The following is a 144179-nucleotide window of genomic DNA, read 5'->3' on the forward strand; positions in this document are numbered from 1 at the left end:
TCCCATTTGTTCGTTGGGGTCTAAAGGCCCAAGCCGAGGAAGGTTATGGCCCAAGCTCGGCAATACAAGTACGAAATAGCCTTGGGACACAACCGAGGACGATTCAATCCTCGGCATGTCCTAGATCTCACAAGAAGAAAGGGCAAAAATGGTATAGAAACAACTTGGGAAAAAATCTAAAATATCTGTGCCAATAGAAAAGGGTATGCTGGGAAGAATAACGACCAGGGAAAGCTGCCCTTACTGTCATTCAATACTCTGCACCTGACAGAGCCACACTCTCCAGCTTTTACAACCACCCCCAACCATTCTGGGTATGGGCTGATGGGACAAGTATCAGTCTTGAAATGTCGATCCTACACGTGGACGAAGGATAAAAAAATACAGGCTAGTATAAAAGGAAAAGTAAGCAATTTATAGAAGGGGCTGGGAAAAATGGCCAAAAACCAGAGCCTCCCAACCCGCCTCCAGGAGAAAGACTCCTAAGGCGAAAACGACTTAACTATGTATGATCACCACGAGAAACCCGCCGTCTGGTGACTGAGGCCTAACCTTTCAAACCCACGCTCTACAAATGATATTGTTTGGGCCTTTTTACGAGCGAGCCCAACACTGTTACGGTTCGTTACGAATCGTGTCCTTACAATGACTATAATTGATGAATTTCAACAACTTAATTTATTTGTATTTGAATTACTTTTTTATGTGATTGGTGATATGTTAGTTAAATCTATAGTAAAATTTGTGGTATTTTTAGCATCACTTTTTTAAAAAAGTACCAATTATTTAAAAAATGTTATATTTTTATAAAATTTTGGACCTTTTACTAAGGGAGATAGGGCATTTTTTTAGTAGAGAAATTTTTTATTTATTGTGGGGCTTTAGGCCTAGGCCTAAGTTGCCTAGGCCTTGAGCCGGCACTGAGATTAAGCCATTTACTTCAAGCTTTGTGTAACGTAGGCTTTTACACCTTCTTTGATGATTACCTTCAAAGGGGAGAAGATGTTTCAGCACAACTTCTCAAAACAATTGAATTGTCAATGATTTCAATTATCGTATTCTCTAAAAACTACGCATTTTTTACTTGGTGTTTGGATGAATTTGTCAATATTTTCAAATGTAAGAAAAATGGCCAATTAGTGTTGCCAGTTTTTTACAAAGTGAATCCGTCAGAAGTACTTAAACAAGAGAAAGAGTTTGGAGTCAACATGACTAAACATGAAGAAACATTCAAGGATAACATTGTTAAGGTTCAAAATTGGAGAGAAACTCTAAATGAAGTTGGTAATTTGTTTGGATAGCATTACAAGAATGGGTATGTATTTTATGATGTCTCACTCTTTAATGAATTTATATCTTTAACGGTTTGTCATAACCTCTAGCTAGATACTATTTCATATATTATGAAAGTATTTTATGCTGGTAATATCTTCTACTACTGAGGTAGTTATAGTTCAAAATTAAGGTTAATGTTTGAAATATAAAATTTTACAGTTAAAAAGTTTCTCCTATTGTTTTATAGAAATTTTTCAAAAGATTTTTGTCATTCTGGTCATGCAAAGCCTAAATCAGATTTCCTAGAGAGGAAAAAAAAAAGTATATACTTCTCAAATCCTTGAATAATACATCAATAAGTCAATCTATTTAACTAAAATTTTTTTATAATTAATAATTAGCCCAGAAGCCGTGCTATTTAGGTGCACTTATTATTTTTATTGGCAAGGTTTGGCTAATTCAATGGATTTTGATTCCAATTAATGTTTACGGATTTTTTTTTTTTTTTTTTTTTGAGAAGAATGTTTTTGGATAACTTAAATGGCAATATATGGTTATACATGTAGGAAAAAATATATATAAAAAACTCTAGAAGAATTGTTAATTTCAATGAAATTTTTTTCATATATTTTCATTGAATTGTAAATTTCATGGATTTTATATCAATATAGATATTTGCACCTATAAAAAAAAATATATAATTTCTAGTGTAATAGAACATGTATTTAATTAGCTTATATTACTTATAATGATAGACAAATATTCAATGTTCTCCAAATATACGAGTGATTTGTATCCATCACTATATATATATTAGAAACAAACAAACACACAAGGGAGAGGGTGAGGTTCTAACACAAATGTATAACACAAACTTCACTAAAAAACCATTATATATCTATCGATATGTACATCTATACATTTATTTTTATAAGATCTATACATTTTATTAAATAATAATAATAATTAATATATAACATTTAATATTACTATACTCCTATTACACCACATCAACTATCCTCTCAATTATTTACATTTTTAAATTTATTCTCTTAAGGGAAAGGTTTTGCTGCATACTAATATGCACCAATTACTGTGGAATGGGTTATATGGAAGCAAGAAGAAAATAACATATGACCAAGGGCCCTTTATACAGCAATTGTTGCATACCAGTATGTAGAAAGACCTTTGCCCCCCCCCCCTCCCTACACACACATGTAATTGTGATTGTCTTTAATTGTACGGTACATATACACGGGTTATATATGTATATATATATATTAATATCCAAAGTTCAGAGAAAATCCAATTAGAAAATCCAAAGTTTAACAACTTCAGCACCCAGCAGTGACCCTTTGGCCATTCCGGTCAAAAAGGGGGAGAACTTTAGAGGGACATCTCTTGAGGGGGAGTGTCAGTTTAAGGGGGAGCTATTTATGTTTTGGTTTTACTTTATGTTTATTATAGTTTATGGGTTTGATGTGTCTAATCACTTAGTTTATTGTTTTGTTTTTAAACTCATGGATCTATTTGAAAACACTTTTGTTACTTTGGTTTGTTAATACTTAAAGTTGTTATTCAATAATTCTTATGGTAGTTTGTGCCCATGTTGCTTTTGTAAGTTTTTAGGGTTTGTTTCCATGTTTTTGTAGGCTTTTATGGTCTGTACCATGCTTTGCAGCCTTTATGTTCTATTGCCAATACTTCTAGCTAAATGTTATGCATTTTCTTTAAGTATTCCCACTCTTGTGCCCTTGTAGGATTTTGTTCCTAGATGCATATACTTTAAGTATTGTGCATTAGTTAAGTGTTGGGCATGCAAGTGATTTGCATTGAGCTTATTAACTTGTATGTCCGAATGTTCATTCCAAGTGTGAATGAACATTGTGGTCACTATTTTATAGTGATTGCCTGTTTGGTCAAGTCATGGTTTCTTTCTCATTCCATTTTGCTTGATCGCATTGTGCTTGCCTCATATGCCTTACAAGTTTTCTACATATAATTATCAAATTATGTTGTTGTGTTTCAGGAGTTACTTGTTCATATGATTCAAGAGCTTATCAGATTCTAGAGTTAGGTATGAGTGAGTTTTGTTCAACTGTTCCCAACTCACATATTAAGTTTAGAGTTTGTTTTAGGGTTTTGTCACGGAATAGCCAAAGGGGGAAATTGTAAGGTTGAATTTTATCAACCATCTTGTTAGCTTTATTCCGTGCCAAATTTACTTGTATTTTATCAATTAGTAATTTTGTATTTAGGTGGGAATCATGTAAAGGTAATGTGTGAAAAAGTGTGAAGAAATGTTCAAGATTGTGCAAAGAAGCAGGGATTCGCGACTGGATCTCGCGGGTGACTTGCGGCTTGCAAGTTGCCAAAAAGGTGCACACGTGTCAAGCATGCCAGAAACTGAAGAGTCGCGCCAGCTGTTGCACTACAGGACAAAAGTCCTAGGCTAGCCAGGCCGTTAGCTCACAGCTTGAACTCGCGACTTAATCCAATCGCGAGGTCAAGTCGCCAGAACACCTTGTTTGAGAAAAACTAACTTTTCACATTCCTTCTCACCCTTCTATATATATACCCTTATACCCACAATATTGAGAGAGCTTCTAGGGAGAATTTTGAGAGAGAAACCCTAGAGAAAAACAAGATTGATTCATCCACAATCTTCACATAGAGACTTTTTCAAATTCCTCTACTCTTTTCCTCTCTATTGTCATATTCTTGGGAGGTACATTACCAAAACTTTTTCTTACCATAACCATATCTGTGAGAAGGTCATTTGGTGTTTGGAAAACAGTTAAGAAAGGACCAATTTCATATTGGTAGATGCTATGGTCAAGTAGCGGAATCCGGCAATCTAAAGAAGAAATAGGTTCGGCGTAACCTCATTGGACTAGGAGCTTGGAGGGCTTAGGTACAATGGGTAGATTAGGCTTGGAGGGTCTTCTGCTGTTCATGTATCCCAACTATATTCTTTAGTGGATTGTTTACCGCTTGGAGGGTGGCGGAGAGGTTTTACGCTGAGAGTTTCGGTTTCCTCTTCGATAACACATCGAGTATTGTCCTTGTGTTTGCATCTCTCTTCCCTTAATCTTTTCCATTTAATTTCTGCTGTGGAAGTGAATTTATTTGGTTTAGATTGTTTGTCAATTTTGTATTAAGTTTACATTCATTTTCCGCACACTAATTGTTTGATATTAAGCTTAAATTGGTAATTTGTAAATTGAGGGTCTAAACGTTCAAGGTGTTTTATACACTTATTGAACTTTCAGATTACTTTGTAAATGATATTTTCCTTGAGGCTTTTTTAAATAATGGCCTCCAATATCTTTCTTGAGAATAATATTTATCATGGGTTTTAAATAAATATGGTAACAATCACTATAATGGAATAATGTGATGTTTTCATGAGTTTCTCTATAGATAGTCATAATGGACATGTAGGATGAATAATTACCATGAGTTTTGGTAATAAATATTATGAATGTTGTGATATAAGATGGACAGTGAACATGAGTTTATAATATGAAATAAATAAATGTCATGGGTCTAATAATCATATCTTTCCATGGGCTTTCATAAGATGATCACCATGGGTTTTGAGAGTAGATAATTCATAAATTCCATAAGCTTGTAATATTATGGTAATAGGTTTAAGGATCTAAAATAGTGTTCATTATTGGACTTTTAAGTGAAAAAATTATGATATAGTATTTTGTCAAGTATTGATAACCTTGGGCTTTCGATAAATAGTGCCAAGTAGTTAGCTTGGACTTTTAATAGTGCCGATGAGAATTGGACTTTGATGTTGCCAATAAGAATTGGGCTTTGATATTGCCAATGAAAATTGGGTTTTGGATAAATAAATTGTCATGGGTTCAAACCATGGGCTTTGATCATGGATTTGAATTCCATTGATAAAATAGTTTTGCCATAGATTTGAATCATGGGCTCTTCAAATATTGCCAAGCATAAGTATTCTTGGGCTTTAAATAGAATAAGATGTGTGTATTGGGTTCATAAGACCGGTTTTAGGCTTAGCTAAATAATGATAATAAAATTGGATAGAATAGGAGTTTTTTGGGTTTTTTGTGATAGTTTATATCATGACTCACTTTAGATAATGAGATATAAAATATTTGTGATTAATATAATAATAGAGCCAAAAAAATATTGGGAAAACCTAATAACTTATAGTGATATAAATAGGTGGTACTCAAATAAAGTTAGATGTAAAAAAAAGTGCCTTAACATCCTTATCAATAGAACTTCCTAGAATGTCACCCTGGATGATAGGACACACACTTTGATCTTCGCTTCGTTTAGCCGAGGGGACATTCTTCCTCGGCCCACCTTCCCCAAGCCCCTCACTTGTAGCTTACTCATGGGGCTCTGAGTCTTACATTTTCAATACTGTTTATATGTCCTCGGCCAAAATCCAAGGTCCAATATATAATTTTGGCCCCTTATCCCTACAATTACCTTTTCAAAATTCAAAGTATAACTTTTTTTTTAACGTGAAAGGTAGAAAAACTTCATTAAAATCTATAATAAATTGTACAAACAAGATGAAGCTACTTGGAACATGACTCCACCAACTATCTCCCACCAACTATTTCCCAACAAAAACTGAGTATGGACCCCTCACGTTAAATGTAAATTTTTTATTTTTTTCAATGTCAAAGGTAGAAAAACTTTATTGAAATCTATAAGAAATTGTACAAACATGAAGAAGAATTGAAGCAACTTGGAACATGACTCCAACAATTGTCTCCCCGTTAACAATTCCTATGAATTAAAATAAAAGTAAAGTGGGTGAAACGGTGGAAGTGTTAGAACTTTTTAAAAAGGTATTCAAGTTGAACAACACTTTATATTATATGATTTCATTTGTAAAATTTGAAAAATAAATAATAAAAAACAATTTTTTTCAATGTGAAAGGTAGAAAAACTTTATTGAAATCTATAAGAAATTGTACAATTATGATGAAGAATTGAGGCCACTTAGAACATGACACCAACAGTTGTCCCCGTTAACAATTCCTATGAAATAAAATAAAAGTAAAGTGTGTGAAACGGTGAAAGCGTTAGAAGTTTCTAAAAAGATGCTCAAGTTGAACAACACTTTATATTATATGATTTCATTTGTAAAATTTGAAAAATAAATAATAATAAAAATTCAATGGGAAAGGTAGAAAAACTTCATTGAAATCTATAAGAAATTGTACAAACATGAAGAAGAATTGAGGCCACTTGGAACATGACTCCAACAATTGTCTCCCCGTTAACAATTCCTATGAAATAAAATAAAAGTAAAGTGTGTGAAACAGTGAAAGTGTTGGAACTTTTAAAAAGGTATTCGAGTTCAACAACACTATATATTATATGATTTCATTCGCAAAAGTTAAAAAATAAGTAACTTTCAACCCTAACCGTAAAATAAAATAAGTGAAAAAAAGTTAATATTAAAAAAATAGTATATTAGATACGAGATAATCCAAATTCCTCTTCTCTGTCGGCCCATTTGTCCTGCCCAACAATCACGTGAATATATATATTTTTGGATCCGTTTAATACTTTTTCAATACTTTTTTAATATTAAATTGAAAATTGAAAAATTTGCCAATGATTTTTTAACTTTCAAGAAAATATTTTCAAAAATAATTAATTATTATATGCGGCACACATTAACAAAATCCATATATATTTGTTTTCAAGATATTGCTTTTCATCTTCTTTTAAGTTTTGATTTTTTTTTATTTTTAATTTTAGTCAATAAAAAAATGTCAGATTTGTATCACTTTTTTGTTTTGTTCCCGCCTGAAAATTAGGATCTATTTGGTAAGTTAGTTTGAGTAATATTATTTGAGTGTTTTTGATATATATATGGGTGAAAAAGTGTGTAAAATTATTTAAAATGTAAAAATATTAATTAGAAATATCTAATCATACATGCCCTTAGTCTTTTAAAATCCAGATAAGTCTAAATAAAATAAATAAACTCATACGGTCCTACCTAACCTAACGCACCAAAAAAAAAAAAAAAAAAAAACCCTTACATAGCCAGCACAACTTGCATTGCTTTTTCCATTAACCAATCGGGTGGATCGTGGGGTATGACTTATGAGACAACCCCACTAATCTGTCATAAGTCGGAAAAAAATAAAAAAAAAATAAAAAAAAAAAAGAGATAGCAAAAAGCCAAAAGGGAAACAATTTTTCTATGAACAATTTCTCATTTTTGAGTTCTTTTATTGATTGGCGTAATTACCAAATATAAATAAATAAAAAGGAGAGTGTCAAATTTCCACACGGTGTTGACGATGGTCGAAGACTCGAAGGGTTCATTTGGACTGAGACCTCGCTCATAGTCATAGATAGACCCAAAATTTACGTCAATTTTACGCAAGACCCATCATTTCAATGAAATTGTAATATCCCGATTTATACTCAGTTATTTATCAATCTAAACTTTTAGAATATACGATTATTATTCTAAACTATAATTAGTGTTTTAGTTTGTACTCTACTATCAGTATTTTATGTAATCTTTGCATACATGACACCACACAAAAATATTGATATGTCCCTCTTCATTAAACAAAGATTAGGTGGCACCACAGGGGTTAAATTTTGTTAAACGGTTTTATTTTAAAGGATTGAAGAATGAAAATTTGGTATTTTCATGTAGTATATACAAAGGTCATGTGAGCCATACATGACATATGTTTCTATCCAAGTTAATAACTCAATTGACATTAGAATGCAAAGTGAAACACAAATTATAATTTAGGGTGGTAATCTTGTAATTCTGAAAGTTTAGGTGGTAAGTATTGTTGGAAAATAATTTAGTGAATAAACAAGTTTTGATACAAAAAATAATATCCCAAATAATTAGCAAGAACATAAAATAAAAAGGAGTTTAGAACAATCTCACAATGCTATAGAATCACACAAAGTAAAACTTGGTGCGATTGGTTCTCTTGGCCAAACAACCCCCCAAGATTAGACTATAGCGTCGACCTTTGTGATGTACGCACTTCCACTCACAAAAGGTTTAAGAACAACCCTCTATTGCCTTTCCTTAGAACAAATGTTCTTGTAGAAAAAATTTGTGGGAGAGAAAGATAATAGACTTGTATATTTCTAAAATATAGAGTAGTAAAAAAGACCCCTTTAGACAGTGTGTTATGATGAGTATTATATAGGCTACTTATGAAGATAATAGTCTATTATTATTGGTTACTAATAACCCTTAAAAGCCCAACGGCTATATTATCAATTATTGCCTAATGGCTATTTTTCTCATAATTGCCCAACGACTATTTTACTCATAAATTTCCAACGGCTAGAAAATAAATAAGAATAAAAGTGTTTGGAACACACACCCACACCAACAATCCCCCACATGTTACAAACACAAAATAGGAAAGGCACGCAACTAAAGAAAGCATGCATCAATATGGTATCAGAAGGTTTTAACCATACATAGGATAAATAAGTAGGAACTAAAAGACAATGGTGGAGTTAAAACTCTTTTAACCAAGCTATTAGTAAACCAAACTTGCCACCCACATAACTTTCTTTATCAAGGTTGTTCTTAAGCGGGTTGGCGTTTTATTCAGGCCATGCACCACTGGGTTTCATGAGAGCTCTAGAGACCTATCCAAAAAGTCTCATAGGAAGCGGCACAACTTTCACTCACACATAGATAGCATCCATCAGGAGTGCGTGCAGACACCCCATCCCAACAAGTAGGGAGTATGGATCCATTAAGAGCCTAAAGCTCAACCTCCAACAATTTGCAACTTAATCAGTGGCATCCATCAAGAGTGCGTGCAGATACACTCCATCTCAATAGGTAGGGATATGGATCCATTAAGAGCCTAAAGCTCAACCTCACCAAATTCTGCAACTTAGCACTGTCTCACACCATAGGGATGGACTCATCACTAATCTCCTTACCGAGATAGCGGAAAACACGTAACAAATGACAGTGCCCATGGACCACTGATGACCTCTACCCATTTAACCTCTTACGTGGAATCGCCCATCATAGAGGTTGGGCATTAGCCACAGTGTCACACCTTGGGTATCAGTCCAATCCCCTTAGATGTCTCACTCACCAACGTCATTGCTGGTGGTTTGGTCAAAGGATTGGCCAAGTTCCTTTCAGACCTCACAAAGTCCAATGACATAACATCATTATCAATAAGCTACCTCAGTCTCAATTGGATATGTCGACTTTTCCTATTTCACAAAGTCCAATGACATAACATCATTATCAATAAGCTGCCTTAGCCTTAATTGGATATGTCGACTTTTCCCATTATAAACTTTGCTCTTAACACGTGTTATGGTAACCTGACAATCACAAGGAAAGCAAACAGAGACAACAGAATTAGTAAATGGAGGCATATCAATTAATAAACTCCTAAGCCATATAGCTTTGCACCCAGCCTTCTCTAAGGCCATTAACTTTGTTTCCATATTAGATCTCACTATGCAAGTCTTCTTGGATGACTTCCAAGAGACAGCCCTTCCAGCTAGTGTGAGCACAAATCCACTAGTGAGCTTTACATAATCTGTATCAGAGATCCAGTTAGCATCACAATATCCTCATAAAACAATAGGATAACCACAATATGACAAACAAAAATAAAAAGTCTCCTTTCAATATATCAATAATATAGATATTGTATCCCAATGCTCAACACTAGGACTATGAGTGTATCTATTCAATCTACCAACATCATATGAAATATCAGGGCGACTACAGTTTGTTAAAAATATTAAACAACCAATAATTTGTGTTTACTTATCTTGTGAAACATTATTACCACATTTTTTACCAAGTGCACCTTTAAATCATACATAATAGGCATAGGTCACATATCAAAGTGTTTAATTTTTTTTTTCTCACATAATGAGATTGTGACAGTACATTGCAATCATTATCTTTAAGGATCTTGATGCCTGAAATAGCATTTGCCCCAACCAAAATTTTCATATCAAATTTAGAGGCAAGAAAACATTTAGTATCATGCACAACATTATGGCTAGTTCCAAATATAAGTAAGTCATTAACAAATAATGACACCTTCATTATTATTTAGCTTATTATATATGCATTTATCCTCATCATCATAAATCACAAATCCACATGTAAGCATCATATATCAAAATTTTCATGTCATTGTATAGGAGCTTGTTTTAATCCATACAAGGATTTAACCAATTTACAAACTTTATGTTATTGTCCAAGGACAACACAACCCTTGGGTTGCTCTATATAATTTTTTTTTTCTCCTTTTTAATTCACCTATTAGAAAAACAGTTTTAACATCCATATGATGTATAATAAGTTTGTAAATAGATACAATAACAAACAACATTCTTATAGATGCAATTCTAATAATCAAAGAATAAGTATAAAATAATCAACATGCCTTATACTTATACTTATCTATGATCCCATTCAGTTATAAGTTTCTTTTAAAAACCTTCTTGCAACCATACAAATTTTGTTTTAAACACCCACTTGCAACCAACAGCTTAACCTTAGGTGGAAGCTCAACCCATTCCAAGTGTAATTAGACATAATCTAATAATTTGTTAAAAGCTTCCAACAATAATGGTGCATCAACAAATTTAATTGCATCATAATAACTTACATGTTCATCTTCAACAATATAGGTAAGAAAATTATTACCGTAACTCTTTTTCTCCCTAGTTCGCTTATTTCTTCTCAATTCTTGCACATCACAACAAGATCATTAGAAGTATCAATAGGTTCATGAAACATATTTTCTTTATTTTTCAAAGGAAACTCATACTTAAAGAAAGTATTTTTTAAGATTTAATAATAGTATTAAATTCTAAATACATCACTATTGATGAAAATAATTCTATATCATGAACTATAACAAACATAACCAATAAATACACAGTCACATATTTAAGAATCAAGTTTCCTCCTTTTAGGTTCATGTAGCATGACCTTAGGCAAGTACTCCCACACTTTGAGGTATTCTCATTTTAGATTTGGGTAACATCTTAGCCAACTACCCCCACAATTCAAGGTATACCAAGTTAGGCTTATGTCATTCTCAACTTCATTTTTTATATTTTATAAAATTTCCAATACCTCGTCTTTGGTTCCTAATACACAAAGTTAAATAAATATAGAATGGTCATCAACAAAGATTACATAAAATCTTTTACCACCTCTAATCATTGTGTATTTTAAATCATCCAAAATGCTATAGACCAAACTAAAGAGTTTGGTTCCTCTTATTATAGATTTGCAAGGTTTTTTTTTTAATTTATTTTAATTTATTTCAAATTCACAAAAACCTATCCACCATCTCAAAACAACACATATAACCAATAAAAATATGTATATATAATTTTTCAATATCACTCTTGTACTAGGGGGATAAAAGGAATATTTATTCCCACTAAATCTTATCCACTAGCCCAAAATACTAATTGGATAATTTTATTATTTATATATAAAGAAATTTTTAATTATTTTTCATAATTTCTCATTTCATATATCTGTGTCAACAGATATAAAAATAATAGCTTTTGTACATAGAGCCGATAGCCTCTAGCTACTAGAAACCACTCTTAGTAATGTCCAAAATTTTACAAGAATAAGATACTTAATATTTTTGTAAAGTTTGACATCATGATACCAAAATTGTATAATACAAATTTTTAATCATTCATAATTTCTTTTTCACACAACCATAAATGATTATTTGAATACTTTGGCAAGGAAGATAATATTCAATTAAATTATAGTATCTTTGTATCTTCATCATACAAAAGGAGTATTCAAGATCATATGGCACCATTTTTCTCACTTGACAATAGGAATGCCTCCACCATAAGTGTACACCATTTTTTTCTCTATCAGAATTTTTCCAAAAAATAAAATTTTATCTCATTTCTCATAAAAATTATTTCTAACATTTTTTTTTTAATTCCAAAAAAACATTTCTCAAAACACATACGTTTTCCTTCAATCTCATGTTCCTCAGATTTCAATAAACATAAAACAATTTTAGAAAATATAATACACATATAATATCACATAATTACAAATGCAATAAGTTGATATCCACATATCAATACAACATTACATAATATTATTCACATATGATTTAGATTAGAGAATCAAAATCACATTTGGATGGACGTCATTTAATTTTTCCTTCTAAAATATTAGTCCACCAAATTGTTTAGATAAACCAAATAGTAAAATAAACTCCACAAAAGATATAAGTAATTATATCTAAGAATATAACTACTAGCATTTTTTTCTTTATAAACATAATATCATATCACAATATAAAATTTCATGATCAATAACTTGTTTATCCATTTTGAAACATGAAAATCAACCTTTAAGATTGTTGGAAAATAATTTAGTGAATAAACAAGTTTTGATACAAAAAATAATATCCCAAATAATTAGCAAGAACATAAAATAAAAAGGAGTTTAGAACAATCTCACAATGCTATAGAATCACGCTGTAAAAGCGTTATCCTTAAAGGTTGATTCGTGCTACCCAAAGTAAAACTTGATGCGATTGGTTCTCTTGACCAAACAACCCCCCAGGATTAGACTATAGCGTCGACCTTTGTGATGTACACACTTCCACTCACAAGAGGTTTAAGAACAACCCTCTATTGCCTTTCCTTAGAACAAATATTCTTGTAAAAAAAATTTGTGGGAGAGAAAGATAGTAGACTTGTGTATTTCTAAAATATAGAATAGTAAAAAAGACCCCTTTAGAAAGTGTGTTATGATGAGTATTATATAGGCTACTTATGAAGATAATAGTCTATAGTTATTGGTTACTAATAACCCTTAAAAGCCCAACGGCTATATTATCAATTATTGCCTAACGGCTATTTTTCTCATAATTGCCCAACGGCTATTTTACTCTTAAATTTCCAATGGCTAGAAAATAAATAAGAATAAAAGTGTTTGGAACACGCACCCACACCAACAAGTATAAATAGAGCTGTAGTTTAGTGTGACAAAATATAATTTCCATTGATTCAAAAGTAAAAGGGTAAAGAAGACTAGACTCAATTATAGCTAGAAGTAGCTAGATTTGCAGCATTGCGCTCTGCATGCAAGAGTGGCTTTCCATTGTAATTCATTACTAACTCTACCATCACATTAATTTTCACACATTATTTTATAACCAAAAAGATGGCAAGTTATGAATAGTAGGTGATAAAGTGATATCATTTTCACATATTATTAAATGCTTCCCTATTTTTTTTTTGGGGGGGGGGGGGGGGTTGGGGTCTATTATTTCTTTTATACCTCATTTTACTCAATAAATTAAAATTTATTCAATGTATAGTTAACTAAAAAATATATAAGTTAATATAAATGATAAAGTCTATTAATTATGATTCATATGATTTAAAAGATAATTCGTAGATTACCAAAAAAGTAGAGCATACATACATACATACATACATACATATATTTATATAGACTTATATTTTTTTTTTTTTTTGAGGAAATATATAGACTTATGTTAAGACTTACTTTATCTAACTTTTTTTTCTTTAGTTAAATATGATAAAATAGCTTTTTAGAAATCAAATTAAAAATATTTTTTTGTATATATAATTAATAGGTTATACTTATAAATTTTATAAAATAAAAACGGCACAGTTGAAAAAAAAAAATCTGACTTTGGCACTAAAGGTCCATTTATTTTTGCTAAATGAGATAATATTATTGATGTCAAAATGTGTTGCAAGATCGTAGTATTTGAGTATTTTATTACGAAACTATGTGGAAGATTCTATTTGAGTATTTTATTGGAGATTGTGAAACTTCGTGGAAGATTGTATTATTTGGACTATTTTATTTATCCGGGGAGGACCAAGCCAGCATGGCATGTGACTTATTCTTGGATGATTGTATTTGTCCAGTGAGTACCAAGGCGGCAAGGCTTGTGACTTTTTCTAGCAACAAATTACAAGGGAGTGATCAGTACATTCATTCAAACACGCATTTTTAATTTTAAATAATATTATATATATTTTTATATTTTTTTTTTATTTACACATATTTTTAAACAATAAAATACATATTTTTAAACACATATACCAAACACTCCTCAAATTTCCAGTTTTACTTCATCTCTCTTTCCTATTCAATTCCAGTTCAATTTAATCTACCTTTTTTACAACCAAACACAAATTTAAAGTCTTCAAATCACAGCGTGCATAATAAGAGCATTTACATCAAATAATTCAAAATAGGAAAAAAATATATCATTTTTACATATACTAGTCACTAACCCGTGCGATACACGGAAAAGCACAAAGAATATCTATAAAATCTATATAACATTATAGTTATATTTGTTAGGTTCAAACATCCTCTTCTTGAATTATCAAATTATTAAAATAATTAACCCTCTTCTTCACTTTTTACTCAAACTTTTTTTCATAGCTCATATTTAAATAATCGCAGCAAAAAATTTTCTATTAATAGTAAAATTTCTGTAAAAATAAATTACAATTTCATGTAAAGTGTACATACCTATACTCTATACCTCTAAGGAAGGAAACAACACAAACCATTTACATATGTAGATTAGATTTAAAACAAACTATGTATATTCCAAGTCTGATAAGCCAACTCAACAGTAGAAAAATGTTCTTTATAAAATTAGATAGTAACATATTTTACAAAAGGGGGCAATTTTTTGTAACTCTATCTTGTTGCTCATATTCTGCAGTATACAACAAAACGATTTTTTTATCTAGGTACAATGGGCAATAGCATTGGCTGTTCTTAAGCACAATTCAATATAGACAAATGAGATAGAAAAGAAAAAAAGTAACATACCCATTTCTCTCTTCTTCATGCCTTTTAGCATACCCACCATTTTAATATTTAAAAAACAAAAAATAATAATTAAGGACTAATAGTAATAACTAATCAAATAACACCCTAGAGAAAGATAGTGAGACACAAAATAGGTCTCCAATGGACTCTCTATACTCGGAATTTTTTTTTGGCTCATGAACATTAACTCATCAAGTCTGATGGGCTACTGTTCATTCTTCAAATGTTTTTTTTTCTATTATAATAATCAGGTATTGAATAAAAAAATGTTGGAAAATGTGTAGTTGTTAAAAAAAGAATAAATAATAAATGAAAAAATAATATTTAAATGAAATAGAGAATCTGTTAAAAAGTGTGTTTGAAAAAGTGGGTAACTAAAAGAAAAAAATCAATATTCATTATTTAAACAGTATAAAAATTTGTCTAATCTGTTAGAGATGCTACGAGAGATTATGAGTTGTAAACTACTGTTAGACATAATTATGAGACAATATTTTGGATCCTTTAAAGGCTTTAACAAAGAATCACTGAATCGGTACTGGATATCTTAAAAAAATTCATGAAAAGAAAAAAACTATAAAAAAGAAAAAGAAAAAGATATTCTGCTTTTTTTGAAGCCGCGCGCGCCTGAGATCAAAACTATGATCATCATCAAAGTGGCTACTTTTGAGCTCAAAAGGAAAAAGAAAGAATATGGAGAAAGAGAAAAGCCAAAAGAACTAGGAAAAGTAAGGCCATGTTTGGAGCATTGAGTGAATAAAAAGGGGTTTAAGCCCAAACATCATTATTGCGAGGTATATCTGATATGACATTCAGCAAAATTATAAAAAGAAAGAAAAGAAAGATGTATATCTGATTTCTTAATGATCCCATCCTTTGTTCAAAAATATCTATTTTGCCATTACATATGATTGGACATGATCATGTGGCCACTGTGGAGCTTGTCAATTTCTTGGGGTTGATTATTAGTTTTATAACGCAATAATGTCCCTACTACTAGAATCAAATTGTGGAATCATTCTCTATGAACGAACACTAACACCTCAGTTGGTGCTTCTTATTTTCTTTTCCAATACTCTTCACCGGAGAATCTAGCCTTTTGCCCCTATTTGACAAAAAATTTGGCAATATGTCCCTATTTGCAAACTATATAGGTGTGTGCCTCTGTTTCGAAACTCGATTACCTTAAAATCGAGTTTCAATGAAAAACTCGATTGGTTTAAAATCAAGTTATGCCTGATCAAGATTTAAAAAAAATAAAAAAATAAAAAAACAAAAATTGCATAGAACTCGATTTTATGGAGATCGAGTTCCAAAACAACACTATAGGGCTAAAAAACGCCACTATAAGGCTCCCTCAAACTGCCATGGGACAATCACACTTAGAAAAAAAAATTACAGGAAAACGTCGCTATATAGGGCTTTAAAACGTCACAATAGGGTTAAAAAACGCCACTATAGAGCTCCCTCAACCTGTCATGGGACAATCATACTTAGAAAAAAAATTTGTAAGAAAACGCCGCTATAAGGCTTTAAAACGTCACTATAGGGCTTAAAAACGCCACTATAGGACTCCCTGAATCTGGTATGGGGTAATCACACTTATTAAAAAAAGTTTGCAAAAAAATGCTGCTATAGGGCTTAAAAACGCCACTATTGGGCTCCCTTAACCTTGTGCATGGAACTCGATTTCTGGGAACTCAAGTTCAATGCAAATTTTTTTTTTTTTTTTTTTTAAAGTTTGATTGGGCACAGCTTGATTTTCTGCAAATCGAGTATTTAATGAAACTCGATTTTAAGGTAATCAAGTATCGAAACAGGGGCATGGCCCTATATAGTTTGAAAATAGGGGCATATTGCCAAATTTTTTGCCAAATAGGGGCAAAAGGCTAGATTCTCCTACTCTTCACTACTCCTCAAATACCCTTTCATTCATGTCTTAAAAAAAAATAATAATAATAATTACCCTTCCATTCTCTTTATTAATTATTGTACTGGCTTAGGACCGAATATATTAAAATGCGGATATGTATCACACATTTATTACGTGTTCACATCTCAATAGATTTAATATACAAAAGCATAGAATCCAATTGCTCAATAATTATTTCATGCATTATATTGTTATAGTAATAGGAAAAATGTTAATAGGCACTAAGTGCTGTAAAAGCAATTAGCCAATTAGTTTTTTTGATAAGTAATTAGCCAATTAGTTAAGTTTGTTTACTTTGTATAAAAAAAACTAGTAAGATTGTCTACTTATCTGATTACTGACGTAATCACTTATGACTTACCTATGTCATGCAAGAATAGTTTTTGCACAGATCAGAAAGAAAGCCTCCCTATTGCTAGCGCACTCAATGATTCACAACTTTTGCCTTTTTTAAAAAAAAATATTTTTTAACATATTATTCTATTCTAATAGAATAATAATAATTTTTTGTTAAATTTTATTCTTCAGCCATAATATTTGATTCTTGATATAAATTTAATTTTTGTTTGGTTAGTATTTATTCATAAAATTATTTTTTGATTCATCAAATCAACCTTAGTTTCGTTAGTAATAAATAAACTTATTTAATTGAAATTTAAATACAAAGGCCCGACTTAAAAATATCATTTTAGGCTCCCAACTATATTGAGTTAATCATGACTCTAACTTTTTGATATTGTGTCAAAGTAGTCTATATACTTAAATGATGGATAAAAGAATTGAAGTGTGTGAAACAGTGAAACAAAATAAAATAAAAATAAAGTGTGTAAAACAGTGAAAGTGTTAGAACTTTTTAAAAAGGTGTTCAAGTTCAACAACACTTTATATCATATGATTTCATTCGCAAAAGTTAAAAAATAAATATTAAAAAATAAGTAACTTTTAACCCTAAACTGTAAAATAAAATAAGTGAAAAAAAGTTAACATTAAAAAAATAGTATATTAGATACGAGATAATCCAAATTCCTCTTCTCTGTCGGCCCATTTTTCCTGCCCACCAATCACGTGAATATATATATATATATATATATATATATATATACACACATATACATATTTTTGGATCCAGTTAATACTTTTTCAATACTTTTTTAATATTGGATTAGGAATTGAAAAAATTATTAATATTTTTTTAATTTTTGAGAAAATATTTTAAAAATGATTAATTATTGTATGCGGCACACATTAGTAAAATCCATATATATTTGTTTTCAAGACGTTGTTTTTCATCTTCTTTTAAGTTTTGATTTTTTTTTTTTTAATTTTAGTCAATAAAAAAATGTCAGATTTGTATCACTTTTTTGTTTTGTTCCCGTGGGAAAATTAGGGCCTGTTTAATAAGTTAGTTTGAATAATGTTGTTTTAGTGTTTTTAATATATATATGGGTGAAAAAATGTCTAAAATTATTTAAAATATGAAAATATTAGTTAAAAATAACCAATCAAATATGCCCTTAGTCTTTTAAAATCCAGATAAGTCTAAATAAAATAAATAAACTCATACGGTCCTACCTAACCTAACGCATCACAGAAAAAAAAAGAAAAAAAAGAAAAGAAAAGAAAAAAAGATGCCTATCTAGCCAGCACAACTTGCATTGCTTTTTCCATTAACCAGTCGGGTGGACCGTGGGTATGACTTAGGAGACAACCCCACTAATCTGTCATAAGTCGGAAAAAAAATTAAAAATAGAGACAGCAAAAAGCCAAAAGGGAAACAAATTTTCTATGAACAATTTTTCATTTTTGAGTTCTTTTATTGATTGGCGTAATTACCAAATATAAATAAATAAAAAGGAGGGTGTCAAATTTCCACACGGTGTTGACGATGGTCGAAGACTCGAAGGGTTCATTTGGACTGAGACCTCACTCATAGATAGACCCAAAATTTACGTCAATTTTACGCAAGACCCATCATTTCAATGAAATTGTAATATCCCGATTTATACTCAGTTATTTATCAATCTAAACTTTTAGAATATACGATTATTATTCTAAACTATAATTACTAATTAGTGTTTTAGTTTGTACTCTACTATCATTTGGGTTGTTAACTTAAACGGAAATGTATTTTATGTTATCTTTGCATGCATGGCACCACACAAAATATTGATATGTCACTCTTCATTAAACAAAGATTAGATGGCACCACAGGGGTTAAATTTTGTTAAACGGTTTTATTTTAAAGTATTGAAGGATGAAAATTTGGTATTTTCATGTGGTATATTCAAAGGTCATGTGAGCCATACATGATATACGTTTCTATCCAAGTTAACAACTCAATTGACATTAGAATGCAAAATGAAACACAAATTATAGTTTGGGGTGGTAATCTTGTAATTCTAAAAGTTTAGGTGGTAAGTATAAATAAAGCTGTAGTTTAGTGTGATAAAATATAATTTCGATCTATTCGAAAGTAAAAAGGTAAAGAAGACTAGACTCAAATATAGCTAGAAGTAGATTTGCGGCATTGCGCTCTGCATGCAGCAATGGCTTTCCATCGTACTTCATTACTAACTCTACCATCACATTAATTTTCACACATTATTTTATAATCATAAAGATGGCAAATTATAAATAGTAGATGATAAAGTAATATCATTTTCACACATTATTAAATGCTTTACTATTTTTTTGGGGGGGGGGGGTGTCTATTATTTCTTTTATACCTCATTTTACTCAATAAATTAAAATTTATTCAATGTATACTTAACTAAAAAATATATAAGTTTATATAAATGATAAAGTCTATTAATTATGATCCATATGATTTAAAAGATAATTCGTAGATTACCAAAAAAATAGATGATACATACATACATACATATATTTATATAGACTTATATATATATATATATATATATATATATTTTTTTTTGATGAAATATATAGACTTATGTTAAGACTTACTTTATCTAACTTTTTTTTCTTTAGTTAAATATAATAAAATAGCTTTTTAGAAATCAAATTACAAATATTTTTTTTGTATATATATCATTAATAGGTTATACTTATAAATTTTATAAAATAAAAATGGCACAGTTGAAAAAAAAAAAATCTGACTTTGGCTCTAAAGGTCCATTTATTTTTGCTAAATGAGATAATATTATTGATGTCAAAATGTGTTGCAAGATCGTAGTATTTGAGTATTTTATTACGAAATTATGTGGAAGATTCTATTTGAGTATTTTATTGGAGATTGTGAAACTTCGTGGAAGATTGTATTATTTGACTATTTTATTTATCCAAGGAGGACCAAGCCAGCAAGGCATGTGACTTATTCTTGGATGATTGTATTTGTCCAGTGAGGACCAAAAGGGATGTTCGACATACTTATTCAAACACACATTTTTTAGTTTTTAAATAATATTACACGTATTTTTATATATTTTTTCACTCACACATATTTTCACAAATATTTTTAAACAACAAAACACATGTTTTCAAACACATATACCAAACACCCTCCCCCAAATTTCCAATTCTACTTCATCTCTCTTTCCTATTCAATTCCAGTTCAATTTAATCTACTTTTTTACAACCAAACACAAATTTAAAGTCTTCAAATCACAGCGTTCATAATAAGAGCATTTACATCAAATAATTCAAAATAGGAAAAAAAATATCATTTTTACATATATTAGTCATTAACCCATGCGATGCATGGAAAAACACAAAGAATATCTACAAAATCTATATAACATTATAGTTGTATTTGTTAGGTTCAAACACCCTCTTCTTGAATTATCAAATTATTAAAAAAATTAACCCTCTTCTTCACTTTTTACTCAAATTTATTTTCATAGCTCTTATTTAAACAATCCTAGCAAAAAATTTTATATTAATAGTAAAATTTGTGTAAAGACAAATTACAGTTTCATGTAAAGTGTACATACCCATACTCTATACCTCTAATGAAGGAAACATCACAAACCCTTTACATATGTAGGTTAGATTTAAAACAAACTACATATATTCCAAGTCTGATAAGCCAACTCAACGGTAGAAAAATGTTCTTTATAAAATTAGATAGTAACATATTTTACAAAAGGGGCAATTTTTTGTAACTCTATCTTGTTGCTTATATTCTGCAGTATACAACAAAGTGATTTATTTATCTACGTACAATAGGCAATAGCATTGGTTGTTCTTAAGCACAATTCAATATAGACAAATGAGATAGAAAAGAAAAAAAGTGACATACCCATTTCTCTCTTCTTCATGTCTTTTAGCATACCCACCATTTTAATATTTAAAAAAAATAATAATAATTAAAGACTAATAGTAATAACTAACCAGATAAGGCCATAGAGAAAGATAGCAAGACACAAAAATGTTGTAGATTGTTAAATAAAATGCATTATTTCACTACATATTACCAAAATAAAAGTCTTGAGACTGACAAAACATTTGAAAGTGAGAGAAATAGAAATCTGAGGGGCCGCTGCCTCCATCATATTGACCTTCCACCACCATCAAGACGTCGAAACACCTATGAGTAATTTTTTTTTCTTTTCAAATTATGTATGATTTTGGTTTGGGAAATTTAGTTGGATAGTTTTTGTTTTGGGTATATAAGTAGAGAAAATATTTGGTATGCAATATAAAACCATATTCTATCATGGTTTTAAATCATCTATAAGACACATGCATACACACTTGCCCACACCATGTCTTAATGTTGCACTATAGTGGGACGGTGAGAGAGTTGGACGGTGAGAGAGTTGGACATACTTTCATTTCATAGTATGAAATATGTGAACACAACACAAATTAGTTGATTTTTATGGTCCTATTACTCTTTGTCATTTATTTTTGGTTTCATGATTTTAAAAATTAAAAAAAAAAAAATATCTTACCATGAGAAAGCTATAAATATACAGTGAAACTACTAAACTAATTTTTAATATCTCAAAATATATATGTTTCTTTTTTTTGAAACCGGACCAATAGAAATTCATTCATTCAAAGAAACAGAGTCCAAATACACAGCCTCAATAGCAGGAGGTGGAGTTTCCTCCATCCAAAACATGTCCCCATCAATAGACCTAGCATATCTAGCTAAGGAATGAGCAGCTAAGTTGGCTTCCCGTTTAACACAAGAAAATGACTTACATCTGGAACCAGCAGCCAAAACGTGTATGTCTGCATAAACATTTCCCAGCCTAGAACGAAAAGCCCGTATAGAAGATAAGCACCTTATGACCGTAGAGTTGTCACCTTCAATCATCAGCTCCTCAAATTCGGTATCCACAGCAAACTCCAGCACTCTCCGACAAGCAAGTACCTCTGCCTCCTCGCTGTCCACCACACTCGGTCCTTTGGCTGACATAGCAGCCATAACTTCCCCCAGATTGTTACGGATTACAGCGCCAAAACCAGATGAACTTGTATCAGAGAAAACAGCTGCGTCGAAATTCAATTTGTATTATGATCCAGATGGAGGACGCCATTTCTGCACAACAGTATGTGTACCTGACACAGATAAACGAAGTTGGGCAGCCCGGAATTCATCTAAGAAATCTTTGGCTCTCTGATTTAGACGTCCAGGTTCTTGAATAGCTCCACCATGTACGATGGCATTACATTGGTTCCAAATAAACCAGCATTGAACCCAAAAATATTCCAACTCCTCATCCGTTAAGCGGTTCTGCATATACTCAACCAGCTGCACCATATCATCCAAGCCAGGCACTCCTTTTTGCAGTCGGCGCGAACTACCAGCCCAGATATCTTGGGCTAACCCGCACTCCCACAATACATGATACCTGGATTCCTTCGCCTATAGGCACACTCCGCATCTGTCATCATCTAGAATTTTACGACGAGCTAAATTAGACCGGGTAGGCAGGATGTCCATGTAAGCTCTCCAGCCAAAAATTCTAATTTTATTCGGGACCTTGAGCTTCCACAGCTTCGCCCATATCGAACTACCCATCACCTCCCTTGAGCTTTCACCCAAATCAGCATCTTGCTTGGCTAATAATCTTGCAATGTGGTAACCTAATTTGACCGAGTAGTCCCCATCTTTGGTATGCAACCAAAAAACCATATCATGCACATATCTACGACTTAAAGGAATACGGAGAATAGCCTCTGCATCAGAGCTATGAAAATTAGCCTCTACCATCACACGATCCCAAGTGTTCGTCCTCCAATCTATAAGGTCAGAAACTCTCCACTCCCATTCCTCCTCAACCGGTGGATGAAGCACCCGATTTGTGACATGATTCTTTACTCTAATATAGTTTACTTTTTTTTTTTTTTTATAATATATATACAGTATTATCCAAACCATCTTATATAAAATATTACAAATTATCCGTGCATTACACAGGCAACTTATTAGTATATTATAAAAGTTGGATCCCAAAACTTGTGGATGCACACAATGGTGCCACATGTACCTTTATTGAAGCATATATAACCTTTTTTTTTTTTTTTTTTTGAGTCAGAAGCATATATAACCTTCACACTTAACAAAATCCTTCATAAATGTACGGTGTTATGGACTAATAATGTTGCGAGGCAAGTTTCATTTTTTTTTTTTTTTTTTTTGAGAAATAGTAAGTAAAAGTTTCAATTTGTTTTAGTGACACAATTCATCCAATTATGCCACATGCCACATGCCACATGCCATGTTATTCATTGACAGGATAATTGTAAAGACATAAAGATAATGCTGATTATTTATAGGACCATAAAAGTCTGGTACCATAACTAGCCGGTTATCTAATACCATAATGCATCACTTCTTAAAAAATATATTGTTTGGCTCAAAAAAAAAAAAAAAAAAAGTAGGTTCCAACTAGCTCAACTGGTAAAGTCTCTGATGGTTGAATAAGAGATCTGGGGTTCAATCCCTGCCTACACCAAAAACTGATTGGTGTCTTGATCTGATGATAAAAAGTTATTATCAAAAGCGAACGCCATAGGTTGAAACTCTCTCTAAAAAAAAAAAAAAAAATCTATTGTCAAGAAATAAAAAATAAAAGAAAGGGAGTGGGGGAGACCATCACACCAGTTTGTGGTGAGTTCCCAAAAAAAAAAAAAGTTTTTATGTTTAAAAAAAATGCATATATATATTTTTTTCTATTTGATGCAAAGCTGCCATTATTTTCTTTTGCCATTTTTCGTTCAACATTTATTCGGTCTACCTATTGTGTTGCCAGATAAAAATTGTCATTTAGCTTTTTAAGTTTTTTATTTTTTATTTTTTTTATTTTTTACTTGTAGGTTCCAGTTAGCTCAACTGGTAAAGTCTCTGATAGTTGAATAAAAGATTTGGGGTTCAATCTCCGACTATACCAAAAACTGATTGGTATCTTGGTCTGATGATAAAGAGCTATCATTAGGAGTAGACGCCATATGTTAAAATTCTAAAAAAAAAAAGCCTCGCCATATGTTAAAATTCTTTCTTTGTATTTAGAATTTTTGGTTGAAGGATTATTTCATAGCCAAATATTGATTTTTCTAAAGGCTTGAGATTTATGACATTACTTTGAGGTTAGTGTCAAAGTTTTGAATCTCAATGTTGGATGGGTTTACCTTGGATTAAAATTTGTACAATTTGAAGATCAAATAGTTTTATAGGAATCAATTAATTTGTACAATTTTATTGGTCTCTTTACTACAAAATTTATATTTGATTGGTATTATTCTTTGTATGGCATGTAGTATCGTTATAGGTCTTTGTTTGTACGATATTACATTGATCAAAGCTTGAGAAGATTGTGATGAGAAGCATGACTCAAAAAAAAAAAAAAAAATCACTCTTAATTACAATAAAAACAGGTTGCTTATTGTCTCTATGGTTATTGCTCTTAAAAGTTGTGTAAACTATCTCTACAAACACACACACACACAAACACAAACACAAACACAAACACAAACAAACTTATTTTCATTTTGAGTTATATCAAATTTACCATATCATTGATTTTTTTATAATTATTTACATATAGATTATTCTTCTTATTTTGCACATGTGTTATGTACATTTATTTTCCACATTTATTATTCACAGCCTAATTCTTTAGTCTATAAGATTGAAAATTAAATTGAGGAGTATATAGTTTGAAGTACAAGTGTTGCACAAATCTATTTTGTTGGGTTTTGCAATAATTTTTTTTTTTGGGGGGTTTTTTTTTTTTCTCTATTTGTTATCTTTATTGTTTGTTTGTTTTATAGGCTACATTGTTGTTTAGCAATTTTTCTTGGAGTAGTTGTGAATTCCAAAGCAAAAAAAGGTTGTGGATACTTTGTTTAATTGATTGGTGCTTAATATATATATATATATATATATATATATGAGATACTCAATCTTTGGGATTTATTAAATTTTTATGTCCCTTTTCTTTTGGATAATGATTTAAAGGATTGTAGTGGGTCCACATTTTTCCATGTTATTTTCTAAAAAAAAAAATTATTAATTTTTCTGCAATGGTTAGAATTATAGTAATAGCCAAGTCATATATATATTTATGTGAAGTTTTTCATACATTAACACCAAATTAAATGGAAAGAAACAAGCAAAAGATAAAAATTAAAATACTTAAAATTATAGCATCTTATGCAAAATTTTCATGAATAGCATATTTCGAATAGACTGAGAATTTCTTTGTTTTCACATTATTTAATTTAAAATAAATAGGTAAAATACTTAAATCAAAGCATCATGTATGGGGGACGTTTGATGGAGAATAAGAACCCTATTATATGCACACAAAATATCTATAGACCTGTTTCTAAAATAAAAAAAAAAAAAAAAAGAATCTATAGGCCATCTATAGGCCTATAGATGGCCTATTACATAGTTAAAGGAAATAAAAATTACACCACCTATAGGCCACGTAAGGGACATGACCATTTGGATGGATAAAAAGTGAACTTGAAGACTTGTCTTTTTCACTTTCCATCACCGACCACAAATTTCAAAATTTTGCATTGAGATTCACAGCCGGATAAAACAGAGAATTAGAAAAAGTGGGGTAGAAGGAAGTTGCTAGGAAGTTGCTAGAAGTAAAAGAAGGAGAAGAAGTTCACGAGGTAGCATCAGAGATATGAGAAGAAGCAGCAGCTAGACCCACTGTGATTATGACAGGTCTTTATTTTGGACACATGTCATGATTATAGTGGGTTCAGTGAATTAGAGGCACTGTATAGAAGCGTGTCTTACAAATAAAAACAATTTTTCAAATTTTTTTTTTTTAATTTCAAAGAATGAAAAATGTGAATTTACTCATTTAAGTACCTGAATGTAGGAGGAGTTGACAGGCAAAACAGGAAAGAGAATTTGCTCTCTTGTTCTTTGTATAAATACCTCTTTCGGTGTCTATTAGGAGCCACCGTAGCCTTCTTTTCTTCTCTCATATTGCACACCTGGTGAAAATTATCTTTCTTTCATCAATTTCCCAATCAAACGCACTTGTTTTAACCTTTCAAATTTAGAGCTCTCAACTCATCCGTGAATCTCCACTCAAACTGCACCTATTTGCTTATCTTTTATAATTCTCATTTCATCTTTATCCAAAAAAACCCCACAAAAAAAAAAAAAAAAATCCCATTTCATCACATCTTTAATCTTTCTTACCTTCTCCTCCTCTTTCTGCATCTTCTCAATCTTTAGTTAACATACCATATCTATGGCTAACCTCACCAATTTTTCTACTCACAAACAGGAATATGATATATTCTTGAGTTTTAGAGGTGAAGATACCCGTAATAAATTTGTAAGCCATTTATATGAAGCTTTGTGTAACGCAGGCTTTTACACCTTCATTGATAATAACCTTCAAAAAGGAGAAATAGTTTCAAAACAACTTTTCAAAACAATTAAAATGTCCAAGATTTCAATTGTTGTACTTTCTGAAAACTATGCATCTTCTACTTGGTGTTTGGATGAACTTGACTATATTCTCAAACGTAAGAAAAAGGGTCAATTCGTGTTGCCGGTTTTTTACGAAGTGGAACCGTCGGAAGTACGTAAACAAGAGCAAAAGTTTGGAGACAACTTAAGTAAACATGCAGAAAAATTCAAGGATAAGGTGCAAAATTGGAAAGCAGCTCTAAATAAAGTTGGTCGTTTGTCTGGATGCCATTACAAAGGGTACGTATTTTATAATAGGCTCATTCTTTAATGAATTTAAGAAAGTATTTTATTTTGATAATGTCTTCTACTACTGAGGTAGTTTAATCAAGTAAGTTAATTTCGTATTGTATCGGCCGGTACCGTCGGAATTTGTTGTACCGATGCTTAGGCTGGTACAAAAATGCTCTTGTTTCGTTAAGGTTTAAATACCGGCCGTACCGGAGCCGTTTCGGGCATACCGGGATAAATATCGGGTTTCGGCCGGAAAATAGATGCCGGGCGAAACAAAAAAAAACTCAGAAAACCCCCCAAATTTCAAGATCCACCTCCTCACAAAAAAATACTTCTCAAATATTTGAATAATACTTCTCAAATCTTTTTGTTACTATCGATTACATTATCACATCACATTTGCTAAAATTTGTCTATTTTATGTTTTTCATACTCCATATATAATCTTACCCTTGGATGTGTTTTGCACAGTTTGGCACATATCTTTTAGTGTTTTGTTGTTTTGTTTCCCATTTTTAAACTAATTTTTTTGTTTTCATTTTTATTAAGCTCTGGTATAGTAGGTTTGACTAAAACAAACATACCATCATATATGTCTTTATAATATATAGAGTTAGATCAATAAGTATAAAATGAAAAAAAAAAAGAAAAAAAAAAAGAAATCTTTTAGTGTGGCAATGGATTAATTAAAGGAAATTATGCTAGTATGAATTTCTTAAATAATCCAATAGAAATACGAGAAGTACAAAGAGAAGAATATATATCTTGATTGGAATGATTTTTCATTTCCTAGAAGTATATTTATTTTGTTTAATAGTTTTCTGTTTGTTTCTATTTTACATTTTACCAATTGTTTTGTTTTTTCAATCGTTTCAATTGTTTTATATTTTATATTCCAAATGTTTTTTTTTTTTTTTTTTTTTGTGTGTTGATGATGAATTATAGATATCAATTATTCACCTCTTCCAATTGTAATAGCATAAATGATCATCAAAATTCCTGTAATTGTTGTTTGAAATATTATCTTATGCAACATTTTATTCACCACTTGAGTGTGAATCTAAATTTTGGTTTACAAATGATGCAATTAAAAGAAGGGGAAAAAAATAAATAAAAGAGTGAGATACTAGATAAATCAATGCTATGAAGCTAGCTCTGTTTATAAATAAAGTTATAAATAATATGTTTTATTTTGAATTGTGATTTTGTTGGATTCGGATTCTGAAAGTCTTTATGGTTTTTTTTAATAATTTATTTTTGGTGTTTTGATTAGGGAGAGATAGTTTTCTTTCATTTGTAAATTTATTAAATACATTTTATATGTTTTGGATATTAGGAAGAAAAAATTTTGATTTTGAGAAAGGTTGTTTTGAAAAAGAATTCCATTTTATAGAATTCTATGATGATGCACAAAATTTTAGGTTTTATTTAAAGAATTAATATTTTTTTCTATTTTAGCTTCCAAGATATATATATATGTATATATGTATATATTATTTTATCTTTTATATGAGATTTTTATGTGTATTGTGCAGGTTAACAGCTAGTGAATTCAACCATGCAAACAATTTTTGACATATATAATTGACACTCCAAAAAAAAAAAAAAAAAATTGTTTTATTTTTCATATGTTTTCACCTTAAATTTTTTCAGTGAAAGTGGAAATTGTTTTTCCTGTTTTCCATCTCATGACTTTTCATATGTATTCATCACTAATAATAAAAAAAAGTGCACTTTTACCTAAGGGTTTTGCTTTTTTTTTTTTTTCCAAAAAAATTAGTGCAGTATTTATTATGTTTTAACATGCGATATGGCAGTCAACTTTTACATAAAAGTACTAAATGATAGAAACCGATACTACCCAACCTTAGTATCACTGCCTAAGACTTTAATTAAATATTTAGGGGCCTATTATAAATTAATTTGCTTAAATTAAGTGTCCGTTTTCAAACAACTTATTTAGCTAAAATTTAAAATTTTTTGTTGAAAGTACGGTAGATAAAGCTAAAAATTAGCTGAAATAGTATAGTGAGACCCATAAATAGTACCAAAAAGTACAATGTGACTCATGAATAATCGCAAAAATAAGTTGAATAATAACAAAAATAAGCTAAATTGTAAAAAAAAAAAAAAACTGACTTTTTTAGCCAATACCAAACACAACCTAAGATTTAAAAATATGAAAAGAAGAAAAAATGTCTATAATAAAAGCAATTATGAAACTACGCCCTTCTAGCTATGATAGAGTAATTAATTTTCAATTACATACTTTAAAAGGGGTGCTTGATTCATCATGATGTTATATTACACCGTATTATTACATTATTATAATCTTATATTAATATAATCTCAGTACAAAAATACAACATTATATTATTTGGGAATGTGATTAGATTAAGATGATGTGATATATTTTGTAATTTTAGATTATGGTAATGTTAAAAAAAAATAAAAAAAACCAAAAATATTAATGTCACATCACATCATAGTGAACTAAATGCCCCCTAAGTATTTCCGGCCCAGCAAAAATGCATGGATATAGCCCATCTTCTGAAACTTAGCCATGTCTTTTTATTGAACGTAATCATAGGAAAAAAGTATCTCACATTGTAAAATGATGAAACTTGTTCCGGTCTCTCACATCCAAAAAAAAGAACTCTATCGAATACTTCAATATCAGCTTTGTTTGGTAGCCAGGTTTTAAGAAAAATCTTGTTTGACAACTTGATTTTTTTTATTTTTTTATTTTTTTTAACACAAGGTTAAGATGCAAAAAGATCCTTGTCTTTGAGTTAGTTTTAAACTAATCTTTGTGCTATCAATTTTGTATTATTGATCCTTGAGATTTAAAAGTTATTCAAAGAGAGAGAGAGAGAGATAATCCCAAGTCCCCATAGTTCCTCTTTCTATGATGTTAGGTTTTGAAAAGTGCTGAATTCCTTGTGAAACATTCTTCCTCGTATGTGTAAGCTTAGATCAAAACCGTAATAAAGTTTTTAATTGAGCAAGAGCTCTCTAGGGGTCATCGTCAACCTTTAGTCCTTCAAGATCAAATACCACAATCTTACACAATTCAAGATTTTCTAAATGGGAAATGCTAACAAATACTCTTAGGGTATTGGTTAATAATTCATTTAAAGAAGGTTTTTATGGGAAAAGAAAAAAAAAACAATTAATGTTTTGACAGCTTTTTTTATTTCCCATAAAAATGGTGTCAAAATTTTCTTAAAATGGATTGTTAACTAATGCTCTAAGGGTACTCATTAGCATGTTCCTTAACAAATTTGGGTGCCACAAGATGCATTTGGATGAAAATAATTTACGAGAGATGGGCCTTAATTCATTAAATGAGTCAGTATACTAAATGTCTGTCATCTCATCCTAAAATTCATCATTACTGATCCTTCCAATTAATGATATCATGAACAATTTTCAACTTTCAAAATAAGAAGCAGTAAATCCAAACCAGAGCTTGGAAAGTTAAAAATTGATATATCAATTTAAAAAGCAAAAAACAACAAGAGAACACCTTTTAGATATTTTCAATTTTCATTTTCTGATTCCAGTGACACTTTTTTAATTGAAAAATTACGCTGACCTTCCCTCTTGTTTAGATGCACAAACCTCCCTTATTTTTCCTCTGTAATTCACTATAGAAACAAAAGGGGCAAAACTCGTCTGTGAGTTGATTCATAGTTGTGAAGGTTGTGCCATTTGAAATTGATTTGTGGGATTTATTTATTTTTCCATTCGGGTTCCTGTGTGTACATTTGGCATAACTCCAAAAGTTTTCAGTTTTTTTTTTTTCCCCTGGTGTGTTCAAAGTTGGAGCAAAAAATAAATTTTTTGGCATAGGAAGTCTTGTAGCTGTAGGAGTATAGATTAACATTTAATGTTAAATAAGTGTTATCTAAGTGGTAGGATTATAGATTTGCGTAAAATTAGTTATATCACTTATCACTTGGCCAGGGTGGAGTTACATGCTTAAGTGGGGGCTAAAATCCTCCCAAAAATTTTATAATTTTTTTTTTACTATATATGCAAATATTTAACATTTTAATAATTAGCCTACAAAAATGGGACTTAGCCTTGACAAATATTTGAGTAAGTCCAATGATACTCTTAAAAAAATTGTTCAATTGGTCTAGCAGTTATAGAGAATGTTTTTTTTTTTTTTTTCCTCACATTCACTTTTTCTTGAAAAATGTGTTCTTGTGTCTATTAATGTTTAAGAAATGCTACGTTTACAACATTTTTACAACAAATTATATGTGGTTAGTTATTATTGGTTCAAATTTCAAACTAACGCTAAGATTACTTTTTTGTCCCCAACAATAACAACTAGTAACAACTTGTCACTTAGGATTTGTTGTAGAAATGTTGTAGACATATCATTTCCCTTAATGTTTTGGATTATTCATGTCATTGAATACTTCATTAGTTCAACTGAAAATTTTTTACTCACTTTGGTAGACAATTTGGTGACTTATATTAAAAATGGAAATATTAAGGATTCATTATGGAGGATACTAATTTATGTGTGTATATAGACGTTTGTGTTTGTGCATGTGTAAAGAAGTTTGTATAGACTAATAAATTAGTATCACAAGTTGCCCCCAAAAAAATTTATGGCTACACCCCTGCACTTTTGCGCTAAATGAGGCAATCTATGAGAGTTATATAATATAGAAATTCTTTTATTATTTCAAAAAAAGAAAAAAAAAAGAAAGATATTAGTATATACTAGATTAGATGTGTGAGTTGTAGGTTTCAATTAGCTCAATTGGTAAAGTTTCTGATGGTTGAATAAGAGATCTGGGGTTCAATCCCTGCCTACACCCAAAAACCAATTGGTGTTTTGGTCTGATGATAAAGAGTATCATTAGAAGCGGATGTTGGGAGTGGATGCCATAGTTGAAACTCCCTCAAAAAAAAAAAAAAAAAAAGATTAGATGTGTGAGCTGCAATGCATAAATTAGACATCTTAAATTTAGTATATTTTCATATTTATATTTCCAACTAGTTGAACTTATGTCTCTTATGCTTTGTCAATGGCAGCGGTTCGGAAACTAAATTTATCCGGGAAATTATTGAAGAGATTTCAAAATTCAAAATAATGGGAAAACTCTTATATGTTGCCAAATACCCTGTTGGAGTAGATTCTCGTGCCAAGGATGTAGAATCTCTTGTAGATATTAAGTCAGATTATGTACATATGGTAGGAATTCATGGTCTTGGGGGAATAGGTAAGACTACCATCGCAAAAGCTGTTTATAACAAAATTGTTGGTAATTTTGAAAGAAGCTGCTTTTTAGCAAATGTCAGAGAAAATTCAAGGACAGATGATGACACAATTAAGCTACAAGAGAAAATTCTTTCTAAAATCTTACAAAATCAACATTTGAAGGTGAACAATGTATCCGAAGGAATTAATGTGATAAAGGAAAGGCTTCGTAGTAAAAGGGTTCTTTTGGTTCTTGATGACGTGGATAAATCAAAACAAATAGAAAATTTGCTTGCTAAACATGATTGGTTGGTATCAGGAAGTAGAGTCATTATAACAACAAGAGATGAACACTTGTTAATTGCTCTTGGAAAAGTTTGTACAACTTACAAGGTCAAGAAATTAGACAATCATGAAGCTCTTGACCTCTTTAGTCAATATGCTTTCCATAAAGTCAAACCCGATGAAGAATATTCCAAACTTACAAATCAAGCCTTGTATTATGCCAAAGGTCTTCCATTAGCTCTAGAAATAATAGGTTCTAATTTGTGTGGGGAAACAAAACCTGTATGGGAAAGTACACTCCGTAAATATGAAAAATATCCCGATGAAAGAATTAATGAAATACTTGAGGTAAGTTATGATGGATTGGGAGAAAATGAAAAGAATATATTTCTTGATATTTCATGTTTCTTCAAGGGAAGGTCTAAAGATTTTGTTGAAAATATATTAGACAAGTGCAATTTATATCCAAAGTCTGGTATTCAAATACTTGTTCATAAATCCCTCATAACTATTGATCAATATGGCAAATTGTCAATGCATGACTTGATACAACAAATGGGAATGGAAATTGTTCGGCAAGAATCGCCAAATATCCCTAGAAAACGTAGCAGGTTATGCAATTATAAGGATGCTCTTCAATTTCTACTTGGAAATACGGTATAATTTCTTTTCTTCTTCTTCTTTTTCTTTCCCTGGGAAGAAGTAATGATTTTTCCCTTTGACATGGTTTCTTTTTAACATTGCACCAAAAAAAAAAAATCCAATTAGTTTAGGTAAATTCTATTGTGACATTTGGGTTTCTTAATGTTTTATCCAATTAGGGTTCTGAGGAAATTCGCGGTATAATGCTGTATTCACCTACTCTAAAACAAGTGCGATTACACCCTGAAGCTTTCAAAATGATGGAAAATCTCATATTTCTTATGGTTGATAATGTTGAAATTTCTGAAGCACTTACATATCTCCCTAGTGGACTAAGGCTTCTTGAATGGCCAAAATATCCTTTTAACTTTCCATCCAACTATTGCCCTCAACAACTTGTTGCACTCGAGATGCGGGGAAGTTGCATTAGATTGGAGAAGATATTTAAGCAGGTATCAATGTTTAATTGTATTTTTGAATTTTGATTTCTTTAAATATTAATTTAGAATTTCAGGAAAATAATAATTTTCTTTTTTTCCCCCTTACAGGAGGATTTGTATGAAAATATAAAAAGTATTAATTTGAGTGAGTGTGAATTCATTAGAAAACTTCCTGGTTTTCGCGCTCCAAACTTAGAGACATTGAACTTGGGTGGTTGTGTAAATTTAACTGAGGTCCATGACAACATTGGATTACTTGATAAGCTTGAATATTGGGAACTTGGTTTTTGCAAAAAGCTCGAAATTCTTCCCAGCAAGCTCAATTTGAAATCTCTTTGGAATTTAAATCTACATGGCTGCAAAAGGCTTAAAAAGTTCCCCCAGATTCATCCAGAAATGAAATGTTTGATATTATATTTGGGTGATACTCGTATTAGCAAATTGCCCTCATCACTAAAGTATCTCACCCGTGGGCTTATTGGTTTACACCTAAATGATGTTCAAAATCTAGATCTCAGCTTTGCGCAATATGGGTTTAAGAGCTTGACATATCTAGATCTCAGCAGTTTTGATGGAAATATGGTTGATTTATATATTTGGTTGAGGCCCGATTACCTCCCGGTATTGGCAACTCTACTGCTATATTTTCAAACCAGTGAATCACATTGAAGTTGTATGTGAAGTTGAAGATAATATTGATTATAAACTAATACCATCAGATGATAACACTGACTTCATAAAATGGATGGGGGTCCATGTAGAATGCATTTGTTGTTGTCCAGGGTCGCCCATTAGAAAGCGGAGACAGGTCTCTCCTCCAATGGATCTAACATAATTGGGATTTACGGATGGATTTGATTTGGGTTCATCTTCAATGACCCAGATTTTGGATAGCACTTGTGGGTCTTCCTCAGTTCTGGATGACACTGAACAACTACCTTTGCCACTGGTTTCCTCCACTTCTTATTGTTCAGATTTAAATCATGGGGTTTCCAACAGTGGAGGACTGCGATGGAAAATAAGAATTTGACTCCGCCGGAAAAGCCTAGCAGAAAGCAGAGCTCTCCTCCAACCCCTTCCATGTGGCAAGACTGGGCTAAAGATGAAGCTTCTCTTAACACTTGCTATCTTCGTCATCCTTATTCAATCTCTTCTTCTTCATTTTGCAAACAACACATAATTATGATTTAAGTGCCACCTTTCTCTACTGAGGTATGCCTCCTTCAGTTACATATATAGGTGCCTCTCTCTCTCTCTCTTCACTTATTGGGAAATCATGAATTTAATTGTAATTATAAATTATAAAATAAGTATTAATTTCTTTTATTTATTTATTGTAATGCAGTTACCTGAACTTGCTGCTGTTGAGGTAATTGGAGGCCCCAAGATCCCTTTCCACCTTGTAATGTTTTTTGCTTAGCTTAGCATCAATCAAGTGCCAAGTAAGGTTACCTTCAATGTTTGGGAATAGCTCAATACCTCTGTTGTTGATAGTAAGGCCCGATTTCTCCCTTTCTTGGTTTTATGTTTGGGTTATGTACCATATCCTTACATATTCAATTTGGCTTTTGTTTTTCATGTTCCATTTTTTTTTTTTTTTTTTTGTTGCTTTCGTGAATGCATATATTAATATAGAAATGTACTAGAATCTATATGACAGTTTTTATAACATATATTTGCTATGTATGTTGAATATGTATATTATTACTTTTTGACCGAAAAACGAAATGCTTGAGTTCAATTTGAATGAAGATTCAAAATGATATTGAGGTTATATGTAGAAGTCGAGTGAGCTATAAATCAACTTGAAGGAATAGACTTTATAAGATTCTTATTAAATACAATCTTTAGGTTTTGATATATGAATGTGGAGTGAAGGAATAGAGAATCACTGAATTATGTTGCAAAGAAAGCTATCTTGATTTCATTCACCATTATTATTATTATTCTTTTTAACAAGAGTTGGTGACTTTAGCGCGTAATTGCTTAATTTCCTTAAATGTTTGATTTCATTTAAGAAATAATTGCATTTTCCCTTCTAATTAAAGAATAATAGATAATGCATTGAGCCATGTTATGTGTCTTATGCAGGAGCTACCTTGCGAGTAGGAATCATTAAGTGGTATATAGCATGCATTAAGTGGTTATGTATGAAGGGTAAAAAATTTTTACAGGTCATATGCAAACTTGCTTGGTCTATAGTGGTTTCTTATGTTTGGCTTCAAAGAAATGCTCCCGTATTCAATGCCAATGTCAAATCTAAGGTGATTATTCTCCTTATGATTAGAAGAGACATTAAGGCCTAGGTTGAATTTCTGAAGAGGGAAAATTTTGTTACCAAATAGTCTTATATTAATTGGGGTGAATTTCTCTATTTTTGATGATAGCCACAATTGTAGGGTTCTTGTTTGATTATTTGCAAGTTCAGTTTCAGTTGCTATTTAGTTTGATGCTTGCTCTATTTGTTATGCTATTTGTATGGTTTTTTACCTGAATACATTCATTCATTCATTCATAAAAAATTATGCTTATCTATAATTCTCCTTAACCTTTTTTGCTTACTTCTTTTCTAATGCCAAACAAACTACAATGAAAGTGTGCATCCAAACATGAATTGCTTGCAGACAAACTATTAATCTTCTAACTAATTCGTATAAAGAACATTTTTTTATTGATTCCATTGCTCCTCCTATGCTTACTATTCTTCTCCATATTTTTATCTTTTCTAATTTAGTTTTATTGTTGAGAACTTCTAGATTTGGATAGAATGTGTAAGAAAATGTAACTTTTGAGAAATGGCCTGCAACAATTTAGGTCCATATCCTTTGCAAGTTAAAAACCAGATGTGATTAAGATTTTTATGTTCTGTACAATTTTTTGTTTTTTATTTTCCAGTTTGTATCATTTTTTTCTATGTATCCTATTTTTATGATATAAAATTTAATGTTAAATAGATTTAGATATTTCAGGTTCAATTCTTAGAGACCACAATACCTTAGATCTATAAATGCAAGCTGAATCAAGTAATGCTTACTGTGATAAATTCTTGAAAGGTCCTATCAGTCTAAAGGACTATTTTTGTTTTTTCTTTTCGGTTTTAGTTTGTCTTGTTCAAGGGAGTTCAAAACCTCTGAGGCATCACTGTACAAAAGCTGTTTTGCAGATCCCCTGCTTTAGTGATGTTCTGGTGAATATTCAGGAATGGGAGAATCAGCACAAAGTACATACTCTACTTCTCTTTTTTGGATGGGAACATACATACTTTGAAAATCTCTTTAACCAATTTTTCCTTCCATTTTATAGCATCTGATAGCTACAAAACCCATACCTCTTTACCCTTTTTGGTGCTCAAATCAACTTCAACACTTAAGAAGGAGACATGTTGGATTGTAAGGTGAAAAGTAAGCTCCTCTGCTATGGCATAAACTAAAATTTTATTATTCAGTCAATTATGATTTAGAAATTTAATTCTATTTATAGAAATTATTTGTTTTAAATCTTTGTTTGTTTGTATGTTTGACTAAGATTGTGGAGCAACTATTACAAAGGACTATAGGCTATAGCTATGTTAAGTTCATCAAGATGTTACACTTCTACAGCTAAAAAGGTTGGTAACTTATTTGCATTATGTTCTAGAAGGCATCTTTTGAAGTACTAAAAATAAGTTCACCTTTTGAATTCAAATATTAAGACAATAATTTGATTCTTTTAAACCAAAAAGATATTTGGTCTGCTTGAAAAGTGCCAACTAATCATGTTAAGAGATTTTCCGTTGTTCCATTATTTTGGACAAGATAAACGAAATTCTCGTAACTTATGAACCTTGTCTAGTGAGAAAAAGATATTTAAAACATAAGACCTGTGATATGCCTTGTAGGTGTTCTCTACCTTAATTTTCTTGGCCAAAAATTGAGATGGGTGTTTGTTGAGATTTTGATTTTTCTGGTGATATTTCATTATTTTCAACCTGATAAACCCAAGCTAGGTCGTACTAGAAAAGTACTGACTTAATAAAGTTTCAATATTAGCTACTCAAGCAACTAATTGGTGGAAATTTGGGAGAGGTTGCCAAAGGAAGATGATTTCCAGTTGAAATAATTGGGATTACTAAGTTTGTTTATGACTAAATGCATTGGGATCTATTCTTTTAGAAGCTAAATGGATAGTGAGAATTGGGAACTCTCTTCCTATCAACCCTAACTTTTGGCCTAAAGTAAGATCCCATGTGTTTTGGAGAATAGATATTTCAAGGGTGTGTAATTTTGTCGATCAAGTAGCATCACAATGGAATAGCACATTGGTGATGTCATTATTTGCACATGATGTAACCAAATCTATTGTTAAGAAGCCTCCTAGGTTGGGAGTTGCAAATAAATTGATTGGTCCCATGAATTTGTCATTTCTCTTTAGAGTCATTCAAGTCTATTTGCTTCTCCATAGTGAATGCTCCGATGGAAGAAGTAGAACTCAGATATAGTTCTCAGATGTGGGTTGCCTTCTGAGAGTTAAACTACCTTTCAAAGTCCTTACTTTTTGTATTAAAACTATTAAATGATAGTCTTCCTATGAGAAGGGAGTTTGCTAAGACGAGTTTTATCAATGATGCTTCTTTTCCTTTCGGTGCTACAATAGAGGAGTCCTTGGACTACCTACTTATTACCTGTGAATTACATAGTCAATTCAGAATTGGGTTGCTATTTGGTTGGATAGAGTGTACAAGGCACAAGATGTGTTATCATTTCACTTTCATCTTTGCCAACACTCTCTGGCCTATTGGATCCATAGAAACGAAGTGCTCCATGAAGTAATAAGTGTTAATGTTAGTAAAGTCCTGAGTCCCCCATTCCCACTGTTACCTGTTTGCTATTTGTAGAGATGCAGCAATCACATGGAAACAGGGATCCTATGAACTGTTTGTTATAATTTACAAGCACTAATCATGACTGAAGGGAGTAAAAGCAATAGAAATCAATTGAGGAGTGCTGCACTTCTTAGTAGAGATTAAATTGGGAAAACCTTTTTGAATTGTTTTTACCTATAATGTGCTCCACAATGCTACAGGTGTTTGTTTGGCTATTAGTGAAGCACTACTTTTATAAAGGTAAGGCGAAGGGTGAGGTTGTGAGTTTAAGATTATGGGTACGTGTAGTGAAGCACTATTTTTTTTTTTTTAATAAAAAAGGAGTAAAATGGAGGGTGAAGCTATGGGTTATAAGACCAACCAAGTGCACATGTAAATTACTAATAAAGAAAATTATCTGTAGATGTATTAATTGAATTTTCACCATATATATGTGTGTGTGTGGTGAAACTTTCATTTTGGTGTATCAACCGTCTATTAAAGTGTAAAGTTGTGTTCGTAATTAGTACCAAGACACCATATTTTTAGTGTAAGATGTAAATTTTGTCATTGATATCCCTCTTCTTTATCCTCACTATTCTTATTCAGGACTAGCAGCTATTGATCATTATACTAAGTTTTGTAATCTATGTCTGTCTTGTAGCTTTTTGCCACAACAGAAAATTTCTTGGCAGTATGGCATGTGAACAGATGTTGAAGGTGTGAATCTCTTTCTTTCTCTCTTTCATTATATGTCTATACGATAACATGAAACCTCTAGAGAATTTGGTAAATATAAATTATTGTTGGATGCTTCATTGGTCAAATGGGTTGCATCTGCCCTCATGGTTCAAGTTTTTGTCATTACAGTGCAGTTGTTTTTTTACAATATATATATATATATATATGTGTGTGTGTGTGTGTGTGTGTGTTAATGTCGAAGTAAACTTTGCCCACATTTTATTGCGAACTTATATCTTTTAACCACGGTTGAGATAATAGACTCAACACCTAGCAAATGCATGTTTAACTTACTGATCAAAAAATAAAGAATGTATATTTAAAAGATGCAATATTTTCTTTGTATTATGAGCAACCATCAATTCTTTGAAGTTCTAAATGCAACTATGGGAATCTATTTCTTTTTAATAAATGAACATAACTTTAATTAAAGAAGGTAGAAACAATCTACAGAAAGAAATAGAGAAACAACCTGGCCCAAACCAGAAGCCACTTAGGACTACCTAATGCTATCAAACACAGAGGAGAGGGCCATGCCTTAAACTACACAAACATCTAATTGGAGTAGTATTCTTGATGCTTTTATGCAAAAACAACCTATTTGGCATTATTCCTAAAAGCTTGGGATTTAGATGATTTACTGTGAGGTTCTGGAAAAAAGTCTAACCAAGCTACTGTGGCAACTATGATATAATAGTGTTGATAGATGGATGTGGAAAATAGTGATCCAAATATTAGTGTATAAATCTTTTTGGGGATTTTATGTGAAAAAATATCTTACCTTTGATCTATTGAGAAAACCCTTGTTATCTTCATCAAAGAATTTATTTAATTTTTTGGATAAGCCTATCAAAGATTATTTAATTGGAATGCTTTTAAACAAATTCATTTGAAGATGTGTTTAAAACTGTTGTTTACCTGTGATTGACAAAATAATATTTTCTTGAATAATCTTGTTCTAATCAAAATTTTGGGGGCAACTTGGCCAAGGGATGGGGCTGTAGTTTAAAGCTTTGAACACCCCAGTATTCTTTTTGGCTGTATAAAAAGCTCATGAGTGTTTGTTTACTTGTCACTTGTTATGATATAGGAAAAAATCAAAATTTGATACCATGAAAATTGAAAAATGGAAACACAATAACGATCACCTAGGTGTCAACAACCAGGGTTGTTTGAAGTGAACACCAAATGAGATAGAAGACCTAGGAGTAAGCAACTAGCATTGGCGGGAGTCAACACTAGACCATTGAAAAATTTCCAAGAGAAATTTATATTAATCAAGCAAATTGTAAATTGTCTCCAAAGACATAAAATATAGATTACTATGACAAAAACATAATTCTATATGACTTATGAAACCCTAATTCTAATTGATTTGGGAAATCCCAATAAAATGATTTATAAAAATAACCTTGACTCTAGGAAATAAATAAAACCAATTAACTTCTAAGACTTAAAATAAAACAAAATTGACTTCCAAAATTAAATAAAACTGAATTAAAATAAATATTTCTTTATGCTTTATGCACCATGATCTTACCTTGAGATATGGTGCAAATTATTTTTACGAGTACATATACATTTATGATTGCTTTGAAAACCAATGAAAAGTACATATGCGTTTATGATTGCTTTGAAAACCAATGAAAAGTACATTCATTCACTAGGAATTAACATTTGGCTTTGCAATAGAATTTGCAACCAACACAAGGTTTATAATTTGGACTTCTGCTTATTGTTTTTTTTGTATTGAATCTGAACAACTCACAATTTTTTCTTATAGCTTGTTTAGATGATTGACTCTGTAATTGATCCTTGTAAATGACCAATTTTATTATCATTTTTTTCTTATAAGCATGCTAATTTGTCTTTTCAAATGCTAATACTAAGGGTCATTTATCGCTTTTTGATCCTTTGCACATTAACTATTTTGAGGGAATATCACATACCTATCAATAATTTAGTGGGATCAAGGTGACTGTATTTAATTGAGAGCGTCTATGTGTATATTTGATTTTAATGTTTGAATCTTTCAGGTACCAAGAGAGAAAGTGCAATTAAAGGAACCAATTTTAGTAGTTTGAAGAGTTACTTTGCTGATTTGTAGATGGAAGGTGGTGTAGGTCTTTTAGCAGTTCAAAGAATTTCTTTGTTGATTAGTTTCAACATAATTCTAATACAAAACTTTTCACTTCAGATTTCTTTGGTAATCCTATCCATGACCTTCATTTGACATCTTGATGACAGAGTATTGTTTACCATGCCATTTACATGGTGGTCTTGGTTGATCTTTTTTGGGAGGATTATGATGTATTTATTTTTGATGGATCACTTTTCTTTTGGTGTGTCCATGGGTGGAAGATTATAAAGTATTTAAGTTTTCTTTGTAATGTGTTCTGTCTCTCTTTTTGTATTTAATATCTTTTCCCTAGGAGGACCTGGCAAGGATCATACGGCATTTAATTTTGGTGTATCATGTTTTTATTTTTAATTTCTTTTCTTCTGTTTTTGGACTTGGCCCCCCCATTTGTATATGAAATGACGTAAGTTGAAGGCTGTTGGAGAAAGTTTAATGAGATAATACCTGATTATGGCAAAATTGCATTGTTTATTCTTCTGGTTCAAGAATAAAGTTGATATAATCTTTATTCCATAATATCATGTCCTTGAAAATGGTTATCGTTAATGACTTAGTTGGATGTTTATTATTATCATTATGATTGATGGAAAAACATATCTGATGGAAGAGAGTGATTAAACCAATCACATGGGGTACTTTTACAGTTTTATACTGCCATTCATAGGCAAAAAAATTTATTCCCATATTTATATATAGCTATAGATTTCGATGCCTTTCTTCCATGTAGATTTTGAATTTCTATCCAGAACCAAAGGTAAGAGATTCTTGATGTTCAATGTTTAGTATCATTAGCTTTACAGCACCGGTCAAATTTACCATCAAAATATATGGTAGGTAGTAGGCTATTAGCAGTATTGCCCCTTAAGCCTCTATCCCTATCTGTCTTCGACGAAGACTGGGTTTTTCATTATCGGCAATTTCTCCACATAGCTTAGCAGTGCCTTGTTGTTGACGGTAAAAATTTTGAAATGGCATTGACTTTGTGGGATGGTGGCTGGGTTTGATGTTCTTAGCTTAGGGGGTAGAGATGCCAATTGGGGCTTCAAAGTGGACATAGATTTTGGGTCTGCCAGAGGGTGTACCGAAGTGATATGGTGACAACATTCACTCACTTCGCTAGACTACTTCGTGTGCTAATTGAAGTCATTGGTTTTGCATGGGGGCAATGAAGCCTAAACGTTGCTGTCTCACTGTTATTTCCTATGTTGCTGATATGAAGCTATTATATATTTGATAATAACAGAATCAAAAGAGCCCACTAATGTCTACAAGGAGATTCTTCCATTAGATGAGGATTTCTGCTTAAAAATTGACTGTTCAGATAATGTAGATATAAAACGATCATGAAAAATGTCTTTTTCTTCTGTTTTTTTTTTTTAGTACATTTTTTTTTTTGTTACTTCATTCTCCTAGCATGAAGTAACCTTGTTTAATAAAATATTTCTTACTTAAAATAGAAAAAGAAAAATATAGATCTCTAAAAGATCCTTATTATTATATAGAACATATTGACTTTTTTTTTTTCTTTTTTAAGTCAAGGCGGCCAAGTGTAGTTTTAATGTTATATTATTGGGAGAGAGAGAGACCACTGAACAGAGGAGGTGCTGTTGATGGAGGTTGGAGGGATACCAGTCGTTCAAAGTTCTGTTGAAGACAACTGCTTGATGTTGACGGCAGTGAAATTTAAAGTTGGGCTGTGAGCAGTTTGGTAATTTATTTTAAACAACAGTTTTCAATGTTTAAACAATATTATACATATTTCTACACTTTTTCACCCACACATATTTCCAAAAAATACAAACAATGTTAGAACAACATTACCAAACGAGCCTAATGACTTGAAATCCCAAATTCATGAAGGCCTACATTTGGAATAAGCCATTTACCAAAAATTCATCAATTTCGAACCAAGATGAGGTTACCAATCTTCAATTCCAAGTCTCAGTTACATACTAAAAGCTCCAATTGTATTCAAAACAACAAAATCCTCAAAACAAATTTAGTATAAATCCTAATTCTACAAAACTATTAAATTCAACAAAACCAATGAAAATTGAGCTTACAATACTTCAAATTATGAAAGATGAAAGTTCTGGTTCTATTTGTCACTGATGGCTATCCCCAAATGACAGAAGGCACCATCCGTAGTAGAGTTCATGATGACCCGGCCTTTTGGATCTTTCCAAAATTGAAAATTGAAAAGTGGAAGTGGCTAGTTTTTCTTCGGAACCTGACCTCCTCTGCCATTCGATCAGCAATGAGATCAAACCGCCATGTGATGGGAAGTGGAAGCCGCTAGTTTTTCATTTCTTTTACCTCTTAAGCCAAAAGCAAGCAAGCCATTGAGCACTCATTTACTCCATCATATGGGCACAAGAGAGAAAATGTTGACACAAATGTAACAAACTTACATTCACTCTACATTTGTCTACAATCAAATTAGATGTTCACTGTCCCATTAAAACGGTTTTTAGTTCACCTTAACATTGTAAGGTCAATTAAGCTCCTTCATAACTAGAAAGCAAGCACAAAATGAAATACACATCTATTTGATGAACACTAACATGATGGAATAGTGAACTTTAAACAGGTGACTGGACGTCTATATCTAGTAACTAGAAAGTTAGAAGTCTCAACGCTAGATCTAAATAAAGAATATAGAAAGTAGAAACTAGTACAAGAAAAGTGACAGAGTTGCAGCCTACATTGCCATCGTAGAAACAGAGTCAGGCTCCCGACCATGCACCCTGAAGCGATAGATGCATGTATGGGAAGGGCTTCCGTGGTTGGATGTGAAGTCAAGCCTAACTGTGTCAACAATGCCAGAGCCCGCTGAGTCCAACACATTGAAGGTTTGAGCATTGCTCTTTTCAAGGTCATAAGTAAACTCGGTTAAAAGAAACATCAGCTCAGTTTCAACTGCCACGTCCATATTATGCCCTTGCAGCCATCCAGAGACCCTGCAGTCCTTTGGAGCACTGGATCTGTCATATGCAACACTCTGTTCCAAAATAAATTTTCAAGTGAATCAATTATTAGCACAATTTGAAAAAGGGGAGCAATCAAGAGAAAAAGAGAGAACAGAATATGATACCAAATGATGTTGCAGTTTATTAAGAGTAATGAGGATGCAAAAGAAAAACAAATTGGAAATGCAGGCAAGTAATGAAATGGCCTCGCACAAAGGCTTTCCTCATAGAAAGAGTTACTGAAGCAATGCAGAAATCCAGCAAGTACAAACTCAAGAAGAAACGATAATGGGAATAAAACATAACATATGCAATCTTAGTAGTCAATTCTTCTAATCTTTGTAAGGAAAAAAATAGTTATACAAGAATGAGCACAAATTACAGTGAATTTTTTTTTTTTTTTTTTTAAATTCATTATAGAAGATGCACTTTTAAACTTCTCTTGTATCTTAATGCCTCAGGTCTGTAAATCTCAAATATAAATTCAAAAAAATAAAACGGGTCTGTATAGATAAGGCAAGTAACAAAACAGAAAAAAGGCTCAAATGAATCTCAACACAACAGTTTAATATATACAACCTGCAAGATGGAACTATACCTTATACACATGTCCCCTCACCTAGATGGTGCAAAATAGTACCATGAAATGCACAAATTCTGATTTTTTTTAGATACTTCAGCCAATATTTCATTAAAAACAAGAGCACACAGAATAATCCCCAAAACAGAGCAGGAAAGGAACCTAAACAGGGGCACATCCCAGTCCAAAGTTTGATGTGTCTTTTGCAGAACCTAATAGGCCATTCACAAGAAGTGATTGATAATCAAAACTGCTAGTTTTTTTCCCCTATTGGTAAGTTACACATGCACTAATGGTCTTGAATCCACACCCTCATTAATCTAACTAAACCTGAAATAAATCAAATTAGAACAAACCACTATTTTGGTCCCAGACTTATGTGGAGGCAAAACTATTGAACTATTCTTAACAGGCATCCAACAAAAACTCAGAAGTGAGAAAATGGAACAGTCAGCCATAAAGAAAGGAAAGGAATCCCTCTAGTCAGGGAAACTACAATGTATAATACTAGTGGCATGTTACCAAAAAGAGCTTATGCCAAGCCCAAAGGCTGCTCTCCATTTGACATCTTAAAACATCTGAAGGAATCAAATTAACATCCTCCCAATGGACTGGCAATAAAAAAATTTCTAAAACGGCAGTTTTAAATAACAAATCAAAATTTTCAAACACCTATGAAGATTCAGAAACTAGCAATTATATATATACATATATGAAGAAGAAAAAGATATAATCAATCAATGAACAAAACAATATATATATATACATATATGAAGAAGAAAAAGATATAATCAATCAATGAACAAAACTTGGATAGTAGGATAAAATCAAAACTGCTAGTGTTTTTTTTTTTTTTGGAGAGGGGGGCCAAATCCACCAATGAACAAAACTTTTTTTTGATAAGTAAATAATACTTCATTGAATAAAAACAAAGAGAACACAAGGAACTAAAGCACATAGGCAGTGTGCTAAGGACGTAACAAAAAGAAACCACAATGCATGAAAATTAGAACAATCAAGCAAATCAGCCAAAGAAACAAAAGAAAAAACACCTGAAGCATTTGTCCACTCAAATAAGGTCTAGAGGAAAGATAGCTTCAAATCATGAATAGGTCTCTCACTTCCTTCAAAAGTACGAGCATTCCTTTCAAGCAAAATACCCCACATAAGAAAATAAGACAATGAGGGATCATGGCCCATATCACTGCAGATCTATGCTTGTTGAATTTGTGAATCCAGGTGGCCAAAAGTTCCACCACCCCCCATTGAACCCCGAATAATGGAAACACCAAATTCCACAATTCTCTAGCTATAGAGCAGTGCATAATTAATGATCAGTAGTTTCTTCACCTCTCTTACACATGCAATACAAGTCAACTACAACAACTTGACGGCTCCTCAAATTATCAATAGTTAAAATCCTTCCCAAAGCAGCAGTACAAAGGAAGAAACTAACCTTGGTTGGCACTTTTGACTTTCATAGGCTAAATAATAATCACTGCGTCTGATAAGATTCCTGATGTTAGAAAGTTTCTGGTTCATTTATAAGAAACTTTTACTAGAACAGGGATAGTTTGGTAAATTCTTAATTTTCTGGAATGGATTGCAATGGACTGTACTGGAGGCCCTAGAGACCCATGAGTCTTTATGTTTTTGGTCCTTTTTCTACTTGGTTAAATGTTCTTAAATGCTTTTCTTTGTTATTAAGAATCCTAGTTTTTTCTAGGAAAAGGTTATCTATGAGCCCAAGTCTACTTAGGAAAGGGTTTTGCAATAGCCTATGATATATAAGGCTTCTATGCAATCAATAAAATAAATATAAAGAAAGATTAAATTTAATGAAATTCAACAGCTTATTTTAATGCTTGATGGTGCAATTGCCTTCTCATACCCAAGTTTAATTGCCTAGGGAAACCAGGTGTGATTGTTGGGTTTATTGTTCTTTGTGCCTTGTTCTATTTATTGTTCTGGCACCAAACAAACATCAAATTCATTCAAGATCCACTCTTTTAATTTACCTAAGATCTTAAACATCAAACCCTATTTAAGAACCCTTCAAGATCTCCAAAATAGAAATCCTAATTAAGCACCGAATTTCTAAAGATCCTACATCAAAACTGGTACCAAAGTCCATTAAGACTTCTGCCCTACATCAGAGGGCTGCAATTTTCTTCATTTCAGAGATCCCATATGTCTCTCTCTCTACCATCCTCCCTCAAGTGTCTTTTTTCTTCTCTTTTTTCCCCCATTGTCTCTTATGTCTCTCCACTTTCCATTTTCTATATGCCATGCACATGTGAGATGGTGATGCAGACAGTAAAGAGTTCAAGAAAATACAAGTTTATAAATTTATATATCAAATTATTCAAGAGTTGGGATCTAGTTTAGATGGGGGCCCTTCTTGGCACATTTCATAGGCTAAATAGTAATCACTGCGTCTTATAAGATTCCTGATGTTAGAAAGTTTCTGGTTCCTTTATAAGAAACTTTTACTAGAACAGGGATAGTTTGGTAAATTCCTGATTTTCTGGAATGGGTTGCAATGGACTGTACTGGTACTGGAGGGATTTATGTTTGTGCCTTGTTCTATTTACTGTTCTGGCACCAAACAACCATCAAATTCATTCAAGATCCACTCTTTTAATTCCTTAACATTACCAAAGATCTTAAACATCAAACCCTATTTAAGAACCCCTCAAGATCTCCAAAAAAGAAATCCAAATTAAGCACCAAATTTCTAAAGATACATCAAAACTGGTACCAAAGTCCATATGTCTTTGGTAACTTCTGCCCTACATCAGAGGGCTGCAATTTTCTTCATTTCAGAGATCCCATATGTCTCTCTCTCTACCATCCTGCCTCAAGTGTCTTTTTTCCCCCATTGTCTCTTATGTCTCTCCACTTTCCATTTTCTATCCTCTCACATTTGAATGAGGTTTTCTTAGGTCAAAGACTGACTCAATTTAAATTTTAGTATATATCATTTTGACTAATTACTACTTCAGATTTTTCTTTCCCTATATGCCCATATATTCCAAAAGGTTATTGTTGCACCCTAACCGAGTAGGGAAGATGCCAACTTCAACAAACCAACTCAATCATTCAGTTCACCCACTAAATTACTACAGATTAACTCCAAATTATAAACCACCAACTGCCAAACCATATGCACCATTAAATCACATTATCAAAAATGTAAAATACTAACCCCGTCACATTTAACTATGCAATTGGTGACAATTAACTGTACGTGACTTTGCTGTGTTTTCAACGACTGCTAAGCCTCATTAGTCACACCACAAGAAGAACCTCAAAACATGTAACTCTAACCCAAGATTCTTCTTTCTCCAGGCCTTTGCCTTCCCCAACCAAAATTAAACAGAATGATCCAAAATCATCAACTAAAAGATGCTTTCTCATAAATCATTCCCCCGCCCCTCTAAAAAAATAAAATCTAGCAAATATCATGTAAATTTAAAAACTTTCAGGAAATAAAAGCTCACAAGTGCATACTTAACCAGGTGAGCTGGGGCAAAAGTTCACCTGTGCAACATCTCAGTCTAAAAATTATTCGAACCTCAAAATATGTACATCAGCTTCCAACCCTTATATTAAGCTTCCATGCAATTACAACTCTAAAAAAGGCTAAAATTCCATGTCTTCTTCCTTAAAAATTACTCCATCTTATGTAAAAATAATATTATGTAAAAGAAGAAAGAAGATATGGTTCAAATACAGAATGTGGACCGAATCACTCCTAAAAAAATAGTTACAATTTCATATTTAAAAACTAAATTTACAAAATAAAGAAAAGACAATGAGGAAATGTTTCCCAAGCAGACATCCAATCATACAAGGACCTTTCCAATGATGATATTACATGACTAGGACTTTCACTTCCAACAAGCATTCTCCTATTTCTTTCTTGCCAAATTGTCCACACAACACCCAAGGGGACAAACTTTCAAATTATTGAAATTCTATAACAGAATCTCCCTTGCTAACACTCCAGCATCTCAATTATAGTCTTGAGAATCAGGCAAAATATCCCAAACAATACACACACAAAATACTAGATATCAATAGCCATTTGACATTCCAACAAGCATTCTCCTATTTCTTTCTTGCCAAATTTTCCACAACACACAAGGGGACAACCTTTCAAATGATTGAAATTCTATGACGACAGAAACTTCCTTGCTAACACTCCAGCATCTCAATTATAATCTTGAGAATCACACAAAATATCCCAAAAAATACACACAAAATTCTAGATATCAATAGCCATTTGAAAATGGAATAACAAGTGCTCAAATGATTCCACACTCTTCTTGCACATGCAACACCAATTAATAATAATGATATGTCATTTCAGAGATTGTCCAATGTCATTATTTTCCCCAATGCTGTTGTCCTTGCAAAAACCTTACTTGGTAACCTTAAGACCAAAATGCTCCACCAAGGAAATGAAGATACAACAGTGACCCACAAAATATTGTAATAGAAAGAAACTTCAAATCATCCACTTTCTGTTGCTCTCCAAGATATCTTCAAGTCAGGCTTTCAAGTATGTCTTCACTTCCCACCCTGCCTTGGGCATAAGTCATAATAGAATACCCCTAATTCCACCCCAATCCATAGTTAATATTATTGCTAATTACTAATCTGATTCCAAGTAAACCGGAATATATAGCATACCACCCACTAAATTGAGGACACGTTCTTCCCAAAAATCAATTTGAGCTTCAAAGGACACCAGATTTCATAGTTTAAAAATGCTCCCCACTCTTAGGGAAACAGTACACTGTTGCCACTTTTCTCTCTCTCTCTCTTTTTTTTTTTTTGTTTTTTTTGTTTTTTTTGGGGGTTTCGTAACTATGAAATTGTCACTAACTAATGAAGATAATAAATCCTTAGTCTCACAGGCATTTTTAGGCATACATTGTTCAAAATAAAAGGTGCAAAAATGAATGCAAACATGATCTAGCATAATTATAATTTATCCATTTGCTTTTCATGCATAAAAATAATTTTTCACAACCATCCCACCAAATCTTTCAAATGTTAAAACCTTAATACTTTATCCAGGTATAGCAAAGCTTACTAAAAGTATACAACATCCTTATCAAACATTTCAGAACTAAATTCAATATCCACCACTACTATCCATAAAAGATCAAATCTTCAGCTTCCTAAAGACACAGATGACTACAAGTCTAAACTATCCAATCCATAGGTCTATTGTCAATTCAACATCTCATAATACACTCAAATTCAACAAAATAACACAAATGCACATATTCAAAAACAAATTCAACAACATCAATAGCAAAAGCAAAGGGCATAATAAGCATCACCTGAGCAACATGCTCCAAAGTAACAGCCTCGGGAACAATACCCGTCCGCAGCTTAATCTGCACGAAACCACTGCTACCACTCAACGCAAAGCACTGCCCGGGCTCTCCAAAACTCGGTCTCAACATCTTATCCGCATTGTTAGGAACCGTACTTCTACCACCTTTCAAGAACCAATTCCCTCCTTTCCCAGCAGAAAACGGCTCCGAATGCTTCACCACCGACCCTCCTCCCGTCGCCAGTGCATAATCCACACGGCCTAAACCGTCCGCCGCGTGTTTCTCTATCTCTCTCTCGATCATTTCCCTTGCATACGCTCTTATCTCATCCAAACTCCCTTCACCATCGCCTCCATACTCTTTACTCCTCGCTGCTTTCAAGTCCTCATATATCTTCTCGAATTCCTCCTTCGATAACCATTCCACTGACTTCGATTTCAATTCTAATACAGATTTCTCTAAATTCTCGCTCTTCGCTTCCAATTCTTTCAAAATTCCACTTCTGTCTTCAATTTTTTCGGCGAATTCTTTCTTTAACCCTCCGATCTCGTTGTCGATTTTCCGATCAACAACTTCGACTTGAACTTGCATCATCTTCGCCGTCTTTTTGAGAAACGCTTCCATTTCAGCGATCCGTCCCTCGAATTCCATGTGCGTTCTAACAAACGCGTTTCCGTTCCCGCTTTCATCGAGATTCGGCTTCAAAGCGAGTCGGTAAACGAGTTGAGCCAACCCGGCGAGCACAACGATGAGAACCAAGTTCTTAGCCAAAATCCGAGCAATCGTAACCCATCGCGACTGTACCTGCTCGGGTCGGGTCGCGCCAACCTTGGTCCGACCCCGACGAACGGTCACGTTCGTGTTGTTCGGTGCTACGGACGACGATTTCTTCGCCAGGTCCTTCTCGCCGCCGCGAATGGAGTGGTGGCTTAGATCTTTGGAGTGCTTTTCGACGGCGGTGGCTTGCGGCGGAGTGGCTTCGTTTGTGGCGGTGGTGTCGAGCAATTCGATGTTGGTGGTTTTTTCCGACGCCACCACAGGACGGCGTCGAGCCGCCGGGTTCGCCGTTATAGACACGGTCGAAGCCGACATTTGATTTTGAAATTTTGGTACTCAAAATTTCAACTTTCCAATAAAATCCAGAAAGAGAGAGAGAGAGAGAGAGAGAGGGAGAGAAATGATGAGTGAGTATTTATTATTATAGTAAGTGAAAACTATGTATATATTTATGTAGTTGAAATAAACTAATAATAGAGAAAAGTGAAGATTGATTGATTATTGAATTGGGAGAGAGGGAATTCAAAACACAAAAAACAAAAACAAAAACGAACGAAAAAACCGACGCGACCTTTGGAGGGCTTTTGCTGATTTTTTAAAAATAAAAAAACTCAAAACCTAAAAAGGACAGAGAGAGGGGTGAGTCACTGGAATATGGACTTTTTTCTGGACAGTGGATGGGTGCCACATCAAGCGGGTCGGATCTGATTGTACTTTTTTTTTTTTAAAAGTCAATGATCCAATGGTGATGATATTTAGAATTAATCTTACCATATTTTTTTTTTTTTAAAAAGGCTAATGATTTTAATATTTTATTAATTAAGGATAGAGAAACCAAATTACAAGAAAACCAAAAAAAAAAAAAAAAAAAAAAAATTAATACAATAGTTATAAAGGAGAGGAGAATTTGAACTTGATGCCTCTTTTGCCTGAAATGGAGAGTGTTCCATTTAAAAGTCAAGTTACATTTTCAAATAAATATAAGGTCAGTTTAGGATTTTCATTTTTTTGTTCAAAAAAATCCTTACACCCCTATGTTTAAGTAGAGACAAAACTAAAAGACAATCTGGTAAAACTACAACTCTAACTCCTACTAAAACATTACCTAAAAAATAGGGTCACTCTCCTGTTGATTTTCAAATTATTTTAACCACTTATAAATTAGATTTTCAAAATAAAAATTATATATAAAAAATAAAGACACAAGTTTTTTTTTTTTTTTTTGGCTATAAAATAGAACAACTAAGCCCAACGTTTTCACTTTTTTTTTTTTCCCCTTTATCTATACTCTATACTACTATTTAAGAAATTTCCCCCTTTTGAGATCCTTATATTTTTTGTTTAAAAATACCCCTACATCCCTAAGTTTAAGTAGAGACAAAATTAAAGAACAATCCGGTTAAAATACAACTCTAACTCCCACTAAAACATTACCTAAAAAATAGGGTCACTCTCTTGTTGATTTTCAAATTTTTTTTATCCACTTATAAAATAGATTTTCTAAATAAAAATTATATATAAAAAATAAAGAAACAAGCTTTTTTTTTTGCTATAAAATAAGACCACTAAACCCAAAAAAAGACCTCATCGCACACGCGAAGCTTGTGTTATGAGGCTAGTATATATATAAAAAGATAGAAATTCTACTCATAGCTAATCTAGGTATATATGTGTGTGGGTTTCATTTAGCTCAACTAGTAACGTCTATGATGGTGAAATAAGATATCTATGGTTCAATATCCGCCTACATCCAAAACCGATTGATGTCTTGGTTTGATAATAAAGAACTATTATAAGGAACAGATATCGTAGGTTGAAACTCTAAAAAATAAAAAGAATAAAAAAAAAATATATATGTGAGTGAAGCTCCATCCTAGAGACTTGAATGTCGACCTTTGCCCCTCACACCGAACAAACACTTATACTTATAGAGTGAACTTTGTGCCAAGGGTGCGCATTAGGTAGAGTGGCATGATCTCGACCCTAAATTTATTTGAAAATGTTGTAAACACCTCAATTTGTACCCATTAATAAATTTTGGTCTCCGGCCCCAATGATTAGCTTGACATATTTCAACCAAGGGTAACTAAAGAGTTCACAATAGTTTGGAAGTAATCACAACTCAAAAGTGCTCAAACTGCTTTGAAATCAATACTGAAAAATGACATTTACTCACTGTTTTGACTATAACTTTTTATCCACAAAGAATTTTTTAGTGGGGTCTATTTCATTGGAAAGTAGACATCCTGACTTCAATTTGAACACAAATTTTGCCAAATTTGGATTTATATTGAGTAAGTTATGACCATTTGAAATTGGGCTAACTGAGCAGTTTGATTTTTCGGGTTTTAAAATTTCATTTTAAGGGCACAAAACATCATTCTTTGATATGGGCCGGCTCCTAGACCCTTGGGAACATCCAAAGACCATTAAAAAGCCCTGAAAACTCTAATTTTAACTTTTAAATACTCATCTTATGTCTCAAATCAAAACTCTAGCTAGAGGGAGTATTTTTTGGCCTCCATATTCTTTAAAACCCTTTTTTCTCTTTTCAAAACCCTAGGGCAGCACCTTAGAACCTTTTTTACAAAATTAAAACCTCTCTTTAGTTAGTTCTAAGGTAGAAAGTTTGTTTCCAAAATTGTTTTCTAAAACCTTTTCAAAACCTTGTGTTCTTGAATTGTGATTACTAACTATTGTTGTGTTCTTTCATTATTGTTGTCTTCTCCATCTAATATTTGTATTATAGGCATTGAGGGGTCGATTAAAACAATCTCAAATTTGTGATTCTAAAGTAAGGTGAGTCTCTTTTCCATGATTTCCCACCTTGCTACATATGATTCACATGAGTTCTTGATGTAGTTTCTCTAGTTATTTTATTTGCTTGTTGATTTTATTATGTTTGATATTTTTTTTTAATTTGATTTTAGGTTGATTATAATCTTTTTGAGGTTGTTCTTGTTTTATTATTTTGGTTTCATGTAAAATTAACATGCATATTTAGTTTATGTTAGTTTAGTATATTTGTTTTGTTTCATGTTTATTTGTTTATATTGATATTTGTTTTATTTTCTTTATGTTAGTTTAGTGTTTAGGGTTCTAACATGCCTGTTTGATCTCACATGTTATATCTTTGTTTGATTAAATCTCTAAAACTGTAATTTTTCAAATCTGTGTTAGAGGATGCGCATGCATCCATCGAGTATTTGTGTGCATGGTCCAACCATGCGTACGCATACTATGCGTACACACCTCGGACCCAGATTATGGCAAAATTCTTGTTTTTGTTTATTTAGTTATTCTTTCACGTGATATGTGATTCTGTTTGACTTATTTAGGTTAATTAATCGAGTTTAATTATTTTCCATGTTCATTTGAATCCTTTTGCCATATTTAGTTTATTTAATATCTTTTCCTTGTGTGTTTATATTTAATTGTCAACTTGCCATGTTTAATTTATTTTGTTTAATTATGTTTTATTTGTTTCCTTTTATATTGTGATCTTTAATATGTTGTGTGTGTTATTTCCTTAAGTGCATTATGTATGTTTAGGTTAAGGATTAGGGCTCTCTTAATAAAATCTTTAATCAAATATGGCCTAGTAACACATAATGGAAGCTAGCTCACAAGCCGGGCGGTCTTGGGTGCCTAACACCTTCTTAAGCCGAGCGGTCTTGAGTGCCATAATCTGGTATATAGACCCATGTATGTAAATCATTGGCCCAAAAGGCCTAATATGGTTCCTAGACCTAATCTAGGTGGCAACTCCACTTTTCTCTACCACGGTCCACTCGGTCGGGGCGTGCTCTCCTTTGCACCCACAAATGTATCTTAGCCTTTAAATGGACATAATAAAATGGAGGGAATTCAAATCCACCTAGACACTCTAATGGATCTATTTGGATTGAGGGAGAGGGAAATAAAATTGGGGTGGATGGAGTTCTTCCCCTGAGCCCACCATTTTTCTTTTCCTCCCAAATTCATATAGAAAACAACTCAAATCCTTGTTTGGTAGTCTCCAAATCCCTTAAAGTCACATCAATCATGGTGTTGAAGATAAATTTGTCCACAAACAACTCTACTAGTTCATGCCACACCTTAGTATTGCCTTGATGCACCTCCCGTGAGTGAGAGGGGAAATGCATGCAAAGTTTGCTTCTCATCTAGCCCTTTCATTTCATCGATGCTTAGGTATCTCCTCACATGTTACTTCAGATATCTAGTCCCATCAAACTTTTCCGCATCAGAAATCTTAAACTTGAGAAGCGATGCAATAGGAACCTTTAAACTCATTCCCCCCATGTTATAGAGGTAATCACCTATTCCTTGCGCCTTACGGAAGGCAAGTTGCATATTTTCCATCTTTTCCCTCATGGCCATGGTTTCTACGATGAGCTTCTCAAATTGTTTGTTCCTTTCATATTTAACTTTTTTCTTTTCGTCCCATTCTTCCTCTTCCTCCTTATCATCATGGATTTCCACATGTGGAGGCTTCTTAAGCTTAGATTCCTCCAACCTAGTGAGACGCCCTCCCATTCTCTTAAGGGCCTCCCCATGTTCATCCAAAGCCTTAAGGATCTTTTGTGCCATTGGGTCTTCTATAGAGGTAGTCATTATTTCTTGGGGGTCGCTTGATCAAGCGCCTTCCTTTCTCTCAAATCCAAATGGGAGTGGGGACGTGTTTTCTTTTTTTTGATAGTGCAATGATGCCTGAAAGGAAGCCCCATTTTCATTAAGTTCATGTCCCAATTAAAGGTTCCTTTTAACATCGCAAGATTGCAAATGTGTCAACATGTTATGACGATTTGAGATATGAGAAAATCACTTTAACTCACACACAATCATAACTTTTTAATGGGGACTATCACCTTCGAGATACATCCTATAACTCCCACATCTCCTAGAATACACGCTTGCAATCATTTTTAAAGCATTTTGATCTTTTTGCTTTTGATTTTTCTTTGCATATTTTTTTTAAGCATATCATGCATGGGCATATTAGAGAGAGAAAAGAAATACCCAATGATATTTGACATTCCAATTTTGCTATATCTAAGCACACAAATATCATTGACACTACACTTTTGCTATGCCGAAGCATACATGTGTCATATTATGATTGGCGGGCAACAGTGGTGAGATGGTTATTAATACCTCTCTCTTAGGATTTTTAGTCATTCCTGTCAAAAAGAGTGATACAAGTGTTAAGTACAAGAGATAACTTAATCTTACTCATCACTAACAAGAGCCACAAAACTCACTTGCTTAGTTGTGCATAAAGATGCTCATCTAAGCTACAAAAGATACAAAATTTAGAAAACTTTGTTTCAATGGTCATCCAAGGTACACAAGTATCAATGTACACAAATACACACTGTTTTTGTATTTTTCTAATTTTTCCTTTTTATTTTTAATTTGAAAACATAACAAAATAAAAACTAAACAACCAAACAAAAACAGACAACCACATGAAAGCATGAAAGAAATATGCATATGCATGAAGACATGATAGAAAGGTGCAGATGCATGAAAGCATGATTCCAAAAGCAGATAAGAAATCAAGCAAAGGGAGTCCTACTTTAGATAGAAATAATTAAAGCAGAGGACAAACAAAAAAGACAATTAAGTCTTAGGCTCTTTTTCTCACCCACACAGCACGAGTCTTTGGCTGTGAAGATGAAAAGGCACGTGTCCTAGTATGCCTACTAAAGGACATAGAAGAATTAAGATTCTCTTGAAATTGAGTTAAAAGCTCAAGACTTTTAATAGCTCTCCAAACAAAGGAGTAGGTCCTTGAGAGGAAACCTGTGACCATTTGGACAATTGCTTATGAGAATACAACTTAAAGCAATTAGGATGAATGTGTCCAGAAACACTATAGTGGTGACAAACATGAGGTCTAATAAACGATTTAGAATTAGCCAAAATAGTTTTGGATTTCATACCTTTATTACCTTTCTCAGATTGGGGTACAAAGACAGTTCTTGATCCAGAAGCCATGGAAGAGGAGGGGCCGGAGAAAACAGCATATCCTAAGCCAGTCTTATCAAAACTGGGCTTTTGAGCACTCAATACCTCATTAAGCTTTGCACTAGACATCCTCTCTATTTGAGTTCTAGCTTGACTAAGCTCAACCTCAAGATTCTTGACCTTCTCTTCTAATAAGGTATTCTTCACAACAAGAGTCTCAACTAACCTTATAGTCTCATCTAGTTTGACTAACAAATCAGCCTTTTCAGTTTTTACCTCATTAAGCTCTTTTCTACACAGATGAAAAGTCTTTTCAGATTTTATGAATTCAGTGCATAGCTTATCATAGGCTTCCTGAAGGGTCATCTTCTTGGGTATTTCATCATTAGAAGAATCCTCATTGTCACTAGCACTCTCCACAGTCACCTTATCGGTTGTGGCAGCAAGGGTCATGACGTGACTACATTCACCCACATACTCATCAGAAGAGTCATCCTCAATATCACTCCAGGTAGCAACCAACTCTTTATCTTTGGATTCCTTGGTCTTTTTCTTCATGAGATAGTTTGGACACTTTATCCTCATATGACCAAAACCTTTGCATTTATGGCATTGGATGGGGGGTTTCTCATTCTTTCCCTTCCTTGAGGATTTAGGTTTCCTAGGAGGTTTGCCTTTATCATTTTTCCTAAACTGAAGAAGCTTGATAATCTCATCAGTTATGAAGGTTAGATCCTCATCCTCATCATCATCTTCATCTTCACTTTCAAAGTCCTCAATCTCTTCCTCTATACCCTTAAGAGCCAAGTTTTTACTCTTTCTACCTTTTCCCATTAAACCTAATCCCATCTCATAAGTTTGAAGGTTCCCTACAAGCTTAGTCAAAGGAATTTGATCAATGTCCTTTGCTTCTTCAATGGCAGTGATCTTAGCATGGAATCTTTTAGGTAAGGACCTAAGGATTTTCCTAACAATTTTGGATTCTGAAATACATTCTCCAAGGTTGAAGGCAGAATTTACAATATCCTTGAGTTTGGCATAGAACTCATCAAAGGTCTCATTCTCCTCCATCCTTATTTCTTCAAAACTACTAGTGAGTTATTGAAGTTTCACAGTCTTTACTGCCTTGGTACCTTCATAGGTGGTCTCAAGAATGGTCCACGCTTCCTTGGCAACTTCTGCAGATGATATTTTCTTGAATTCCTCATTGGTCACCCCACAAAACAAAGCATTCAAGACCCTACTATTGAAATTTGCTGCTATGATTGTTGCATCATCCCAATCCACCGGCGCTTCCTTTAGCTTAATCCAGCCAACTTCAACAGTAAGCATAATTAGTATGAAAACTTTCATACGAACTTTCCAGTACGCATAATTAGTTCCATCAAATAAAGGAGGAATCAAAAGAGATTGTCCACGATCCATGACAACGGGGGTCAAGGATCACACTCAGGAAATTAATCCAATAAGAGTGTACCCGCTCTGCTACCACTTGTTGGGAAATTTAGACCCCGGTTGATAGAATTAACAAGTTTTAAATCCAAGTTGTTAATTAGATTTATTATCAATAAAATTTGTTAAAACAAACAAACATCAATATCATGTCAAAATCATGCAGCGAAAAAAATAAATAAGACAAGATATGATAACCCAGGAAAACCAATGAAATAAATTAGTTTCATAGTAAAAAACCTGGGGGGAAACCTTCCCAAAAAGTAATCCACTATAGTAAAGAGAAGTTTCAGATCTAGTACAAAACTTTTGTCCTTAGACTCTACAATCTTTGCAGATGAACTCACAGCAGAAACCTTCTACCACTTCAGAACTTCTAAATTCTTCAATATATGAACGCCACCCTTTGATGCACGAATTCCAGTACGTGACTAACCAATTGCGCGGATCCCTGTACGCGACTTAATCACCAACTAGAAGAAGATTGTTGGATGCAAAGTTCTTCACTTCATCAACAATGAAGATCAAGAAGCACTTGGTTACAAAACCCTAAGGCGCAAAGACGCAGTAACTTCTTTCAGAGAGAATAAGGCATTGGTCACCTTTTTCATATGTTTTCATTGTATTCTCTTATGTGATGGCCTCTAAAATAAGCCTTATATAGGTTTAGGGTTGTGAGAAAAGAAACCCTACACAAATACAAAAACTTGGGCCAAAAATCAGATTTGGAAATTTGAATTCCTGTAACCTCGATCGATCAAGAGGTGTCGAGGAGGTGTCGAGTTTTAAATTTCGATAGATATAGTTATCGAGAAGCTATCGAAGAGCTGTCGAGGAGACATAAGCTTTCTCGATTGATCCACCAGCTATCAAGAGGTGTCGAGATTGCGATGACAATCTACTAAAGAGCTTGATAAATAGCCTAGCTGTCGAGAGGTGTCGAGCAACTGTTGAGCTATTTGTTCGTAGGTGTCGAGCTATTTGTCCAGCTTTAATGAACATATTTTCTTCACTTGTTTCTTGGTCCAATCTTCATGGCTTTAATATTAGACTTGAACAACATGTTTCTTAAAGTATTAAACACATTCTAGATCTATCCAAATACAAGTAAAGTGCGTTTTGTCAAAGGATTAGCCAATTACACAAAATATGTCCTTAACAATTACCCAAAAAGCACTTATTATAGGTGCATATAATTGCTAAACAAACTAACCCTAAGGAAGGTTTTAGAGATAGTTGCGGACCAATAACGGTGATGGGTTGCTTTTTGTTGCTTGTTGTGGTAGCCTAGGTAAGCAAATGTTACGTTAATTGGACGTTTGGTTAGCCGTGATGTTACATTATGCCGTAATATTACGTTATTGTAATCTTATATTAATGTAATCTCAATACAATAATACACTATTACATTGTTTAGGAAGGTGATGAGATTAATATGATGTGATATATTTTGTAATTTTAAATTATGATAATGTTAAAAAAAATCAAATAAACCAAAAATCTTAATGTCACGTCATCGTAATTTGTATCACATTAAGGGCACATCATAGTGAACAAAACGCCCCCTAGATTGATTCATTGTTGTGGCTCTAGTTGGCTCCAATTCCATGTTAACGTTGTCAAGTTTGAGGAAGAAAAAAGGAAAAGTAAAAGTAAGAGTAAGAGTGAAAAGCCCTTACGGTGTATATAGTGACCTCAATAAATTCATACTGAAGAACCCTAAATTAACCTTTTAAACTAATCCTAGAATTAGTTTACTTGTTCCATAATTATATAGACCTATTTAGGTCTTTTGGCTATTATATCATTGACGCTAACAACACAACTTTCCATGAAACCTTTTCACCCTTCTCTAAGGACCTACAGCCATAAAACCTTTGAGAGCTTCATAGTCATAGATAGAACTTTCCTCAAACTTACAATTTTTAGACATTCTTCAAACATTCTATCTCCCCTGGCATCTGTTCAACAATTGCCTTTCCATGATGTAGCCCTGTGAAATGCTGTATTTGGCAATTATTATATTATATGCTTTTATAAACCCTGGTGTCATGTTTTGATTTTGAATACATGAAAAGTGGAGGTTTTGTGCAGAACAGATTCATATGGGGATTCAAAATAGTAAGTTAGGAACGGTTTGAAAGAATTAAGGAAAGTAGCATCTCGAGTTTTTAAAACTCGAGATCCATATTAGAACTCGAGTGCTAAAGACTCGCGTTGCGAGTGGAAAAATGCCACATAGATCTCGAGTCTTTAAGACTCGAGTTTTATGCAAAAAAATTTCACCTATAGTGGTGTTTTTAAGCCTTACAGTGATGTTTTAAAGCCCTATAGCGGCGTTTTCCTGCAAATTTTTTTTGTAAGTTCCAGGTTTAAGGAGTTCTATAGTGGCGTTTTTAATCCCTATAGTGACGTTTTAAATCCATATAGCGGCGTTTTTTACAATTTATGGAAATCGAGTCTTTAAAACTCGATTTTCAGGTCAATTTTTTTTCTCAAATCGAGACTTAAAAACTCGAGTTCCAAGATGGAACTCGAGTTTTAGATACTCGAGATGTTATTTTTCAAAATTGTTTTGAAACTTGACAATTAACTAAATTTTTTAATATTTATTGTTATTTAAAAAAAAATTCTGAAAAGTGTTATAACTGATGAATAAGCTGTGATGTCATGTTACTGTTACATGGCTTTTACCCTTTCTCCTTTTTAGCTAATAGTATTACTATTATGCGTGGCCATTTGGAGGTATATCAGCCTGCATTCAATCCAGTTGGCAAAATTCAACAAAATTAATGTTCCAATTCTTGCTCTAGCATGCCATATAGTATGCTATCATAAATACGGCTAGTATCTCATATATATATATATATATATATATATATAAATATAAATATATATGGCAAAATTTAGTTACGAATTTGGTTGTAACCTAAAATTACAACCTTACTCAATATTTTTCTATTAGAGGTGAATTTTGACAAATCCACCATTGGATTACATCTTTTTTTTATATCCTCCATATTTGCAAAATTTCTAGAAAATTAAAGATCAATAGCTATGTCATCAATAAATTGTTTAAATTACATATTTTTGTAAGTTAAAATTATGCATAAAATATAAGCTTATAGATCATATGGTAAATAATATCCGATTAACATAAAATTTGACCTGTATCAAGAGTGTAAAATACATGCAATTTAACAGTTAATTTTTCAAAATATGTAGTAATATTTATTTTTTAACATGCGATGTTATATAAACTTATAACATTTGATATTATATCACTTTATAATTAAAAAAAAGATTATGAGTTTTATACTTACCAAATGTCAAGATGAGCTAAGATTAATAAGTATCTCATCATAAAATCTTGTTTTTGTCCCTAAAGTTTGCATGAAATCATTTTTTGTCTTTAATCTTTAAAATCTTTTTTTCTTTTTTTAATCTCTAAACTAGTGAAATTGTTGCACTTCTTTTTAAAGTATTTTTTTTCCAATAGTTTAGGGGCAAAATTAGGGATTAAAAAGGATTATTTTTATTTTTTTGCTAGTTTTAAAATAGAAAGTGTAACGGTTTTTAAAGTTTAGGGATGGGAACAAATTTTTATTTTTTATTTTTTTTAATTTAGGATGAGAATCAAAATTCATGCAAATTTTGGGTTGGTAATAATATTTTTTAGCCAATTTTTAAATTATACGAATTTTGAACTTTGAAATTATATGCAAAAAAAAAAAAAAAAAAAAACACATACACACATGAGCCTATAGAGTAGACAATAAACAACACAATTAACATGAAATTTGATGCGCATATTAATAACAAAGAGAATATGTGATCTAATGATTGAATTCTCAAAATATTAATCTAATAAATAGTTTTGTAGTAGTGTAATGTTGCAAAGAGTTACACTAAGTGTAACTTGATCCTAAATAACAAGATCGAGTTACACTAAGTGTAACTTGATCCTAAATAACATGATTGAGTTACACTAAGTGTAAAAAAAATATGAATTAGAAAATTTTCAACAATATAATTAAAATTTTAGTTGATGTGGACAATAAAAACCCACAAAAAAAGCGTTGATCCATCTATGCTTGAGTTAATGGGTATTATTTTTCTTAGTAGAGATAGGTTATCTTCTGATTTATTTATTTATTTTTTTATAAGGTATTTTTTGATAATTTGAATGTGTGCATTCTTTATTTTTTTTCCAATTCTTTTTATAAAAAGAAAACTTTTATGGCACTTTGTGAATAACCATTTCTTGAATCTTTGTAAGAATAGTTAATGTGAGAGATAAAGACTATAATTTATGGTGTGATTACAGAAATGCTATTAATATACATGTCGACTTGTTTTTTGGGCAGAGCTAAGGTTATTCTCTCCCCTTCTGAACTCTTTGAGTTGAGCTAATTACAGATGTGTTGTGTAAGTGTTGTGATCATAAGTTGTACTATCATGTCAAGAGTTTTGTTGTTCTGCTAGTTGGCACCTCATGATCTTTCAAAGATATCTCGAGTTCAAATCCTCCCTCCCTTGTTGTAATATTGGATTATAAAAAAAACAAAGTTGTGCTATCCTAAGGAGATGATATGGACCCAGTGTTGGCTATATCCTATAAATATTAAACAATAAAATATATAATCAAAATAAAAATAAAAATATTTTAAATTACAAGGTGAAAATGCATAGTATGAGATCAAGTTTCTATAAAACCCAAAAATTAATGAAATATTACAAAAATGTGGTTGGTACACATGTTGGCTTTTTTTTCCAAAATTTATAATTATGAGAACAAGCTGAGCTTATGCTTCCCTCCTTTGAACTTCTAGAGCTGAGCTATATAGTAAAAATAAAAATACTATAAATTACATGCCGTAAATGCAATCAAGTATTCAACTTTCGTTTCTCCAAAAAAAAAAAAAAAATCAACTTTCTATCAAAATAAATAATTAATGAATTGTTAAAATAAATAATGTAACTTTTATTATTATTTAAAAAAATTGACAAAATTTTTTACATAGATTATATTAATTACTTTAATGTAATTTTTTTTTTTTTTTACTTTTCTTTTCTGTGAACATACTATATTATGTCATACACATACTACAGAAGTATATTGTATGACGTGTAGTATATCCATAACTTTGAGTAACATATTGTACGATGTAATACTACAAAAGTATGTTGTATTTCCATTCTCAGCGAAAAAAAAAATGGCATTTCCATTGAATCACTAATGGGACAACATTTTTAGAGCATAAATTAAAAAAAAAAAAATTTATTATAAAAAAAAGGTGAAAAGCTATCAACATGATATTCTATAATCTTGTCAAACAGTAGATTCTTGAACCCTAGTATAATATCTAAAGTGGGCTAATAATCATTCCAAAACAATTTTTAAATATAATTTTGAGTTTCTCAAAAGCGAAAATTAGGGGCAAAAAGAAGCCAAAGTGAAAAAAATAATAATTAAAAAGAAGAAGAAGAAGAAGAAGAAAATGACATACATTTACCCACTAACGATGTCCAAATAGTGCCACGCGCCTCATCACTCTATGAGTTAAAAATCCAAATAGAGGAGACATATCCGATTTGCAGAGAACGGACAAAAAATCTGGTCAGTTAGGTTTGGTTCCACGCAAATGCTTCCTTGCCTTACCTTGGGCTTGAGTAAGTATATAGTGTGATCAATCTCTTTTTAATTTTCTAAATTCATCCATTTTTTGTTTTTTTTTTTACATCACCAAAGGATTTTGGTATAAAAATTAGATTATTTGAAATAAAAATTAGCTTATAATGATTTTTATAAAAAGCTAGCTAAAAGTTGGTAAGTTCTTGTTTCTATTTAAATGCTAAAACATTGTGGTTTCCATAAAATCTATGACCACAAAACGGTTTTGTATGCAATGTAAATTCTTAAAAAGGTGAAATCTTTTCTTTTTATCCTAAATTTGACCGGTTATATTTTCACTAACCATGATTAAGATTTGGTAAAGAGAATCTTTTTCAAAATTTAGAATATCTTGTTATTAATATTAAAAGAAGGGAATTGAGTGTTATTTATTTATTTATTTTTCCAAATCTTAAGGGAGGGGAGTGTTTTTTTGTTTTAGATTTAGGGTTGAATGTTATCCCCCAAAGAGCTCAAACCTTAAAGGAGGGGACTATCATTTACCCTATCTAAATTGAATGAAGGTGTAGAACTCCAATTATAACTTGTTTAATTCTTGTGAGATATAACTTAGATATGATTAACACTTTCTCAAATCGTGACAAATGGTATTAAAGTCAATTTGATAAAGTTATGTAGTTTGGGGACATTGTAGCTCATTTTCAAACCTAAAAATATTCACATAGAATAGGATTCGTTTGAAAAACTGTCAATTTCATTCATTTCATGGTTGAGATTTTTTTTTTTGGGATCTAACGACTTACAGAAAAATTTTAAATAATGCGACAAATTGTACCTTTTTAGATTTGTAAATCTAATCTAGATCATGAAATAGATAGGATCTTTATTGCTATCAACCAAACAAAAAGTAGTTAAAAAAAAAGAAAGAAAAAAAGAAGAAGAAGAGAACATTTTATCCTTTCTCATAAACCATAGAATCCTCAATTTTGAATAGTTCATTGGCCAACCGACCAATGAAAAATTTTAAGGTTTGAGATTTATGTGTTTTATTAGGGGCTTGCAAAATTCAAATGCCAAAGCGAAGACAAATTTATCGTCAAACGTGCCATTATAAGTAGACCAAACAAGTTGGAGAGCTCATAATTAAGACATGAGGCCACCCACATGATAACATTGCTTTTTTTTTTTATTCATATCGGACACAAACACAATAAACAAAAGTAAAATGCTCCAATTAACTTTGTTTCTCTCACCCCTCAAAAAAAAAAAAAAAAAAAAAACTTTGTTTCTCTCAAGTACTATAAATAAAATTTGGGCATTTTTTTTCGTTTTTCTCTCTCTCTCGTACACTAAAACATACGCGGATACACCCACCTGGGATTGTCCCTCTCTGCAAGCAGAAGACATTGTACAAACACATACCATATTGTACACATGCTGCTGATGATTTCCACTTCAAAAGTGTGAATACAAAATTCTCAGACCCCAAAAGCACAATTTTTTTAACGCAAGAAAAAAACAACGACTCCCTTTTCTGTATCTCAATCCCCTTCTTAGTAACAACACAGAAAAAAAGATTCAGATCAAGTAAGTTACACTCTAATTTTCTTCCTTTTCATTTTCTTAACCCCACACTCTTTGTCTCACTGTTTTACATTTGGGTACACATGGGCAGTTTCTGATCTTTGCTTTGCTTCTTTCTTTAGTTAACAAAAAAAAGAAGAAGGGATTTTTGAGAAAATTTAAAAAAAAAAAAAAATTGGGCTTCATTGAGAACAGTGATTCTCTTGCATGCAGACCCGTTTTATTGTTTTCTTAGTTGTTCTCATTTTTATTACATTTTGGGATTCTGGTGATGTAATGCTATGATCTTGTTTTGTATAATTTGTTTTTTTGGTTTTATTGTGACAAAAAAAGGTAATTTTTTTTTTCTTTCATTCAGTTATTTTGGGATGTTCTGGTAAAATTGGCTTCTTGGTTTGTTTAATTCAAAGCATGTAAAGTTGGGAATTTTAATGGGTGTAGTCTGTGGTTTAGTTTGGGGAGGAGTTTTGAGAAGTGGGTTTTGGGTTTCATAGGATTTTGGTTATGGGAGGCTATAGCCAGATAGTTGTGCCATTCCCTGTTGCATGCAAGAGATTGGTCACATTTTGTTCTCAAAACGAGTGTTGTTGTTGTTGTTTTTTTTTTTTATCAGCGTGAATATTGGTAGAGGGACTCATTGTCTGTGGTTCATGGTTTCTGGGGTGAGTTTGAAGATAGCTTTTAGGGATGATCTTCTTATTTTAAAAGGGTTACTCTCTAATCTCTCAAAAGATTTTAAACAGTAAATTGATGGGCATTTTTCAGACTTTTCTTTTGTCATAGATTCAGGGTTTTAGGGATTATCTGGTAAATTGGGATTATAGCTCTGCTCTATGCGTGCCTGCATGTTCTTTTGCATGAATATATTAAAGATTTATACTCATAAAAAAGAAAAAGAAATTGATTGAGGATTTCTGACCCTCATTCACTTTTTTCTTTTATATTAAAAATATGCATGTTGTGTGTGTATTTTGTATATGTTATCATTATTTGAAAGTATTTTAGATTAGCTGAGCTGCCAAAGTGTTTGTGAATTGCTGGGAGGTCTGAATTTTTAATTGGGATTTCCAGGTTTCTTATAACTTGAATGTAATTGAAGATCGGTTCAGCAGATTTTAGATTAAAATTTTAGAGTTTTATGGCTGTTGCTTTAGAAAATTGATTTCAGGATTGGAATGAATAAATGAATTGAGGTTTGATTAATGGGGGTTGAGACAATGGGGTCTCAAGGTGGTGGTGATAGTAGTGTCAAGCAGTTGCAATTCCAGCCATTGGCACGGCAAAATTCAATGTACAGTCTTACACTTGATGAGGTTCAAAATCAGTTAGGTGACTTGGGGAAGCCACTTAGCAGCATGAACCTTGATGAGCTTCTAAAAAATGTATGGACTGCCGAGGCCAACCAGTCCACAGGTTTGGACATTGAGGACACAGCACAGGCCAATCAAACTGCCCTGCAGCGTCAGGCTAGCCTGTCATTAACAAGTGCACTGAGCAAGAAGACGGTTGATGAGGTTTGGAGAGATATTCAGCAAAGCAAAAATAATCAAGAAAAGAAGTCTCGGGAACGGCAGCCTACATTAGGAGAGATGACTTTGGAGGATTTCTTGGTGAAAGCAGGAGTTGTGGCTCAAACATCTTCGGATAAAAAAGGTGCTGGTCCTGTTGGAATTGATCAGAATGTAGTGCCACAGTTTTCACAGCAAGATCAGTGGATGCAGTATCCACAACCGCAATATCAGCATCCTCAACAAAGTATGATGGGGGTTTATATGCCGGGCCAGCCTATATCACAGCCACTGCATATGGGGGCTGGTGCTGTGATGGATGTTCCATATCCCGACAATCAGATGGCATTAACTTCACCTTTGATGGGTGCATTGTCAGACACACAGATGCCTGGGAGGAAAAGAGGCGCCCCAGAGGACATGATTGAGAAGACTGTTGAGAGAAGGCAGAAGAGGATGATCAAGAACCGTGAATCTGCTGCCCGCTCACGAGCCAGGAAGCAGGTTGGATATCAACATTATTGATTTTTTCAAATCCATTACTATTGTTTATTTTCCTCTTTTATTTTTAATTTTTTTTTTCTTTCAGTTTTTGTTTTCTTGATTTCCCAATGACTGAAAGATCATTATAACAGGCTTACACGAATGAACTAGAGAACAAAGTTTCGCGTCTGGAAGAAGAGAATGAAAGGCTTCGGAAACGGAAGGTTAGGTTCTTCATTTAAGATATTGACGTATTTGTGTGTTTTGCCTTATTTTACATTTTTAATGCCTTATTGTTTTAAAAACGTACTAGTAGTATGATTTCTTTTCTATTTGTGATTTAAGAAAATTAGAAGTCTTAGTTAGAATGGATATAGGGCATTGGTTATGGGTATGTTCCGATGCAGTTTTCTCAATATGACAATTTCAAAAAAGTAATAGACACGACATTGGAGACATATGCTGATAGACTAGAATAAAACTTATATATAGTCAATTTTCATATGCTATAGTTATTCAGTAGTAGCTTATTCATTCAAGCTATTTTTTAATTTATAAGTTAATAAATTTTTTTTCAAAAACTCTTCATGTGTTTCTCTTTATGATAATTACACTATTCTATTAGCAAAAGGTCATATACTCATGAAGAGCACACAAGGAGTGTTAGATATGTTACAAAAAGTTGAAAGTTCCTATTTTCAAACTTTGCTAAATTGATGAAGTATGGCATGCATACCAGGAAGCATCCTATTTCATATGGATTTGTTTGCTAAATAGTCAAAGACCATCTTACTGGCATTTCCTATATTAATTTCTTGTCTTTGAAGATGAGAAACTCTGTACATTATGTTTTTGCACAAGGCTTAGTTTGCTGTTAAATTAGTGGATACATTTATGGGGAAGATGAAAAAGAAAAACGAAAATTTTATATATCTATTAACTGTCTATTTCTCTTGTTTGACCAGGGAAGAAACTAGGAGTGGGGAAAAAACTGGAATTTATTTCAAAAAAATCTCCCATGATTATTGTTATTATTATTTTGGGCGTTGGGGAGAGGAGCAGTAATTAGGAGAAAGGCCTTTTTTTTCCGATCTTCTCTATCTCCCGACTCCCTCTTTCAAAATTCAATTGCCAATCAATCTTCCTAAGTCTTTTTCTTCCCTTTATTTTTTTTTTTTTTACATTTCACTTCTAACTTTCATTTTTTCATTCTATTTTTTTTCAAGCAAAACAACATTTTTCTTAGTTTTAATTCTAAACCTGTTAGTGTCTATTTGGCATTGGCTTATAAGCCATCTTTTCTGTTTTTTAGCTTTTATGTACAGCTTTTTAAAGCCTCATTTTTTCTTACTTTTTTTTGTCTTTTTTAAAGTACAAGTATACAATGTACTTTAGCATTTTTTCAGCAAAAAGCTAAATAAGCTATTCCCAAATGTACACTTAGATTTTTATTTATTTTATTTTATTTTTTTTTAATATTGCACTAATCAGTATGTTGATGCAAATTTGTGATCGTTTAGATTCTCATGGATACACTAGGTTTTGTAGACATCTCAGCTGTTGGCTTGTGATTTACTTGACATGAATCCATGGTAGATAATACTTTGTATTCAATTTTTGAAGGATTAACCTTGATTTCAATATCAGAAAGTAGTTATTAATAATCTGTCACATGAATACATTTTAATTTACAAGCATGTTCATCTTGGGATGTCTATTTCTATAGGGTGGTTTTATGGCCTTGTTGAATAGAGTTTTATTTCCTATCTAAAGAGGGAGAAAGTATGGTTCCCACAGCTGTTTGGGGACACCATGAGAGGGGCGCTCTATGAGACTATATCATAAGATGATTTTTCCTAAAGAGGGGGTGTGAGAATAAAGAGGTTGGGCCTTGGTGTGTTGACAAGTGCCTTCCACTAAAACAGACAAGTTGTAGGTTCGAGTTGGGGAATATAGTATCTCCAAAAAAAGAAAAAAATCTTGGGGGCAAGGTTATCTACCATAACCTCTCCCAGACCATGCAAAACTAGGAGCTTTGTGCACTGGGTGTGACCTTTTTAGGGGTGAGACCAAACTTGTGTTGCGTATAAGTTGAAACTAATGTCAACATATTACAACCAACTGAAATGGTGGAACCATTAATTGAAATTATACTAGGAATATAATTACTCTAGTAAGTGTTTCAATTATGGATTAGCAAACACTAGATGCCCTATATTGTTTAGAAGTAGAGGAAAATATTCTCATATAGAACTATCAACTGTGTCCATTCCAGGATTTTGGATCTAAGGGACTAATTTTTTATATACTAGTAAAGAAGAGACACTGTAAGTTTTGCAGTCACTCTATAGTTGTGTGGTGTGGTTGCCTCTTTTCTTTTGGTAAGCATGTTGTATGTTGTGTGATTACTTAACCCTGTATTTGGACTTATCACATTGCATTCATATATTTAATTATATTTATTAATCTTAAGTGGAAACCCGTTTAAAATTATGCAACACTGGATATGGACTCACAATATCAGCTTTTCAGAGTACCAGTTACTTCATCCTATATGATTTTGCAAAGAGTTGCATTTCATTCATATATCAGAATTTGAATTTGTCAATCCAACCAGGTCACTCTGTCTAAAGGAAATTGACCAACATGCAGACTATCAATGAGAGCTGTTTTCATTCATATAGGTTGGTCATTAAACCAAACCAGTTTAGTTCTTTAATATATTAATCAAATTTGACTAGTATTTTCACATAAGTCAAAGTCTGTAAGAAAGTAAGAGCAGCAGGGGAGATAGTTTTGTCAATAAAAAGATAGTGATGACTTCTGTCGTATAAACAATATTAGTACTTATTTTTCTCTGGTTGGTTACTGATTACTTTTAATTGGGTGGCAGTGGTCAAACAGGATTCGTATGGGGCACATACCTATAAGTATTACTGAAAATCATTTGCTGCCTTGACGTTCTTCCCTTCATATTTATTCCATTTAGTTATTTCTTGCTGGGGCTCCTTTATCATATTATTCTTTCGTCTTTCTTGCTTAAGGCATTTCATTAGCAGAGAGCAGACAGGATCCATGGTTTGTTACTAGTTAAGCAAACTTCATCATTTTGACGATGATGATAGCAATGATAAAAATACTGATGACCAATTGATAACGTGGTCATTTTTAGAACCTGGATTCAGCATGGCAACATATTGCCATGATTGACAGTGGTCATTTTTATAATGTAGTCTGGTTGGTATGCTAATCTTGTTTGTCATGAAGCATGAATGTATCTTGGTACTGTAATATAAGAGGTAAAGCTTTTAATACTTGTTATACTTATCCTAAAATTCTTTCTTCTTTCAACCAATTTGATTACAGTCATGTTGTACTTAACTTTGGTCCTTGTCTTTCAGGAGCTGGAGCAAATGTTGCCAATTGTGCCCCCTCCAGAGCCGAGGTATCAGCTTCGTAGAACAACGTCAGCCCCATTCTGACATGTATTTCTGTATGTGGAAGCTCTGTAGATATGAAACATATGGGGAAGCTCCTTTTTAGTTTGTTTATTTAGGTGGATGTAAGCAAAGCTGTCTCTTGATACGTCTCTCTCACTGAATGAGTTGTCTGTTGCAATGCAGTCCATGGTTTGCTTCAGCCTACAATGTGATGTTGTTGTATCTATTTCTCTGTGAAATTATGTGTTATAATTTTAATTTTTTTCAAACTGTTGTACTCTTTCACTAATGAGTTTCTACAGATGTTTATGCTCAGTGCTATGACATAGTTTCATCTCAACCATAGTAAAATATGCTAATTAAAGTATTATACATGTATACTCGTTACAATATCAAATAAAAATATTTTGAAAAAATATGTTTTGTAATTAAAAGTATAACACACGTATTCAAAATGCTCATATTAAATTTATATATAACAATATTTCAATTTAACAAAACTTGTATTCTCGAATTCCAGTATTATGACTGTTTATTGTGTCAAGTTATGTCATTATATACGATCTACAATTATCAAATTATTATGTAATAATTTACCTTTAAAAAATCTAATATCTATTAATTCCATGTTTTATTATTTATATTATTATATTATATGTGGTCATAAATATTATAAAACTATATATATGTTTTTAAATTTTTAAAAAAGCAAACTATTTAAAAACCAAACTATTGTGTCAATTTTTTGTTATTTCAACAAAGAGTAGCCCAAACACATGGACCAATTCCATGTGTATTCTTTCTAAAGGGAAAATATGAGATTTTATGGATTGGAGGGTAAAAGATGATTTTGTTTAAAAAATTTTAAATGGTTTTATTGAACAAAATTGACCCCCAAGTCCATACATGCCTCCGTCCATGCTCTAACAAGGCTAGGGGGTGCGTTTCCTTTAAAGGAACCAACCAGATGGGGCCAAACGAACCAAGTTGCCTCAAATGACATAAAACTAGAAGATCATAGCTTTTTATGAAATCCCACTGCTCTAGGCTGGTGTTTTGCTTTTACCTACTAGTTAAAGTGGTCTTTCTCTTGAAAATGAGGATCTTGGCAGTACCTCTAAACTGTTGCAAAAGCCAAAGAATCTCTTGTGCTTCAAGGGACATCACATATCTCACAATAACACTCTTTTAACTCCTCATTTGTTCATATACACAGTTTTTGTCCAATACATTCAACAGATATTAAATGAATTTTCTATGTATTTGAAAGCATAAACAAAAAGTCCTCTTTCTCCCTCACCACACTGCTCCAAAATAAACCAACTTCGTGATTAGAATATATATATCATCTTACTTGGTTTTAAATCCCCTTTTTCATATCTTTTGCAAGTTTGCTGACTCAAGTGTGAGGTACGGTACTTCACTCTTTGTTGAATGTTGATGCAAGTAGCGGGCTCAACTGTCCTAACTTAAACCTGGGTCTACAAGTCAAGCCAATCAAAGCTCAATGTGCCAAGGTGACAAAACCGGCCCTGACAACTCCTATCTACCTAATTGAAGATTTTTAAAAACGTTATTCAAACCATAGCTTCATCTCTAAACATACTAGGCAAAAGGACCGAATTGCACTCTTACAAGTTCATTTCCAATAGAGAGTAGGTCAAATGAAATTGGATACATGAATTTCTCATAATATAAATTTGCAAGTTGTGCTTTTGGCTATGAAATTATTTTCTACTAAGAGGGGTTCCCTAAAAAACTGGAGTGAAACGTCATTACCAGTGAACAATGTTTAGTAGCTCACTGCAAGTTGCCCAGTAACATAAACAAATAGATCAATGAAGAAAGAAAAAGGCATGTATAGCAATGTTCTTTTTTGATAATTTGATAGTTACAACTGGGAAGAGGAATTTGAATCCTAAACGTCTCTGTTGAAAACACCCAAGAGAAAAGTTAAGGCATTGACATCAATCAACATTCCCACACACAGGTCTCGAAACATATAAAAGTAACTATCAGATCCTATTTGGTTGGAGCAGTACTATTACAAATTCTACTGAACTGTTTATAAGATTGAAAACAAAGAATTGTGTTTAATTGTTTTCAAATTAAAAAAAAAAAAAAAAATGCTAATTCAAAACTTCTGTGAAATCCTTCCCTAAGCTAGCTTAATACCTAAAATTATATCTAGTGACTCAGTAGCTATTACAAAATTGACAGCTTAAATCAAATCCTTAACAAAAGAACATGGATGATTTAACTGCATCATTCAATTTGGGCAATTCTGGCACTGGGACAGCACCAGAAGATGTGACACCACCACCCGAAGAGGAACGGTCTGATATGTCGTCAAACTTAATAAACTGTGTCACCTGGGAGGCCGCCAAGTGGGCGTACATGATTGGAGCAACTGCAGTAACCACAGAAATAAAATGGTAAGACATTTAAGAAAAACTCAGATAACCAAGTGAAAGAGTCTAACGCACATATATATATCACTAAGATTTTGATCATCTCCATGATACTAACACTACGTTTTTGCATTAACAGAACGACACAAGGTATAAAATTCAACTCCAAAAATTCTGATTCATGAATACTGAGTGCATTTGCTATATATATATATATATATAGATGAACTAATGTGAACACTTTTATCAGTCTCCAAAACATGGTGGACTGTCCTTAACGTCCCATCTGACAATTTTTTAGTACTTGACGGGTTCAATCGTCAAGTTAAGCCCAACACAAACATCAAGTCATTCGCAAGAGGTTGTATTTGAATGCTTATTGCTAGAATTGCCATGCCATAAGCAAACTCTACTTTTAATTAACTTATAGCACCAAAATGAGCTAGCATAGGATTATAGTTGGAACATGAGCATTATGTGATAAAGAAACAAATAACATAGAAACATTACCTATTGATATGGCTGAAGTGCTCCTTTGGTACCTGAATAAGATTAAAAATGTGTAAATTTAGTTGAAATTCACTCAGAAAAAATTCATTGCCATCATCTAAAATTTGTCTCTAAAAAGAAAAATTTAAAGTATATATATACTTACACATAAGATAATGAATGAACTAGCTCCTGCAGATCATTCGCTGAAAAACCAATCTCATCATATAGAAGATGGTAATGTGTAGGTCGACTTGTCCCCTATTCAAAAATCAATTAATTATAACATTTTCAACATAGCATAATCAGGTACCACAAATGTGTAATAGTAAGTCGTGAACAGAGTAAAAAAGGTACACATAAAGGTAGCGTATAAACATTCTTTAGAATATCTAAGTACTTACTGCAATTATACTTCTAAGGCATATAGATATACGTCTTTTATAGAAAGTGCAGGGTAAGAAGAAAAATGAAATAAATGGACTTTTTTCATATGTCATCATGAAAAGACAAACTAAGATCATTTTGTAGTCAAAATCAACCAGTTCTAGTAAAAAAGACACTCACAATCATCCCAGCATGAGCACACAAGTAAAAATCATTGTTCCTTGGGTGACAAACTTTGCTGTCAATGACAGTTCCTGTAAAGAACCAAGGGAAAGAAAGATAAACCAATTACTGTAAGGACCTTTTCTTTTTTTTCTTTTTTTGAAGTTTTTCATAAAAGATTGACTAACCAGGTGGAACATTTTCAGTAGCTCCTCTAGTCTGGAAGAACCTTGTATGATGATTCTTTTGTGCAACAATTACTGTGAACTTTGGATGCCACGATTCCTCTTGGAGCTTGCAGGCCTGAAAGACAAAAGGTAATTTTAAGCTAGAATTTCTTTCTTACAAGGTAAAGAGATTAGAGAGAAGTGATAGATTGGTCATATGCATACCTCAATGATCTGATCCAATTCAATGTTCAACACTTGATTAAACTGTGATTCACTCACTCCATCCCTAAAGCAAGATTCAACCCAGAAATAAGCAGATCAGGGAAATGAAATGAGTGTAAGACAAGTAAAATGCACAATGATGAAGAAACCTTTACTGATCTTTGTAACAGTGTAAGTTGTAGCATTAGAGATCAGTTAGTATACCGAATTTTCTGTGAGATAATTACACCAGAAAATATTAATTTGTATTAATAATGACTTATTGAAATTAAATTTCAACAGCAAGCGTACCGACTTGGCCACTAGAAAAAAAATCTTTACAGGAGATGAATGTATCATCTCCTGAAATGATGTTACCTAGACACAAGACACACAGAGGACCATGGGAACTCTATTGGAGAATGTTGTTGGGTAATGGGCTAAAAAAGCATGGGCTAAAAGATCATTCGATTACTTGTGTCATCAAATTCAAATTATCTTATCAATACATATATTCTCAAACATTTTCTTCCCAAAATTCTGTAGAAGCATATTTATACATATAGATATTTATTGATGTACACATAGGTATTTTACCAATTGCATAAAAATATGTTTTTTATTTTTATTTTATTTTAATAATTTTATAAGTTTTGGCCCCAAGGGGAAATTGCAAAACAATATGTGACTACTGTGTACCTGAAAATAATTATCTGCTGAGGCTTCCTATTTGAACTTTCGTAGAAGTCCATCAACAGCTCCCTGTATATTTTAAAGAACACAATGGAAAACGTAAGTCAACCAATAAAAATAGACTGCTAAAATCTCTGGCATTCAAGTGATGAATTTGGCACAAAGACTAAATATCTTATTCTTACAGAAATCAAGAAGATTCAACACTTGCTAATCTTGTAATTGGCGAAAATAAAAAGAAGCCTACCTGAAAATTCCCTCATCCACCACCCTTGTAATTCCATTTTCATTTGTTTTATGCACAGGCTTGAAGAGAGAATCAATCATTTCAACCTTTGGTGATTGGGTACAGACAGAAGCTCTATAGCGAGAAATCTGTGGCCAGTCTCTGGAACCAACAACCTAATAAAATTCCAAAATGTAAAATCTATGTTTCAAATGAATTACTATCTTGGCTTATTCTGTAAGTGAAAGCATGGCACTGTTTTCAGTCAGCATAGATTGGTGAATTTTTTTTTGAATTTGGAAAGAATATCATTTAACAAGAACCAGGACATACAATGTTTTAGATCAAAGAAAAATCACTTACTGCAGCAACAGATGGCATATCGGACCGGCCAGGAGAACCATGTGACACATCCATTCCCAGGATTAGGGTGGGAATTTCAGAAATCAAAGGTAAGGAATTAGAACGCTCAATTGTTAGCAGTGAATTTAGTCCTCCAAGCTGAAAGGTGGCATGAAAGTGAGAACAGGATCAAAGAATGAATAAACAGAGAAAGATAATACAATTGTCCACAAAGTTATCTTGATTTTTTACCTTGGCATTAATTTTAAGTAGCACATTTGTTATGTACTGATCGTTCAGTCTTGTAGGTGCAATGCATTGTGTAACAATTCCACAAAGAACAAGATTTCTCCTTTTCCATGGACCTTCAATATGATGAGTTGATTTTATTAGAAACATCATTAAGATATCAAAGTTCTAATAGAAACAAGATTAGGTATGCGTGTGTGTGTGTATATATATAAATACTCAAGTGGCCAAACCATAAATCTCGGAATTCTTCCTCTCTGGAAGAACACACAAAAAGAATTCTGGTTTTTGCTTTAATTTGGACCCGATCATCTCTATCATTCTACCCACTCTAACTGGTGCAGATGCATTTCTATCTTGAGGACTCTCATGAAATTCTCCCCTTGGTTGACTAATGGACTACCAGTGTAAAAAATAAGAAAGAATTAGAAGAAAAATAATGAATTAACTAAAAAGATGAAGCAGAAATGACAATTAATTCACAGCATACTTACAAGCCCTTTCGCTTCACCAATCTTCCTAAGGTCTCTTACCAGCCTTAGTATATCACAGCGTGCCGAGAAGTTCACCACAGCCCAATTCTCAATCTTCACTGGATTTACAAATTTCTATAGACAATTAAACAAAAATGTCAAGTAACAAGTACAGAAAATTAGAACGAGCAAAATGAAAATACAGAAGAAAAGCAACACCTTATTGTTGAAATTCCACCTCCCATTTCGAGGCAAGAACTCCTCTCCGTTACCGGTTGTTAGCTGCAGTAACATATCAGTAAAAAGAAGAAGCAAAATTAGTAACGTATCAGTAAAAAGAGAAGAAGAAAAAAAAAAAATTCAAAGCAGCCAGATTCAGAAATAATGAAGGAGAAGGCCACAAGCATGGCAAGCAAACAGATATTTACCCTTGGGGCTGGCAATACACGACCTTCAACCTGGGTAAATTCACTACTTATTGAAATTCTAGAAGAATGAAGCATTTGGTCGTCATTATACCTACTAGTTATAAATGCCTGCAAAAATAGGCCAAGTTTAACTTGGAATCTAAGCAGCTTTTAATGAAAAATATACAAACTATATTAACAGAATCTACATCTCTCAAAGAATCCATCCTTTCTTTTGGTTTTTGCCGTGATTTCTCCACTAGTGAAGCTCTTTGCTGACCAGACAATGCCTTGGTATAGCGTTGCAGTGGAACCAAGGTGCAAAGCTACAGAGGAAGAGAAACTAGATTATAGTTTTAAATCCAAAAAGAAAAGAAAAAAAAAAAAAAATCTAACATCCAGAAGTATCTGTCACCTCAATAGGAAAGTAGGTTGGTTGCTTTGGTTTCCCAACATTGATGCATGGATAATATGCTGAATTGGGTAAGTATATTTGCTTATGATTAACAAAATAGTCATACACAGTTGTTTCAACAACTTCGGTTTCACCATTTGCCTTTCTTTGCTTTAATGAAAACCTATGATAAAGTATAAACAAGTCTTAGTGATTACAGCTTAATCATTGAAATTGTCAGCCAAAAAGTAAATGTATAACTACTGAAAAAACTTACTTCTGATCTTTGCAAATTTGATCACTCAATCCAGTGATTTTGTACTCATTGTTATTAACTCTAATCCTCAAATTTTTCAGCGTCTTCTTAGCCTGGAAGCAAAATAGTACAAGTTCATAATCATCAAACCTCATACATCAACCTTATCAACATTTAGAGTAAACAGACAATTACCTTTATCCAATCAATTCGATCACGATCAGATTTTTGGTTGCTGGTGAGGAAATCCATTACAGGCCCAGGCTGTACAATCATTGTAGTGGATACGTCTGCACATGAACAAGAATTAAGACAACAATCAATTAATCAGAGACTGAAAAATGGTTTTCAATAGAAATTGCCTATCTGTACAGAGACTTACCCATATTCAGTGATAGACCTCCTTCTGTGGCTCTGAAACTCGAATGGAAACCTCGGCATCCAAGGACACCACCATCCAAATTTATGAAGCTTCTTTCATTGCCGTGGAAGAATGACTGTCGGACTAGGAGGCAACCCCTGACAAAATATATATTAAGTTAGACCAAATCATGTTGAGGTTAAGCCATGAAAAATCACTATCACACATGCACTAAACAGTTAAGTAACTTACTGCTTAGCTGCATTCTGTCTTAGTATGATGTCAAGAACTCTCACAGCTTCTTGAAATCTATCTGATTCCTGACCATGCAATGCATCCAGAATTGCTTGCATTGGTATTTTTGCGGCGTAACTTATCTGCACCTTATAAGTCTTGGACTGAAATGGGCGCCTAGATCTCTTCCTATCACTTTCATCATCTCCAGGGCTACCTCTTCTGCTGGCCCTGATAGACAATTACAACTTCACTAAGCGTCTATGCCAATGTCTTAAACAAACCACATGGGATGACATTTAAGTCTAGTGAAAACTATAGCCAATACCACATTACCTGTTTGAAGAGGGAGTGTCCAACACCACAAGGAGTTCAAGTTTATTTTGTGCAAGAGGACCGAAGGTAAACAAGCTATTCTCTCCATCATAAGCAAATTCTTTACCTCGAAATTCATTATCGTAGACCTCCTTAGCTTTGTCTATAACTTTTCTTCCAATACCTTTTGCATCAACCGGATGTCCATCTTCATAAGACAGAGCAACCTAAGCTCACAAAAACCAAAATCTCAGGACATATACTTAAAAATGGCTGTAAATACAATTCCAACATTAACAACAACAAACAAAGCCTTAGTCCTAGAGAAATTTTGGGTCAGCTATACATCCTTGAAAATTAGCTACCATATGCCATACATTTTATTTTCCTCTATCTTACTATTTTTTAAGTCTTTTTTTTTTTTTTTTCCCCTTAATTGACATGTCATTTTTTCTTACTTTTACTAATGTGAATTTTTTTTCCTAAGATAAAATAATATTTCAACCTATGGTATCCACTTTATTATAATTGTCTTTTATTATCAGGTCAAAACATTAATTGGTTTCACGTGTAGGTGAAGTTTAGATCCCAAATATCTTATACTACTAATATGATTTTTGATCTATGTAGCACGGATACGAATACAATACGTAGTACAACATGATACGTAGTACAACGACATGACATTTCTTGAAAAATTAAGATACGATACATAGAGGATATGACAATTTACTAATTAATTAATATTTATTTTTAGGTATATATATATATATATATTATATTTTGAATAAGTTATGTTTATTCTGGATGTAACAAGTATATAATAACAATGAAATGTTTGGAAATATATTTAAAATTAATTTAAAGACAATAAAATATTATTTAAAGTTCGAAAAAAAGAATTCATATAAATTAGACGCTCATTAAAAAATTCAAATAAACAACATTCAACATCAAAATAGAACAATTGAATTAAAAAAAAAAAAAATTTTTTTTCTTCTAGAGTGTATACTTGTCATGTTTGTGTCCGTGTCGGATATGTGTCCCACACCAGAATGTTGGCAATTTTGCCATGTCCATGCTTCCCAATTTTTTTTATCAATACACTCTTTCGTATAGTTCATCTGTCACTCTCCTCTGAACATAACTGAACCATTTTTAAGTAATTCTCTCTCGTCTTTTTATCAATAGGAATGGTTATTTAAAAAGAAGTTGAAGAGAAAGTGTTGAGCGAAGGAGATGCATACACTGTAATGGTAGAAGCAACCAGCAATCTTGGGCACGTCAACTTTGAAATGGTTAGTTAGAAGTGACAGCCTCTGCCCTTTATTTCCGTAATCACGCCTGGCCATGGGCAAGCGTTTGGGAGTTGATGTTTTCTTTAATGGTTCAGAGACCTTTGCTGGTTCTGCTATGATGGGGATAACATTGGGCGGGACCACGGGTGGAGGAGGTGGCAGAGAATCCAGCTTATCATTGCCTTCTGGAGAAGCCATTTCCTGAATCCTGTTTAGCCAAAAAATTAAAGCATAATGTAATCACAGATAATGCACGATTAAATAAAAAATACTAGCCATATTTGCGTTATACTCTAAAAAAAACTAGTTTAGTCATAGTTGAGGTTTCTTGTAGTTGTTAACAAAGCCCAAATCTACCTAGTATATGTCTGATGTAAGACTCGGAGCACACCCCACAACACAAACTTAATTAATATCCAATTAATGGCTTTGATATAATTTATAACGACTAAAAGAAAAATGTTAGTCACATCTACGATATACTCTAAAAGGATTGGTTTAGCCACCATTAAAGCTCATTATAGTTGTCATTAAAGCCTAAAAGTACCTAGTATATGCATGATATAGGACTTGGCACACGCTCCACAACAAACACTCAATCAATATCTAATAAATTTGGGACGATACACAAACATTGCCATCAAAACAAATAAAAGCCACTATAATGGTAAACTAAAACAATATATCTCACACTTTTGCCCTCAGGTATTGTTAAATATGTCTGAGTATTAAAAGGAAACTAGTAAATTAACCATAACTACTACAAAATGGAATAACAAAGCCCTTTAAGTTACCACAACAAGCCCAGGCAATCCAATTTAAAGGAGACCATACTGTAGAAATGTATGGAATACAATTAACCTCCTGCTCTGTTAGGATGCAGGACACATGTAGGGAAAGGTTAAAAAATCTATTTCTCATTTGCTGGCTCTCCAAAAAGGAGCAATACAAATGGAATAACTAACTTAGAAGTACCCAAAAAGGATGAGTGCATTGTTCTGGTTCTTTAAAACAGAAAGGAGACTTCACATCTTGAGAATGAACCCTTTATACAGAAGAAAAATCCAAAGAAAACACCCAATTTGCGTTTCCCTTCATTTTTAACACCATTCACACCAACCACACACAGAATTACATGACTCATGCGGTACCCAAAGGTTTAATAGTAAAAATATCTAGCATCTAGCACAGGACATTTAGCAAAGCATAGACTGCGAAAAGATGAGGATGACTCTCAATTCAATCAACAATAATGATTATAAACAATAGGACAAAGTTTGACTACAAACTTATTTATTGCTAATGATAATAATTTCACTTAATATATTTTTATTCGATATGATTTTTAATAAATTCACCATTGGATAACTTTTTTTTTTTTTTTGTTACATTCTTCATGTTGAGATCAAAGATCAATAATTATGTCATCAATTAAATGTTTACATTTCAAATTTTTGTAGTATAAAATTATGCATAAACAATAAGTTTATGAATCAAATAGTAAATAATACCCAATGGTGAGATTTTCAAAATATATAGTTATATTAATTATTTTAGTGAGAATTATAGTTATTAGTTGCTGCCACACCTTTTACCCTTTTTTTTCTCTCTCTTATGTGTATGTTTGTTTCATTAAAAGAAAAAAAAAAAAAAAAAAAAAAAAATCCTTGTAACCAAACTCTGTCCATTGATACATTTAAGTTAACATAAAACAAAACGTTATTAAATATTATTATATACAAGAACAAGCATAACACATACTTAACTTTTTACAATACACGATTCTCAAAAAAAAACTTTTTACAATACACTGAAACATTAGTATTTTGTATACATGCCTGTTGAAGTATGAGAAAAATAAGACATAATAAACTAGTTTTTTTCGTTAAGGAAAAAAAAAATCTTTGTACAACAAAAACAATCTCTTTTTCTCTTTTTAAATTTAAAAAACGCTAGCATAAATATCCGATTAATAGGAAGCAAATAAAACTTATACTGATTTATCCAAAAAAAAGAAGAAAAAAAAAACGAAGCAAATTATTAAAAGAACATGATTCTTGCACAAAAGCGTACAGCTTCGGAAAACAAAGAGTTACAACTTTACAACCAGGAAGAACATATATATAGTATTTTTTATAAGAAAAAAAAACCATGGTATATGTCATATGTGATGAGAAACAAGAGCCGTGTTTCTATAAGAAAAAAGCAAAGCACTGTGATCAGCAGTGAACAGAACCCAATAGTTCCATATTTAGTATAAGAGACAGCCAACACTAGAAAAAGAGAGAGAAAGAGAAAGAATGGAGGTGTGAGAATGTACCAATGTATAACCTGAAAGTTGAAGAAGAAAAACGAAAGCCCTTGATAGTAGGTATGAACGAAACAAGATTAGTAATCTAAGAAACAAATATATAGAAGAACCTCTATTTTTTGTTGTTGTGTTTTTGGGTTTGGCTTTCTCTCTCTCTCTCTCTCTCTATATATATATATATATTTTCTTTTTATAAAAATCTTCTTTTATTGTAACTTTATCATAACTTTAACGTGTCAATGTGTCGGATTGTGAATGGTAGAGAAAAAGTCGATAGAATTATTATGAATGTGATTGCCACCTACGTGTTTTGTTTTTTTCTTTTTTTGGGTTAGGGTTTTGAATTGGAGTCATATTCATTGTTTGGGTTGTTTGGCTTTTCTACTCTGATGATGATAGGGTTTTTGTTTGAGGATTTCACACGTCTTTAACGTGTTACAACTTACGTGTGTATCTGTGGAGAAAATCTAGGGGCCTAGAAAATCTATTTCTTGTAGGAGTATAACTTTTTTTTATGAGTAATTCTAGTATGCATAAATAATCATAATTTTTGTCATAAATATTCTAACTGGCAAATTTTGAATAATTACATGTCACTTTTACATTGACCTACAACTTTTTTTTTACCACTTATAATCTGACACATAAAACAAAAATGGTAGTTTCTCACGTAATATTAGAATTTTTGTTTTTGTTTTTGTTTTTTTTTGACAAACTATGAATAAAAAAAGTCATAGCCCTAAAACCTCTCATGTCTATAATATCTATGCTGTGTTTGCAGCCGGAGACCTTTGTTTTGTGGTTTTTCTTTTTATTTGGGGGCGGTTTAGAAGTGGAATATCAATGAATTACCGTTATTATTTATTTTTTTTTATCCACAATAAAACTACTGTTATGAATTATGATAGTGTGTTCAATTTAAACGATTAATTTAATTTACACTACTAATTCATCTAAAAATAAAATTCGACTATTAATCACAACTAGTAGTATTCTGTCGGTATTCTAGAATTCCCGTACATGGATTCAATAAAATTCTATATAAAAGAAAAATGTATTTTAAAAAATATTATTGAAAGACACTTTTATTTAGATTAAATTATCAAAATGCAGAGACATATATCTTTATTGTATTAAAATATTAAATTATGATAAATTATCAAAATAATTACTATAAATTTTTAATTTTAAAAGAAATTTTGTGAAATTGAACTTCAATTGGAGTAGAATTTTAATTTCTTAAAACTTAGCTAATAGAGTTTTGTGATTTAAAATTTATTGATTTAACCATTTGTTGTAGAGAGAAGATAGCCACATGGAGTAGCTCTGGCTTCTAAACTCATCTACCCAACTTTTACTATATAGTTGCTAATTTGTGCAATGCACTGGATAGTTAACGATTGTTAAATATATTCAATACTATAATTAGTTAAAAATAAATAAAAAACAATATTCATAATACGAAACAAAGATATATTTATTTTGAAAAAAATAACTATATTGTATTTTTTTATAAGATGAAGCAAAGGCACACTATTTATGTTCCACCGATACTTTTAGGGGAAGAAAAAGAAAATAGAGTGATACAAAAATAAGATTCTATAGCACAAAGTATTCATCCAACAAAACTAAGATGTCAAACATGAGAATAAAAAAAATCAAGATACTTTGGTGGCATCCATTACCTCTAGCTTTCTTTTAGGATTTACTCCATCTATAAAAACTATAGAATCAAACATGGTCTCTAAAAGTTTGGTTTTTGATAAAATATTACACAAACATACGGGCAATTGAAGTAAAAATATGAAAATGTTAAACACACACACACACACACACAATATTAAAGAAAAAAAAATGAAAAACAAAAATAACTACGAAAGAGAAATTCATGTAAAAAATACCTTGAGACTTGAGCATGAAGAGTTTGTAGAACCAAAAGAGTGGTAATTTTAGAGAGAGGGTAAACCATATAGGAGGTTTTGGTGTGGTGCTCTATATATAGCAGTAGTAGGTCGTAGGAATGACAATTTAAACCCGCACTTGTGGGTACCCGCCTCACCCACCCTTAATGGATTGGTTTTACCCACCCCACATAATAAATGGGGTGAGGATGGGTGTTAACATTTTCCCCCCTACCTGACCCATTTATATTTAAATAATTAAAACATATTTTATAGTTTTTTTTTTTTTTTTTTACAAGGCATACATATGTGTTTTTAGCCTCCTAACTTTAAATTTATGATTTTTTTTATTATTTAATTTATATTTTTATGTTTTAATATTTACTTTTTTTTTAAATTTTTCTATTGCAATGTTTGAATTGTTTTTGTATTTTTTATTACTTAAATTGTTGTATTGTTACGTTTTGAGAAGATTTTTTTAATCTTAGAACATTTTTTTTTAATGTTTTATGAATTTTAATTTAATGTGCTCAAAATAAAATTTTAATAAATTATATATATAAAAAAATTTGGGTATGGGGGGATGGGTAACTGTGGGCACCCACGAGTACAGGCGGGTAAAAAAAACCTACCCCAAAGCAAAAGTGGGGCAGGGTCAGGGAATAGGAGTCCCGCCTCGTTGCTATTCCTAGTAGGTCGGTTTGGTTTAAAACTATCTACGTTTCTGAGAAGTAGTTGGTTTAAAAATCTTCAGTTTGCTAAGTTGTAGTTGGTTTAAAACTCTCATTTTAATATAATAAATAAATTAATAAAAAATTAGGGGTAAACTTGTGGGACTACCAAAGCTTATATGGCAAGGTCAACTAATTTTCAAACATCTTTGGTTTGGTTTATAACTCTCCATGTTGTTAAGTAGTAGTTGGTTTAAAACTCTTCAGTTTACTAAGTGAGTAGTAGTCGGTTTTGGTATAAAACTCTTATTGTTGTTGAGTAGTAGTCGGTTTAAAACTCTCCACGTTACTAAGTAGTAATTGGTTTAAAATTCTTCAATTTGCTGAGTTGTAGTCAGTTTAAAACTCTCCTTTTGACATAATAAATAAATTAATAAAAAATGATGTGTAAAATTGTGGAACTATCAAAGTTTATGTGGCAAAATATTAGGTCAATAAATAGTCAAACATTTTCAACTATTATAGTTTATATATATAGATTAGATGATACATTATTATATATCTCATTTCTCTAATTCAATAGTTTTAACGGAGGAAGGGGGTTTCAATTTTGGATATTTCTGTTGAAAATACCAAGAAGTGCCAAGTTATTGAGTATCAATTAGTTGAGCTACAAAGCCCTTGATCTTTTTCTCTCTTTTTGATATACCCTCAATAGTACTTATTTGATCTTGTATTATTTAAAATATTTTAAAATTAAAAGATTTCGAATAAGCTAAAATAATAAATTTCAAACACACATAAAGTTCAAGTCACATTTAAAATTTAATCAAATTTCCTCTATTCCTTACTTTTTACACTATAATAATAATTACTTGTCTTTTTCTAAAATTTTTTTAATAAAAAAACTGTGTACTTATACCTTTATATACTTTTTTTTTTTTTTGGGATAAAAATATTAAAAAAGCCTCTGTATTAGGTTTATGCCAAAGAAACTACCTCACTTAGTCCATTTTACGTCAATTCTTGAGTCGTTTATTATGTGAGACGGTGCAGGTTGGATGATTTTGACCATCAAAATAATGGGTTGTATTGACTCATGGGTTGAGAATTTTTCAACTCTCTGATACCTACAATTACATATATGCGCGTGTGTGTGTGGTGGCGGCGGCGGCAGCGGCTAACTCTGTATTTATGGAAGGAATATTTTGTTCCTGCCTTAAACAAAACAAAGCATGATCTACTGCATGTTAAGGAATGTTAGAAAATATACACGTTGTTCCAACCCTCGAGTTGAAACTACCTAGATTTTCAATTGACATGCTGATTGTAGAGGTTGGTTGTTCGTTGATGGATAGAAAATTTTCCAACTGATCAATGATGGTTACCGTGGTTTGATTAAGAATATTGGTCTCAACTCATCAAACCCAACTTGTACGAAGTCCTACTCTAAACAAGCCGTATAAACCCTAGTATTATTTATTAGATTTAATTAATAATCACATATAAGTATTTAATGTAATAATAATTATAATTAATGAACTAGTAAAAGGAAAGAAATAATTATCAGTATTAGTATTGATTATTTGTTTGGATTTCATTTCACTTTCACCATGTTCCGACTCCTGACCGTTAATTAAGAATGGCAATGATGATTGATGATTGATGAATTGGGTTTGGGAGGAAAAAAGTTTGGCGAAAGCATCATTTTGGTCCATACATTTTGAGGTCATAGTCAATTTGGTTCATATATTTTGGTAGCAGTTAATTTAGTTCCTGATATTTTCAACTTGAAATCAATTTGGTTCTTATCGTTAACTCACAAACGAAAAATGCTTATATGACTAATGGATTGTATAGTTGGCACAATTCATGCCTATGTGGCTACTAAAATAATAATATAATATTTTAATTGGTATTTTTAAAAGCCACATTAGGATCTAAAAAAAAATTAGAAACTAAAAAAAAAAAAAAAAATCCATATTAGAGAAATAAAAAAATTGAAAATGAAGAGTTTTAAAAAAATTTCCCAATTTTTCTTGCACTTTCTTGGTAGCCAAATGCAGCCACCAAAAAAATTCTTCGTGGAATTTAACCTAGAAAAATCCAAACCCATAATCAGTTTTTTAAGGCCTTTAACCAAACCTAGACTAAAAATCCCTTAACCATTAAAAAAAAAATAAATAAATAATAAAAAAATTCCCAAAACCCCTCAACACCTTTCACAAAAACCAAGATTTAGCCACCATTGTTGAACCAATTTTTTTTTTCCTCATATCTGCAAATTTTTATATCTCACAAACGCAAAAGTCAAAACACAAAAAAGAAAGATCTAGATTACAGTTACACAAATAAATAGTATCCTAGAAAAAAAAAATAGATCAAAGCCGAGCTGCTCCTTAAGTTATGCCTGAGATCAAGCTATTACTGTTGTGCTTGAAAACGATGTCGATCTCTTTAGGATCATCATCGCCAGACTTATCTCAAGGGCTCAAGCTTTCATTGATAATCTCTCTAGCCATCTTCTACGTTTCCTTCATTATGTCAAACATTTTTGTTTTTTTTTGGGTAGAAAAGGATATTCATTAAAAACCACAAAGCAAGCAGAAGTTCAAGACAATGTCTAATAGATGGAAAATTATTGAATATTTCGAGAGTATTATAAATGCGTACTTCTCTCTCTCACATGAATTGGGGATTCTACCATAAATTTAATTAGTGGGATCCACAGTTATGTGAGAGGGGGAATACACATTTATGATACTCCGAAAGTATTCAATAATTACCTAAAGTACAAACCATTAAAGTCATAATTAAAAATAGTCTCCAAATCCACACGCAGACTGTCAAACAAAAGAAAATAAACACTTGAATTTGCACCCTTCCTAGCAAGGCCATCAGCACACCTATTGGCTTCACGACAGTAGTGTTTAAAGCGGATGTGAATGAATCGAGCGACCATCCTGCAATCATCCATAAGAGGAGACTAATTCAAGTTACACAGGTGAGGATTTGTTAGAGCATCAATAATAATCTTACAGAAGCCAATCACCCAGCTCTGCCAAGAAGCTTGATGTTCTCCCAATTTTCCTAGAGAAGCCAATCATCCAGTTCCCATGTTAATCTTGCACAATACCCCTGCCACCGCCGAGCCCGGGGTTCCCTAGAGATGACCCATTAGTATTCAATTTCTGCCAACTATTACTTGGTCTCTTCCACCTTATAAGCTTATCGATGGACCTAGTTGCGTTTTTGGGGCAGAGGGCACAGAGGACATATTCTGAAGCTTTGTTCATAATTTTTGCAACAAGCATGAAGTGGGACTATTTGTTGTGGAGAACCACTAGATTTCGCTTCAGCCAAATATATAGACCAGATGGCAAAGAGGACGACATATCGCCAAGGGATTTGATTTGGGGGAGGGGCATATTTTGCTTTACCATTGTTTTCCAGCCAATCAAGAAGGTCACAACCATAAAACAGAGGGTCCGAAGTCTCTTTTCCCAGCTGAGTCCACATCGGTCTAACCACTGCACAGTCATGGAGAGCATGAATGATGGTTTCCGATGCTTGCTGACATAGGGGTAGAGAGTATCCATGTCAACTCCTCTAGCAGAGAGACGAGTTTTAACTCCAATGCTATGGTGATAACATTTGTACAAGAAGAGTTGTATCTTGTGGAGGAAATTATATGCTTTGCCAAGCCGATCTCTAAATAGTTCTAGGAATAAATCATTAAAAAAAAAAAATCACTCCTAATTCTTCAACGTTTCATTTTGTTAAATTCATTTTATTTTTCCTTTTAAAAATCATTCCATTTTTTTAATGCTCTGACATGGATTTTTATTATGTGGATGTGGTTTTAAAAATAACAGTTAAAATATTTTTATTATTATTTTAGTAACCAGGTAGACATAAAGTGTGTTAACTGTGCAATCTATTAGCAATGTAAGTATTTTCCATTAGTGAGTTAAGGATATGGACTAAATTAACTTCAGGTTGAAAATAACTGGAACTAAATTTACTGCTACCAAAATATAGGGATCAAATTAACTGTAAACCCAAAATGTAAAAACCAAAATGGTGTTGTTGAGGGTAAAATTTTGATGTTCCCAAATAGAATATGGGGTAGCCAAGCCGAAACTCAATGATGGGCCCTTGAAATAAAGCCCAAAGGCTTTCAATGTCGTGTAAGCCCGCCCAAGTAAGAGATAGAGGTTGCACCCTGACAAGAAGACAATAATAAAGCCCAATAAACATGTTACTGTTGTTAGTTTATTATATTATTAGTCATTTTACAGCATCATAGTTCAAATCAGTCCTCCTGCAGTACGATATTATCTCCAGCGGTAGGGTAATTTATATTCAATTATTAAATAAATTTAATAAAGTATTAACTTCAGGAAATTCTTGTGTATTTTGTTCAATAGGGTCCATAGTACTCTCAGCCATCATTACATCAATATGAAGAAAAAATTCCAAAAGTCTCAAATATATTATAGCCTCCTATAGTAAAAAAAATAAGTTTAGTGGCTGCATAGTGATGAAAAATGAGTTATTTGGCATGGTATGAAGGGAAAGAGGGAATCCCAACTCAATGCAGCATGTGGTTACCAAGATCCTTAAGGGAAATGTGGGTGGTATGTAAGGAGAAGGTTTTTTGTTGGGTGAGTGTGTGAGCTTATGAGTAGTTGGTTAAGAAGAAGCTTGGCTGAGTTTTGTGGAGGGAGTTTAGGCTGGTTATGGTCAGTTATGGGACGTTTATGGAGTAGGAAGGTGTAAGCAAGGTGGGGGAATGTTGGTGTTATGGTGACTATAGGCTGAAAAAGGTTATGAGTGAGCTCAAGAAAGCTTGGGGAATCTTAAAGAAAGCTTAAGAGGGACTGAATTTCTGCAGAATGTAGTCAATGACATAAATTTTTTAGAGAGGCCTGGTCCCCCCTCTTTAGGGGCTGGAGTGGTTTGCCTTTTATAGAGAGGATTAGAGCAAGCATTAATTAGCTAAAATCCAAAAAACGTAGGTCTGATTCAAGGGAGCAGGATAGCTGAATTAATAACCTAGATTTGGCCTAAAATGGGAGATTTGCTTTTGGGGTTGTTTTGCTTCTTTGGGCAATGTCACACATGGGTAGTATTTGGGGTAATCTTGCATTAAATGCTAAGCTTGCTGGGATTGTGTTCAGCCAATAAGATTAGGGCAAGTATTAAGGAAGAATCCTAGTGCTGCAACTGAGATTTGGACCTTAGGAAGTAGGATTCAACACCCCAAGCCAGGTGTCAAAGTTTAAATCCACTTCAAAGGGTTTCGCTGGAAATCCCTTTATGCCTTCCAAACCACATGTTCCCAAATTTTCCCCTTTAGGAATTCATGGGCTTGGTTCATGAATCAGTAACATATATTTCTAGTAATAAAACAAACTATTTAGTTGAGCATTTCATGAGTCTTGGTCATGGCTTCCTTGAGTTGTAACCAAAACTTGGAGAAGAAGGGTATTTATTGCCCACTAGCTTCTGTCGGATGTAGGACCTTAAGGGAGATGATGATGCCTCTCTGCCCATCAGCTTCCAAGCTGCTAGGAATAGTTATTAGCTACTGATCTCTATAGAAAATGTGTTAGAATTCTGCCATGACAGCCCCTTGGTTCATTCCTAGAGGTGTGGAGGAACCTTTCACTGGTGGTGGACTTGATTAGGCTGATTTGTTTCAACTTGAATTTCTGATTTGTTGGGGACCTTTTTGGGTACGGCTTTGCTCCATTTTAGCACTTTTAGTTGGGCCATATGGCCCTTTCTTTGCTCGGGCTTGTTCCTTACTCCATGAGATTCTTGGGCTTACAAAATGGGCATTAAAGACATACTTTACCATTTTTTTTTTTTTTTTTTTTTTTTTTTTTTTTTTTTGTGTTTTACTCCTCATGAGGTTTAGTTGTTAGTAGAAATAAAATGAATCCATGAGCTTTAATAAATATTTATGATAGATTTTGGGTATTAATTTCCATGGGCTTTAAATAACAACTTGTATAGTTTCTCATAATTTTTGCTATGGATTACTTTGTAAATAATATTTTCTTTGGGCTTTTTAAATAATGATCTCCAATATTTTCTTAAGAATAATATTTACCATGGGTTTTAAAAAAATATGGTAACAACCACTATAATGGAATAATGTGACATTCTCATGAGTTTCTCTATAGATAATCATAATGGACATGTAGGATGAATAATTACCATGAGTTTTGGAAATAAATATTATGAATGTTGTGATGTAAGATAGATAGTGAACATGAGTTTATAATATGATATGAAATAAATAAATGTCATGGGTCTAAGATAAATAATCATAACTTTCCATGGGTTTTTATAAGATGATTGCCATGAGTTTTAAGAATAGATCATTCGTAAATTCCATGAGCTTGTAATATTGTAGTAATAGGTTTAAGAATCTAAAGTATTGTTCATTATTAGACTTTTAAGTGAAATAATTATGATATAGTATTTTTCCAAGTATTAATAACCTTGGTTTTTAATAAAATAGTGCTAAGTAGTTAGCTTGAGTTTTTAATAGTGCCAACGTAAGTTGAGCTTTTGATATTGTCAATGAGAATTGAGCTTTAAATATTACCAGCGAGAACTGGGCTTTGATATTGTCAATGAGAATTGGACTTTGATGTTGCCAATGAAAATTGGGTTTTAAATATTGCCAACGAGAACTGGGTTTTGATATTACCAATGAGAATTGGGCTTTGATGTTGCTAATAAAAATTGGGTTTTAAATATTGTCAATGTGAATTGGGATTTGAATAAATAAATTGCCATGGGTTTTGAAGAGGAAGGAATTTAGAGGTGACGGATCCATTTGGATGGACTTGACAGATCAAAATAAATGGGCTAAAAATAAACGGATCCGATGTGAACGGATCAAGGTGGACGGATCAAAAGGCCACATGGCACTGAATTGGTCATTATGTGATCTCCAAGAAATCTAAAATGAAAACGACTTGCGTCTCACGATTAACCCTAAGTCCATAGAATCCCAATATGAATAGAATTCTAACACGAGGAGGATTTTGAAAGATACGCACATTAATGAAGATCTTCCCTATAGGGAAAAGATTTGTTGCGTAAGCATAGGAGTTTGATTCTACACTACTATAAAAACCCAAAGACCCTCAGAAAATATGTACGCATAATTCACCCCAACTCTGGCACTCTAGAGTTGTGAGAAGTTCTAACTTGACCTTCTAAGGGTATTTAACCGGCACTACACCGGTGCTCTCTGTTAGGTCTTTTCTTTTTATTGTGCAGGTATTGTTTCGAGCGTGCAAGGACTGTGTGGCTCATTGGTGATTTTTTGGCTTCATCAGGTTTAAATCATGGGCTTTGATTATAGATTTTGAATTCCATTGATAAAATTGTTTTGTCATGGACTTGAATCATGGGCTTTTCAAATATTGCCAAGCATAAATATTCTTGGGCTTTAAATAGAATAGGATGTGTGTATTGGGTTCATAGGGTCGGTTTTGGGCTTAGCTAAATAATGATAATAAATTGAATAAAATATGAGTTTTTGGGCTTTTGTGATAGTTTATATCATGACCCAATTTACATATAAGATATGAAACATTTGTGATTAACATAATAATAGAGTAAAAAATATTTGGGAAAACCCAATAATTTATTAGTGGTATTTGAAAATAAATATGTGGTACTCAAATATAAAATTAGGTGTAAAAAAAAAGTACCCTAATAGGTGTTTTCGCCAAAAGGTTTTTACAAATCCAAACTGTCTAAATATTTTACATGTTCAATAAAAAAAATATTTTACATATAAAACCATCGCCAAACCCTATTGAATTTTGGAAATTACAATCAAAACCCATCTCATTTTATTTGAAAGATCTAAAACTGGAGGTGTACAAGAGGTTCAGTGTAGTCAATTGAACCAACCATTTTCCCACCAAATTGCATAGGTGGGTTTGGCCAATTCCTCAACCGCACCAGTGGGTTGGCCATGGCCAATTGCCTTTGGTTGCCTTTTACAGAGCCGATGCATCGATTTAGGTGGTTTGGGTTGTTCGATTGCCAATATATCCAATTACTATACGATATATTCTATTTTAAGTAGTTCTAAAAGAATGATATTGTGTTAAGACATTTTGGGGGCCTTTTTGGCTCATAGGTAAAGCCAACCCTGCTATGGTTGAATTCTAGCATAGTTAGAGCTAGCTAATTCAAATTCTTAAAATATAGATTCATAAAAATACTAGAAAATTGTGTTTTTACTTTATATTCCTCAAAACAAGTTTTTGAAAATAGAAAACATAAACTCTTACCAAATATAACTTTAATCTCCAAAAAAAAAAAAAAACATATTCTATTTTAGTCCCTACTGTCATCTTACTAACGGAAATTGCCTACGTGGCAAATGGAGTGCATAGTTGGCACACTAAGCACCTACATGGCTTTAAAATATATTTAAAATATTGCATTTGAAAATTTAAAAATGCCACATCAACATTTTAATAAAAAAAAAAAGCCACATAAAAAAAACAATAAAAAAATTATAAATTCTGATTTTAAAAATAAATAAATAAAATTATTTATTTGTTCTTTTTAGTTAGCCATGGGTTTCGGCCATTGGTCTTGGGTCTTCAACCATGGGTCTTCAGCCATGGAAACACAAAATCAAATTCGCTACAAACTCACAAACCCAGATCAACAAAAATCACAACCCAAAAACCCACCATCGGAATCTCCCACCAAAGATCGCCATTGATCTCAGAGAGAGACACCGATATGAGAGAGAAAAAGAAAAAGAAACAAAGATAGAGACTTGTATTTGAAGATGAGTCAATGATGATTTGGGTTTTGTGTTTTGTGCATTGAAGGCATTTGAAAAAGAAAAAAATTGAGGGGTTTGATGGGTTATTGATTTGAAAAAAAAAAAAAAAAAAAAAAAAAAAAAAAAAAAAAAACCAAAAAAGAAAAGAAAAAAGAGACCGATTTGTGTTATGGGTTTTGTGCGTTGAAGGGAATTGATGCTTTGGATTGCTCTATTGAAAGGACTTTTTTCATCTTTTATTGTTGAAGAACTCTAATGAAGAACATAACCAAAAACATAATGAAAAGAAAATAATATTTTATTTTATTAAATCATAATTTTAGAAAATTGTTTTAATTTTTTTTTATGTGGCTTTTTTTAATGTTTAAAATGCCGATGTGGCATTATTTAAATGCTTAATAAAATTTTATTATTAGTATTTTAATGGCCATGTAGGCATTTTATGTGCCAACTATGCACTCTGTATTATTTCCGTTAGTGAGATAACTGTAAAGACCAAAATGGAATGCATTTTTCATTTTGGAGACTAAAAATGACAAAATAGAAAAGTAAGGACTAAAATGGGAATGCTGCCAAAATGTAGGGACCAAAAATATATTTTTGCCAAACAAATACACTTTGCTAATCCCTCCAGCCCCCCTTTTTGTCTTTGATAAACAATTGAGTAATGATATGTATGTGTGTGTGTGTGTGTGTGTAGTGTACATACATACACACACACACACACACACATATATATATATTTACAACATTTTCAAAATATTTTCATAAAAAATTCTAGGTGGTAATATGTTATTGGTTCTAATTTGGGCTCACCACTGACATTACTTTTTCACCTATTAATAGCAAATTACCACTTAGAATTTGTTGTGAAAATATTGTGAATGTAAACATTACTCTAAAAAGTTTCTTTTGAGTAATGTTAGAGACAATAATTTCACAACTTTTCTAAACTAGTATAGCAAAAATTTAAATTAGAGATTGCAGTGAGTCCATGTAAGAGCAGTATTAAAGGAAGAGAAACCATATCCTAATCCTGTTCGATCAGAAGCAGATTACTGAAAACTGAGCATCTCGTCAAGCTTTGCACTTGAAGTCCTCTCCAATTGAGTTCTGACTTGAAACAACTCCACTTCAAGCTTCTTGGTCTTCTCAGCCAAGAAATTATTCTCGAACCTCAGTGCTCCAATAGTCTAATTAGCCTCATCAAACTTTGTGGAAAGCTCTTCACGATCAAGTTCCACATCACCGAGCTTCTTGGTGGTCAACCTATACAGTTTCTCATGCTTCTCAGAAAGCTTGTACAATTTCTCATAGGCTATATGGATGTCATCTTGATCATCCATCTTCTCAAACTTGGACTCCACCAATTCCTCTTCTTCAACCACATCTTCAATAATCCCATCAGTAGGATTAATAGTGGCAATGAAGGCATTCAAGATTCTGTTATCCTCATTGTCGGAATCATCTTCAGGCTCGGTATCGCTCAAGGTAGCAGCAAGCGCCTTGCTCTTCCCAATGCTCTTGAGATATGTAGGACACTTGTGTTTCATGTGACAGAAGCCCTGACAACCAAAGCACTTAGGTCCTGCGGGAACAGTGTACTGACCGCCATCCCTTGCATCCTTCTTCCCTTTATCTTGGCTCTTAAACTGAGAAGAATTGGATTGCCTACGGTCCTTGTCGAAACCCTTTCCATTGGCATTCTTCATAAACTTCTTGAACTACCTGGTGATGTAGGACTTCATCTTAGAATCTTCATCATCTGAAGACTCATTTATCTCACTGCTCTTGGCCTTAAGTGCCATGCTCTTTCCTTTACCCGTCTTGCCAATCCTAGTCAAACCTAGCTTGTAGGTCTGCAGATTTCCAACCAATTTTGTCAAAGGAATCTTGTCAATGTCCTTTGATTCCTCAATCGCCGTAATCTTGGCATGGAATCTCTCAAGTAAAGATTTGAGCACCTTTCTCACAATCTTGGGTTCAGGAATGGTTTCCCCAAGATTAAAAGCAGAGTTCACTATGTCCTTCAGCTTGGCATAGAACTCATCAAACGACTCATCCTCCTCCATCTTAATCTCTTCAAAGCTTGTAGTGAGCCTCTGAAACTTTGAATCTTTAACAGCCTTTGTTCCTTCATAGGTTGTCTAGAGGATGGTCCATGCTTCCTTAGCAGTTTCAGTAAAGGATATCTTCTTGAACTCCTCATTGGTGACCGCACTGAATAAGGCATTCAACGCTCTGCTGTTGAAGTTTGCCGCCTTGATCTTAGCATCATCCCAGTCAGCCGACGCTTCCTTCGGCTTGGTCCAGCCTATCTCAATAGCTTGCCACACTTTCTCATCTAAAGACTGCATGAAAGCTCTCATGCGTACTTTCTAGTATGCATAGTTAGTGCCATTAAATAAAAGAGGTATGATTAACGACTGTCCTCTATCCATGACAAACAGGGGTCAATGGATCAACACAGCAAATATTAAACCCTAATCAGAGTGTGCCTGCTCTGATACCACTTGATAGGCCAAAAACGAATTGACCCATTGTGATGAATTAATTGATTAATTAACTAAGTTTATTAATTAATCAAATTAACATGTAAATGCGTGGTAGCACAAACAAATCATCAATAAACTAATTATGCAACGGAAAATAAATAACACGGTGATTTGTTTATGAATGGGGAAAACCTAACGGCAAAAACCCCACCAAGTGATTTTCAGGTCACCACTCTTGAAACTCCACTATTATCACAACAAGCGATTACAAGTAAAGGAATCCCAAGTATTTTACCAACGTACAGTTGAACCCTTACCCCAATACCCAATTGGACTTGTTCTATAGTGACAGTTTCCCCTTTTGATGCATGGCTCCCAAGTACATGACTAACCAATTGCACTGATCCCAGTACACGACTTCAAGAAGATGAAGATCAAGAAGATGCTTGGTCACAAAACCCTACAGTGCACATACACAGCAACTTCTTTAAGAGAAAGAGATAAACTAGGGCAAGAACTTTGTCTCCGATCACAATTTTCTTGAACAAAGTTTGTTCAATACTTGTGCAACTTGTGAACAGTTTGATGGCCCTTAAAACAATCATTTTATATGTCTAGGGTTAGGAAAAAAGAAGGCCCAAAGACACATCTACGGAGCCCAAGAAAAACATATCAGAAATTCTGTTTTTGTAAACCTCAACAAATCGAAGCTGTTGAGCATCTATCGAGATAGCTGTCAAGCCACGGGGCTGAAACAGCTTCTTAAACCTCGACACATGCTAGCTGTCGAGCTAGTTGTCGAGCTTTAGTAACTCTGCACTTTCAGCTTGTTTTCTTGGATAGACTTGAAGGTTTCAACACTTGATCTTGAAATATGGTTTCTTGAAGTATTTAAACACATCCTAAATCTACCCAAATACAAGTAAAGTGCGTTTTGTCAAATGATAAGCCAATTACATAAAATAGTGACATATGTTCCTAACAAGTGAATCACATATGTCCTAATAGTCTTCCAAGATTAAATTATGGGTACAAAATTGAGTGTCTACAGTATGCCCTTAGGGCACACATTAATCATCTATTTTTGGAAATATTTTATGGGAAATTGAAAAAAATTGTCAAAAAAGTTGGTAACTTTTTCATTTTTTCATAAAAATTTCCTAAAATAGTTTATTAATGTATGCACTAAGGGCACACATTAGTAAAACCCATATATATATATATATGTATTGATTATAAAGGAGATTTCTCCTTAGGGTCTAGGTTTTTCCAAAACCTAAAATCCAGTAGGAGGTCGGTCTTGTCTAGTACAAGGTAGTTTCATTCCTTTGGCTCTAACGAGAGGTTGGGTGGCTTGGTGGGAAAAGGAACAGTGACAACAGAAGAGAACCATGGACAACCTCAAGGAGATGTTGGAAGCAACTAAAACTCATTGACATTGAGAATGAAGACACATGGTGGATGATGAGATTTTCAAGACCTTACAAGAAAAAGGCAAGTGTGTTAACGGTGAAATTGACGAGAAAAACCATAAACCTATAAATTGTGCTAATTAAGAACTCTTCATACTTTATAACAACCGAAATAGGGAATGAATATTAGGAATCTTTGTGAGAATAGATTCCTATTATTCACATGACGCTATGGATCAAGAGAGATTCATGTTAAATAGCCCATGGTCATTGGATAAGCCCTAATCATGCCCAAACAATTCAATGGGGGAATTACCCTCATCAAAGATCTAGTTCAACTAAGTAACTTTTTGGATGCATGTACACAACCTTCCAATAAAAAATGTGACATCAAAGGTGGGAATGAAATAGATGAGACATGGGAAACATAAAAGAATTAGGGTTAAACTTGTTGCACAAAAATTATTTTACACATACCTCCAAAAGCAACTGAAATTCCCTTCAAAAGAAATTAAAATTCGAGTCACGATTTTCAATTGCTTTTAGAGGTGTGTGTAAAATCTATGTAAAATAGTTTGTGTGTAATAAACATTATTCAAGGAGTTAATATACCAAAAGATGGAATCAGACAGGACCAATATTCTGGAATACACCTGAATTTAGACATAAGTAAACACCTATTCATGCAAAGAAGATACACTTCAACAAGGGAGACAGCCCACATAGGTCAACTATCGGCCATGGTGAGTTGGTGACTGAGATTGCAAAAAATGATTGAAGGAAAAAACAAGATCGATGAAGGAAGAACAATATGAAACAAGGATGAGAGTGACATAGGACATTCCACACCAAAAGTTATAGTTATGATAATGGCACCATGAAAAAAAAAAGTTCATCTTTCGAAGAAGCCACAAAAGACAAACTATGGAAGAGACAAACGCACAAGCAAGACAACCAGAGATGGAATTACAGAGAAGCATAATCAACTACGAGACTAGAGAAAAATCCTAGGTTTCTCGAGATTTGACACTAAGCTTAGACAATATGGGATCTAAAGAGGTGAAAACTCTGAAGAATCAATGGACTTGAATATGGAAATATGTGGAGAAGGAGTAATTAAGTGTTTCAGGGTACAAAAATGTGGTGCTTTTTTCTCTTAGATTCATGGTAGATACTGCTAATTAAATTCATGTTGGAGTTCACCATTAATGTATAAGGAGGATGCATCACGTTACCATACCCTGAAAGTGCCTAATAATTTTTCATGGGTAAGAAGGAATTATAGTGGGAAAATAAGAACTCACCATAAACATCATTTTCACATGTCTAGCTAACCTGAGGGGTGTAGTCATTGTGAGCCATGAAAACGCAACATGTCATACATGAAAATGAAACTATTATGGCTTTGATGTGCCAAGTTGCCAACAACCAAAAATGAAATGGAAAAGACTGGCCATGTCATATGATTAAATATAATATTTTCATTACTTTTGAGATTTTTCACTAAATGAAAAATAAGAGGAAGGGTAAGACAACTTATATGGAATTGAATTTAGACTTAAGCAAAGCCTATGATTGGGTTGAATGGACTTACCTAAAAGCTATAATGAGAAAATGGGTTTTCATGATAAATAGATTGCCTTAATCATTGAATGTATAACAAACAACGTACTGTTTGATGTTCAGCATTAATAAATGGGTACCTTGAGATTTATTTTTATCCATTGCGAGGTTTGAAGGAAGGAGATTCCCCCCTTACCTTTTCTTACTTTGTGTTGACGGCCTATCGCCTTTGTTGAGAAAGGCAGAATTAGAACGTAGTATTCATGGTGTGGCTATAATTAAGTCATTGGGGCCCTCGCATAGCAAATATTTAGACTGTTGATGATAGCCTCATCTTTTGTCAAGCATCATTATCTTCTATACTTTTGGATATTTATGAGCAAGCATCTGTGGAGAAACTTAATGGTGAAAAAACAATGTTTTTCTTTAGCAAAAATGCCTCATTATCAACCCTGATTGCCATCCAAGGTGCTTTCAAGATCTAAAGAATAGGACACTTTGAAAAGTATTGGGGGCTTCCATATTGGGTGGGAAGGGCTATGAAAACAACTTTTTTAAAGATTATGTATCGAGTGGGCCAAAGTTACAGAGTTGAAAGTCAAAGTCGAAGTGCTTAACACAAGTGGGACATGAAGTCTTTTATCAAATTTTTGTCTCAAGTTATCCCGATGTTGGGTTACACGTGTGAATAAAGTACCACATTAAATAATGATGAGAAGATTGAGTGATTGATAGAACATAATTCTGCACACATCCATTGGGCTTAGGCCTTTTGGGTTAAAGAATATTTCTATATGTTATATTAACTATTAAAAGAAGCTCCCCAAAGTGATTATCTCCCAAACAAGTGGTATCAGAGCCCATGGTGGTGTGGGGCAAAGGTGGCAAGGTTATCGAGATTCCTTTCGTAGTTGGAGTGGGAATGAGCCCTTCGCAAATAGAGCAAGGCGGATCCCTTTCGCAATTGGAGTGGGGGCGGTATATTACACCAAGCAAGCCCATAAAGCGCACACAAACAATCTTGGAAAAGGCCCAACGAAGGAGTAATATTGCCAATAGTCTAGACAACGGTAAGGTGTCAAATTTCCATGGAGGATAAAAGATGTGTGGAGTTGACATGTGAAGGCCCATGGATGATGCTAGTGAAGAGAAAGGCCATTAGGTAAGAGAAAGTGAGTAGGACTTGTTCATGGCCCACGAAGAGGTCTTGAAGCCCACAGAGAGTTAAAGACTCACACATGAGGGAGAAATTGTTGAGTTACACATGTGAGTGAAGTCCCACATTAAATAATGATGAAAAGAATGAGTGGTTAATATAAGATAATAGAGCACATACACATTGAGTTTAGGTCTTCTAGGTTAAAGTTTGTCTCTATATGTTATATTAACTATTCAAGGAAGCTCTTCAAGGTAGTTATCTCCCCAACACCCGACTTATGCGATTGTTATAGGCTTCCGAATGATTTGTGTCAAGAATTAAACTCCATACTAAACAATTTTTGTTGGGTGCGGAGGTAGTCTGAGCTCAAATATCATTAGTTGAGTAAAAGTTAGGCAAAAGTTTGTCAAGTGAAAAGGTATGGGAGACTGGCTTTAAACATTTACAGCATTTCAACTTGGTCTTACTAGTGAAGTGATGTTGGCGTTTGGCGCACAATACATAATCCTCACTGTACATAGTTTTGAAGTCGAAAACACTTCCCTACTACAAGCATTTTGTCAACTAAAAATTCAAAATCATGCTTCTTTTCCTTGGGAATAGTATTGCCTGTGCATGCTGTGTTTTAGAGTGAAATTTGGCATGATAGATGGCTGCCCCAGCCAACGATTTTCAATGTTGTTTACCCGTGGCGAGTCCTACTTGATGATGCTACAATAGATGATCTCATACTGCCACAAATCCAATGCTTGAATGCACAACTTATAGTAAGTGTTTTCGTCGTTTGACGCCGAGATCATTAAGTCTAATCCATTGAGCTGAAGCATGGCAAATGACATGCTCATCTAGGTTAAATGAAAAATGGTGTGTATTCAATTAAGAGTGCATATCATCAGTGGCGGCGCCACGTACAACTCAGGGTGTTCCCAGGAACACCCTGACCTGAAAAAAATTGAAAAAAAAAATTATATTTAATCTGTATACAGAGCAAAAGCAAAACAAACTCCAATACAGAGGTGTTTTAGTGTTTACCAAAAAAAAAAACCCTAATACAGAGCAAACCAAAGGTCCAAAACCAAACCCCAACAAACCAAACCCAAGGTCACATCGTCGCCATCGCCATAGATCGCTCACAGATCACGTCGTCGTAGTCGTAGATCGCTCGTTGTCATCATCGCTCGCTCGCCCCTCATCGTAAATCGCAGATTGCTCTGCTCCGGTGCTTGATGCTCAGTGCTCGCCACTCACCGCTCGGTGCTCGCCGCTCGGTGCTCCCTCCCTCAAGGTATTTCTCTCTTTTTCTCTCTAACTCTCTCTCAGTCTCTCTCTCTCTTTATCTCACTGAAATGAAAAAATGAAATGAAAGTAACAATGGTTCTCTTTCTTTATTCTTTAATAGTCTAACTTTACTCAGTATCTCTCTCTCTCTTTTGAATTCTCTGATTGGCTGGCCAAATTACCTTTATTTATATTTTTCTTTTTACCTGTGTTGTTTTTTGTCTTTTTGAATTTGGCTTTTATCTTATCTGTTGGTGTTGGTGTTGGTGTTGTTGAGATATTGATTGTCTTTTAGTGTAATGTGTATTGTGTATTGTGATTGTGAAATTTTCTGATTGGCAGACTATTGTGATTGGGGCATCAGGCTTGTGCTTGTCTGTTGAGTGGGAGGGGGTAGATGGGCTGATGGGCTGGGGCTGGGTAAACAATAATTAAAGTAGTGTAATGTGCTGCACATTACACTGCTTTAATTATTGTGCTACACATGAAATGTGGAATGTGCACAAGGGACTAAACAATATAACAAATTAAAGCAGTATAATTAATGACAAACAAATTAAAGCAATATAGTTTATTGTTACGCTAAACAACAATAATTAAAGCTGTATAATTAAATTAACCAATACATTATAAAAGACAAATAAATTAAATTATGTTAGGCTAAATAACAATTAATAATTTTATAATTAATGAAACAACAAATTTTATAGGGAAATGCTAAGAAGTGCCCTTAGGGCACTGGTTAAGAATCCAGTTAAAGAAAGTTTTATGGGAAAAGAAAAAAAAAACAATTAATGTTTTGACAACTTTTTTCATTTCCCATAAAAGTGATGTCAAAAATTTCTTAAAATGGATTATTAATGAGTGCCCTTAGGACACTCGTTAGCATGACCCAATTTTATAATTATAGTTTATAAAAGACAAACAAATTAATGAAACAACTAAACAACAATAATTAATAATTTTATTAATATTTCAAATGAACTTATAGTTTATTGTACGGTTACATTTGTTCATTTCATTTCATTTCTTTTTTTTTTTTTTTTTCCTTTTGAGGTTTTTCGGTGTACAGAATGTAAATTTGTTTTGGTTTTAAGAACATTTTTTTTTTAAGTACAAACTTCATGCCGGCCAAATCTTAAATTTCGGCCGGTATTTACCGAAACGTCTCGAAATAGACTGAAATGACCCGAAATTTTTTCAAAGTGGAATAGGAACACCCTGGACAAAATTTCTGAAGTCGCCACTACATATCATCTATTGGCTAAATCGAAAAGGCATGATTTGGTGGGCTAGAGTTCATTTGGTGGTAAAAATACTCATCAATGGCAAAAACTTTGGTGAATCGTGGTTCTAAATAAGGCTTACTTTCATGTGGAGCGCATGTTCGGCTATTCTCCCTACAAATACTCTTTTATATGCAATGAAAATTGGATCAAGCACTGAATGTGAAGTTTGTTTTGATGGTACAAAGTCAGTTGTCCATGTGCTTTGGAGTTGTCCATTTGCAAATTGCAATACAGGTGTGGAGTACTAGTCCTATCTCTATGGATAAAAGGATTTTGATTATATAAATAACTTTGAGGTACTGGTGGCCTCAATGCTTTATAGAAGGGATTAGTTGGATTGAGGTATTTTCTACATAACGGCTTGGCTACTATGGTGGAATAGGAATGAGGCAAGATGTAGACATGACCAACGAGAAGCTTCTATAGATAGCTTGATGGGCGAGTACCTAAGCTGTTGGAGTTTTTGGGTGCCGGATAACACCCACTGCATAATGAGTCTCCCCGGATAGTGCCACAGTGGAGGCCTCCCTTGCAAAATGTTTTCAAGATAAACTTTCATAGAGGTGTTGATAAGGGATTCTATGGGATCAGTTTTAATAACCTTGGCAGTCCAATCTCACTTGGGATGCAATCATGATGAAGCAAAGGCTGTTGTTATGGTTCAAACAACACGAAAAGGAGATTGCATTGCTCGTGGATAACAATATAAGAAGATAAGGGGTGTTAGTTTTCAAGATAATTCAAATAAAGCTGTTGATTTCCAAATAAGATTCTGCAGTAGATTAGGATGAGAATTTCTGCAGTAAATTAGGATTAGGATTAGTATTTGTATTTCAATTCAAACTATTTTAGGAATTTGTTGTGATGAGAATTATCTCCTCACTAGTATTTATGTATGTAGGAATTATGAATGAAGTAAGTAGAATTAAACCCAAAAAGTCTCTCTTTCTCTTAACATTCAGGAGATTAGTCATCTCGAATTGACTAAACTATTAATTTTTATTTTTATTTTTTCAGCTGTTTTGGTGATCCAGGTAGTTCATTTTACAGGCGAGTTGGGGTTCCTTCAGTTGGCATTTGATAGCAAAGTTCAAATAGCAGCTCTTAACTTCACTGATGTGTTGATTATCAAAAAACAAAAACAAAATACTTCACTGATGTGCCTTGGGAGTGCAGGGTTTCTACTGGATGAAGCCAAAATGAAGGCTCCACAGTTCCTTTCTGCAGACTTTCATTAGTCCCATTTATACTGTATTGGGGCTGGCCATGCCTTAGCTTTATATGCTCAAAACTGTTCCTTCACCCAATGCCATTCTTATAATTGAGGATGTTTCCAAAGTATAGTTTTTGATATATTAAAACTCCTCTTTTCTGTCAATCTAAAAAACAAAAAATTTGTAATCATCAGTTGAAACAAAGTACATTAAAGCTGTTATCTGAGAGCCCAGTCTCTCCTTTCTATCTCGGTGTACGATAAGCTTCAGTCGCTATCGTGCGAGCAAGCTTTTCTCTGCCAGTCTCGCGAGCTTTGCTACGGAAAGTGGCTGTTTCTTGCCCCTCTGTGGCTCCTTGCTGCTGTGTGGGCTGGATTGCCTCCTTTGTGAGGCAGTTTTTTTCCGGCTATGGGTGGGATCGTGGAGATCGTGCATCAAGGACCCTATCTGAATTTGAGAAAGCCCAAATTGTAAGTTCTATATAAGCTTCTTATTTATATTTTCTGTTACTAGTAACTTGTTGGTTGAGCACGTGTAGTGAAGAATGTGTCGTGGAAAGTAGTGTGGTTTAAGTGAAGGGGGTTATTTCATCCTGTAGAGCTCCGAATTGATTGGGGTTTTATATCATCTTGGGTCTGGTATATAGTCAAAAGTTACTAACCCATGAGGGCCCTCGCTTGGAATTGTCAGGGTGCGTGCAGAGCTTCGACTATCCGAGCTATAAGGGAGCTAATCCGTGAGTCATGCCTGGATCTAGTCTTCCTATCTGAAACAAAATTAAAGTCACCCAATATAGATAAGATGAAATCTAAGCTGAATTTTTTTGATTCATACTGTGTGGATGCGATGGGCAAAGCAGGGGGTTTAGCCCTATTTTGGAGGATGGGAGTTGATTTGGAGGTGTTCTCTGATGGTAATGTTATAGCTGCATTAATTTACTCAGACCCGGTTGGATCTCCTTGGCTATTAGTTTGTATTTATGATCCTCCTAGAAGAGCCAAAAGGAAAAGATTTTGGGTCAAACTTGAAGAGATGGTGAAAGCATTTTCAGGGCCATGGGCTGTGTTTGGAGACTTCAACAGGATTAAAGAGTCAAGGGAAAAAAATGGAGGATCCAATGTCTCTGAGAGTTCAGTAAATGGTCTTAGAAGCTTCATGAACAACATTGGGGCTATCAATTTGGGGTTTTCTAGGCCAACATTCACATGGAAAAATAGAAGAGAGGGGCTAGCTAATATCAAGGAAAGACTAGACCAATGTTTTTGTGATCATGAATGGCAAACAATCTTCCCAAAGTTGGAATTAGACACTTAAGTAATTCAAATTCAAATCACAACCCTATTCTTATGGATACATGCATGGAAGATACAACTCCAGATCGACCTTTCCAATTTGAAGCAATGTGGACTAAGGAGGAATCAAGTAAAGAGGTAGTGGAGAATGCTTGGCTATCGTCTGTAGAGGGTTCACAAGGTTATAGACTTGCTAGAAAGCTGGATGCCACCACGAGGGACTTGAAAAGGTGGAATAAAAAATTCTTTGGGAATTCAAGAGAAAGAATTAAGGAGCTAGAGGCAAAAATTGCTCGGTTACAAGTCTCAAACCCTAGAAGGAAAAATCTTGAGCTAGAAGCATCACTGAATCTGGAACTTGATGATTGGCTGGAAAGAGAGGATCTAAAGTGGAAGCAGAAATCAAGAGAGTTATGGACCAAGGAGGGTGATAGGAACACAAGATTCTTCCATCTTTCCACCTTGGTGAGGAGAAGAAGGAATCATATCAATGAAATCAAGTTGGAGGATGGATCATGGATAAATACAAGGGAGGAAATCCAAAACTATTTCAATGAAAATTTTAAATCCTTGTATCAATCTGAATGCAATGATGTTCCTGAAGATTTAGAAAATTTAATTGAGCCATGTATTTCGGAGGCAGAGAATGAGGAGTTATGCAAAGTTCCTTCCAGAGAAGAAATTTATAAAGTAGTTTTTGAAATGAAGTCTCTCAAGGCACCCAGACCTGATGGTTTCCTGACCTTGTTCTATAAACATTATTGGGAAACTGTGGGTAACCAGATTATTTTAGCTACACAAAGTTTCTTTCGAAGTGTAGGATTCTAAGTGAGCTAAATGAAACATTCATTGCTCTTATTCCCAAGAAAAATGGCTCGTGCAATTTCAACCAGTTTCGCCTTATCAGCCTTTGTAATGTTTGTTATAAGGTGATATCTAAAATCATTGTGACCAAATTAAGGCCTCTCTTATCGCATATGATTGACCCAGCTCAAGTGGCATTTGTCCCCAATAGATGGATCACTGAGAATGTAGTAATTTCCCAAGAAGTTGTGCATAGTTTCAAGAAAAAAAAGAAGACGAAAGGTTTCTTGGGCATTAAAATAGACTTTCAAAAGGCTTACGACCGGATGGAATGGAAGTTCTTATCTCTGACTCTCAAAGCATTTGGATTTAGCAACAAGTTTACAAATTTGATTAATCAATGTTTGTCCACTGTGCAATATTCAGTGCTGCTTAATGGTGGTAAATGCCCAAGTTTCACCCAATCTAGGGGCCTTAGATAGGGAGATCCACTGTCACCATATTTGTTTATTTTGGGAAGTGAAGTGCTAATGAGGCTTATCAGTAGAGAAGTGGATCGTGGGCAGCTTACTGCAATTGAAGTGTCTAGTAATGCTCTTCCCATCTCAAAATTGTGCTATGCAGATGATGTTATTTTATTTTCCAAGGACAAGATATCTGAATTATCGTCTCTTAAGATCTGCCTAGAGAAATATTGTTCATGGTCAGGGCAGAAAGTGAATGTGGAGAAATCTGGAATTTTTCCCTCTAAAGGGGTAAGTCAGCAATTCTTAAATCAAATAAAATCCTGCTGGGGTCTCAACAAGCTCCCACCCAATACAAAATACCTAGGGGTTCCACTTTTCTTCACTTCCAGTAGATGCAAAGATCTTCAACCAGTGAAGGAAAGATTGGAAAATAAATTGAGTAGCTAGAAAAGTAAGAACCTATCATGGTCAGGGAGAGCCACCCTTATCAAGTCAGTCGCTCAGACCATTCCAACCTATCACATGTCAACCATCCAATTCCCAAAAGCTCTGTGTGAGCAATTGGATGTGGTGATAAAACAGTTTTGGTGGAACCCAAAATCAAGAGAGGGACAATACTTGACCCCAATGGTGTGGTCGTCCTTATGTTGGCCTCAGAAGGAAGGAGGTTTGGGCTTTAAGAAGGCATGAGATTTCAACCAAGCTCTTCTCTCCAAATTGGCTTGGTGGACACTGTCAGGAAAAAAAAAAAAAAAAAAAAAAAAAAAAACTATCTTTGTGTTAAGTTATTGAGAGCAAAATATAAGGCTAGAACCAACTGGCTGAACCACCAAACAGTGGGTAGTTCATCTCCCACTTGGAGAAGCATTGAAGGTACAAAACATCTTATGGCTCAAAGTGCTTGCATTCAAGTTGGTAATGGGAATTCTATTAGAACCTGGTTGGATCCGTGGATTCCTGATATACCTTCTTTCATCCCTTGCCCAAAGGAAGGCTCTAATCTAGACAGTGCACTGATTGTATCTTAACTCATTAATCCAAGTCACAAAGGGTAGGACTGTCATAAGCTCAGAAACTTATTTGATGAACAAACTGTCAAAGCTATTCAAAGAATTCCTATTTCCTTTCACTCACAAGCAGACAAGTGGATATGGACTGACACTTCTAATGAGCAAATATCAATGAAATCAGCCTACTGGCTTGGCTGGAGAAAGAACCCACCTACTAGTCAAGATGTGTCTAAGGGAGAAATTTGGAAAACCAAGATTCATGAGAGACTAAAAATGCATTTATGGAGGATTGCAGCAAATTGTCTCCCTACCAAATCCTTTTTGGCTAGATATATAAATATTGGAGATAGGTCTTGCTCATTATGTGGCATGGAAGAAGAGACTAGTCTCCATTTATTTGTTATGTGCCCATTTACTAAAGCTATTTGGTTCAACAGCCATTGGGGGTTCAGGTTTGATGGTTTGGGTCTCTCTTCCTCCTCCCAATTCATTCAAACCTTAATCTCCCCTCCGGATACAATTGGGCTAAATTCAATTAATAAGGCAGAGTTTTCACTATATGGTGCAATGATATGTGATGTGGTTTGAAAGTTAAGAATCGAAGTTCAATTTGAGGGAGTATCTCCAAATTTGGATGAGATTTTGTTAAAGATATCCAGATCTGTTGCAGAGTTTAGGAAGGTTCTTGATATTCCGATGGGGTCAACAAGCAATAAGATCCAATCAACTTGGTCTAAACTAGATAGGAACACTATTAAGATCAATGTAGATGCTACTTGCAACATTGTGGGTTCATCCATTGCAGCTGTAGCTAGAGATTGGAGAGGGGATGTGGCGGTTGCTTGTTCTAAAAGAGTGAACACCACACTCCCTCTCCAGGCAGAGGTTGAAGCTATAATCTGTGCCCTTCACTTGGCAGCAAACTTGGATGTTAACTCCATTTCCATCGAGAGTGACTCAAAGTCTTGCATTGATGCACTGAATTGTCCTAACTGGGATGTTCCTTGGAGAATAAAAACCATCTGCTCTGATGTTTTAGCCTTAAAATTGAATTTCTCTAATTGTAGTTTCAATTGGGTGGCTAGAGAAGCAAATGTTGCTGCTCATGTTTTAGCCAAGTGGTCTTTGTCAAACAACTACTTTGGCTCTTTTGATGTGGGGCTAAGGCCTCCTTGCTTTGTTTCTGTTATTAGAGCCAAGGCTCTCTCTCTGCCTGTCTAGTTTTGTTTATTGCTTAATAAAATTGTTAGTTCATCAAAAAAAAAAAAAAAAAAAAATTGTGTAAGTTTTTTCCAAGTACGAGACTAATCCAGTCTTGGCTCAAAGTTTATAACCTAGAGGCCCAGAATAGCCCAACCTGATCTTCTAACTCATAACTCACACTCTGATACGGACCAGATTGCTTAAAAGTTTTTAGACTAGAATTAAGCTCAAACTATCTAAGAGCATCTGTAGCAGATGTTGCAAAAAAAAAAAATGTCATTTTAACACACCAAAAGCCTACTTTATTATTTTACTACATCATTTTATAATATCTCATTTATCAGATGTTTTATAATTCAATTCTATATATTAAAATAATATTTACTACACATTAAAATAATATATTATCTCCTCCCCATTATCATCAACAATAGCAACAACATCAATGACACAACCACCAACCACCAATATCCACTGCCGCAACAACACCGATAGCCACCACCACTGCCACTGTCACCGCCCACAGCCGACCACCACCCAAATCAACTGAGCCACCACCTGCCGCCTACAATTTAAAAAACAAACACAAAACCCATACCACCCCCACAGCTTACCCATCATATCAGAACCCACCATCACCACCACTACAACCCACCTCTACTGCAAACCTACCACCATAATTACTCACCAATATCAGATCAACCTAAATTGTAGCAAAAAATAAATAAATAAATAAATAAAATCCCACAACCAGAGAGAGGCAGAGTGAAAGGCAGACAGAGAGGAGAGGGAAGAGGGTTAGATTGACGGTGGCCTCGGGGTGAGATTGGCCCGTGAGTGAGATCGAGCGTGGCTAAGCGATATTGACGGCGGCTAGGCAAGATCGGCAGTGGCGGCTTCAGAGGGTGAGAGAGATTAAGAGGAATCAGAGCTACGCCGTCGTCGCCAACGGAACGTGCTGTCGTCGTCAGAGCTACGCCGTCGTCGCTACTAGTGAACATCTCGGACTAGTCGAAGATCCTAAGAGACGAGTACAGAGATAATAACCAGTACAAGGAGAAGAGAGAGGGAACCGGTGAGAGAGAAGAGAAAAGAGAATAAAAAACTATAAAAATTTATACTATTTCTGTCCGTACCGTCTCATATTTGAGATGGTACTGTAGCCATGTGGCATAATTTTTGAGATTTGGAACATCTGATAAAGCTCCATTTTTGTGTTTAGTGTGGCAAATGTGCCAAATATTTGGCATTTGGCACATCTGCTGTAGATGCTTTTAGAACGGTCCAATTTAGACTAATTTGCAAGATTATCCAAGCTAGAAGAATAAGTTTCACTTATTTTCAATTTTAAACATAATCATCTGTAGAAAGCCATAGTTTTAACACTAACAAAGGACTATAGAGATTTAGGCTTAAAATTGATGTATTCCAGATACAAAATGTACAAAATACCAAACACTGGCCAAGTGAAATCATGTAGTTGATTAATTTGAATAATTACTATAGTAATATAAAAATTGTAATCTTTATATATTATGAATCATAGCCAAGAAGAAAACTCTCCCCACCCCCCTCTTCCCCTCTTTTGATAAGTAACCAACAAGAAAAATTAATACAAGTCATGCATTCCTGTACAAGAAATGGGAAAAGAAAAATTAAAGATAAATACATTACATTTGCATGTGCTGGTGTAATGGTATTCTACTTATTGAACGTCTTTGGAGATGATCCAAGAAGACCTCAAAGCTCACATCGTCAGTGAAGATAACATCTCCTCCCAGTAGAGGACCATTAGAGTTATATGTAGCCGAAGGATTCAATTTTGCTAAAAGAAAACAAGCCTGCAAAAACCATGATGTACATTAGTGCGCACTAGCTCCTACATGGGCATTAAATTAATGATTTATTGAAAAAAAATTAACAATGTCCTACAGATATAGTCAACAATATAGTATTGATTAAACCACAACCAAACATCAGGTACTGAACTGATGATTTTAATGGTACTAAAAGCTGGCTTTTTAAGCCAATGCCAAACGCACACATAGCAAAGCACAAAATTCATAGTTGCAGCATTCAGCACTTGAGAAGACACCATATGTTTAAACCAATAAACACCTCAAATGCATTCTGCAAGTAAATATATAGACCTAGCAACTCTTTAAAGCATTTCTCTCTCCATTTTCCACATCATGATTTTCACTCATATAAAGTCACTCAAAAGATGGTAGTCAACCATAAGCAGTGGCCCATTACATCTTAAAGATGAAAAATTAAATTCTTTTTTTTTTTTTTTTTTTTTTTTGATAAATAAAAAGACATATATTGAAGAAAACTACCTTATGCAGAAAAACATAAGGCAGAGAGAAAAATACAAAGGGAAAAGAAAGAGGAAAAAGAAAAAGATTCTTCCCTCTAGGCTATGGTGCAAGCCTGCATTGACCACCATTTATCAATGAAAGTCAACCTAGCAAGGAAAGACATCTTTAATAGGGAGGATAGGAATGAAAAGCAAACCGACTCTCCCCCACAAATACAATTTAAAACATGTTTGTGGAGTTAAGAAATTAAGGTGTAACTTGGGGGCCATGGAGTTATCATTATCTTTACATCAGACAAACTTGGAAATATCAAAATATCATTTTTTATGAATTATAAAATAAGTAGTTCCTTCACATAGTACCACATGGTAGTCAAAACAAGGTTACAAAATCACAATAGAAGAAACTCTTAAACCGCTAAAATTTATAAAACAAACAAAATGAGTTAAGCTCCTAGAGATGAAATATATATACAAAATCAAATACTACACATCAACTGATTTATAATTCCCAGACACAATACCATATGTCTGAAGTTTAGCAGATCTAGAAACAGAATCAAAGAACTAAAATAAAACAATCCGGTGTACCCAACCAATTAAACGGAGAACTAAATACTACACATCAACTGATTCAGACCCAGAATACAATAAATACAGCTTACATATATTAGATTATCATTTAAATCCTACCAACACCACCTCACTTTTGCCACAACTGCATTTAACATGAACAGCCTCACAGTAACCAATTTCTATATTTTGGATCTATTATTTGGTTTGTAAACCATTGCAAGAGGTCAAAGTTGGTTCCTGGACCTAAACCAGGTGTCGCCTACCAACCATCTGCCACCAGTCCACTCAGTTATGGCATACTCCCAAACAACAATCTTGTGTCTAGAATGGTGAACTCACAATACAAAATCACAATAATGGAAATATTTATTTATTGACAGCACTTAAAGGCAAATCAAAATTAATACAATACTTATTTACTTATATCTCTTAATCCAAATTGCAATGAAGAAGTTTTTTCGATTTCGGACGGTACATGTGACTTTGAATTGAGCAACACTTGCATTCTATTGGTTGTGATTTGTGTAGAACTCCTGAAATGAAATTTGCAATCATATATATAAGAAACTTAAGCTGAAAATAACACTAGGAAAACCATAATTCCAAAAGAAAAAGAAAAACTTATTCTGTTCAATCAAGTTTTTGGGTGCCAATACCTTTCTAGCCTTAGTTCGAAACAAAATGTTCCAGAAACAAGATTTAATTCCTCCATGAATTACATAGGATTCAATGTTACTTCTTCTCTTTTTCAATTTTCTTTGTTGAGGAAGGGCAGCTGAAAAATAAAGGTTTAGAAGACTGCTTTAGTTTTGGAAATTCAATTTTATCCAAAAAGATATTTTAAGTTTTAATTAATTACTTTAAATCTAATTTGAACAAAAAATGCTTCGAATTTTTTTTAATGAAAAAGGAGTTTAGGTTTTGGAAATAGAAACTAAGCATTAGCCATCATTTAGGATTCGATCAATACCATTGTTAAAGCCATCATAGTACAAGAAGTCAAATATGCCATTACCTCATCATCGCTGATGTTGTCATCTGTGTCTATTGAACTTCCATTGTCCTCATCAATAAAAATCTTTGGTAAATGTGAAATCTTGGCCCAATCTTCTTCTCTACATTTTCTACTCAAATTTGGACAGTCTTCAATCTTCAATTCTCTTAGTGTGGTGAGAGCTTGCATTCCCTCCGGAAGAGATGACAACTTAAGGCAATTGGTAATTTTAAGTTTTTGAAGTGATTTTAGACGTGGTAGCCACTCTGGCAAAGCAGTAAAATTTTCACAACATTCAATCTCTAGGCAATGTAAAGTGTTGGCAGATGCTTGGAGCCACTGGGGCAAAACCTCTAACTTGGGTAAATTGACAATCTTCAATATTCGGAGGCTCAACTTCAAATCTTGATAGTCTTCTCCCTCCATCAAAATAAGCTCTTTACAATTCCCAATCCACAAGAACTCTAGGGCAGTTAGGTTTTTGATACTGAGTGACAAAAATGTCAAATTAGGACATTTGCCAACAATTAATGTTCGAAGATAGGCGAGGCGTCCATCCATCCCCCCAAACAGACATTTTAGACGTCCACATGCACCTATAACCAAAAATCTAAGAGAATTGAAGCAACCTTCTCCATTCTCCGACATGCATGTATGTTTTGTTGTAACCATCAAAAACCTAAGGCTGATCATGAACCTCATATCTTTGGGCAACCGTTCAAGATTTTCGCAATCAGCAAGTAGTAAAGTTTGCAAACTGTGCAGTTTGCAAATGGAATTAGGAAGTCGCTTAATTATGCGATTACCTGATAGGTTGAGATATCTCAAAAGTTTCAAAGTACCAATAGAACTTGGCAACACCTCAAAAGATGATTCTTTGAAATTAAGCACTCGCAAATACTTAAATCTTAAGATGCATGCTTCAAATAAGGACTGGTTGTTTAGTTTCAAAAATAATAGTCCGAACTTTACTCAATTTCTCTAATTGCGTTGTAACTTCTTGGTCATTGTCAAAAAAGAACAAATGACAAACCTCTGTAGAAATAGAGGAATCCTTGGTCACTATTGAACACTCACCTTTGGCAATTGAGAGTGCAAGATCATGGACAAGATCATGCATTTTAAAGGTATGGAAGCAGATTTGTTGCACATCAAGATCTTGAAAGAAAGATCTTGACAACAACTCCTTGATATACAAGTCACCAACATCTTCCAACTCTTGATTTTCATTGACAGGTGATTGAAGAATTCCATGAGCCATCCAAAATTGAATCAATTGAAGATTAGTGAATACATGATCCTTTGGAAATAGAGAACAATAGGCAAAGCATCGCTTCAAGTGAAAGGGTAATTGGTTGTAGCTGAGCCTCAATGCAGGTAAGATGTCACCCTCCTTTTGTTCTAAATTCCATATCTCGTTATCTCTCACATATTTCCACTCACCTTCATCAACTTTTGAATAAAGTAGTCCGGCTAAAGTTTTCACTGCCAATGGAACCCCTTTACATTTTCTTACGATTTCTCTTCCAATTTGCAAGAGGTTTGGATATTGATTTTCGTCTCCTTCTTTAAAAGCCAATTTGACAAACAAAGAAAAACAATTCTCTTGGATTAGACCATCTAAATTGTATGTGGGAGCAGTGCCCATAATAGTAGCAACAAAACTATTCTGTGTTGTCACTATGATTTTACTTCCATTGCAACTGCTTAGTAACAAATCTTCCAATTCAATCCATTTGTTACGATCCTCATTCCAAATGTCATCCAAGACAAGTAGAAATTTTTCATTTTCTAAAAGTTTTCTTAAGCGAATTTGCAACTGATCCACACTCAAATTCTCATCAATTGTACCAACTGCAGATTTAAGGATTTCTTTTATCAACCTAGTGACATTAAAATTCTCAGAAACGCACACCCACATCCTCAATTGAAAATGGCTAACTACCACTTCATCGTTATACACCAACTTGGCAAGTGTGGTCTTCCCTAATCCTCCAATCCCAACTATAGGAATTACACTAACATTTCTCCCAGCATCTTGGTGCATCAAAAGACGTATGAGGTTTTCTTTATCTTCATCCCTACCAATGACACTAGAAGGATGAACAAAGGAGTGAGTCATGTCCCTCTGGTGCATTGTTATATTCCCATCTTCAAGTCCTTCAGCAAGATTTAATTTATCTTTCTTATCTGCAATATCATCTACCCTCTCCCTAACACCCTTGATTTTATTTGCCATTTCAAAACGGAATGCAAGTGGATTATTAGAACTAGAAAAGAAATGACACACCTTTTTGCTAGTGCTCCCGTATCTTTTCATTGCTTCCTTCTGCAAAACTCGGCAGTGAAATTCATCCAGCACATTCTCGGCATCATTAAGAACATCTTTGAGCTCCCCTAGCCAATGGTTCAGCCTATGGTCACTTGCCTGCTTCTCCTCAGCATCTAAGAGTACAGCTTTGATGGCTGAGACTGTGCTCTCAAGCTCTGTCAGATCGTTTCGAACGCCCCATGCCAAGCTGAGCTCTTGGCAAGTAAGGGATCCAAGCAGCCCCAGGAGCTTCACTGTGACGCCATAGGCAGTTTCAGCCATGTTCTTGAGGTAGTAAAAGATTAAAGACAGACGAATTTCAGCTGCAAGAATGGTAAAGTGTATAGTTGGATGACTGACTGTTGGGTGCATAAAGCACGTGGTCCAGCCCACGAAGTAAAAGCCCACATATGGGCTTGTATTTTTATTCCGTGGCTAGCAGGTTGTAGTAGCCTAGTAGTAGTCTCCAAGTTCAAGTGAATTATGGGATTCATGTGCTACTAGGAGTGTGTCTGTTGGGTAATATATAATGACAATATATATTAAGTTTTTGGGCGTGCCGCAAATTGAAGAATAGAGAAAAAGGGTTGTCACATTTGAAAAAAGATAATTTATATGTGTGAGAGCAAAGAAAAATAAGAGAAATTTTTTTCTTTAGTTGTGAGACATATACAATTTGATAATAGTGAAATTAATTTGAAGTTTGTTCCGTAGTTTTTTCCTTCAAAGAGAAAGGGTTTTTCATGTAAATATTTGTGTTCTTGTGCGTAATTGCTATTTTGAATTGATATTTTTTTAATAATATTATTTAAGACCCAACACTGACTTTTTAAATCCATCTTTACATTATGTGTGGAGGGAGTTGGTGAGTTGACTTGGTGAGTGGCTTTCACGTTGGTTGGTGAGTTTGGGAAATAACAAATAGACTACAACTTTTGAGTTTTGATACAACTTTGCTGCAACTTGTCCATGCAGCGAGTTGGGTGGTAAATTTATAAATCTACCATTATTATTTTACTATTCATAACTTGCAATGTAGGTAAGTTATGGCAAAAATTGTGGTCCTAGCATTTTTTAACAAAAAAAAAAAGGTTTTATTAGGGAGAGCAATGCTAGAACATAAAAACTTAAGTAACATTTTCCATAACTTGTTACACGAGGAATTGTGAGTAATGAGGTGTGTACACATGATATACAATGGATGGTGTGGAATGGATGTAGATTGAAAATTTCGGGTTATAGAAGGCAGCGCAAGCCATGAAGCCAACAATTTTCCCTCGGTAAGTCCAACTTGATAATGCTATACATTTGAGGAACTCATGGTAACAAATCCTCTGCGAAAATGCACAACTTACAGACCAAGTGTTTTGTCGTTTGAAGCTGAGATCATCAAGTCTAATCCATTGGGCTGAAGCATGAGAAATGACATGCTCATCTGAGCCAGAATGAAAAATGGTGTTATTCAGTTAAGAGTGCATGCATGTCATCTATTGGTTGAATCGAAAAGAATTTGGTGGGCAAGAGTTCATTTGGTGGTGCAAACACTAATCAATGGCAAAAGCTTTGGCAAATGGTGGTTACAAATAAGACCAACTTTCATGTGGAGAGCATGTCAGGGTATTCTCCCTACAAATACTCCTTTATATGCAAATGAAGATTGGATCGCGCACTGAATGTGAAGTTTGTTTCGATGATACAAAGTCCATTATCAAAATCCTTGTGTACATAGATAGAAGAGATTGATTCTCTTATTTGTCTGGCCTACACAACGACCAAAATGCTACAATATTTTCCCTAGTGAAGTCTCAATTATTGTACTGCTTGCCCCCCATAAATGATGCTGCTTCTGATAAAGTTGATACCTCATGATTATGGTCACTTGATTACTTTCGGCACAAAATGCCAAATGGTGAAGACTGGTTCTTTGAACTGAAGTTCTGGACTCTGCCTTTGCTTTTGTTATCTTGAGTTGAAAAGTGCTACTTCTATTTATGTACACAAGGATTTTGATAATATAAATCACTTTTGAGGTACTGATGGATTTTATGTTTTGATAGAAGGGATTCATTGGTGAAATGGGAGTAAGGCAAGATGAAGACATGACCGATATGAAGCTTCCAAGATAGCTCGATAGTGGCAAAGTGGAAGCTTCCCCCGCAAAATGTTACCAAGATAAACTCTGATGGTTGCCACAATAAAATGACCAGATCAGTGGGAATTACGATGCTGATCGGTTATTCTCAACGTTGGCAGTTCAATCTCACATGGGACGCAATCATGTTGAATCAAAGGCTGTTTTGGTGATCCAGAAAGTTCAATTTACAGGCAAGTTGGAGTTCCGTCGAAGTGGTCTTTGAAGGAGATTGCAAACTTCATAGCAGAGCCTTTAACTCCACTGATGCGTATTGGGAGTGCTGGGCATCTGCTGGATGAAGCCTAACGAAGGCTCGACAGTTTCTCTCTGCAGAATTTAATTGGTCGATTGTATTTTGTAACGGGCTGCCCATGCCTTAGCTTTTATGCTTGAAACTGTTCGTTTGGTGGAAGACATTTCTTCACCATGGCCACTCTTATAATTGGGAATTTTTCCAATGTGTCGCTTCTGGTAAATTAATCAATCTCTTCTTTTCTGTCAAAACATAAATAAAATTTTGTCAGTTTGGTCCATGTTAGAGACTGATCCAGGCTTGGCTCAAAGTTTATGACCTGGAGTCCTAGCATAGACCAACCTGACCTAACCTCATACACTGAACTACAGACCGAATTGCTTAAAATTTTTTAAGTGGAGCTCCAACTAACTTACAAATTACAATCCCAGCTTTCAAACTAGATCCAATTTAGACTAATTTGCAAGATAATCCAAGCTAGAATAACAAGTTATAATTATTGTTAGTTTTAACTATAATCATATGTAGAAAGCCATAGTTTTAACACTAACAAAGGACTATAATATTTAGGCTTAAGATTGATGTAGTCCAGATTCAAAATATACAAATCTCCCAACACTGCCCAAGTGAAATCATGTAGTGAATTCATTTGAATAACTGCTGTAGTAATATGAAACTTGCAATCTTTAGATATTATGAATCCTAGCCAGCAAGAAAACTTTTCCTTTTCCCCCCTTCTCTTGATAAGTAACCAACAACAAAAATTATTACAAGTCATGCATTACTGTACACGAAATCAGAAAAGGTACAAAAATTTTAAATAAATATATTTGCACATGGTCATGTTCTACTTTATTGAACTGCTAATCTCTGGAGATGATCCAAGAAGACCTCAAAGCTAACATCGTCAGTGAAGATAACATCTCCTCCCGGTAGGGGACCATCAGAGTTATATGTAGCCGAAGGATTCAATTTTGCTAAGAGAAAACGAGCCTGCAAAAACCATCAAAGATGTTAATCAACCAAAAGCAGTGGCCCATTACATCTTTAAGATGAATCATTAGATTCTTCCCTCTAGGTTATGGTGCAAGCTTACAGCAACTACCATTTTATCAATGAAAGCCAATCTAGCAAGGGAAGACATCTTTTATAGGGAGGATGGAAGTGAAAAAGAAAAATTTCCATGACAATTACAATTTTAGCCATTGTTTAACACATTTGTGGAGTCAAGAAATTAAGGAGTACCTGGGATCCATGCTGATCACATATGACTAGGCGAGGTACTGGAAACCTTTCTTTGATTATTGAATCTGCCTCATCACGGGGAGCTTGTAGCAAGTGGGCAAATGCCTGCAAGCACAGAGCTTTTGAGTGTATCGTACTATCAAGTTGCAAAAGGTTTGAAAAAATGAATGTTATCCAGAATAAGCAGACCATTAATAACAGATTTAGGAGCAATAACATTTCAATATAAGTTAATTTAGAGATACGTGAAATAGAATACCCTCTTGGACCTTGCCAACATTTGACTGGGATAAGTCATGAGAGGAATAAATATTTCCCGACATGCTAAGCCAACTCAAACTATAATGTTTATAAGGACACAGAGCTATAAACTAGTGATCATGCATGCCACCAAACCACAGACTGTTCAACCTCATACAGATTATTCTTCTTGTGACCAAGTTATGTATTAGTCCCATGGCCACCTCACAAATTTGGCACAAATCTTCATTTATTACCCATGTAGTATGGTTATCTTCATATCATACAAACTTAGGAAATAACAATATATCATTTTTATAAGATTAGTAGTTCCTAGAGTCAATACCACATGGTGTTCAAAACAAGGTTACAAAATTACAACAGAAACTCTTAAACTGCTAAAAATTATAAAACAGACAAAAATAGTTCAGCTCCTAGAGATGAAAATGCAAGTTTTCCTGATGTGCTAGCAGAACTGCAAATATGCTGAAGGGTAGCTCATCTCTTGCTTAAGGGAGTAATTTCGTGAACTAGTGATAATGCTATACGTCTCTTAAAATTGAATTTAACATTGGGAACTAAGCATAAGCTTCAACATAGTATTAAAATAAACAAAACTTAGGTACAGTTCCTTAAGCGATGTACCTTACATTCCCTAATCAAATTCAACTATATGACTACATTGGTCATAAGCCATAGAGTTGAATTTAAATGTCCTTGGGGGAAGATCACATCTTTTGTTTTGCATGGTTAAATTTAATTGGAAACCTAATATACAGCTCCTACATAATTGTAACTGATTTTTTCCCTATTAAAATCACTCTCAAAGACATCATATAAACCAAAGAGAACTAACATATTTAAATATTGCTCAGATGTTGAACATCTAGATATCAATCAAGTTTCTAGCACATTAATTAGTCATTTAGCTCACAGAATCCCATAACTTTTCATGAATCTGACTTAATTCCCATGTTTGGCTCACTAATACAATACGTTCCAGGAACCCTTTATATCTTCATATATATATATATGATTCCCACTAGATGGTGTGCGTGTATTTGTATCCACATACATAAGATTTGCTACTTAAATAACTTTATATTGATATGAGTCTGACCTATAAGATGGTAAGGGTAACACTGAGGTAATTTTGAAATTTGAAGGACTAGATTGGAACACTCAATAGTTCAAGGACGAAATATAGGAGAAAAAAAAATTCAGGTGGATGAAATATCCACCAATATTACTTACCAAAGGGAAAAAAATTCAGCCAACCTCAGACTTAGAATAAAGATATACATGCTGTCACATCATTATATTCATATTCCACGTCTGCAAAACATTACCTGATGTTCAGGCTGATTGTGATATCCAGCTTTTCGCCACTGAGCAATTGTTGCACCATGAAAAATAACCATAATGAAATATGAATCCAAAAGCAGGATCTTATCAGCTGCAATGGAGGCCACATCAAGAAGGGCTGGTTCTGGGCCCGAATGAAATGAGAAAGATATCAATGATGGCTGAATCATCACAACTGAGTTGGCAACATTTTCTCGATTTAGTATCATTCTAAAATATGCAGTCTCATCCGGGCTGTTGTTAAAAACCTGTAACAAACAGAATTGACAAGATCGCAGTTATAACTATTTTAGAACTATAAATTCACGCATAAAACGTGATACACAAATAGACAACCATTTACCTGAACAAACTGAGAACGTCGCAAATTAAACATAAATTGAGGAAATATTGAAAGCCGTGGAGACAAGCTGAAAGAAGATGGACTTTCCTTCTGGAAATCTCCAAACCGAGAACATAGATGTATCAATGCTTTATCCAACCATCTTATAGGGTCAAACTCAGCCTGAATACCAATAGCATCATGTCATAAAATGGCACAATAGTTGTGATCAAGCAAGTCATAAGTCATCAGAAAGAAAATAAAATGTGCCAAACAAGCTAATGAGTGGAACACGAGGTTAACTCTATAACACCAACTATTCCAAGTAAATGTTCAAAGCTAATGTAACAATTACAGTCAGATTTTTGTAGTATTTTTACATGTCCAACAATCTGACACTTATTGTTTGTGTTGTTATACGGTTCTAGGGCAATGCTGCTAATGTCTAAGTTCTTTTTTTTCTTTTCTTTCTATTTTTAACAAAAAAATCCCTTTATTCAACTATCAAACTAACATTAGAAAAGAAAACTTGCTAGTAAGAGTGGTGCTATTCTATTTCCAAACCTCAAAAAACGCAATGAAATTGTAATCATATAGGCTACAGATATAAAGTATGCAAAATAAACAAAAAATATTCAGACTCAGAAGATTCAGCCAAAGTAAATAATAGTATCCAACTTCTATCTTCTAAGCTAGGATGTATGGATAGGTAAACAAGTAAAATCTGATACCTAATCCCACATGCATAGAAAATGTGAAAACTTATTCAAGCTTGCTCACCATTTGTCAAGACAATTAAATATAACAATTAAAAAAGAAAATGACATCCGTGTTTACCAAATTCAAATGCAAGAACATATACACGCTAATCCCTTGAGATATGTTTTAGTGTAGGACAATAGATATTAGTTCCAAATTCACATAAGAAAACATGACAATTCCATATTCCTCAAACTCAAATTCAAAAAAAACTACAACCTCATAATCACATTAGACCAAAGTTCAAGCCTAACTAGAGATGAGGGATTTTTTCAAATGGTGAGAACTAAAAAAAGGGGCAGGAAGATGGGGGAGGGGAGGGGGGAGAAGGGGAAGGAAAAACAAACATGTATACCAAAAAGCCTTTTTAAGTTATACAAAACAGAAACACACACGGGGAGAGAGAGAGAGAGAGTAATTGCTGATTCATCACCAATGGTTCAGGGTGCATATGCAGTGAGAATGAGACTAACTATTTTGTGGTTAAAGAACTAGCAAATCAATACACCTCAAAGAATGATACAGACAGAGGGACCTAGCCACAATGGAGGGAGAGAAATACTAGCATATTTGATGGACTAGAGCTATCTATCATGAAGTTGGGAAGTCATTATTTTCGAGAACTTTGTTTGAGTGGTAAAAACCAAAAAGCGTCTGTTGTCACAGATAATTTTGTAGGTGAACTTTATGTACCCACCCTGTGTACATGAGGTTCACTCCATTTCAATTAGAATAAACTTCTCTTATTTCTTCTACAATATATTACAATTAAAAAAAAAAATCATGCATGTTATATTATCATTGAAATATAGAACAGCTAATAACTATGTTCAACTATAAGTTAATCAAATGAAATCCAGCGTATAAAAAAACCATGTAAATTATAATTTTTACCTCTGTTTCCATTTTGAAAGAGACTTGCCGTGCCATAACTACAGCAGCTGCTTCTTGGTCAAATCCAGCAACCAAGTCCTACAGCATACACAGTAGAATTATATGCTTGACCCCCAAAAGAAAAAGTAAATGTGTATGGCAATTTAGGATAGAGGAAATTTAAGGACAAAATTTTTAAAGCTGAAATTAGAAGAAAATTAGAGAAGAATAACAATAAACATTCAAATTTATATAAAAACATATATTTTCATTTATGGCAATCAATAACCTAAAGCGAGTGAATCAAAAGCTCCAATTAGCAATCAATTATCAAATCATTATTTTTAAATCCTTTGCCACAATTTTCTATCAGGTTATTTGGGGGGGAAAATGCTCTTTCCATCCCACAATAGATGATAATGTTTCGTCCTTGAGTTGTCCCAACTGGCACTACATACTTTTTCAATTTTCTATACTGCCCTCACCTTATTCAAAAATCTAACAAGATTTTTAGCAAGAGTTGTGTCACCTCTAATATAAAGTAAAGTATATTGTAACTAAATAACTAAATTTTTTAGGTTTCATTGACTCATGCCATTTCAAAAGTTTCATCTATAGCAAGACAGATTGCATGTGTTTATGAACCAGAAAAATAAAATGATATTTAGTCAATTCAAAGTGACTAGCCTCCTGAATTTGAGAGGGAGAAAGAGACTTTTTTAGTTTTTTGGTGGTGTAATTCTGGTTGCCATTATTTTGCTTGTTAGCTTACATAAATAGCCGAACCACAAAGATGGGATGAGTCTCATCCAACTACTCCTAATGTAATGGAATCAACTCCTATTTAATAATTTAAATTACAAAGTAATGATAGATAATTTAAAACTACAAGACAATGATAATGTTATTTTGAAATAACTCAAGCTGATCTTTAATTATTTATTCATCCTAATCAAATCCATCCAAATCCACATTAAGCTTTATCACTTGCACGGGTCTACCTTTACTGCCTGCCTGCTCTCCTATCTCTATCCTTGTCCCGGTCACAACAGAATGTAACTTAATCAATAAAAAACAAGTAAACATGAATATATAAAGCCAAAGAGAATATATTCTTTCTCTAAATGGTTTAGCTGCAAGAATTGGCATATCACAATGATAAATGTAATCAACGCCTCACTTATCTAGGCAACTGCTAAGACAACATAAAGATTATGTCAACTCAGACTAAATCACAGCTTCTTCCTCTTCAGATGAAGTGGTACACATCAACTGATTCAGACCTACAATACAGTAAATACAGCTTACTTATTGTCAATGATTTTGTCACATATGTTAGATTATCATTTAAAACCTACCAACACCTCACTTTTGCCACAAATGCATTTAACATGAACAGCCACTCAGTAGCCAATTTTTATTTTTAATTCAGACCTTATATTCATTCCATGGTTAGGCATCTGTAAACAACTTCAAGGGAAAAGGTGCCCTAAGTCATTCATCATTACAAGCTATGACTTTTTAGGTCCATGTCACTAATATGCAAACATGGAAACAGAAACCTACTAAACAAGACAAATAATGTATCATACACAAGCAAACAGCAAAGCTTGCCTGTATGCTTCCAGGTCCAGCCACCCATCTTCTTGAAAGTGTTGTAACACGAAGTCTCATTTGACCACTGTAATGCTGATAACTGGAGCAAAATATCTGTAATAAGTAAAAGAAGTTTCCATCTATGCTAGGCACAAAAAATAACTTATTACTCAAGAGGCATAAGCTTGGAGTCCATACTATGTTAAAAATTGGAAGTAAAATTGGTTGCTTGTAGATTGTATGGTAGCATCTGGGCTTTCCTTCTTAACAACTTCAAAAATAAGACATAGAGATGTAGCTTTGTCAAGGCCACACATCTTCCATGCAGTAGTATTCCCCTGGCCGATAACAGTGTCTGAGCACAAAGGACCTTTCTGCACAAAGTTGCCAAAAATAAACAATGGAAATGCGACAGAGGAAAAGAGAAAAAACTTAGAAGCTCTTTGAATTATACCTTTTCAAGAGATGCACAAGGACCAATAATGCCCTGAACTTTGATATCCTTTGAGCAGTTTATCTCAAATATACCACTGCATAGAATATGAAGTAAAAAAAATGACAACCAAGATGGTTCTCTGAACCAAATAATCATATTATGGAAGATACAGAACATACAAATAGATAACTTCGGCTTGACATGCAAGCAAATATAAATCAGTATGATAACATTGCACCATTCTTCTAATGAATATATTGTGTCCTTTTTTATAGGTAATAAGACTTTTATTGAAAAAACTGAACATCATGTTCACAATGGTGAACAATCTAAACAAGAAACAAATACAATAATCACAAGAACTAAAGCTAACAGATTATAAGAATTCAGAAGTTGAAATCCAATGCGTAAAACCCCATATACGAGCCCACTGAAACAAAGTACTAAAGAGGAGATTTTTAGAGGTCTAAGGGTCTCTCATTGTCTTCAAATGTGCGGGTATTAAGTTCCTGCCAAACTAACCACATTAAACATGTCGGGATCATATTCCATCCGGTTGACAAGTGCTTTCCAAACCAATTTCTCCAAGCAAAAACAAGAGAGCTAACAGTTTTTGGCATTACCCACCAAATCCCAAACACCTCAAAAACTTAACCCCATAAAGCATGAGAAAACTTAAAGTGAAGAAAAGATGATCAATAAATTCCCCATCACAACAACATAAGCAACACCTATTAACCAAGGACTGACCTCTCTTAACTAAATTATCAATGGTGAGTATCCCACCCCTAGCTGCTGTCTATAAAAAGAAAGACATTATTTAGGTACCTTTGCACACCAAATGCACTCGCAAGGAAACTCATCAGTGAGAGGACCAGACAACAGCTAATAGTAAGAGTGCACATTAAACACGCCAGTCTTAGTCAACTTCCAAGTTAGATTATCATCCCCTCACCCCTCGACATAGAGGAATAAAGAAGCTAAAAAAAAAAAAAATTTCCAACTTCCAATCCTGAAAACTCGACAGAATTGTAAATTCCAGCTCCTACTTCCCCAATCTGATGCAGATACTAACAGGTCAGAAATCCAGGCTTCTTTAGACAGGGAACAAGCAAACAAATTAGGAAAAAGATCCTTTTGAGGAGAATGCCCACCCACTCCAAGGATCATGCCAGAAACTAATAAGATGACCCTCCCCACATTACACTATCTGTCTGAAGAATTTCTCTGCTCCTTCCCTAATGCTCTTCCGCATCCCACAGGGCCACACCTATGAGTACCTCTTACACCTCTAGTGCACCAGCCTCCTCTAGCCTATATTTGGTTGTTGTAACCTGACACCATACCCTGTTACTTTCCTTCCCAAAACACCATAACCACTAACCTAGCAAGGCTTGGTTAAACAATCCAACCCTCCAGATCCCCAAACCACCTACCTCCACAGACAAACAATGATGGTTAGATACAAATTGGCACTAAAGATGGATGGTTGAAAACCACAGCCTAACGATTATTGAATTACAAAATATTCAGATTTTAAAAAAAAAAAAAAGTGTCACCATTCACGCAAAATATTGGTTACACATGTTTGCAATATCAAAAAAAAAAAAAAAAAAAATTGCTGCAAATATCTGGCAAATGCTGGTTTAACACATTCATAGAAAAGGTATTAATTAGATGTACTGAATAATTTACGGCCGTATGGAACAATTCACGCAAGAAACAAAACAATCAAAATATGAGGTCAATCTACAGTGTAATAATACAAATATACAAAATGACCAAAATAGTCCAACAATTCCCATTATACATTTGACAAATAATTATGTTCATACTATTGAATTAGTTTTAAGATGAGAGAGGGACAACCAAAGAAGTATATGACAATGAAGTTGAACCTCTATATACATTTTAAGGCTCTAAAAGAACAATTTGTAGTATGTTATTTCACCAAGCAATACTTCAATGACAGAAAAGAATTAAGTAAACCCTTACTTTGATGATAGACCAAGATCATAGTCACCCGCCTGGAAAATACGTCTGAGTGAATCCTTAAATACTGGATGGCCAAAACTTTCTGCAAGCACAACAAGCCCTCCAGTTCTTTCAACTGCAATTTTCAGTTCTGCAACCCCCACCTGGATGCAAAGGGGACACAAATTTACTTGAAAAGCATAATAACTAGGCACAAAAGTAAGACAGAGCAATGGTTATCAAAAAATATGAACAGAAACTGAAGTCAACAGAATTACTCTAAGCTAAGGGATCACCACATATCATATTTAATTCCAAATGATCATTACTTGACTAAAGCTCTACTCAATAGACGCACAAGCAGCAAGACCAAAAGCCTTGTCCCTACTTCAGGTGTATAAACACATGAATTCCATATAACATTTCAATACAAACTAAAATTTTCTCCAAAATTTACATATAAGGGCGCACATGAATCGGTAGTTTGAAATCCAGATATAATACATATTTAATAATTAGAAAAAAAAGATATACTTCATAATTCATCTAAAATTTATCCAATATAAATTTGGTCCAAGCTGCCAACGCTTTAAAGAAAGCCACCAGAGTCAGAAATAGCCACAACCCCAACATTTAATTTTTATTGCTAAGTTACACCCACACCCAGTCGCCTAGTGAGTCCAGAACCCACAAACTCACCATTCATCCCAATTATTATGAGAGGAGGAAGTGCTAATTGAGCTATAGTTCATTGGTCAAACCCAACATGAAATTAGGGTAAGTTAGCATAACCAAAACCAAATTCGGACCTCCTATTCAGTGAGTTTGAAGCAGCCAAAGACTGATCAAATGGGGGATTTCGGGGGGGGGGGTGGGGGGGAGGGAATGAATCAGCCTAGAAATAATTTTGAGCATTATAAATATATGGAGTACAAACAAGATAAAAATTAGATATTAGAAAGCATGTGTGATAATGACCCAAGAATTCGTTTTTTTTTTTTTTTAATAAGCAATTAATGTTTTATTAAAATAAAGGACGTATTTATACATGTTGAATAAGTCCCTGAACTGAAGTACTTTTATGGAATTACATAAATCAATAATTACATATGAAAAGAAAGGGTGACAAATAAATCAACAATGGAGTTTGCAATATTAGTGCCTATTCTTTTAGACCAATCAAACAATGATCACAAAAATCTGGATTTCAACTCAATAACAGTTCACCCTGCTGATCTGCTCCATTATAAGTGCAAATGTTCCTCCTGCCTTATCACTCAGATTAATTAAGAGTGACTTCCAAAAGAAAAAAAAATCCTAACTTTCCAAACCAGCTTTGCAAACCAAATAAAAACCTCTATAACACTCTTAGGCATCACCCACTATGTACCAAACATAAAAAATATATGTCTAAGCCAAAACTCATGATCAACTTTCAGTGAACCAAAAAATAATCCACATTTTCATAGCTACAGCTGAACATACAACGCCAATCTACCAATTCCTCTTTTGATAAGGTTCTGCCCACCAAAAATTTTCCCCAAGTTGCTGTCCACACACACCCAAAAAAAAAAATTAAAAAGCTACTTTCTTCAACTCCTTAAGTCCACTATATGTTCTTCCATGGAAAATTTAACCCATTCATACCTCTTTGGACTTCATAATATGACTTAACATCAAACTAACCATTAATTGTAGGCTTCCACTTCAGTTGATTAGGGCCCATTCCACTTGGATGTTGGAATAAAGTTTATCACAAAAGGGGACAACCGACTTCAATTCCCAGTTATTAAAAAGAACATGCAAAACTAATATGCCATGACCTAGCCCCCCTTCGTTCATTTGCTTTAAATAAACACTGAAGCATCTTTGTCTACTGCAAGTAGATATGATATGACTCTTTCAATACATAACTGCCACGCCATCTGTCATGGCAGAATCGTACCTTACTGCCATCCCCAACCTGATATCGTACCTTACTGCCATCCCCAACCTCATAACAAAACTAACTTATCCCACCCCATGCTTATGCTTGTAATATGCTACATCCATTACTACTTGTAACACACTTTGTAATCTCCCCAACCTCATAACAAAACTAACTTTTTTTTTGATAGGTAAGAAAGTAATATTATAGAAAAGAAAGAAGAAAAAGAATACAAAGTGTTCACGATAATGAACAGAGAACAGCACAAAAACAAAGAAACATAGGAATCAAGAAACTATGCTAAGAGACAAAAGAAAATCAATAAGAGAAGAACAGTCCGAGAGACCCTAACACCGAAACCAATCAAAGATTGTCCACTGGCACAAATCTGTCAATTGAGCCAGAGATTTCTCAGCATCCTTGAGAGTACGTCAATTACATTCTGTCCAAATAATCCAGAACAAACAACCTGGAACCATATTAGAATTATGTTTCCCAAGCCGTTGCTGCCAACAAAATACTAAGTTTGCAACAGAACCTAGCATGACCCAATGAATCCCAAATAGCTGGAGCATATGCACCCACAAAGAATGAGCTAATGAACAACAAATAAGAAGAAGGTGATTCACAAATTCCTCATTACAACAACATATACAATTTGCCAAAGAGCGACCTCAAAGCATAAAGATTATCCAATGTAAGAATCTAGCCGTGAGCTACTGTCCACATAAAAAAGGCCACCATTTTAGGAACCTTAACTTTCCAAATGCCCTTCCAAGGGAAAATGGAAGTAGGAGCCTCCTGAATCTTACGGTAGAAAGACCGAGTAGAAACTTCATACAACTAATGAGGCCCCAACAAAGATTGTCACTTCCAACACCCCCAGGAATCCGAGATTGAATCAAGTGTAGAAAGGAGAAAGAAGCTGCCAACTCCCAGTCATTGAACTCCCTAAAGAAACATAAGTTCCACACTCTGACATGTCCACCCACTAGAAGACACAGAACATCAAAAATAAAAACTTCCTTATTGGCTGAACACTGAAATAACTCAAGGTAAAGAGTTTTGAGGAATTATCCCCAATCCACTTATCATGCCAAAAAAGAATACAAGAACCATCCCCCACCAAAAAAAAAAACAAGTGCTTAGAAAAGCTCACCCACGCTTCACTAATGCTTAGCCATGAACCACAACTATGGGCCCTTCTACAACTTTAGTACTCGACCCCCCTTTCCCCTCCCCATATTTCATCACAATAACCCTCTGCCAAAGATGATTAGTTTCATGACCATACCTCCATAGCCATTTTCCTAATAGAGCCTAATTAAAAGACACCAACTTCTGAATCCCCAATCCACCCAACTCAAGAGGTAAGCAAACTTTTTCCCAAGCCACTAAAGGGTATTTGAAACACAACTCTGAGGATTCGCAAAAAGTTCCACTAAATTCATTCTAATCTAGTAGCCACAGCTTTAAGAACAGTAAATAGAGATAGATGATAAATCAGAAGACTTGAAAGGGTACTTTTCAACAAAGTGAGCCTACCACCCGTTGATAAGTAAAGCCTCTTCCAACCCGAGAAATTTTTGACAAGTTAATCATATGGACTATTTAATCAGTTAATCCATCAAAGAAACCACTTACATGGTAACATTCAGAATACCTATATGAAGGGGAATGGAAAAAAGAAAAATTTGATAGGTAATAGCCAAACCACTATCCTGTGAATCAATTTATCTAGTGGGATACAAGAACAGGATAAAAATGAAACAAAACAAAAACAGAAATTAATATTACCTGGTCTAGTGCACAAGCAAAAAGATCTAGTACATGCCCTTGATGTACAAGCTGCTTTGAAAGTCCCTCATAGAACTTCACAGCTTTATGATAAAGCGGAGCAGAGTCCTTATCTAGGTCCTTGTGAGAACGAATTGGGTCTGACAAATTCTTTGACACAATCTGCAACACATTCAAAAAGAAAAACTCAGCAGAACTTCCAAAGGCCCTGTAAATGGGTAACCATGAAATACTAAAAACAAAAACCAAAAGCAGAGAGAGACCAAATCCCAGTATTTCATAAACAGGAATGTTTAACCAGCTAATACATAAAAGCAAGAAGACATGCGCCATTCCAAAAAAAAAAAAAAAAAAGTCTTATTTCACCTCCATTGCTAATGCAATAACTAGGAAAACTTGGCAAACACTTGAAACCTTTTGTAAACTAGAATTGTAATCAAATATATGCCACAAAAAAATAAATAAGAAAAAGGTCCGCATTGACATGTAATTATAACAATTTTGAATCCAGCGATCAAACTAATCACTCACAAGAATTCATTTTAATGACAGAAACAGTGGTCAAACAACAAGATGTTAGCTTGAGACATTCATAATATCTCAAAGCTTGGATCACTCAGACATGTTGCCGAGCAGTGCAGAGCATACTCTGTTCAACATTTGCCATTTCAACTAATCCCACAGCTCCACACCCTCAGTCTCCATTACACCTCTACCGGACTCAACTTTATAACATCAACATATTAAACACAAGTAAATCCTGACTAACCTCATATCAATCAAACTCTCCATCATAGCAATTACTAAAACAGAACATAATAGTTATAACAAACATAAAGGAGAGAACAACGAAAATGAATCAAAACACTATCACAATGAACGAATTCACAACAAAACAAAGAAAAAAAAAGCAGCAATCCTTACAGCACCAGAGCCTTCAGTCGAAGGTCCACCAATAAAGGCCATAATTCTAGCTCCAGAACCCGGAACACACGCTCCTAACAAACTCGCTGCAATACTCAATGCCGTGCTAGTACACCTCGTGGCCCTCTGATCCGTGGGCACTCCCCACGGATCCTTCTGCAACTCCTCCAAAACCTAACCAAAAATTCAAAAAACACATCAAATCATTTCTTGCTTTCTTTCTTTCACCTAGTTTGATTGATTAAAGTATTAAAATCAAAGCTACAATACCGAGTTAAACGCGAACTCGCACTCAGCCTTAGGCAATAGAAACCGCGAAATGCTCTCAGCGGACAATCCATCTCTAGCACCAGCAATAACACCAGCCGGCTTCGGCTTCTTCGCAAAAAAGCTCATATGCTCAAGAAGCTGTTCCTTGGAAATGTCCTTATTTCCTCTGAACACATAAGTCTTCGGAATCTGCGCAAACCCTAATTCATGAACATGCACCAACGTCCCAAACGTGATCAGCCCAACCAGCGAGTTATCCGGCAACAAATCGAAAGCCTGCGAGAGCGAAGACTTCAGGAACCCCATCTCTTCCTCAATGAGGCAGGAATCGATCACGAACAAGAAAACAAGCGGCGGTTGCGGCGGCGACTGGTCGATTTGGCTGTCTTGGGAGTACTCGATGGTGGTGTAGTGAGGGAAGAGCTCGGCGGGGAGGTTGTCGTCGGAGATGGAGGCGTAGTTGGGAGGGAAGTGGTTGCGCTGGAAGCAGAAAGGGCAGATCCAGATCTTGGCGGCGAAGTCGACGATGGCGAAGGGGTTGAGGACGGAGCGACATGTGCGGCAGCGGAGAGGGGAGTAAGGGAGGAGGGTGATGTTCGGGAGAGGTCTGATCGGAGAGTAGATGGCGGAGACTGGGACGACGCAGTTCGAGGATTCTTGCTTCGTGCCTGGGATCACGTTCCATGGCATTCGGACTCCGTCTTGGGATTCTAGTTCCAGGAATTCTGCCATTTTGGGATTTTGAATTCCTTCTTCTTTCTTGTTTTCCGATTCGGTTGGGAATTTGAATTCCCGTTCAAATTAGTGGAGAGTGTGGGTGGGATTGTGAGTTTTGGTATTGAGGAAATGATGTCGAGGGTTACTGTGGATGGTCTATGGTGATGAACATTGGCATGATGATGGTGCAGTGGGATAGCAGATTTTGGCGGATCTTTTCTCTTTTTCCTTTTCCTTTTTTTTTTTTTTTTTCCCCCTTTTATTTTAGAATTTAGACAGATTTTGAAAACTAGATTGGCCAGGATTATGACCCATGTTCACTGCAACAAAAGTTTTCCTTCAAATTAATTTTTTTGAGAAGTTTGAAAAAAAAAATTTCAAACTTTTCTTGGGTTGAAGAGTTTAGACAAATTTTGAGCACTAGGGTTGTGTTTGGATAGATTATATTTGACAGCTTATTTTACTATTCAACTTATTTTTGTTACTATTTATAGGTCCTACTGCATTTTTTAGTATTATTCATGGGTCTCACTGTACTATTTCAGCTAACTTTTACCTTTATCTACAATACTTTCAACAAAAAATTTTCAATTTCAGCAAAATAAGCGGATCTCAATCAAATCCTAAGTTAGTTAGGATTATGACATATGTTCACTAGGACAAAGTTTCTCTTCAAATTAATTTTTGAAGAAGTTTGGAGAAAAACTCTTCAAACTCTTTCTATATTTGTTTATTTTAGGTGAATTTTGAAAATCTAAGTATAGGACGGCATGTTTTTTATATTCTTAATATGTATGTAAAATTTCGTTCAAATTAAATGTTATTTAGTATTTGATCGATAAACTTAATTTTTATACATGATTTTAGATCATAAAGTTTTGAAATTTAAACATTTGATTAATGAAATAAGACTTGCTTGATAGCAGTTTTCAAGTATTGTTGTTCAAAATTATATAACAATTGCAGTTTAAAAAGTGTTGTGAAAACATATGTTTAAGGTAGTTATAATACAAAGAATGTGTTGGTATCATATTTCAAATAACATATTTTAAAATGTGAAAAAAATAAAATAAAACATAATTATGTGTTGGTATGTGTATGTGTTTTTTTTTTTTAAATTGATGAGTCATAGGGCTATATAGTAAAAGTATGATTATTTTATTTAGAGAGAGAAAATTCCCTCTTATTATTGTTGCTTCTTTTTAGCCTGCTCATTCTCTCTCCTCTGCTCCTTCTCTCTTTTCTCTCTTTTTTTATCTCAAAACTCACTACTCCTCTCTTAGTGGTTTTCATCTCCATTAGTGATCTCCCAAGTGAAGCAAGTTGTTTTTGTCGCCATTAACAACCACCACAAAGAGAGCTCTGAAAACCGAATGTAATGTTCTTTCCACCAAGAGAGAACTTCCAACTTTGGATTTTGTCTTTTGCTAAGTCTAGACTCTTCTAAATACAAGTCCAATTGAATTTTTTTTTTTTTTTGGGTATTACAAGAACTTTCATAATTGTAGACACTATATTTTGTATCCCTTACGACTCGAGCCCTCGTTCCTCAATAGTGTTGAAATTCTAAAGCCCAAGATTGGTTTAGGGCCTAAATCAAATTGAAATTGACTTAAGGAAAGTATTTTTTGGAAAATATAACTCTTTTATGAATAAAATAAGCTATTTTTGGAATATAAAAACCATGGAAACCCTAGGGCATGCATACGCATACACACATATGCGCACGCATGCTTAAGCTCTACGTACACATACAGGGGTATTCGTACACATGTTAAGGATCTAGAAACTATGAAAAACAAGTTTTTTGCATTAAAGTTTGGGTTTTGGAACGAATCCCACCGAGAGCCATTCCAAACCCCTATTATTGAACTATAAAAGGCCATACATAGTGGCTTTTCAAAAACACAGAAAATCTTAAGGGAAAACATAAGATTTACTAAAAATAGTGAATCAAAGAGGAAGTTTTTCACAAAACATCCTCAAGTCAAAAAAATTTCTGATTGAGAGCTTTTCTAACCTTAATCTTGGAGTTTTAAGATTACTAATCACTTCCTTATTTGATTGTGAATAGATTGACTAAGGGGGATGATCAAAATCAAACTAAGAAGCTTTTTTTCTTTGGAGGTATAATGTTCCAGCCTTTTTATTTTCTTTTCTTTATTTCGAACTTCATTTCTTTTGTTTTTCTTATTTGTTTATGTTATAATATGCTTGTTTAGTTTAGGTTTTCTTTGCTTTATTGTTTTAAGTATGTTAGTTTATTAGTTATTAGTTTTTTCTTTGTTTTGTTCTTATTTTCTGGGTTAGGTTTTGGGCGTGTATGCGTATGCATGCTTACTACATGCGCACGCCTACAACTGGGTTACGTAAGTAGGCCCAATGTATGCGCACGCATACTCATGCCGAGAAACCTTAATCTGACCATTTTGCTTCTATTTCTTTATTCTGTTTATACAATATGCTCTTGTTTTACCCTATTTTCATGCCTATAAGTCTCTGCTTTCCATGATTGCTTGTTGTTTGCCCTTTACATGCTAGATTAGGGTTTCTCTTCTTCTCTTCTTCTCTTTCTTTAAGATGCCATGAACATGCATATGATATGACTATGCATTGATGCATAGGTGCTATGGTGCAATAAAGTGAGTGAGGTAAGTCATGTATTCACATGAGCATGCACTTGTTTGAGATATGTTCTTGACCTTGCTTTGATGAACATGAATAATGTTTGTAAATGCTTTGCCTTGGATGTGATAACTTGTTTGTTTGATCTTAAAATGCATATGTTTCTACTTTGAACATAATATGTTGGTTGTTTACTACCTTGGATATGATGTGATGAGATGCGTGATAGGAGTATGCTGGGGTTTGAGATGTGATGAATTGCATGATAGATATATGTTAGGGTTTTAGGATGAAAATGACATGTTGTTTGTTTCGATGTATGCTTGTGTGTGTGTGAGTCTAGAATAAAAATATTGAATGTGTCTTTAATAAGATTAAGACGTAAGACACAATGAGTGGAAGCCGACCCATAGGTCGGGTGGGGTTGGGTGCCTAATACCTTCCTATCCCCATACCTAAATTCTAGACACATGCTCTAGTAGTAGATCAGCCCTTTCACGAAGGACGCTATATATATAGTTCCTAAACCTAATTTAGGTGGCAGCTTCATTTTCTTTCTCCGCCTGGGTCCACTCGATCGAGGCGTACTCCCTCTCTCGTTGTGCCAACAATAATGCTTAAATTCCTAATCATTAGTGTAATTGCAATTTAAAAAAAAAAAAAATACCACACAACATTATAATTTGATTATTAAAAAAAACCACAACATATACCAACCAAAATTCAATACACTTACATTATCTTTCATATCTTCATCATGATTATCCATATCACCACTACTAGAACTCCCAACACAATACGAAGCATTAGAAGTAGTCATAGGCTTAGGACATTCATATTCTGAAAAAAGTTTATACAATTTTGTTTGAACTTGCTTCACCCTCATTTTAGCAATGTGTTCAATTGGCTCTATCTTCTTGAAAGTAAAGTCCATAAAATCTAACTTGTACATTAGATCAAGAACAATAGCACAAGCTAGTACCACATTATAACAATCCCAATATTTGTCAAATTTACCTTTCATCTGTTGTGTCATATTATTGATAAATGAATCTTGACTCTCCATTTCCTCAAGTAAAAGTGATAGGGCAAAAATGGATTGACCCCTTTGGCAAATTAATTAATTAATTATCTAAGTTAATTAATTAAGTTAATTTAACATGCAATAGCATGGTAGCACAAACAAATCACTAGATAACTAAATGCAGCATAAAATAAGTTTGACATAAGCGATTTGTTTACGAATGGAGAAAACCATTGAGGCAAAACCCTACCGGGTGAATTTAAGGTCACCACTCTCGAGAATCTATTATTATCAATCACAAGCGAATAGAAGTATAAGAAATCTCAATACCCAATACTAACCTATAGTTGAACCCTTACCCCAATACCCAATTGGACTTGTATTGTAACGGTAATATCTCCGTTCAATGCACAAATCCCAGTATGTGACTAACCAATGATGCACGGATCCCAATATGTGACTAACACATCAACTTGAGGAAGATGTTGGCTGCAAAGTTTTTCAGTTCATCAACAATGAAGATTAGGAAGCTTCTTGATCACAAAACCCTTGGTGTAAAGACACAATAGCTTCTACAGAGGGAATGATGAACTAGAGCAATTTGTCTCTAGTCACAATATGCATGTATAATAATTGCAACACCTTGCATCATGTGTGACGACCTTTAAAATAATCCTTATATATGTCTAGGGTTGTGAGAAAAGAAACCCTACATAAATACTTATGAATATACGTGTAATTAGATTTGGAAAACTTGATTTCGTAATTCTCGATAGATACAGCTTATGTCAAGCTTTAACATTAAATCTCGATAAAAAGGATTCTGTCGAGACTTCTATCGAGCTTTATTAAATAACACTTCCTTCACTTGTTTCTTGGTTAGATTTGCATGGCTTCAATATTTTGACTTGAACACTTGTTTCTTGAAGTACTAAACCCGTCCTAGATCTACCCAATTATAAGTTAAGTGTGTTTTGTCAAAGGATTAGCGAATTACATCACATATGACCCTAACAAAGAGCAATTCAATTTAAAACACTCCATGAAAAAATAAATTTACTGTGGGATAATCGATTCTAGAAAATAGAGTTGTAATGTCATTAAAAGGTTTCAAAAACCAAGCCATCCATTCAACTTTATTCCATTCATCCCTTGATGGATAATGCTTGAAATTAACATCATCTTGTGCTAAACAATTCAACACAAAATGATATCTCACAGTACTATCAAACATGTCATATGTTGCATTCCATCACATGGACACATCTAGAAGTAAACTCTTTGTTCTCTTCACACCAAGTATCTTGGCACATTCATCAAATCTACACTTCTTATGAGTGACCACGACCATGGCCCGCCAATTTTTCTCAAACTGGGCCTAACCCGAGTGAATGGGTGGGATCGTGATGCTCAAAATGTCAAATTCATTGTAAAATGTACTCCCCCCAAGATTGAGGGTTTTAAATGGAGTTGCCTCTTATTTAATTTAAATGGAAAAATAAGAAAACCTTCTCTATAAAAAAATGCCTCTGTTACATTAATATATATGGCAATTTACATCAATTTTAGAACAAAATTTACAATGCTTTTTTGGTCCTAGATACAATCTAAGAAAGTAAATTACATTGCTTTGTTTCCTAGTTACATTCTAAAAAATGTAAAATTGCATATACAAGAGCCTAGTCTAGAACCCTTGATTTGGGTTCAAAGGCTAATTTACGAGATGAGAAGGGATTAAGCACCTATTTCACTTGGTAAAACTGGTCTCCTAGGTTAAGGTGGCCAATATCATGTCATGTCAAACAAATACAAACAATATATCATATAAACATGTTAATTTGCAAGAATTGTAAACAGATATGTGTTGGGGAATTTAAAGTAAAGAAAAACAAAAAGTGAAATTTGTTAGTTAACAATGTAAATGTAAAGAATGCATGAAAATAATGGCATGTTTTTCCAAGAAATTAATGTAAACAAAGAATTCCTAGCCTAGATATGTTCATCTAAGCATGTGAAGGAAAACAAAATCGTCATGTTTTTGTCATCAACATAATTGCAAAAGAAAATTTATTTTTAGGCCTACCAATCATCCAAGCAATCATGAGAAGAACAAAGAAAATCACCCAGACATGTTCATCCAAGTATTTAAGCAAAAACCATAATGTTAATTAAACCTGTTCGTCTAAGCATTCAAAAAAGAGAGAAACAACTACCTAGCATGTTCATCTAAGCATGTTATGAAAAGCGAATAATAACTTAGAAGTGTTCATCCAAGCATGTGAAGAACAGAAAATTGTCATGCTATTTGTCATCCACACAATTGCAAATAGAAAAATAAAACATTTAAGAATATTTGTTCATCCAAGCAATTATGAAAAAAAGTAAAGAAAAATCCCTTAGACATGTTCGTTTAAGCATTAAAAAAAAGTAAAACAACTACCTAGACATGTTGATCTAAGCATTCAAGAGAAAGTTGTGCATTATCCTAGAAGTGTTCATTTAAGCATTTAAAAGGAATATCAATGAGATATATAGGCATGTTCATGCAAGCATAACATGAAAGAAACAAATAATGACTTAGAAGCATTTATTCAAGCATGTGCAGAAACTTAAAGAACATAATTAACTACTTACCAGCATAGAACATAAATTAAAGGGGGAAGTAATCACTTAAAGGGCTAGGAAGAAAGTAAGGAAATACTAAACTATAACCAAAGTAAGAACAATGGTTGCATAATAGCTTTTCTTTTTAGCTTTCTCACTAGCTCTCTAGAGGGAATCCTTCTAGAAAATGAAAGAGGTATTCTCTATTTACTGGAGAAGGGATGGCTTAGCTTTAAAGCTAAGGTATTAGCTTTCCTTTGAAGCTAAGGGAGGAGATAAACCTATTTAGATAAGCTAGAACAGATTTGGTGTTGATCCTCATTTGAATTTTGAAAGGAAGTTGAAGATGATGTTGAACTTGTGTTAACTTCTGCACCTGTTTCGTATTTTGGCTCTAACTTTCTACTCAAAATTCCAACTGATTCAGAATTAGTTTTTTTTTAAAGGAAATTCAGTTCTCTACAACTTTTCTAGAAATAGAGAAAACCAAATTTCAATGTTTTCCAGGTGAAAAATGCAATTCAAATTGCTGCTGAAAATAATAACTTTTTTTTTTTAGCATTTTTTGTTATTTTTGAAATTTTTTATGGATCATATCTTTTTCTCTTTCAAAAGAGCAGATAAGATGCCATAAAGGAAAACATTTTTTTATTAAAATAAATAAATAAATAAAATGAAATCCAATCAAAATTCACACTTAATTAATTTTAAATTAATTCTTGTTGGAACCAAATCAAAATTAAGTGTTTAAAATAGGACGTGATTAGGCCCATTGTGTAAGTAAGCCATGATCATTAAAAAAAAAAATTGTATGATAACTTTTGATCAGGTGGTCTAATCAAAGCCCATGACATACCATTATGATTAGAGCATCAAGATTTGTTTTGTATCACAAATCTGAAGATCTATCTGTTGAAATTACAATTATGCCCTTAGTGCAACATTATTGTTTTACTCTTAATATTGGTTAAATGCAAGTTGTAAAATGGAGGTGTCTACAATCCTACTGTGATGCCCCAATTTGATTGATTGTGTGATGTGTGTGGGTGTGTGATAAGTCCCACATCGGGTATTTACTGGGTAGATCTGGGCTTTATTAACAACTATAAGGAGTCTCAATTGTGACTCGTCCTTTTGAGATATAGCGCAGATGTGGCTAGCGCTTTTCCTTGGGTCGTTACATATGGTATCAGAGCCGGCTCGGTAATACTGTGTGGGCTCGGAGACACTACCCCATAAAGTGGGCCCTAACAAGGACGTTAGGGATTTAAGTGGAGGAGATTGTGATGCCCCAATTTGATTGATTGTGTGATGTGTGTGGGTGTGTGATGAGTCCCACATCGGGTATTTACTAGGTAAATCTGGGCTTTATTAACAACTATAAGGAATCTCAATTGTGACTAGTTCTTTTGAGGTATAGCGCAAATGTGGCTAGCGCTTTTCCTTGGGTCGTTACACCTACTCTCTGATCCTTTAAGATATTTGATAGTTTCTTGGATCTTAATAACTGAGGCATTTGTTACTTTCAATCATTCTTGAACAATAAAATTCAATATGTGAGCACCACAACGCAAATGAAAAAAGATACCACCACATAACAATAAACCCTACTCATTAAGCCTTTCCTTTATGAAATCTTGGCAATTATCATTATTAAATGCATTATCTAAGGTAATGAAAAATAGTTTCTCCTCAATACCTCAACCTTCCAAAAAATTTAAAATCTGCTTGGATAATAGAGTTCTTATGTGTGGAGGTGACATATGACAAAATTTCAAGATGATATTTTTCAATTCCCAATTCTCATTTACATAATGAGCTGTAAGACAAATATATCCCTCATTTGTAATAGAGGTCCATAAATCCAAAGTCAAACATATTATGCCAAGAATTGATTTCAACTTATTTTTAATGTCATCCTTCTCTTTCATGTAAATTTTTATAACATCAGCTTTTGTTGTATTCTTAGAAATATGTTTGACATCTAGAATTAGATATGTGAAAATTGTTCTAATGCATTCATACTCAACAAATGTAAATGGTAAATTATGTTTAACAATAACCTCTGCTAACATCTCATGAAACTCTTCTTGACTTATCTTTCTTTGTGACACATTCCCTTCTTTTTCAACATCTTGTTTTACTTCATTTTGTTTAGGACATTTGAGAAGATGGTGACTCAAGCTTGTTGTTCCATTATGACTATCCGCCACATATTCTTTCTTACACCATTAACAAATAGCCTTACATATCCCATCATCATCAATAGGCAATCTACATTAGAAGTGGTTTTTTTTTTTTTTTGGGGTCTTTTCAGAACATTTTTTGTTCTCTTAAACTTATTTGAATTTGAAGTAACTCTTAGAGATGGTGAAGGATGATTAGTGCAAGTATCCATAATAACTGTATCATCATCACTTTCCAAATTTACAGATGGAGATGCAGTTGTACTCTATTTATCAAATCAAAAGGCATAATTAAAATTAAAATTCTAGCAACTAGTGTCGATACTGTATTTTGTCTAGCCTCAATTAATGTGTCAAAACATAGACCAAAAATTCAAGAAAATTGAAAAAGGTGAAAAATCACAAATTTCAAAGCCAAAAAGGGTGAAAAAATAAATAAATACAACATGATCAGATTTGCACAATATTAAAATACCATTTTTGTAGCAATTAAGGCCAAACTATAATCGGGTGTGGTCAAAAGGTAAATTTTTTGATCCAGCTGTCCGATCGTGTTGAATTTTGGATTGTCTCATTGGGCATATTCTTCCCCTCAAAATGATAGTTTACGAGCCAAAATCGGAGTTAAAACGGATGAGATGTCAATAAAATACCAAAAACCCTAATAAAATCCTCACTATTTTTTAAGGAAAAACTAACAATTTTTTACTCGTCTTTGTGCAATAAACTGTATTGATTAGGCAAGAACGGAAGCAATTTGGCCATCTTGAAGAACAAGGTCTTGGCTACTTCTCATAAAAAGAACTCGACAATATCTATCCTGGATTGGAAGATACAAAATTTTCAAGAAAAAACGACACAGAACACTGCGTCACATTCCTTTCGAGCGCAGTATCTTTACTTTCATATCATTTAAATTTCAGCTCTTTACTTTTAATGCCATTTAAATTTCTGCACTTTACTTTCCTTGCAATTTATTTTCTACACTTTATAATTGTTGTCCCTTTACGTTACTCATCATTAATGTTGCCATAAAATAAATATGCTTGGGTAAAACAACTCCTCTACACACTATTCTATGGAAATGCTTTTCAAAATCTTTTCTCAACCTCTTTTTTTAAAAATGAAGTCTTTCAAATAAAAAATAGAGTTTTCTAAAAAAAAAAAAAAAATATATATATATATATATATATTTTAAAGAGTTTTTCAAAATAAAAGAAAATTTTAAAAAGAGAAGAAATCCGAAATTGATACGTTGAAAGATAAATGTTTTCAAAAAACATTTTTACTACATACAAAAAGATGTTTTCAAAAGAAAACGTTTCCTCAAAAAAAAGTGTTTTCAAAAATGTTTTTTTTCCTACATAAACAAAAAAGTGTTTTCAAAAGAATGTTTCTTCAAGAAAAATACGTTTTCGAAAATGTGTTTCTCATTGCCAGGCCTCGATCTGAACGGAAAACCGCCGTTGGGCCTTCGTTCGACCACCCGTCATGGCAATGCTCCCACGTGCGCGGGGCCCGTTGGAGGCCCCTCTCGATAATTGCGTGTGGTCCACACGGTGCTTCGGGCACTTTCTCTCTCAGTGGAGGAAGGTGTTTGTTTGCCTTTGGAGGTGTGGCAGGAATCTTGGCCAAATTTTAAGGGATTACCAAAAGTAAGTGAAGTGGCCACGAATCATTAGGTTTTTTTAAGGTGTGATTGGTCACCCGTTTCTAGTTGATTTTATTACCAATCCTAGGCTAAGAAAAAGGGCATTTTTCCTAATCTAGTGTGGATGGCAAAAAAAAAAAAATATTGATTCTTGAGTCCGAAAGTTTGGTTACATGTAGGGAAGGTGTTAGGCACCCGACAATGCTTGTCCAAGGATAGTCCTTTGTTTTGATAAAACCTTAATTTTCAGATATTGAAAGTAAAAAACATGATTTTGGCATTGGCTTTCGGGGCTTTGCATGCATGGGGGGGATTTAAGGTTTGGCTTTTGAATGGGCATGGTCCCAATCTATACTTTCCTAAGGCATTCGAGCAAAATACCAGATTTCCATGGCAAAAATTCGGTGACATGTCACCTTACTTTCGCGTTGGAAATTAGGCATCATTTTGTCTTAGGTGACATGGACTATGACTGTCATGCCCCAAAGCCCAAAGGGTCCAATGCATGAGAAAGACGTCTCAAAGTACCTGTAGATTTTTCATTTTTGATAATCCAATCCACATAAATCATATTAAGTACCAACATCAAGAATTATCATAATAATTCCATTGAATATACTCTCTAAATAAGTTAGAGCTCTAAGTAATAATTATAAGGACCATTGGCCACAAAAGAATGGAGGTTTGAAGAAATAATTACATATCATCAACTTGTCCCATTAGTGGAAATAAGGGCATAACCACTATTAGATACAAAAGAATTGGGTCAAGCCTACTTTAAGTTATACATCATCAATTATCTTCATCACAAAAGTCAGCCTCCATCAGCAGTTAGTCTAATTACTGCTAGCCATCAAAAAGCTATCTCAAAATGATAATTGCCTACTTTGAAAAAGTTTTTAAAATAATGGAATGAGACAGAGCCCAGTAAGCAACATAATTAATTGGGGGGATGCAAGTTTCATGATAATGAAACATTTTACAAAACATGTTATAATTTGAGAATTTCCATTTAATTTATGCAAAAACAATTTCACTAACCACATGACAAGAACGATAGGAATAGTTTAGTACCAAACTTCCAAAAATAACTATAAAACTATGTTCCATTCACTTTGAGCCATAGAAATATCCAATACCTTTTCAAAACTAGAAAACCTCACCCAAGATGCAACAAGGACAGAGATATCACCCAAATATCATACTGCCACAAACAAGTTAGTGACCAAACACACTAGCATGATATGTACCTCTTTCGGCATGTGGTCTATTGGCCTTGCCAAGCCTCACCTATACCCTCAAGGATTTACCCATCCCCTCCATAGGCAGCAGGGGATAACACGTCATATAGTACCTCTTTTGCATGTGATCTTTTGGCCCTACCTAGCCTCACCCACACACTCAAGGATTTACCTCTTCCCCCCCATGGGCAGTAGGGAATAACGTGTCACACAGAACCCCTTTTGCATGTGGTCTTTTGGCCCTTTAGGTAACGGCCTCACCCACACACTCAATGATTTACCTGTGTCATGGAAAGTGTGAGTCTCCAACTTGGCTTGTTGTCACCAAGACAGGGTAATTACCAACATCATAGCATAAGGGCAAAGCCACATCAAAAGCTCACAAGTTCAATGTATTCAAAATACATCATTTACTTCCAAGTAGTTTCATAAGGTATTACAACAACCAAATATCCACAATATTCTCAAAAGTATTTCTTGTCAAAAATGTTTTGCATCAATATTTCCC

General features: G+C 33.7%; 8 protein-coding genes across 27 annotated transcripts; 3 read left to right on the forward strand and 5 right to left on the reverse strand.

Moving 5' to 3' along the window:
* Nucleotides 1-22119: 22119 nt before the first annotated feature.
* LOC115985423 lies at nt 22120-23292 on the reverse strand. The gene is made up of 3 exons (XM_031108363.1): nt 23062-23292; nt 22638-22944; nt 22120-22568 (listed from the first exon to the last, which is right to left on the reverse strand). The coding sequence occupies exons 1-3, from the start codon at nt 23290-23292 to the stop codon at nt 22120-22122; spliced, it is 987 nt and encodes a 328-aa protein (XP_030964223.1).
* Nucleotides 23293-26457: 3165 nt separating this feature from the next.
* LOC115984308 (TMV resistance protein N-like) lies at nt 26458-41927 on the forward strand. Of its 14 annotated transcripts, XM_031107292.1 has the most exons (12): nt 26458-27270; nt 32323-33430; nt 33595-33867; nt 33964-35067; nt 35201-35348; nt 35947-36119; nt 36957-37075; nt 37159-37256; nt 37381-37462; nt 39360-39415; nt 41473-41550; nt 41634-41927. In XM_031107292.1, the coding sequence occupies exons 1-4, from the start codon at nt 26807-26809 to the stop codon at nt 34522-34524; spliced, it is 2406 nt and encodes an 801-aa protein (XP_030963152.1). In that variant the 5' UTR covers nt 26458-26806; the 3' UTR covers nt 34525-35067; nt 35201-35348; nt 35947-36119; nt 36957-37075; nt 37159-37256; nt 37381-37462; nt 39360-39415; nt 41473-41550; nt 41634-41927. The 14 variants fall into 14 exon arrangements, with proteins under 14 accessions (XP_030963152.1, XP_030963142.1, XP_030963147.1 ...); XM_031107282.1 differs by having other exon boundaries at nt 33964-35094; nt 41473-41927; XM_031107287.1 differs by having other exon boundaries at nt 33964-35094; nt 35201-35224; nt 41473-41927.
* A 1499-nt stretch (nt 41928-43426) lies between these two features.
* Nucleotides 43427-51840, reverse strand: LOC115986649 (SUN domain-containing protein 1-like). The gene is made up of 2 exons (XM_031109876.1): nt 50483-51840; nt 43427-44577 (listed from the first exon to the last, which is right to left on the reverse strand). The coding sequence occupies exons 1-2, from the start codon at nt 51569-51571 to the stop codon at nt 44278-44280; spliced, it is 1389 nt and encodes a 462-aa protein (XP_030965736.1). The 5' UTR covers nt 51572-51840; the 3' UTR covers nt 43427-44277.
* Nucleotides 51841-65639: 13799 nt separating this feature from the next.
* On the forward strand, nt 65640-71643 carry LOC115987045 (ABSCISIC ACID-INSENSITIVE 5-like protein 2). 2 transcript variants are annotated; one of them, XM_031110489.1, is made up of 5 exons: nt 65640-65900; nt 66969-67909; nt 68041-68112; nt 70506-70572; nt 71290-71643. In XM_031110489.1, exons 2-4 carry the CDS (start codon nt 67100-67102, stop codon nt 70527-70529), a joined length of 906 nt encoding a protein of 301 aa, XP_030966349.1. In that variant the 5' UTR covers nt 65640-65900; nt 66969-67099; the 3' UTR covers nt 70530-70572; nt 71290-71643. The 2 variants fall into 2 exon arrangements, with proteins under 2 accessions (XP_030966349.1, XP_030966348.1); XM_031110488.1 differs by lacking the exon at nt 70506-70572 and having other exon boundaries at nt 65641-65900.
* Nucleotides 71644-73331: 1688 nt separating this feature from the next.
* On the reverse strand, nt 73332-82829 carry LOC115987062 (protein argonaute 4A-like). The gene is made up of 23 exons (XM_031110509.1): nt 82717-82829; nt 80346-80604; nt 79120-79325; nt 78802-79014; nt 78571-78707; nt 78384-78478; nt 78210-78301; nt 77954-78116; nt 77748-77864; nt 77560-77667; nt 77351-77413; nt 77153-77266; nt 76892-77057; nt 76662-76774; nt 76431-76568; nt 76089-76243; nt 75848-75910; nt 75170-75233; nt 74966-75080; nt 74796-74869; nt 74395-74489; nt 74250-74281; nt 73332-73738 (listed from the first exon to the last, which is right to left on the reverse strand). Exons 2-23 carry the CDS (start codon nt 80592-80594, stop codon nt 73563-73565), a joined length of 2748 nt encoding a protein of 915 aa, XP_030966369.1. The 5' UTR covers nt 80595-80604; nt 82717-82829; the 3' UTR covers nt 73332-73562.
* Nucleotides 82830-105889: 23060 nt separating this feature from the next.
* On the forward strand, nt 105890-106651 carry LOC115985424. Its single transcript, XM_031108364.1, has one exon. It carries the CDS (start codon nt 105890-105892, stop codon nt 106649-106651), a length of 762 nt encoding a protein of 253 aa, XP_030964224.1.
* Nucleotides 106652-110856: 4205 nt separating this feature from the next.
* On the reverse strand, nt 110857-115825 carry LOC115988004 (disease resistance protein RGA2-like). 6 transcript variants are annotated; one of them, XM_031111627.1, is made up of 4 exons: nt 113219-115825; nt 112860-112978; nt 112679-112736; nt 110857-111148 (listed from the first exon to the last, which is right to left on the reverse strand). In XM_031111627.1, exon 1 carries the CDS (start codon nt 115788-115790, stop codon nt 114120-114122), a length of 1671 nt encoding a protein of 556 aa, XP_030967487.1. In that variant the 5' UTR covers nt 115791-115825; the 3' UTR covers nt 110857-111148; nt 112679-112736; nt 112860-112978; nt 113219-114119. The 6 variants fall into 6 exon arrangements, with proteins under 6 accessions (XP_030967487.1, XP_030967489.1, XP_030967490.1 ...); XM_031111629.1 differs by lacking the exon at nt 112860-112978; XM_031111630.1 differs by lacking the exon at nt 112679-112736.
* A 2697-nt stretch (nt 115826-118522) lies between these two features.
* LOC115984276 (protein transport protein SEC23) lies at nt 118523-132606 on the reverse strand. Its single transcript, XM_031107240.1, has 12 exons — nt 131624-132606; nt 131354-131527; nt 130430-130591; nt 126727-126869; nt 124750-124825; nt 124494-124669; nt 124314-124395; nt 122721-122798; nt 121089-121250; nt 120730-120993; nt 119141-119245; nt 118523-118888 (listed from the first exon to the last, which is right to left on the reverse strand). Exons 1-12 carry the CDS (start codon nt 132353-132355, stop codon nt 118748-118750), a joined length of 2295 nt encoding a protein of 764 aa, XP_030963100.1. The 5' UTR covers nt 132356-132606; the 3' UTR covers nt 118523-118747.
* Nucleotides 132607-144179: the final 11573 nt, after the last annotated feature.

Source organism: Quercus lobata, chromosome 4, assembly GCF_001633185.2.
Source record: "Quercus lobata isolate SW786 chromosome 4, ValleyOak3.0 Primary Assembly, whole genome shotgun sequence".
Taxonomy (NCBI): domain Eukaryota; kingdom Viridiplantae; phylum Streptophyta; class Magnoliopsida; order Fagales; family Fagaceae; genus Quercus; species Quercus lobata.

Coding starts and splice junctions, on each gene's coding strand:
- LOC115985424 (XM_031108364.1), top strand. CDS start 105,890: ATGGAAGATACAACTCCAGATCGACCTTTCCAATTTGAAGCAATGTGG.
- LOC115984276 (XM_031107240.1), bottom strand. CDS start 132,355: ATGGCAGAATTCCTGGAACTAGAATCCCAAGACGGAGTCCGAATGCCA. Junction 122,799..124,313: donor CTGGACCTGGAAGCATACAG/GCAAGCTTTGCT, acceptor TGTATGCTGTAG/GACTTGGTTGCTGGATTTGA. Junction 120,994..121,088: donor GACGTTCTCAGTTTGTTCAG/GTAAATGGTTGT, acceptor TGTTTGTTACAG/GTTTTTAACAACAGCCCGGA.
- LOC115987062 (XM_031110509.1), bottom strand. CDS start 80,594: ATGGCTTCTCCAGAAGGCAATGATAAGCTGGATTCTCTGCCACCTCCT. Junction 79,015..79,119: donor GACACTCCCTCTTCAAACAG/GTAATGTGGTAT, acceptor ATTGTCTATCAG/GGCCAGCAGAAGAGGTAGCC. Junction 77,058..77,152: donor TTGGTGAAGCGAAAGGGCTT/GTAAGTATGCTG, acceptor TTACACTGGTAG/TCCATTAGTCAACCAAGGGG.
- LOC115986649 (XM_031109876.1), bottom strand. CDS start 51,571: ATGTCGGCTTCGACCGTGTCTATAACGGCGAACCCGGCGGCTCGACGC. Junction 44,578..50,482: donor CTTTGGAGCATGTTGCTCAG/GTGATGCTTATT, acceptor ATTTTGGAACAG/AGTGTTGCATATGACAGATC.
- LOC115988004 (XM_031111631.1), bottom strand. CDS start 115,790: ATGGCTGAAACTGCCTATGGCGTCACAGTGAAGCTCCTGGGGCTGCTT.
- LOC115985423 (XM_031108363.1), bottom strand. CDS start 23,292: ATGGTAGAGGCTAATTTTCATAGCTCTGATGCAGAGGCTATTCTCCGT. Junction 22,945..23,061: donor CGAAGCTGTGGAAGCTCAAG/GTCCCGAATAAA, acceptor GTGTGCCTATAG/GCGAAGGAATCCAGGTATCA. Junction 22,569..22,637: donor ACTTCGTTTATCTGTGTCAG/GTACACATACTG, acceptor ATTTCGACGCAG/CTGTTTTCTCTGATACAAGT.
- LOC115987045 (XM_031110488.1), top strand. CDS start 67,100: ATGGGGGTTGAGACAATGGGGTCTCAAGGTGGTGGTGATAGTAGTGTC. Junction 67,910..68,040: donor GCTCACGAGCCAGGAAGCAG/GTTGGATATCAA, acceptor TCATTATAACAG/GCTTACACGAATGAACTAGA. Junction 68,113..71,289: donor AAAGGCTTCGGAAACGGAAG/GTTAGGTTCTTC, acceptor CTTGTCTTTCAG/GAGCTGGAGCAAATGTTGCC.
- LOC115984308 (XM_031107282.1), top strand. CDS start 26,807: ATGGCTAACCTCACCAATTTTTCTACTCACAAACAGGAATATGATATA. Junction 27,271..32,322: donor TCTGGATGCCATTACAAAGG/GTACGTATTTTA, acceptor TGTCAATGGCAG/CGGTTCGGAAACTAAATTTA. Junction 33,431..33,594: donor AATTTCTACTTGGAAATACG/GTATAATTTCTT, acceptor TTATCCAATTAG/GGTTCTGAGGAAATTCGCGG.